Source organism: Siphateles boraxobius, unplaced genomic scaffold (genome assembly GCF_051911475.1).
Source record: "Siphateles boraxobius isolate OS27281-9 unplaced genomic scaffold, OSU_SipBor_1 25, whole genome shotgun sequence".
Taxonomy (NCBI): Eukaryota; Metazoa; Chordata; class Actinopteri; order Cypriniformes; family Leuciscidae; genus Siphateles; species Siphateles boraxobius.
Window position 1 is genome coordinate 36,030,875 of NW_027508866.1, and position 144,179 is coordinate 36,175,053.

The window sequence follows — 144,179 nt, forward strand, 5'->3', positions numbered from 1 at the left end:
GTGACAGCAGCCTAATATTCCTTCTGCTGTCTGTGTTTTTAATGGTAATCAAACAACCAAAGACAAAGAAAAAATCACTCACTGTTCTTGGCTGAATAACTTTTGTAATTTAATAAGGATTCATTTGTTTCATGGCTGGTAAAAAAATATGCATGGCATTTGTGGCCACATTTTAGGCCCTATTTGCAGTGTTGCAATGTTGAGAAAACACTTCTTGAGTGACATGATTTCTGTAAATCCAGTGACCAAATACTGTGAATTTCTATTATTAATGAATCTTTATTATTTACAAACGAATTGCAAGCATCAAGCATCAAAAGTGAAAGCAGACTCATCAAAAATATAGCAGACTTTTGTAGAAGTTGCTCTGCAGTCATCATTTGCAAACATTCAAATGTTATCTGGCTAAAGATAGGCTGGTCGTAACCATGACGACCTTTGCTGCATCACTTATCACAAAGGAAATTGGTGGGAGAGAGCAGGTGCCCGAGCAACACATGCACCCTCTCGCTGAAGTCTTCTTAAAGCTCGCCATTAGCATGCAAGTAGTGGGAGTCTCAAGGAAAGCAGAAAAAGAGAAACCAGAGTATCATTGATGTCTGTAGCACAAACTCTGAGAATTATGCGCTAAAATAAGCAATAGCAATGGAGTGCAACAGTCGGGTTCCAGAAGTAAAATCTCCATCGGGAAAAATTATTTTTAGTTTTAGCTTATAAACCTTTAAAGACAGCCCTATTGTGAGCTACAAGGTTGTTAATCAACAGTTGTTGTTTCCTTTAAAGCCGTCAGCTCGCAATATTTCAACGTAGTTTTAAAATAATCATGTTTAACAGTGGGGATTTGTGGTGGGAAAGCTACATTACCCATGATGCTGTGCAGAACATTTCACCAATCAGAGTCAAGAAAGACTAGTGAATTTCACCAGAAGAGCTCTTTAGCCCCGCCCACTCCCATGAAGCACCGCTAATGATCTAATAAATTCCAGGGAACTACACTAACATTTTCCACTGGTGGCACTTGCGCTACTAACTTTTTCAGTTACTAGCGCAAAACATGATTTGGTCGCACAAATTATTTATATAGTAAGCCGCTCTGGATAATAATGACCAATAGTGAAACTGTATTGCATACAGATGTGCTTTTTATTTTACTCTCCATCTTTTAAAACACATGCCTTCTTGTTTTCTTTAAAAATGGTTGGGATAGATTTACTGCAATAGAAAATACAGTAGCCTACACAATAAAGTGCTAAATTAATTTCTTTTGGATTTCACCATGCTATGGTTGGCACAGATGGGCAGACTTCTGAACTCTTAAGGAAAAGTAAAATAAATATAATATGTCATTGTGAAGCTTCAATGATTCGTGTTTGAATTGTTTTGACGCAGTTACAAATTTGGACAGTCCTGCAATTGAAGGCCCACAGAATTTACAGTAGGGCTGCACGATATTGGTAAAAAAATGACATTGCGATATTTGATTTTTCTGCGATATATATTGCGATATAAAAACAATTTCACCAGATGACTTGAATAGCTCTACTTGGAAAGAATGAATCATTCTAGAATGACTCTTGAGTTCAGTGTTGGACAGATCAGTTGTTATTTTAACCATTCATTAAAGTGAATCGGTTCAAAGGAGTCAGTTCGCGAATCGGACGTGTCATTAACGGACCACGGCACACGTTGTGTGATTATCCAGGCAGTATAGGACATCGCACAAGATTTGTCTCAACACAGAAAACATTTCATCACCAGATAGATTTTTTGTTTTGTTTATTGAAAGAGTGGTTTATGCCATCTGAATGTGTGGAAAGCTTTTCAGAGAAGATGAGGCAACGTTATTTTAGCACAATTCACAACCAGTGGTAGTTCAGAAAAAAAAAAACTTCGGTCTTCCGACCTTTAACCATCGTGTATTCTCAAAGATATTCAGTCAACTCAATTCATTATTATGAGCGAGGGAGGGAGAGAGAGCGCGCGCGCGACTGGGGCTTTCACTCTCTCTGCTCGTTCTCTCAGTTAAACAAGCGCGAATCCGCGAAGCCAACTTGATGTGTTGAATGCTCAGAGCGCGTTATAAAACGTATTCTTAAAATACACATTTCTGTTTTAATAAATGCTCATAGTAAATCATAGCATATTGCCTAAAACATTAGGTAGGTACAAAAATAATCAAACGGTGATACATTTGCGACCCATTAAAAATTAGGGTCGCAATGGCATTTCAAAAGGTCGCATATGCGACCATTTTGGTCGCAGTGTAGTTCCCTGAATTCACTCTGTGTCCCAATTCGGATACTAGTATACATCCTAAATAGTATACAGTATGTGAGATTAATAAGTGTGTCCCAAAGCATAGTATGTTGAAAAGAGTATGCCAAAAGTCTCCAGATGGTCTACTATTTTCAGTTAATATTGCCCACAACCCATTGCGCTTTGGAGGAGGATTAGGTTCAGAACTACAAACACGAATAAAAAGTGTTTAAAAACTACAAACATGGCGGATGTGCAAGACCGATGGTTAAGTGAAGAGTTTTAGATAAAGAGGTTTGAGTGACTAATAATCAACATTTAACCTAATAAAAAAATGTATTTAATGTTATCGGTGTTATATTCCATCTGCAACAACAACGTGAACTTTTATAAAGATATGTTTGGTAATCTTTTAAAAGCATCCTTATGCAAACAAATGAGGAGAGTCTCCGCATGAAAGACCCACGAATGATCAACCTGCTACTACATTTCTTTACAAATTAAATGAAATAAAATGTGGAGGATTTTAAATTGGGTGCGAATTAGGGCGCATCTCCCCATACAGTCTCAAAATATGCATTTATGCATATTTTTTCAGTACACTTAAAATATAGTTTTTATATATGTAATCAATATTTTTAAATGAGTATATTTCTCGTTTGATTATGCTGTTCGCAATGCTTCATGGGATTGTAGTTCTTTCCCTCATTCAAGCCGTTAAGCACACAGTCTTGTACCTTTGTGTATTTGTCAATTTTTCTAAATACTTTTTTTGCTTGTAATGTTGTGATTCACCTTCAACGTAAACTTTAAAAAAAAAAATGTATCCCTATTGGAGAAATGAATGAAAACAATGCTTCCGCAACCAACGTCGCTGAAAAATTGGGCACTAATGCACTCTTTAGTCATGCTTGCTTTAGTGCACACTGCTAAATAAAACGTATCTTTAGCTGAATTCGTAGGGTTCCAGAGCCCTTTGGAGGATATGAAAGAATAACTAATCATAAGCGCGGGTGGGGGAGGCTCCTTTTATGGAAAATATAATGAATATGGTTATTCTGACAGCTTGTTCACACCCAGCCTCCCACAAACCTGGCAGATTCACACTCTCCACACCCTGTCACCCCCAGCTCCTGAACCAATCCACAGGTACAAGAGAAGCACCAGAGCCAGACAACACTCACCGTAGCCTGAACACCAGCGTTTCTTTAAACTATAGTGCGCTTTGAATAAGTAAACAGACAATAATGAAACACAGGTCGTCCCTGAGTATAGTGCAGCGTTACAGCTGAACTAATAATGCAAACGCCCTCTGACAGTGACTTACAGCTAAAGGGCGACGGAGCCTGCTTTCAATCAGGTCCTGTTCTAGTGCACTGCACACTAGAATCAGGCTAACAAATGCAATATAATACACTGCAGAGAGCTTTCAATGCTTGGTCATTCTACTTTTGTTCAAAAACAGGAACATATGCTTAACCGAACACACACAATGGATAAAATATCAGTAACAGTTATTTGTTTTGAATAGCATGACAAACTTTTTATTCAACAACATGAAGCATCACTAGAACTATTACTTACACTTTGAGTTAGTCATTTGAACAAAAGTCAAACTGTAAGAATAAAACATTGACACTTAAACCGATATGGAGAGTATGTACTATATATAGAAATTTTTCGGCTTTTAGTATGAATATTTTAGCCTTGTGTGCTCCAAAACAATTACAAAATTTGCATTTGTAAGATATAAGCATTCAACATTCAACTTACAGTCTCTCACTTCCACCAATATGGATCAATGATTTTGATGACATCACTCTGCACTTCAGCTTCTCATCAGATTTTCTGTCCAATCAATTGCTCTCTAGAATCTGAAGCTCCGCCCTTACATTATAAATAGAAAGGTGCGACTGAAATCGGTCACTCTTCACTCATTTACTATTTTCCACATGATGAATGGCATTGCACTAGTGAATTAGTGCATATAGGCGATAGGGAATGATTCAGACAGTGTAAATATGCTTTCCATTGGGGCGAATGAAGTCTGGTTTCACATTAGAGTCATGAGAACCACCACTGCTTCGGTTCAGAGACACGATCATATCAGCGAGTCGCCGCAGACCAGAAAACTAATCGGATCCATTTGAATGCTGGACATAATGCTGTAATTTAAAGCGATATGGAGGAGATCAGGAGTAGAAACGGTTAAATATTAGAAGGAAACTGCAGTTTTACTGAGCTGTGATATAAACGAAACGCTATAGCCTATTTTAAAAAACGGGGAGGGGCATCTTGATATGCCCCGCCCCTTCTTCTGTTTCAGTGGAAATGACATCAACACATTGAATAACGATGTGCGTTTCAAGGCACGTCAGTGGGACTTTAACAAAAACTACGCTAGGGGTGGGCAATATACCGTTAGACACGATTAAACGGTAGAAATGGTAGAGATTTTGGACTTCTGTCGCAGTTACGTTACACTCATGTGATGTTGCTGTGTGCAGTCAAGAAAGCTTATCGTTTGAATGCGTCTTTGCGAGTATCTTAGTAAACACAGTCATTTATGTCTTAAGTGAAGATAAACAGAAAACGCATGTGTATCAGTATATTGGATCCATGCATTCGGTCTGAAAGAGTCATCTGTGTCATTAAGTGTCATGTTAAAGGGTAACTAAACCCCTGGTCAGAGCCTGACTCCACCCACTGGCAATATTTGAAAAATGCTGGAAAAGTGGGCAGAGCCCAGCGGAGGGGAGGGGGCCGGCACCTGAGACGCATCTCTTTGTATGGAACCTGCCTACGTCACCAACAACCCCTTACGTCACGAACCACCCCAAACATCCAATAGGAAAATCCAACTGCAGTAGCCACCGTTCAACCTGAAGAGGGCAGCACTCAGACGTTTTTACACCATATTTTGTAGAATTAAAACACTTTATACACAAATGTCAAAAAAGTTACTCGAATCAATGAACAGTACTAATAAAGCCCCATTCTTACAGATCATTAACTAAAAAAAGTTGGTTTAGGGTTTAGTTACCCTTTAATCATGAAAAATCTCTCAATGCTCTTGACTGAATAATTTTTTTTCTCCCTTTGATAACAATAAATGTATATTTAATTTACATAGTGAAGATATGCAGTGTTTTATACATTTGCTTACTTTATGCAATTTATGTAGACTATTTTTTATTTCTAGTGCTTGAAGTCTTTCTGGTTGGTCTATTTCTTTGTGCTATTGCTTGTAGTTAGTTTCTTTGTTCTAATTTTATCACTGACTGTTTACATGTCTTCAATAGCCAAAGTTTTTTTTTATTTTTTTTTACGTTGTGGTATTTACGTAAATTTAAATTTTTGGATTCACTAGTATTTACGTTCATACTAGTGGACAATAAAACAGGATGGATGAAAATCACATAAACAAACCATATTTGGGGACAAAAATCACAGACATTTGACGGTGGCTCTTTTGACTCGGCAACCACCTAGCAATCATCCTGATTACACTAGCAACCACATGACAACACCCTAGCATGCTTTTTTAAGTGCATCATAGTCAAAGATTGCAGTCTTTACCATTTCTCTCCCAATTCAGGTCAATAATTTCACAGTTTCCAGCTTCTGAAATCAAGCGTAATGGTTCAGTATGTTCTGATATGATGCAATTAACGGAATTTGAGGTGTTTTTGCCAGATACAGGATTACTACAAATTGCATTGCCCTTGCTAATCAAATCAAACGGATATAGGCCACGTATGATGTTTGTCACACAATAATGTCACAGCAAAGCTCCAATTTTAATTAAAGCAACCCACACATATAGTCGGATAGTCCAGGCATTTCGAGGAATATTTGCCCCTCCTTTGTCCTTTTTTTTTCATCCTCAGTGCAGATTTGCATGAGCCGTTGCAGCGGGAGGCAACTCCCCCATCCTGCATTTACATACATAAATCTGTGGAGCACATTTGTCCATTATAGCTGAGTATCCTAAGAGCAGGGCCTCGGGGTCCGGCCGTCTAATAAGCCATGCGCTGTCAGAGCCATGGTGCATCATCATAAATTGTGCATGGAGGTTATGTTTTAAACATTGCACTGCTAGCATGCGCACACACCCAAATAAACAGCGACATACTCGCACAAAAATGCTGTATATACAGTATATGCACAGGTCTATAGGATCTTTTCTTGTCTGAGCGGGTAGTGTTGGTTTCACAGACGAAGAGGGTGTGATTCAGCCCATCTGGATCAAGCTGAGCTCGTGTAGGCGCACATATTGCCCAGTGGTTTGAGTCTTCATATGAGGGGGGATGTGAGAGCACATGTCTGTATGCATGTGTGCACACGTGTGCTAAAGCATGCCTGAATGCATTGTGCATTTGCCAGTGCACAATCTGTATGTGCAAATGCATGGCTGAAGAGGATTATTAAATTCAAGAGTTTCAAACAACACAATATGCTACCGACAGAAAATGAGAGCTGTGAAAAGGCTAATTCCCTCATTTTTCTTTGTCTGCATGGGCAAATGATTCGTTTGGTGTAATCCAGAATGAATCCCAGCTCCCAGGCAAGGATAGCAAAAGTTTTTGTTTTTTTTGCAGTATGCTGTATAGGGTATTTCTTGCAGAGCGTATAACGGGCGCTACTCTGCAAACGACATGTGTCCGATATAAATCCAATCAAATTGGTAGAAGCTTCCCAAAAAGTTATTTGAAATGCCCTCATCCTCAAAAAACATGAACAAAACGAACAAAATGTAGAAGAAATTTTAAATAAAATACGAGTTCACTTGAAACAAGGATAAATTATTGAACACGTGAATTATTACCCATCATTCTGAAGAGAGAATCGACCAATCAGGGAGTCGTTGATACCATGGAAATGGAATTAAAGTCTCTCTACTCTAAAACTACTATATTCAGATTTAATAATTTAAAGGGCAATGTAAAAATCCTATTGGGTTTTTGTTGAGGGATGTGTACTTCCTGGTTCGTGTCATCACTGCAGCTCTTCGATGACATCATTTGCAGAGCATCAAGGGAGGAGTAGTGTATTGGCGTAGAACTGATAAATATAGCAATGGAAAAAATGAATGGGGAAAATACTTTTCTAAAGTGGGCGTTAACCGTTCAGCTCTATAGAGTCCGGTAGAGCCTGTACTTTTTCAGCGGCGTTGTTTCCAGATGTATTATTTCCATTTATTTCTCCCATTTTATTTTATAATAAGTCTTCATTACCAAAATTAAGCAAACCAAACTTTGATTTGAAACCAAAAAAAAAAAAAAAAAAAAATGGAGAAAAATACAAAGGTACAAGACTGTGCTTAATGGCTTTAATGAGGGAAAGAACTACAATCCCATGAAGCATTGCGAACAGCATAACTGAATTCAAAAGCTATAGAGAAATATAAACCATATATTTTAAGTTTATTGCAAAATACGCATATATACAAATAGCTAAGTGTTTTGAGATCATATGGATTCATAAAAGTGGGCGGAGCTAGAGAGCTGTTTTGGTGGATTTTCCTTGTTTATACTCTCTGATTGGTGGACTTTTTTGCACAGCATCATGGGTAATGTAGTTTTTCACCACAAATTCCACAGTTAAACATGAAGATTTAAAAACTAGGTTCAAATAATTCGAGCTGACGGCTTCAACATAAGCAAATTCTATCAATTAACAACCTCGTAGCTCACAGGCTGTTTAAGTTATTGTTAAAAATCCAAAATAAACGTTTTTACTTCCGGTGCCTTGACGAATATCAGATACATATTCGGTCGGTTTAGGGTTTAGGAAGGTATGGAAGTTAATTACACCATATGAATATTATGCTGGTATCAGAAATCGTCAGAGCCCCGACTTTTGCGCCCTATTCCTCCTATTACTGTTTGTTCATTGCATTGGCGTTTCTCCGTCTCTCGCCAGTCCTTCCCCAACACCCCCAACGACACCCTCCCTCCCACCACTCCTTTCATGAGTGTAGCATTTAGTGATTAATGTGAGTTTTAATTGTCAAGCTCACTTTTATGCTCATTAAAGTGTATTATGCAGCAGTTAGGGTATTAAAGTTCAGTGAGAAATTTCATGCATACTAATCAGAATGCAAATGAGCCTGGCATAAAAGAATCCCTAGGTACTGGCAGAAGTGTCGTTAGTTATCTCTCGCCGAGGCAGTCTCCAGCAAAGGAAAGAAATGACTCGGGCTAAATAGATTTTTTTGGTCCATGTGGATGGAGCAGGCCATGTAAAAATCCAGCTTAAGAATGTAAAGGAGCATGATAAAAGAGCTATTCATTGGCGTGTAACAATTAGGACAATGGCACTAGATAGAAATAGCTTTCCGTACAGAAAGGGAAAAGGCCGAATGGAAAACGTACATTGCGTAATGCTGTTTGCTCTGGAATCTTGTGTAAAAAGACTAAATTATTGCTGCTTTTGTGAGCATGCATGCACAAAGGAAATATATTTTATAAATATTAACATATTTTAGATACTTATTTGATTACGTATTTGATTTGATTTTAAAAACAGCCAAAATATTAAACTTAAAGACATAGTTCACTTAAATTCTGTCATTATTTCATGTCAAAAGCAGAAAGTTGCTCTTCCATTGAAAGCGGATACTCTGTAAAGGGATGAAAAAGCATCTTTAAAGTAGTCCACGCATGATTGAAATATTTGTAGTGCAGGATTTACTTTGAAACAATTTTCAATCGGTTAATTGCAAGTAAATTTAACAAATAATTACAAAGAAAGGGCATCGAATTAAACGTGAAATTGTGGAGTACTGAGCCTGAAAACAACATCAAGACTTTTAAATCATAACAGGTCCCCTTTAAAAGCTGAATTATGTGCAGCTAAAGTTATTGCAAAAGCAAAGTTGAATGTAAAACATGGTCACGTGACTAAGAGTGTAGATGAATGCCCTCTCCTGCCCCCTCACAGTGGCTCACGCAGGGAGAAACGCTTCTGTCATTATATCTGCTCCATATTCCTGTCTGCAGGGCAAGATGGAACAATAATAAAGATATTCAAAATGAGGCCCATACATTTTCTCCCCAGCGTGGTGCGAGTGCAGAGATATGACAGCGCTGGTCCGATTGCTCGGCACCACGAGGGGTTACTGGATGCTAATGAGATTCACACAGGTATTTGGGAACAATGCAAAACGTTAGTGGCTACTCACAATTCTCAGAAGCTTCGGGTTGCGTTCTAATGCAGAAAATTAGCTTGTTTTTTCTTCCCCTTCTCTTGTTTGTGACCAACAGAATGAAGCCATACTTACATGCAGTATATACTTGACCTGCTTTAATCTATACTAGTGCTTCTCAACTAACTTGAGATGACAAAAAATTATTTGTATTAAATATTATTAAATAATTGAACTCTGATCTTATTGAAAAATGCTGAAAACAATACATAAATCAACTGAAATGTATTTCTTATATAATATTATAATGAAATAAAAATGATAAAATAATGGGGAAAAAAATGCCGTCTGTATCATTTCACTCCTAATTCAGGTCCATAATTTCAATAAAAATAAATTAAAACTAACTAAAACTTAAATAAAAATAAATTTAACCTAAATAGCTAAATAAATAAAACATAAAAATAAATTAAAAAAGCACATAAAGATATTACTAAAAATGAAACTAAAATATATAAATAAAAGCTAATTTAAAATATGAATAAATATAAAATAACACTGTTAGAACAGGTATATTTTTAAACTTTGTTTAATCATTGCAACATTAAATCAATATGACACTAAAATATTATATTATATTTAATATTACAATCATACATGGCCCTTGAAAACGTGTTGTGCCAGGTTTAATATCAGTGAGTCTTGTAACTAAACATGACACACCAAGTTTGAAAAAGAACAAAGTTATCATATGACTTAAGAAGAATCGATCACGCAAGTCATACGAACAATATATGGAAAAGAAAAACATAAACACTCACAAATATTCACAGAATCGCAGAAAAAGGTAAAGCACAGGTTTGGAAGGACACGAGGCTGAGAAGATAATGAACGAGTTAGTTACTTGAACTATTCTTTTAATCACTTGTACTTCTCTTTGGAATAAAGTGCCAAATGAATAAATGTTTTATTCCTGAAATAGTTACGCTTGCACATGTGACATTTCGCTTGCTGAAATTGAAACAAGAGCCGATGCCGTCGTAAATCCATCGACGCACTTTACAGGGAAACAAAAGTGTTAGAGTTTAATACCAGCAAAATAGTCTTGCTCTGGTGAATATATGTGTGTCTGTATAATTAAAAACATGGGAAAGATCAGAGAACAGGGGACTCGGGCCAGTCCAAATCCCCAGACTCTCTGTTTTGCCAGCTGTCATTTACATGATGCCAAAATGTTGTCAGATCAAACAGATTTGTTTTGGCCAAGCCAGTACGGATCCTTTGATCAATTATCCTAATTAGCAGCGCAGTTATCCAGGATACAACTCCATATGCATGAATAAAAGTTTGTCCTCTATGACAGAGCAACCTGAACTTTTCAAGAGTAAAGCAACAATGTTGACCAGCTTATTGATAGTTATTTTATACGGACAAACTCATTAGATTTGGTTACACTTTATTTTAAGGTGTCATTGCCACAGTGTAATTATATATCTGAGTAATATAAAGCAACTGCATATACTTACTATAGGGTTCAGGATTTGATTGAGGGTTAGCTGCATGTAATTATGCATAATTTACTGTTATTACTATGGTAAGTACATGTAACATACACCGTAAAAACTAATTAGTTCAGTTTACTTAATTAAATTGTGCAAACTCGTTGCCTTAATTTAAGTAAGTAAGCATAACTTAATTACATCAAGTTCTTCTTACTTAATCTATTTAAGTTTTGTCAACTTAATTCTATCTGTGATCTGAGGAAGTGCACTCCCAGAGTGCATTGCGGCATGAATAAATTAATTGCTTTGTTTTACCATTTTTGGCTTTATTTAACCATTAAAATTGTATTTGCTATCGTTATTGGGGTTATACTGACAAGAGACAGCAAATAAAATTGCAATGGTCTAATTAATTAAAGTAATTTAAATGAAACTTGTTACCATTGTTGTGGTTTGCATGCTGAATGTTGAAGTCTGTGTGTGACTCAAGCAAAATTGGCAAGATATTGTCTTATATTGAGCTATTAAGATATTGAGCTGGATCACTCCTCCATAGACTTCTTAAGGGATTGACACTTGTTCCCCGAAAAGTTATGAAAGACTTTGTTAAAATAGTCCAAGTGACTACAGTGGCTCAATCTTAAGTTTATGAAGCGACAAGAATACTTTTTGTGCGCAAAAAAAACCCAAAATAACGACTTTATTTCAACTATTCATTTCCTTCTCTTTGGGCCTCGAGTGAGTTCACTAGTGTAATAGCGCTTCTGTTGCTATACGTCACACACATCACACACATGACCAGCGTCGGCCAATAGTGAGCCTACGTGTGACGTAGCTCAACGCTATCATACTAAGTTAACTGACTCGAGGCCCACAGAGAAGGAAATGAATAGTTGAAATAAAGTCGTTATTTTTGTTTGTTTTTGCGCACAAAAAGTATTCTCGTCGCTTGATAAACTTAAGATTGAGCCACTGTACACTGTACTCTGTCACTTGGACTATTTTAACAATGTATTTAATAACTTTTCGGTGAACAAGTTTCAATCCCTTAGAAGCCTATGGAGGAGTGATCCAGCTCTCAGATTTAATCAAAAATATCTTAATTTGTGTTCCGAGATGAACGAAGGTCTCACGGGGTTGGAACGACATGAGGGTGAGTAAATACTGACAGAATTTACATTTTTGGGTGAACTATCCGTTTAAGGGATAAAATTATTGACTACAGGGGTACTTTAAGACATTTCTCCTTATATAAGACCTTTTTGACATAAAGGATTCTTTAAAATTAAGTCAAGAAACCTAGAGTTCTACATAGAACCTTTTTTTCTAAGAGAGTTTATTATGAATGATTTGAAGTGCATGTGATTTTTTGACATTATCATGTAAACAAACTTTTAATAGTTTAAAAAAACAGTGTACAGTGCAAATATAAACTAATTATATATAAAAAACAATTAAGTAAATGAAATAAAAAAGATAAGTGCTTCATTTTTAGAAGTATTAAACTGAACCACATGCTTTCATCAAAAAAACAATCTACTAAACGCTAGGGCACCCGTATGCTACGCTGCGTGTGTCCATTAAAAAAATCTGCAATGACAGATGAGGGAAGATCAAATTGTGCGGACGCTAATCTGAAATGCATTGCATTGATCGGCTGGAGATTACAACATCCCGCCAATGAGTTGCAATTAGTTACATCACATTTCTCAATCAATTAAACTTACCCTGAGGCCACACTTTTTAATATCACCGGTGAGACTTTTGCATGAAATTAAATTAGCGTTCTTTCTCGTTAGGTGGTAAGTTCTCCTTTTGTAGTTTTATCACAGACACCTGCTGTGGGCTTCAGATCTGTCACTTGATCAGATGCAGTACAAGGAAGCAACTAGAAAGAAAATGAAAAAGGCTTTACTCCACATGAGCAAGTTAATTTGAACGTGTGTTATTGTGCTACTGTAGCAAAGATAAGAGTTAAAAAAGGCCAAATATGAAAGACACGCATGATAACTCACAAAACCGACTCCTAACATGTGGCATAAAGTTTGCATGGATTTATCTTCAGAATGTGTGGAGGATAATTCTCTGAGCATATGTTTAATCCGTTTAAATTGGGAGCAAACCTTTTCCCTTTACACTGCACATTTAAGATGAATTGATCTTATTTATCTAGCTTTTTAGCTTTTAGCAAAGCTTCATAAAATATAAGATTTGAACAAGGGAAGAAATATTTATAAAAGAAATGATGAGCAAATACGCTATCAAGGCCGTTATATTTGGGAATGTAAAATCTATGAATGTCCAAAGTTTAGTAGTTAGCCCATATTACCTTTAGGTCAGCGGTTTTCAAACTAGTGTACAGATGTTTTGAGAGAAAGATTTTATTATTTAAGGGTTGAAATTAAACAAAATATGTTTTATATATATATATATATATATATATATATATATATATACTGGCATGGTCACCAGCTAGTCATCACCTCCTCACTACATTTCCCATCATCCTCCCTGGCCCTCACCTGCATGCACTTCCCAATCACAGAGATCGCTGTCACTTGTCTCCAATCTTCACTGATCATCATCCAGCACTATATAACTCTTCCCACTGCAGTTCACCATTGACTGGTCTCGTCGTTCCCTCCAAGAACCCTTACCTGACTCCTTACTCCACTCCTTACCCGACCGCTTACCCGACTCTTTACCCGACTCCTTACCCGACTCCTTACCCGACTCCTTACCCGGCTCTTTACCCGACTCTTTACCGACTCCTTACCCGACTCCTTACCCTACTCCTTACCCGACTCCTTACACGACTCCTTACCCGACTCCTTACCCGACTCTTTACCCGACTCCTTACCCGACTCCTTACCCGACTCCTTACCCGGCTCTTTACCCGACTCTTTACCGACTCCTTACCCGACTCTTTACCCGACTCCTTACCCGACTCCTTACCCGGCTCTTTACCCGACTCTTTACCGACTCCTTACCCGACTCTTTACCCTACTCCTTACCCGACTCCTTACACGACTCCTTACCCGACTCCTTACCCGACTCTTTACCCGACTCCTTACCCGACTCCTTACCCGACTCCTTACCCGGCTCTTTACCCGACTCTTTACCGACTCCTTACCCGACTCTTTACCCGACTCCTTACCCGACTCCTTACCCGACTCTTTACCCGACTCTTTACCCGACTCTTTACCCAACTCCTTACCCGACTCTTTACCCGACTCCTTACCCTACTCCTTACCCGACTCCTTACCCGACTCCTTACCCTACTCCTTACCCGACTCATTACCCGACTGCTTACCCGACTCTTTACCTGACTCATTAGCCGACTCCTTACCCGACTCTATACCCGACTCCTTACCCTACTCCGACTCCTTACCCGACTCTTTTCCCGACTCCTTACCTGACTCCTTACCCGACTCCTTACCCGACTACTTACCCGACTCTTTACCCGACTCTTTACCCGACTCTTTACCCGACTCCTTACCCGACTCTTTACCCGACTCCTTACCCTACTCCTTACCCGACTCCTTACCCGACTGCTTACCCGACTCTTTACCTGACTCATTAGCCGACTCCTTACCCGACTCCGACTCCTTACCCGACTCTTTACCCCACTCCTTACCCGACTCCGACTCCTTACCCGACTCTTTTCCCGACTCCTTACCTGACTCTTTACCCTACTCCTTACCCTACTCCTTACCCGACTCCTTACCCGACTGCTTACCCCACTCTTTACCTGACTCATTAGCCGACTCCTTACCCGACTCAATACCCGACTCCTTACCCGACTCCGACTCCTTACCCGACTCTTTACCCGACTCCTTACCCGACTCTTTTCCCGACTCCTTACCTGACTCTTTACCTGACTCCTTACCCGACTCCTTACCCGACTCTTTACCCAACTCCTTACCCCACTCCTTACACGACTCCTTACCTGACTTCGACTCCTTACCCCACTCCTTACACGACTCCTTACCTGACTTCGACTCCTTACCCGACTCTTTACCCGACTCCTTACCTGACTCCTTACCGGACTCTTAACCCGACTCCTTACCTAACTCCTTAGCCGATTCCTTACCGGACTCTTTACCCGACTCCTTACCCGACTCCTTACCTAACTCCTTACCCGACTCATTAACCCGACTCCTTACCCGACTCTTTACCCGACTCCTAACCTATCTACAGGAATGATTTGTCTTCAGTGTTCTGCTTCCTTCATCCGTCTTCAGTGTTCTGCCTCCATCTCCATTTCAGAACCTGCAACAGATAAGACCAGTATTCATCCAGATATCCATCCTGAACACTATATTTATCAGTTACTCTCCTGCATCCATCGTTACGATCATATACTTCTGCAAATTAACGTGTTGAGGTTACTTTACCTGCGGGAATCCTTCTGTTTCATGACACACAGTACCGGTCAAAGGTTTGGAAACATTAAGGTTTTGTTTAAATGTTTTTGAAAGAAGTCTCTTCTGCTCAGCAAGGCTGCATTTGATCAAAAATACAGTAAAAACTGTGAAACATTATTACAATTTAAAATAACTGTTTTCTGTGTATATATATAGTAAAGTGTAATTTATTCCTATGATCAAAGCATCATTACTCCAGTCTTCAGTGTCACATGATCCTTCAGAAATCATTCTAATATGATTATTAGATGCTCAAGAAACATTTCTGATTATTAATGTTGAAAACAGTTTTAGCTGCTTTATTATTAATAATAAATTTAATTTGGAAATTATAAGACACTGCCATTCAAAGTTTGGGGCAAGTAAGATGTAATAAAATAAATAAAAGAAAATAATTTTATTTAGTAAAGGCACATTAAATTGATAAAAAAAGACAGTAAATACATTTATGTAATTAATAAATATTACAAAGTTCGGTTACACTTTTGTACTTAGTATAGGGTAAGGCTAGGATTAGGATTTGGTTGAGGGTTAATTGCATGTAATTATGCATCATTTAATGTTATTACTTTGGTAATTACATGTAACATATGTAACAAGAACACTGTAAAATAAAGTGTTACCCAGAGTTCCATTTATAATAAATGCTGTTCTTTTGATCTTTCTATTCATCAAAGAATCCTGAAAAATGAGTTTTCACAAAAATACTAAGCAGCTAAAACTGTGCTAATGTTTTTTTAAACAATAATTAGAAATGTTTCTTGAGCATCAAATCATATTAGAATGATTTCTGAAGGATCATGTGACACTGAAGACTGGTTCAGCTTTGATCACAGGAATAAGTTACACTTTATATTCACATAGAAAACAGCTATTTTAAATTGTAATATTTCACAATATTATTTTTTTATTGTATTTTTAATTAAATAAATGCAGGCTTGGTGAGCAAAAGAGAGACTTTCAAAAACATTAAAAAACCTAATGTTCCCAAACTTTTGTCCGGTACAGTATATGAATATTGCTCTTTCTTTTGAATGTACGATATTTTTAAGTTATTTGTTAAAGAGTTTTTCTCACCAATATCAGGTGTCTTGCTCAGTAGTTGCACACATTTTGGAAACACAAAAAAAGATCTGTATACAGGAGGAAAATATATGTTTGTATAGTTTGTCACTTAGTGTGGGAGCCAGGCTCGAGACTCCACCCATCCCTTATCCTTATTTATTTATAATTTCCTATAATCCCGACGATTTCTCTACTTCCTTCATTAGTTTGTGGACAACGTTTTTTTCTTCATTCTTTTTTAATGCTCAATAACATAAAAACATTGTCAAGGAATTACATACAAATACATGTACATATGATAAAAAAACAAGGAAAGAAAAAACAATGATTATACAAAAACAATTAAAAAACAAAGGATAACATGACAAATAGATAAGACAAGAAGGCATATGATACACAACAATTGTATTGATACAATAAAATGCATTAATATACAAGGAAAGCTTTTAAGTAGCCTACATGTATTTTCTTTAAATATTTCTTTTACATCTTAGGGATTTTTTTATTATAACGAAGAGATTTAAGAAGTGAAATTAATTCAGTGTCAAAATAAGTATATTCCAACCTCTCTTGCCTCTTCCTGTTGTGAACTTATGACACTCATTATGACTCCAACAATAACTCCGCCCCCCATTCCTTTTTTAGCACGGCTGCAGACGCACAGGCCCCGCCCATTTCTTATTTAGTCTACACAAAGACCCCGAAGCCCCGCCCCTTTGACCAAATAAGTCCAGGCTGTCCTTACACGGCGAACAATCGATGCGCGTCGCAGCCTTTTCCTTTCCTTATCCCGTTTATATAGTACGGCGACTTCCGCCCTTGCCGTTAAAGCAGTGCGATCATGGCGGAGCGCGTTCAGCCCCCAGCTAAACGGCTCTGCTGCCGACCCGGGTATAGCACGACATGTAGACCGGGGCAGCGAGCCGGTGGAACCGTATGCGGAGGTTCGGGTTCTGGTCAAGGGGGATCTAGCAAAACCCAGAGCCCCGAATCGTTATTGGACATTGCAGCGCGGAAAGTAGCGGAAAAGTGGCCGTTCCAACGGGTGGAAGAGCGTTTCGAGCGCATCCCGGAGCCCGTACAGCGGCGGATCGTGTACTGGTCTTTCCCGAGGAGCGAACGGGAGATCTGCATGTATTCCTCGTTCAACACGGGCGGAGAGGAGAGCGCGTCCAGCGGGGAGAGCGTTGACGAGACGCGGTTACCTTTCCGACGCGGCATCGCATTGCTGGAGAGCGGCTGTGTGGACAACGTATTACAAGTCGGTGAGTGTGGATGTAAACCCCGCGGCTTGGAAAATATTTACGTTTATTTATATTCCAGTCACCATCAACACGGTCGAGAGAAAACGTTCGATTGTCGTTTAAAAGAGGAACACGAGTCGGAATGAAAGGGACTATTGAATTTGCATCGAACAAAGGGTGGACTACAACGGGTTTAAATCTCCCGACAGGGTGCCTGGATGACGTTTCGTTTCGAACTTATCGTTAAATTTTCGAACGTTCTAAATACAAAAGCGCTACAATGTATCCGCGCGAGATAAACAGCGCGGAAGTGGAGCTCGATGTCGCGCGATCCATTCAGCGTTTAAAACGCTTTGTTTTCGTTATTCTGTCGCATTTGTGTTGTGTGGTGTTGAACTTTAGTCGGTGTGTTTGCGTATTAATCGTGTATTTTCACGTATGGCGGCTGAAATGTCAAATCTTGCGAAGGTTGTCTGGTCTGTTTATTTTTCTGAAGTGAAAGCGTGTGGGGGGAGGTATTATTGGCGTAGTAAGTCTACTTCTGGATGTAGAGCTGTCATGTCAACTAAAAAGCAGTACTAGGCTATAAGCGAATATTTTTTTATTGCAAAGCCTCTGTTTTCGCAGCGAAACACTATTGGGTTTTTATTTAGTGGGTGCGCATATCAAATAGCCGTCAGGCATCCCTATTCAAATTGGCACTTTGTTCCCATTTTCATGTTTGCTTGTGTCTTTTCAGATTTCTGTCACCCTCCAAAAGGAAGGGAAACAAAAGAGGCTTTTTATTTTCTTTCACTGCTTGTTAAATGGAAAAGATTTGGGAAAGGGGTGGGAGGAATGGCGATTTAAAGACGCAGTGCCTCATTTTTTTTAAATGGCCCCTACGTTCCAGCTGACCCTTGTGACGTCAGCGTGAGTCTCGAAATTGTCAGAGTTGCTGCAAATGCGTTATTCAGCACTATATCTAATGATTCACCCGTTTTGTCGTATTGCAACTTTATCCAGCTTTGTTTTTAAAAGTCCCTGCAATTAGCCGTGGCTCTCCGCCCTTTGGAAACAATTCAAGATTTTAATCACATTAGTGCCTTTGCTTAATTTGAATTGTAATGTAATCAGCAAACATAATTTTCTGCATGACCATTCCCCCCTCCTCCACGTCCGTAGCCTCCTTGAGGAGAGGCGCCTCAGCTGGGCTTTATGCCCTCACCCTTCAGCCAAAATGGGTCTCTGCTCTCAGGAACGCACGCGCACACACGCATACACACAAGCCTGTGTGTCTTCCTGGCCTGGAGCCTCTTAAAAACGGACTGGCTGTCTCGGAAGATCAAGGGCTCTTGCCCTTTTTCCAACAGGCTACGTGGAGCTCTCTGCTTTTGATTCAGAGAGAAGCGCTTTTTCCCTTTGTGTGCGCCTCATTCCGAGCTCCAGCGATGGGAAATGACAAGCCTGTGCGTACAGGGAGGGTTTCTTGGCTGATTGCATCCCAGTATGGAATGCTCTGCAAAAATAAAGCCAAGCAGCGATAAATAAAAGATGCAATCTTGCGACGCAGGCAGAGCCAGTGGTGGGGAATGGGGGGGGGGTTGTGCTTTCAGCAGACCCGGATTAGCCCCGATAGGTAGAGCTCACCGTGACGAATGAGCCGAGACCGAATTCAGGACAGGAATTTGTTTTGCTTTCTATCATATGTAGGGGGAGGGGATGCAATAAAGCAATAATTCTTATAAATATGGCCATGTTACCCTATACTTGCATACCTCATCTTTTTTGTGCATGTAGGGAATGTGCAGGATATTGCATGCAGCACTGATCTTGTGGGAGAAGTGTGTGTGTTTTCATCAACAATTGATGTAGGAGCACACTGCGGGATTATTGCACGCTTCCTGTAGCGTGCGCTCCTCCAAACGGATTGCTGTGGAAACCAGCATGGCATTATAGCTCTGGGAACAAGGGTTGCAGTTGCAAACGTCATATATTGATAAGCAGTGCTCATGCATCCCTTGCTGTGGCTTCTTGCATCCTCATATTGATCACACCGAGCCTGAAAGGTCACCAGGTTCAAGTTCAGCCCCCCTTCTTTCCAGCCGTGTGTTATGTTTCCATCTGTCACGACTTTATTAGGCTGCCGATCGGTTATTTAATGCTGATCCTATTAGGTGCCTTTTGGTTGCGATATGTTTGCCAATATGCTCAGCTGTCAAAGATCAATGGGAATTAACAGCAGATATGGTGGATCATGTGATGCATGTATAGTGCGTCGTTTGATGTGTAATAAAATAACAGAGGCGGCTGCAGTTGCTGTAATAACTTGACAGTTAAGAGACAGAGTGATGTCATTTTCCATTATTATAGTTTGAGTCAGGACGTTTTGCGGCTTGTTCTCGGAAATACTCAAGTATTTTGAAATTCTAGCATTGATGTTAATGGTAGAACCATATGCGAGTCCCTGAGGTGTATTGATCAGATAAAGAAGACGGTGTCATAGCGGCGTAATGATATAACGGGACAGAATAAACTGATTTGTTTATTGATCTCGCATCAGAGGAGACGCTGATTTCCATCAGCCTTATTAACCCAGAAAGTGTGTGTGTGTGTGTGTGTGTGTGTAAGAGAAAGAATAAAAAATGCACATGCTGTAATGTGTGTTCCAGCTCACTGAGCCAGTGGAAAGAAAAGCCTTATGCCTGCGTTAACATTTCTGTCATTCATACACAGAAGTGCAAAATTTAAGATGTACAACTTAAATCTTGCATGAGGCTGTTGGTTTTGTGGCCGTCAGAAATGCCATGTGGAAGAGAGCGTTACTGAGAGCGAGGCATCCGGGCGTTTCAGGCTGTAGTCTGGGAGATTTGTGGTCAGTGTGTCTTTGTTGTTGCTTTATGATGCTTCATAAGACTCATGACGTGTCTATAGTCGTGATGACACTTTTTCATCTTCCAGTCACACATTTGCGATGTTTTGGAGGAAGATACCAAGATTTTTCTCACTTTGTTCCTGAAATAAATGATTGAATGTCAAAATATGTAAATGAACTGGTGCGTAATGTAGTTAGCATACTATTCCTACAATATATAACACGTATGCATGTGTATGCATACACAATTTTTTTATATGCATAGAATACTCTACTGTATCCCACAATGCAATGTGGTTGACTTGATACATCACTGAACCCCATATTTTTTTTAATGAGACTTCCAAAAGTGAAGTCCTTTTTTATTTCAAGTTGGATTAAAAACGCAAACTTAGAGTTTATTTCTAAGATGCTTTGCACTACACATTTGAAAAGTGTGTGAAAAAAGTGTTTATTTTATTTTATAGAATGTATGCAGTATTTGATAATTAGCAAGCCCATATGATGTAAATAATTTCCCAGAAATTCTGCCTATTTTTTCATATGTAATGCAAGTTTTCTCTATAAACATTAGACAAGTTATTTTGGTAACACTTTACAGTAATGTTCATTAGTTGACATTGGTTAACTACCTTATTTAACATGAACTAAGAATGAACAATACTTCTACAGCATTTATTAATCGCAGTTAATATTAATTGCAAAATTTATTAATACATTATTAAAATCATAGTTTGTATTAGTTAACATTAGTTATTGCACTGTGAACTAAGACGAACAAACAAAGAACAGCTGTATTTCTATTAACTAACATTAACAAAGATTAATAAATACTGTAACAAATGTATTGATCATTGTTAGTTCATGTTAGTTAATACATTAATGAACCTTATTGTAAAGTGTTACCGTTATTTTATTTTAGTGAAGTTATTATTTTGCTTACACTTTACAATAAGCTTTCATTAATTACCTACATTATTCAACATGAGAATATTTCTACAGCATTTATTAGTGTTATATTCAACATTTACTAATACATTATTAAAATCATAGGTTGTATTTGTTAACATTAGTTAATGCACTGTGAACTAGCACCAACAAACAATGAACACCCGGGTTTTTTTTTTTTAACTACTAACGTTTATAAAGATCAAGTAATAAATGTTTTGTTCATGGTTTGTTCATGTTAACAAATGATGCCTTTTATTGTACAGTGTTACCATTATTTTTAATTTAGCATTAAATCAGTTGGTATGCACTGACTGGCATTAAACGCTCCGTTTCCCTGATCGGCTTTGAGAAGTCAGATTGACAGTAAGTCTACAGATTTGCACCATGTATTGAAAGTTAGCGCTCCACCCACAATGCTCTTTGATGTAGTTTGTGGTGGAGGGCGTAAGCTGTGCTCTTCTGCTGCAGGGTCTGTATCAATCGCTAGTGTGCTTCACACAACACACACTTCAGTTAAAAGGGTTGCTTAAGCAAGTCTACACGAGCTTGATCACTAGCATTAAAAGCCCAGAGATTCACTCTTGTGGAATTCGGTCCGTTCCAGAGATTTGGAGAGCTAAGTTGCGAAATATCACATCATAACGAACTGCGTTTTGACTTCATCGTGAAGTTTAGCCTGAATGTTACATTCCAAACCACTGCTGTGCCCCGAAGCTCTTCATTTCAGGAAAGGGAAGCTTAGCTAGTCATCCTAGTTTTGAACTGAAATGTTTACAGGTTGATGCTTTGTGTTCGGCAAAGCAAAGATGGAGGATTCTGATGTCGAACAAGCTTCTGTTCTATGCTCATCCGTTTCTTACGAGTTCAGAGGTTGGAATCGAAATGGTGTGATGATGAGCGTTTAAGTGATGTTGGTCAGAATAAAGACTTGCTGGGCATCGTCACATTTCTTTGTGAATGTATGAAGATGGGAAGCTTTTATAGTACAAAAAGATGCATTAGGGGTGTGTTTAATCGATGCCTTGTGTTTTACTCATGCTTCCACAGGGAATGATGGGATATATAGTTTTGCCATAAAACCCAGCTAAATTAGTGACGTAAATGGTGAAATTCACACATAATCATGACCAATATCGGCGAGCTTCCAATTTGATTTGTAGAATTTGTCATTATATATGCGTTTTATGAATTGGCAGTGGTTTATTTTATCTTCATGGCCCTCAAAATGCCCTAAAACTGCTAAAAGTTTAGTTTTATAAGGTGAGTTCAGAGTGTTAAATTGCACATAAACATTCTATTTTAATGCAATTAACTATTTTTATTATCAAAATTTCACGCATTCTGACTTGTTTACACTGTTAAAGAGTTGACCTTTTATAAATCTGATAAAATGAAAGAGTCTTCAGAGATATGAAGGATACAACACTACTCTATAGGTACTCAAGATTAACACGAGATTGGCAGAAACTGTGTGTGTTATGTACTCTGTAATATAAGTAGATTTAACTATTTGCTGAACATTTGTCATATTGCTTTTATCACCATTTTATAGAAGAAATGAACTACATGTAAGGATTTTACCCTACTAACAGGGGTTTGTGGCCGTGGTAAAATCACTGAAACTCGTGTCTCAAACATGAGATAAATGAAGTGCGTACAGTAAGCAGTCGGCAGTCATTTTCTGTAGCGTTTGACCTTTTTCTGGTGGATCGTAGTGTTTCTCGGTATGTGCGCACTTCAATCTGAGAGTCAAGTATCTGGAGAGGATCAAGGAGTTTGACTTCCTCTCGACAGGATCACGGAACAACGACAGACTGCCTTTACGTCATTATTGTTTCTCCCTGTGTTATTTTCAAGCCTAGAGTAAGACGGTTCCCAGTAGGCACTTGTGTATGCGTTTCAGACCGTGATTGACTGGAATGTGCTCCGCTTCCCAACATCTACATACTTGAGCAGCATCCAGTGCCCTGGACGGGTGGAGTTTGGTCACAAGGCCCTGAGCGCTCTCTAAATGAATAACACCACTATCTTGCATCACTATCGCAAATCGCCTAACAAGCTCCAAACAGAAGTTTTTGAAGTGGGATTGGGTAAAAAAAAAGATTTGCATTGCAACTTTTGTTTGCAAACCTTTTTCGCTCTGTTTCTATAATGGAGATGCATTGGCGTTCTCTGTCAAAGTGTCAAGTCTCCTTTATTTATATAGCGCTTTTTACAATACAGATTGTTTCAAAGCAGCTTAACAGGAAAATAATGCAACAGAGTTTGTTTCTAGAAGAAAATTGTGTCATAGTCCATCTTAAGTAAGTTTAGTGATGGTTCATTTTTGTTGTAGTTGCTAGTGTAGACTTGCATGCATCCTTACATTTGACATATGTTGACAACTGGCTATTGCTTTATATCCTTTGCATGCATAGGGCAAAGCCGTCGTCTTTGTTCTTCAGTTTAAGATCCATATGCGGCCCATCTGTGCATATGGTGTTGTCTGGAGCGAATACCTTTTGAATCTCTCTCTCCATTATTAGTGATCTTGGAGGTTATAGTGCGTTCTGGCTTGTGCAGCACCAAAGCCCTCGTCTGTGAACATCATGAAGCTATAGGTCTTTATATAGCTGTGATTTTTATTTTTATTTTTTGGATTGTGTTCAGAAGAGCACAGTCTGAATGAAGACACCTCGCCCTCATTCGCTGTCCCTCCATCATTGTTTCCCTTTATTGTCTGAATCAATACGTTCAGATGAAGATAATGGGTGAAACTATGCTTTTTGTGTATTGAAAGAAGGTGTTGATGTGTTTTTCAGTGCATTCATTGGGTGTTTATCAGCATTAAATTGAAATGCAAATGGTATTCAATGTTGTTGTTACAGAATCAATTTTTACTCTGGTGGTTGTGATTGTCGAGTTAGTATCGAGCTGAATTAGAGAGTTCAAGCACACGAACGTAAGGCCTGGGTCAGTGATTTCAAAAGGTTATTCTTTAGTTTTCTTTGAGATAGGGGTTGCATGACTACTGAGTTACTTATCAAAAAAAATACTTGAAGTACTTCTGGTTTGTTACCATTTAAAAAAAGACATATAGTTTGTGTAAACAAGTGTTTATTTACTGACAGCCCAATGTTTACAACAGTTACGTCATATTAAAATAACTTGTTTCATTCTGTATTTGACATTGACGTGCATCCACTTATTTTTAATAAGTACTTTGCGACCGCTAAAAAAGTATGTTCTATATAGTATGGATGTAATCTGGATGTTGTGTTGTCATTTCACATTTTGTTTGCCATTCACAAATGCTGCTCTCCTGTGGCCTCATGGGATAGTATGTAAATAGTTTGCATTATGCAATGGTAAACATTTCAGATATTTTATGCTGCAGTCACATGACATCACATTGTGTGTCTCCTCTTTTAAAATATTATTCAGAATTTTACATTTACAAATGCCTTTTTGCAGACAAATTAATTGTTTATTAATAAAATAAATGATTGATTAAACTGTGACTGCTTTCAGTTCATTCGTCAATTGAAAAATGGAAGGCCAAGTCGAGAGCATTGCATTGTGGGATATAGTGCCCTGTGTTGTGTGCTCTGCATGCTGTTTATTATGCCAAAAATAGTAGTATGCTATCCGAGTATGCAAGCCATGCACAGTATACACTGCAGGTCAAAAGGTCGAATAATTCGACTTTTTAAATGTTTTAAAATCACTTATGCTCAGTTTTTGATGCTTAATATTTTTGTGGAAACATGATCATTTATAAATGTCTTTACTGTAACTTTTGATCAATTTGATGCATGCTTGATGAATAAAAGTATTAATTTATTTTCTGTCTTTTAAAAAAATCTTTTGAATGGTAGTGTCACGGTTTACACAAATATTAAGCACGGAAAAAACAGTTTTCAACATTGATGATAATCATACATGTTTCTTGAGCAGCAAATCATCATATTAGAAATATTTCTAAAGGATCATGTGACACTGAAGACTGGAGTAATGATGCTGAAAGTTCAGCTTTGATCACAGGAATAAATTACATTTGACAATATATTCAAAATTCAAAAATGTTATCAAATAAATGCAGCCTTGCTGAGCATATTATTCTAATTATCATGGTAGTGTACATGGTATATAGCGCAGAAGTAGGTATAGTAGCATGCTATTCTGAACACCGCACACTTCCCCTTTAAGAGATTTTCTGTACTAACCTTCAACTTGCACTTGGGCAAGGAGCATGGGAAGTCTAAATATTATTAGCTCATTCTCTGGTTTGTTTCACAGGGAGGCGTTTGATGGAGGAGTGAGCGTCTTTAATTGCTTTTAGGGCCGCAGCTGTGTGGTTTTTTTTGTTAGTTAATATTTAGGTAATCTCTGGACTCCAGACCTGCGGGAGAGTTTTCCAGCTCCTCTTCATCCATCTTGCGCTGATCTGTATTCCTCCAGCACCATTAACCTTCACCGAGGGTGAGGAAGAGGGGGGCGAGGAGTTGAGTTTGTGGGGGCAGGGATACCGAGGACTCTCTGCTCTGTTTGTTTTCCATTACACGGCTTTACGCCCACTTCGTTCTCCTGGCCTGCGTTTGAGGACATCAGGGCTCACCGCAGGTCCATACGGCACCAGGCCCGATAAAAAGGCTCCGTATTCCCACGCTCACGGCGTTGGACCCGAATACAGGGAATTACCTCAAAAGCCAGATTGCCTGTCCTGTCCCTAATCCAGGCTACAGCGAGACCCTGGCAGCGAGTCTGGGTTTTTAAGGATACCCCGAAGCGCGCTGACGCACAAACCGGGCGAGTCTCGCAGGGAGACCGGCCTTAAATGTAACGCAACCATATGTTGATGGACGGCGAGTGGGTTATCTGTCCCGAACCCTCGGTGCACCGCGAGTCCCTCGTTTCGAAGACCCAATCGGTCTTCATTATCTAGGCCGCAGCTGAGACCTGGAAACAGCGTGGTGATGAATGAGACGTTTAAGCTCACATTAATAGCTAACTATTGCTCATAAGGAGCTTTAGATTGGCGCTCGCTGCTTGATTGGTGCGCCGCTCTCCGCTAATGTCTTTGTGTGTCTTTGAAGAGGCTCGGTGAAAGCGCTTCAAGTACTTTGGTATGCTAAAGCAACCATTTTTACTTTTTTAGGTTCTCAATGGCTGTTTGGAGGCCTCTGTGTAAAGTGCAGCATGGCTTTGACATGTAAAGTCCATCGAGGGACACAAAAACATTGCATATATAGACCCTAAAACTGCTGTGGCCTTTCATGTAATCAATATTTCACCACAAAAATGTTTTGTCATCATTTACTCATCCTCAAGCTCCAATCATGACAAAAAAAGCACCATTAAAGTAGTTCATAAGACACATGCACATATACTATCTTTCAAAGGATTCCTCCCAGTTTACCATGTCATTTTGTGCAGATGTAATTTTTTTTTTTTTTGTAAAGATGTAATATTACGCTTATGTCCTGTTTATATTAACTGATTTAATCGCATATATATTGGATTCATTTGGGGGAGTTAATTAACCCGTTAGTAAAGTGCTTCAGGTTACCGGGTCAGTCCTCATTATTGACTATGATTGCATTATTTAAAAAACTAGAACTACTCTTTTAGTTTTCTTCCTCCAAAAACATTTTTCTGTTATTTTGTTCCCGTCTGTTTTCGTCAACAGAAGGATTTTTGCACAGGAAAAACTGGACTACTGTTATTTAGAGCTGCATGATTAATCGTTAAAAGATCGCAATTTCGATTCAAAAACCCCCGCAATATCATTCCTAAATGACAATGATTCGCTTGTCTATTATTCTTTGACAAGTATGATCACTGTGAACATTAAGATCTGCGTTTTGATCCAGAGAGAGCCGTTATCATGTATAGGTATGAAACCGCTTCACAAACTGTCTTTTTAACCACACGTTATCATTTTTTCTGTGACGAATATTCCAATTATCATTGAAGAACTGTATAAAAGTTTATAGTCTACGGTAAAGATCAAATGGAGCAAATCCCCTTTTGAAGGTAAACTGACCCTTTAAATGAGGATTATGTAAATTACCTCGTTGCACCAGTAGGTGGAGACAAGTGACTGTTAAAAAATGTTTGTCATTGAATCAATCAAGAGATTCATTCAAAAACTGAATCATTTAGTAATGAAACAAGTGAAGTATTTTTGAGTGATTCATTGAATCATTTATCCAATTTAAAAAAAAAAAAATTCAGATTAATTAAACATTTATAAAATGGACTGCTGGAATTAATATTTTGCCAGAACCTCTAGTAAATGACATGTTTAGTTGTCTATTCAGAATTGCATGTGAATCATGATCTCTATTTAAATCACACAAAAAAATAGTGATTCTCAATTTATTTAATAATAACAGCTCTATTATTATTGTACTTTTAAGGTGCTTTTTTGTCCTTTTTTAGGAGTTTGACTACTTTTATACTATTGTTGAATGGAAAAAAAGCTACAGTGACCTTCAGCTTAAGCTCTCCTTTAGTGTTTCATAATGGAAAGAAATGAACACAGGTTTTGAGGGCGAGTAAATAATCGCATGCTTTCGATTTTTGTCTGAATGCTCCCTTTAAAGAGGCCTGCTGCGAGTGTGTCGAGGAGGAGCTCGATGCGGTACGTTTGATGATGACGAGGGGCTGTTATTTCCCTTTTCTCTTGTTTTTCTTCTCTTTGTCTAAGCGTGGTTAACCTGACCACGGAGCAGAGCTAGCAGCTGTGCTCCTGACGATCAGTTTCAAAAGCAAACCCGGGTCACCACTTATCCACCATTTCCTGCTGCAGCTCCCCCTTCTGGGACCCATGTGCTGGATAGACTTACACACACACACACACACACACACACACACACACACACACACACACACACACACACACACACACACACCTCCTCCTTCCGCCTGCTCGCCGGCTTTAATGAGCTATGAAGAACAGGACGCTGAGAGTTTAACCTTCCCAGGGCCGGTCCCGTTCAAACGCCCCGGCTTTAGGTAAACAAAACAAAAGCAGGCTCCTTCAGGGGCCGCACATGCTCACACAGGCCCCGTGTGAATCGTGTTGTTGATCCAACGCCTCGCCCATCATGGTCTCACCCTTCAGCCGCCCCGGCGAGAATTGAGTGCCAGTGGGTACAAGAACCAGAAGATCCTGAAGTCAAACAGGTTGAAGGCGATCATGAAGCGTAAGTCTGGTGACGCTCCACACGAGGTTTGCTCTTTGTTTGGAAGTGTCTGTTGGGAGTCATTGAACGTGAATCACTTTCTTAATGCATGTTTATAGTTTTGTGAATGACACATCAGATATTCACCAATGTAATCATTAATCGAACTGTGCTTTTCAGTGTTTATCTATCTTTAAAGCTACAATATGTAATTTTTTTCGCCGCTAGGAGTCGCTAACCTCTTACAATAACAAAGGCGTAGGTTGATGACGCGGAATCGTCATGCTGATGGATCTAATAATGTTTATGGATAAGTGAATACATTGATGTTTTTAACATGACTGTGATATGAAGCAGGGCGTGATTGCTAATGAGAGACAGATATCAGTGCCACACGCGAGTCCCGCGGATATAAAGGAATGAGGACATTTCATTCTACCGAACTAACGTACCCGCAAGTGCTGAATCAATACTCACACAGGTCAGTTTATTAGACGAGTGAGGAAACGCAGCGCTGTTGCACTTGGTCTACACTATTAAACTAAACTGCATTTGAGTGTGTTGAAAGTTTCAATGTTATTCTGTGTTAGTTTGTTTGTATGAGACATAATCAACATTAGAATGACATACTGATCATATTCATCGATTAGTTTTATGTACACCTGTCTAATAAAGTAACTCTGTCGAGTCGAAGTTAGTCGCAGACGCTAGCTCTCGGCATCTCAAATATCGCCACGCTGATATTGATCCTCGTTTCATTTCTCCTTTTGTCCCAAAGTCCGCTTGCCATGGTCCATAATGTTTGAACTAAACAACAACAGCGAGAGCGTGCCACTAGACAGGCGACAAGTGAACATGGACGAGCCATTATTTAAAATCGGAGTTTCTTTAAAAATCTTTAGAACTTTTGGGATATTGTAAGGTAAGTACACAACTGCAGGAAACACAACTGCAAGTGATTTTTGGATATTTTATTACAAAAATCTTACAAATTGTAGCTTTAACGGAATAGTTCACTTTAAAACGACAATTCTGCCATAATTTACTCACCCTAAAGTTGTTTAAAACTGGAATGAGTTTCTGTGTTCTGCTGAACACAAAAGAAGGTATTTTAAAGAATCTGAGTAACCAGACAGTTCCAGTACCCCATTGACTTACATAGTATTTTCTTTTCTACTATATAAGTCAAGGGGGTCATCAACTGTTTGGTTAGCGACATTCTTCAAAATATATTCTTTTGTGTTCAGCAGAAGAAAGAAATTCATACAGGTTTGAAACAACTTGAGGGTGAGTAAATGATGACAGCATTTTCGTTTTTAGGTGAACTATTCCTTTAAGCCTGACGTGATGATGAAGATGATTCTCTACAGCAGAAGGTGCTGTTTTATTGTTTTCGTGTGTGTGTGTGGTGGCATGTTTTCCCATCAAGTTTTGAAATGAGGCTGCCAGACGAGGGAAATGGAAATGCTGCGGCACTGCGGAGGCTCGATTTGCTTTCCGAGCCAGAGTATGCAAACTATTGACAGGCCTTTATCATTTTTATTTAGTGGAGCGCGGGAGGCAGGAGTGTGTCAATTCACTGGCAGAGCCTAAAACCGATCGAGATTTATGGGTGCGTAAGCAAGACGAATGGATGGGCCTGACTTCCTCCAGAATATGCCATAAATGACATATTTAGCACTGTGAGAATTGGGCTTCGTCCATTAATTCAGGCACGGATATTGACAATGCCGTGAACACAGGTGGAAAGAGGCTAGTTGTGAACTGTAATAATGATTGTAATTCCATCCGCAAGCCGTGCGAAAAGGCATAACGCTACAAAACGGAATTGGATTCAGAAATGGGGTGCGGCATGATGATAAATCATCCGTGTTAAACCAAAAGGGTTAGCAGTCTGTAAATTACACCCGGAGAAAAAGAAAACAAAGGGTTGGGAGCATTTGGAAATGCATTTATTTTTGACGTCAGTTCACCAGTTTGAAATCTGACTTACTCCTACATGTTGAAATTGTGCAAAATTGCTTGTAAAAGACACGGTGATCCTTTGTTTAGTTTGCAGCCTCTTGCCTAACCAGAACGATTAGTCTTTGTGTTTGGGATGAAAGGTAAAGCCATCGGCACATTAAGTTGACGTTAAGTGAATGAGTTGTTCGAGTCGCAACGTAAGATAAGCGAATAAGTCATTCTTTGTGTTTGACTCACTTACAAGCCCGCTTTTGTGCCTCATAAGAGTTCATAGCACCCCCATAAAAGCAGCCAGTGAGTCAGTAACTGTTCAAACGTGGTTTGGAGTGGCTCATATCCTCTAAACGAGTTTTTCTGGATAAGGGATCATTTAACACCAGGCCAGAGGTCTTTAAGAACTCCCCAGTAAGCATTTTTTCTCAGAAACACAAGTAATATGTTTACCGTTTAGGAAAATCGGTCTGCGGTCGTGCGACAGGCGGCCACACTGGCATGGCAGACTTTTGCAGTAAGTCTGCTGTAACTTTGACACTCTTTTAAAAAGTTCTTGAGCACAGCTGTGCCGAACCTGATTGTCCACACACACACACACACACTTGGCTGCCAGCAGGCGTGGGTGGCATTTGCATTACTAAGGTTTTGGCATGTTTGTCTCTTGACAAGGTTAAAGTTTTAAATGGGGATTGTCACATTGCTCTGCATCTGTGCAGAAGAAAGAGCAGAAACACTCAAGCACACATAATTAATCTTGGAGATTTTTTGCATCTAAAGCATTGGGTCCCTGTTTTTATTTAATTTTATGCTGCATTCACGTCATGCCTTGTTGTGATGTTAAAAGAACACACTATTTTCCCCCATATTCTCCATTGTTGCGGCTCCTCTCTTCCCAGTCTGTCAGTAACGCTCTGTTTACTTTCTGTCTCTATGAAGCCCCTCTTACTGAAAATCACACTGTTCTCTGATTGGTCGGCTGAAGCAGTGTGTTGTGATTGGCCAAGCGCTTAGATGTAAAGAATAGTTTTGTGTCTTTTAGTCAATGTCTGTTAGCTTTGTGACTAATCTATATGCTTGTGGACTCCTAAATAACATTTTAAAATGTCTACTATAACAGTTTTGGTCTTTGTTTCAGGAGATCTTGGACACATTTTTGTCCAATCTAGAATGAAAACGTTGGTATACACTGCAAAAAATATGACAACTTATTGAGTTGTTTAAACTATAATCCAAAAGTCCTTAAAACAAGATGCATTTAATTGAAGCAACACTGCATAAAATATAAGACTTGTTTTCAGATACGGTCTCTTTAATATTAGTGTGTTTTGGGATATTTTGAATGTCTTAATATCTTATGCAGTGTTGCTTTAAATTTGTCGTGTTTTAAGTTTTTTTTGTGGATGTTTTTAATGTCTTAATATTTTATGCAATGTTGCTTTTCAGTTTTAGTTTCAAAGATTTTTTGATAAGTTAGCTCGGAAACAAGACAAATACAGACATTGTTTTGCAGTTTAGCAAATCATGAATGATTTGTGATGTAAACTAACCAGCGATGAGCCATTCGATTATGCAGTTTCCTGTTTCAGTAGGAAATACATTAACACACGGAAGATTAAGAGATTTGTGTGGTCTTTATTGTGTTCTCTTGTTAAATATTTAATAGCAAAGTGCACTAGGTAAAGGTACGTTCACATTAGCGATATTTCAGTGACCATTTGTGAGCAAAAAAAGGTCCATTGCCAATAGTGTAGCAATGCACCATTCACACATGTCACTTTCAAACTAAGCAGCTGTCTGTTGTCCAAGTTAGAAATTTGCGTGACCAACTTCAACATGAGCGAAATCTGCATGGGAAACTTTTCCTCTCACGCGAAACACCCAGTTGCACTGATTCCTATTTAACTGACTGTATTTCACAAAATTACGTTGAACAATGGTAAATATTGACTGCACTTTAACACTGGCTATGACAACAGGGCTTCTCAGAGTTGCGGCCATATTTATTGATTATAATTTTGTTGAATAGTGAGGTTTTTTTTTTTTTACCAGTCTAAGGCCTTGTCCACACTCATAAGTTTTTGTTTGAAAGCGCTTCTTTTTCTCTCTGTTTTGGCCTTCCGTCCACACTGAGACCACATTGAAAACACTCTCCAAAGTGGATAAATTTTAAAACACTGTTTTTGTGTTGTAGTGTGGACTGTGAAAACGGAGGTATTTAAAAATTATGTAAGTTTAGTCAGGAATCATGTGATGCATATTGAACCCATATATATTCATGTTTTTACCGGTATTGTGCCTGTTTTGTGGGATTAACTTTCACATTGTTGCTGAAATCTGTTAGGCTACTTCACACATTCTTCATATCACAGTCCTGCAAAGATGACGGAAAATTTACTCGTATTTGCTGTCCTGCAGAAATATATGAGAGCAGTTTTAGACCAAACATATAATGGTCAGGGAGAGCGACCTGGAACGCATCAGTGAATGCTGAGATATTTTGCTAAATAAAATTATCCTGCCAGAAGAATAGCACGATAACTTTATTATTTATTTTTCTGTCTGTATCTGTCTGAGGGTTTATTCATGCGCAGTAAAGGGGAATTTTGCGTTTTCAGTTGTTTCAGTGTGGATGAGAAACTTTTGGAAAACGCTAGTGTGGACGGTTTAGATGCAGCCTAAAACATTGGTGTGAATTGCACATTTATGTGCACACTGTTCCCATTGAAATGCATTTGTCTTCAGTACCGAATAGGTGTAATGACGGTTACCAGTCAGAATGTGAGCGGGCCATGGGCCGAACCCTGAGGGATCTCGCCAGGCTTCATCTGTCTCAATAATGGATCTGTTTGTGTTGTGCTCTGAATGACACATCGAACCCAATCGGCACTAAAACACAGTTTCTTCTAATGCACCTCGGTATTTATCTGCAGATCACCAATACTGATACGGTCTGGGCGCAGCACGTCTTTGTTTGCCAACGATTTCTGAAGCATCCTTCTGGGAAGTGGCCACATGTGCCTCCAGCACTGAACACACACTGGGAATTAGGTCTGACACGCACATTGCTGGTTGGCTAGCTCTCGCTCGCTCTCTCTCTCTCTCTCTCTCTCTCTCTCTCTCTCGCTCGCTCCGGAGGAGGAGATGTGGAAGGGGGCGGAGCTTGGCAGCAGAATTCCTCCTTTGTGCTGCAGTTGTAGGCTTGGCTTTGTCTTGAATTTCATGTCGGTTGACGTCTCAGACCGAGGACGTGTGCTCGTTAGCTTTAAAAAAAAAAGAGCTAAAATGAGCAGCTCCGGAGCCTGGCAGCCCTCGCCGTGCCACAATACCCATCTCCAGTGGGCACAATGAGGGCTTGGCGTGACAGTCTGTCTCCATGCCACTCTACCCAATGGCTCCAGCTGCACGTTGGTCCCATTCCCGCTATGCGAGAGGGCTTTTCCAGATGGAATGAGTCCACTTTCCCCTCAGACAGGAATGCACAATCTCCCCCACTCGAGCCAGGATCCAAGCTCAGGGTTTGGCCATTAACCTCTACAAATAAATGACAACTGGCTCTTTTTGATCAGCCCAAGTGGGAGCATATGTGGCAAACCGCTCCTTTGTTTTGTCCGTGAGCCGATGTGGCATGTGGTGCCGATTGAAGCTCTTTTTCTACTGTAATAACTCTTTCCAGTCAGTGTGTTGGTCTTTGAAAGAGAAGTTTCTGTCATCAGGAAGTGCAGCTGGAGGCCTTTGCTTTAGTGCTAAACGGCCTGTTGGATATGAGTCTTGACCGGCAAGGTGACGGACTCTTATTCATGCGTATTTATGCACCTGTTGGGTTTAAGAGGTCAAGGGTTGTTCTACTCTGTTCCTGCCCAGCCTCTGAACAGCTAGTGTTCACTTGTGCAGGTGGACTCTCAACTATCAAATGTTATGGACAGTTGACTTGACAGTGACAGATAGTTGACAGGTTTTACACCCAAATGCACATTACTAACTTGAATTTGCATGCCTACTCTCGAGCTGGATAGCATTGGATAGCGTTTTGTGAGTTCCACTGTATTTCAGTGGTGTGTGTCTGTGTGTGTGTGTACACAAGCTGATAATTCATACAGTTTTTTTGAAAATGTAAAAATGCAGAAAGTTATGTGTGATGGATAGGTTTAGGGGTCGGGTTAGTGTGTGTGTGTGTGTGTGTGTGATGGGTATGTTTAGTGAAAGGAGACAGAGGTAATGGTTTTTATACTATCCAAACTGTATTATACTTTTATTCTGTGGAGAGTCAACACAAAGATGGCAAACCAGACGTGTGTGTGTTTAAAGTCCCTTTGAAGCGAGTCAGTTCACTTGGTTGCCATCTTGGGCAGCTCACATTTTGTTAATAATAATAAAAATGTAAGTCATTGCTCCAACTTTCTTCAATTGGTGTGGCTACAAAAACACATTGGCTGATTTGGCTCAAACTATTTAAAAAAATGTTGTTTAAAATAGAATTGACAACTGTATAAAATAATGTCTAAATGTATGTGTCCATGTTGATCGATGTAATATTGATTTTAAACAACTCTATTCCACACAGGGTTATGTAGACACAACAGTAAACACAAGCTCTTTCCAGCTAATATCAACATCAGTCAGTGTTTGCATTACATTTTTTTTATTTCTATTACCCGATCTGTTTCAGTTCACGGTTTCTGTTCTTTATTGTTCTTGCAGACGAAAAATGTTACATTGTATAGCATTTTCAGAATTGTCAGTGCATCCCTAAAGATTGTTACAATAACATTTTTAAATGATCAATAAAAGTATTTTTTTCTTTTTTTGCATCTATATGACATCTTCGTTGGCCTACGTTTGGAAATAGCTATTTTTATGTCAAGTAAAAATGTTGTTTACATATTGATCTTTGTGATTTCTCATTCATTTTTCTACAAGGGGTTATTTCATTGTTATTGTATTTGATTATTTATTCATCTTTTTTAATTTAACTTTTTTTTACTTTTATTTTTTGTAGGCTCACACACTCAATTCAGATCGTTATTTCACTAGTAGAGGGTCCCAGACCTGAAATGGGAGTGTCCAATAATGAAGACCTCTAAAACTGGTGTAGTTTAGGGCCTCCAGAATCCAGATTGGGAAATGCTACATTAGATGATTTCAAGAGGAAGGTTAACTCCTGTCATGACCTTTTCCTGTTGTAATCCGAGATTTTGGTAATGTTTCACTTCCTTTATCATCCCACGCATGCAAGGTTCACGTGAGGCAGGCTGATGAATATGCATGAGATCTTTGAGTTGCATGAGTGGAGAGCGATCTTCTCCTCTGATCTGTGATCCTTTTGACATTTACCTTCAAAAGAATAATTTCCAGAAATATTTCTCTCTCCTAGCTGCTCACTCATACTCGTGCTCAATTTCATTGATTAATGCGTTGTGGTTTTGTTAATGCATCCGTCTCTAAAAGATGCCTGAAATCCAAGAATATATGAGTACACCAATCCTAAGGTATAATCTAATGTTACCCCAACCCTGCAAACTAGGGGTGTAACAATATATCGTGTCACATTATATCGCAATACAAAAATGCGGATAGTGACAATATGTATTAATGCGGATAGTACACCCAAAATAAAAATACTGTGTGAGGAAAAGAAAATCACGTTTCCAGAGTTTTAGTGTCAGTACTACATTAAACTACTATATATAAAGTTGAATATAATGCAATGAGGGAATATTTGTGGCTCCTGATAATGGCAAATGTCTGATGTTACCTGTAATCCAGTGGCCTACATTATTTTAACTATATCTAGTCAGTGACTGAATTATTTTAGATGAATATTCTTGCACTCTGTTTTCACCTTCAGAATCATGAATATTGTTATTCTGGTGTCTTTGGGTTTCCAGCACCAAGTCCAAGACTATTAATTTACACACACAATGTAATATCCAATTTAGCATTTTAATCAACAGTAAAAAAAATTGTTAACCATTTATCATATGTCTTGGAGTATCGCAATAATATGGTATCGTGAGTTCAGTATTGCATCGTGACTATCGTTGCACCTCTACTGTAAACATGTTGAGAACTAGCAGTGATGTTTGGTTGGCCTCGGGTGAGATGAAGCTTCTGAAATGATAAATGACGGATGAGGTGAAGCTAGTGTCCGACTCTTCTCTTGTGTTCTGGAGCTCTTGGTTGTTTCCCGTACAGCTGGCTCTGAGAACAGCTGACTAAACCCGAGCACAGGAGGATTGTGGGAAGCCGTGGCCCGTCCGCAGGGGGAATGAGAGGCTCATCTTGGCCGAAGTCTTGAAGGAACAGCTGGAAGCAAACGGTGTTCACACGCGTTCAGAGCCGATGGTCTTCATAAGAGCTCAGGAGCGTCTAAAAGATCTCTGTGCTCTGTGAAGGGATGTTAACGGTCTTTTCTTCACTTATTTTTAGACTTTTTTTATTTTATGTATGTATGTGTATAACATGCATGTATAACCAGACATACATACACTGTAGTCAACATTTGAAGTGGATCAAAAAACTTCATCATAGTTGTCCTGACAAGAACGGGTATTGTTCAAAATTCATGTATAACTTTGGTGAAAGGTTTTGGTCCACTTCAAATGTTGACTACTATATATAGCCTACATAATGAATAAATATAAATATATACACACACATATATACATATATATGTGTGTGTGAATATATTTATTTTAATGTCTCTTTACTTTAAAAAATAAATACAATTAAAATGTGTGTATATGTACACACTATGGGTCTCATTCATGAAACATTCGTAAATATACGAGTAAATATATGAGAGTGATTTGCGCGTAAAGAGACCTTCCCGAAAACTCTTCTCCTGATTCACAAATACTTCGTAAACGTCAGATGTGATCGTGAAATGTGTGTGTGTGTTAATGAATTCCAATCAGTCGTAAATGGGATGCGCGTGCACGTTCATTCTCAATTACCATAAAAATCGCCCATTAAATACGACTGACAACTATACACAGGTGTATCATATTATGACATGAATGCGAATGAATAAGAAAAAATTCTCAGATGCAGAAATTGAAGTTTTATTATCAGAAGTTCATTCAAAACGCCACATTTTATTTTCAAGCATACATAGTGGCGTATCGGGTCCTAAAAAAAGTAAGCTTGGCAGCATATTACAGATGCAGTCAATGGAGTTTCATCTGTTAATCAAACATTCCCAGAAGTGAGAAGAAAATGGTTCGACATTAAGCTTGAGAGCAAAAAACGAATTAGTTCACTTCGGAAAAATCGTATTAAAACTGGAGAAGGACCACCATCGCAGATCATATTACTGGCTCTCATAATAAGAAAACCCGTATGTAATTACTATATATAATATTTTTTCAAAATGCTGTGTAAATATGTACCCGATTAAGGTGAATTAAAATGCAGCCTTATTAATGAGCAAAACGTTCGGGTGTTAAGCGCACTATTTACACGTGGCTGGAGCAGGTGTAGATTTCTTGTGTACAAACTAACATTTGGAAAATATGATACATTTTAATGAATCCGTAAATTTACGCCAGAACCACTTTACACACGATTTACACAAAAATTCGTTCTGCTTGCGTTTCATGAATGAGACCGTATGTGTGTATATATACACACAAACATTTATATCAAAATGTATATACGTGTGTGTGTATCTGTGTATATTTATTTCATTATTATTTTAGTGACTCAACTTTAAAAATAAATAAAATTAAAATGCATTTAACCTTTATTATTTTATGTATGCATGTACATACACTTACTACAGTTATTTAAAAAAATTGTACGCATTTATTTTAGTTTTTCTATTTCATTTTTGTTTATCGCATTTTTTCCATGAATTATTTAAATGCATTCTTAATGTAATTTATTTAACTTAATTGTATAGTATGCATTCTCAACAATACCTTTTTTGTTCTGGATATCAGTTATCACATTAAATGTCTAATAATCATATCATTTGTATATTGCTTCAGGGTTGTGGGTATAATGTCACTATTTCCACCGATTCTTGAGCTTGTGGTAGATGCATTATCAACAAAAAAAAAAAATTTCTTCCCCATTTAGGACTTTTTTACTTTAAGATGGATTTGTTTAGAGTGGACTCGAGGTCAGGATGATGATGGAGATCCTGGAGGGTACGGTGGGCGTCAGCTTCACCAAAGCCCCAAGATGTGTCTCAGAGAGCCTCACGGAAAATAAAAAAATCCGGCTCTGTTAAATATGTTTTCATTTTAAGTAGCAGACAGACACTGGGGCTTTGGTTTATAGTGGAACAAAGCTGAAAGCCATATGCGTGAGCCTGATCAATGGCGCTCGCTGCACGTCGATGTGGCTTTATAGCCGGTGCCTATATTTAATTACCCATCCACCCCCACCTGATCACTACCACTTGTCTGTCGCTTGTGTTCGTTTGTCTAAAACGCCCCGATGCCGTTGCGACAGTAAAGTCTGGGTGGCAAAATAAGCTGTTCCGCGGATCAGTGCTCGTATTAATTTGTGTACTTGCGTGCGAAATGCAACCAGACGTATTTGGGTTACCGAGTGTAGTGCTCTTGAGAGAACCGTGTGCTTTAAAGCCTGTTGGAGGTTTGCTTTCATATTCAATGAAATGGCTGTAATGCATTTCTGTCCTCCCCCATCCCTCTCTCTCTCTCTCTCTCGCCGGCCGGCCGACCTTCGCTCTATTATACTCTCTCTCTTTCTCTCTGTCTATCTCTCTGCTTTTCAGTTGTCTCTCTTCTTCTCCGCTGATCCACAAACTCAAGCACTACTTGTCAAGTCCCTCTCCAAGCTTGTGTCCTTGAGAATCAAACGAAGAGGAAAAAAGCCTTTTGAATTTCAGCTGAGTGTCCGTTTCTCCCGGCTCTTTGGAGGCTTTGTCCCGCTTCCCGGTGAGAACTTGGAGCTGTTTGTTGACATGCCTGTGTGTGTGTGTGTGTGCGTGTTTAACTGTAAGATGACCAGTGGTAGCGCTGATAAAGCCTGTGTTTCGTCAGCACCGGTGATACCGTGGCTCTGGCGGCCCTGTTCTCCTGATAACTGAATATAACTCGGCTTTTCCCGGCTCTCCTCCCCCTTTCCAATCAGGCTGGAAGGAGATTCAGGCTCTCCGAGGAACAGTTTTAGCCCTGTTTCCTCCCTTATCACCAAGAAAGAGTCTAAATATGAGCATGTCAGGAAAATAAGCCTGACCCCGCATGATCAACAGCAGTCCTTCTCAACTCATGTTTACAGACAGCAGGGGAAAAATATTAAATACAAATAAAACACAATAAGTTGTACATAGTGGAGTATTTATGTATTTATTTAAATTATATTAAATGTTATCATAATTATAAATACATTGAATATTTATTTATATTATTTATTTTATTCATTAAATATATTATATATTATTTATTATTAATTATTTAAAATATATTAAATATACAAATGTTTTGTTAATTATTAAATATATTATCATAATTATTAATATAAAATATTTATATTTTATTAAATATATTATATATTATGTTTATTTATATTAATAGTTAGAATAATCTTTGTAAAATATCAAATGTATTCATATTTATTTTGACTTGTTGTAAAATATATTAATTATACTATTGTTTTGTTAATAATTTATTAAAAATATTATCATAATTATTATATCAAATATATATAATATATATATATATATATATATATATATATAATTTTATTAAATGTATTGTATATTAAATGTTTAATGATTCATTTTTAAATAGATCTTTCTAACCATTAATATCAAATGTTTATTTGTTTATTTATTTTAAAATTTATATTCATTTTGAATATAATTTTATTTATGTTTATGTATTTTTTGTGAATGCCCATTTCCTCTGTTTTAACATTGAAATATTCTTTGCCATCATCTGACATCAAAGTTAGTCTTTAATAACACTGATTTAATAAGGCTGTAGTTTTCAGTAAATCAATTTTTCATACATTAAAATGTACATAATATAGCATTATAATTGATGCCTAAATTCCCTTTTTGTTTGTAGTGTTCATTTACTCTTAGTTAGTTACTTTCATTTTTTTCTTTTTTTTGTGTGTGAATTATTGGCATTTAGTCAGTTTTCCTGTTCACTAGCATGATCCAGTCACTGAGTCGCCACTCAATGTCCATATAAAAAGCAAAACATCTTGTAGGTTACAGTAAGAGTCTGGATCTTCTGAGCTTTAACCCCGTTTGCGCCATTTCTTAATTGAGAAAACAGAGCAAATGCGTGTCTCTGCGGAGGAGGACGGGACGCTTCGTGACTCCATTGTGGCGGGACTCTCCTCTCTGTGCAGGAATTCTGGGAGTTAAAGGTGAGGGAACTGAAAAGGCTGACTGCGCTGTGTGTGTGTGTTTGGATTGCGCCTGATCTGTGTGTCAAAGCGCCAGGGCTGTGAACTGGCCAGCTGTCCTCTCTGATGAATGCACGCTGCTTTTACTGCTTTTAGCTGTTGCTGTTGGAAATGCGCAGGACAAAGGGGAATTTTCATAGAGGCTAAAACCAATATCTGACCTGGCATTCACTCTCAGACAGAACGCTTTCAATGTGCAACTAATTAGTGGAACTTTGTTTTGAGAGCCTGTTTTTTAGCTTTGGGGGTGTTTAGGATGAGCAGTGTGAAAGTTTCAGGTCAGGAAAATGGTTCATCAGTGTTCAAAAGAAACTGGACGTTTACATTTCCAGAGGAAAATGTGCATGCCGATGTAAAACTCACAGCCAGAGTGTCAGGAGGGTGCGGGTGCTTGCCAGGGCATTGCTATGCGGTTGCTAGGGTGCTGTGGATGGTTACTAGGTGATTGTTTCTCACCCAAGTCTTTGTGATGTTCGAGTCTCTCCGCCAGTGCAAGTCTGCAATTTTATCCTTTAATAGTTTTATCTATTTATTTATTTTTGCCATTTTATCTTTTAAAGTTTTTTTGTGTTCTTTTTGCAGTTTTATCATAATGCTTTTTGATTTATTTAATTTTCTTTTTTATAGTTTTTTTATTTTTATTTTTTTACTATTTTATAAAAAAATCTTATTTGATTTAATCTTTTATTTAAAAACAAAAATTATTCAATTTAATTTCACACCAGGTAAAAAAAAATAGATGAGTAATCGCCCAACTCTTCTCAACAAGCTGCATGATTTGACATGTCGTTTGTTATGTCAATTATGTCCATAATTCAAACCATGCAGAGCGAGCTACGCAGAAAAGTTGACTACCTTAAGTATGAGCAATAGTAATCACGATACTTGCCTTAGAGAAAACCACTAATAACTTGCTGCCATCCATTTTGCTCATGAAAGCCAGCAGTGTGTCAACCACAGATCTATTATTCAGAGAACTAAGTGCATGAACTTTCCCTCCTATTAGGCCTATGTGTTGGTTTCACTAAAGCGGAGAATAAAGCAAAAAACAGTCAGATTTCAGTTTTAAAATGAAATTCTCTCTTTGGTTCTGAGTGGTTGCGTTCAGTCATGTTACTTGATTTCCAGTAATAAAAATGTCCGGCAGCAGTTACAGTTTCGGTAAGAACCTCGTCTTGGTTATGAATGTTTTGGTGATTTGTAATGAGTCATCCGAAGTTGGCACGTTTGAACGTCACATTTGTGGTCCGCAGCGTGCTTGTTGAATCAAGCCCTGACTTTACAACCAGGAATGGAGATGATGTCAGCAGATTCTTCTGGTTTTTGATGAGACTGAAGAATCTTTCATTTCTGGTGTCGTGTATCTAGGCTTGTCAATAGTTCAGTCACGGCTAGTTGTTAGTCAGTAATGCTGTGCAGCTGGTCGAGATGCATTAGCAGCAAGCCGGCTTTTATCCGTCAACTTAAGCACGAACGTAGTAGTTCCACAAATTTCTATATGAATAATCTGTCAGCTTTGTTTTGCACTCAAACTGCAACCTTATTATTGTACGTTGACCTCACTTTCTCCACCCTGTCTCTCCACCCAGGTTGCAGTTGGTAAGTTGCAGTGAGCGTGGTAATCCTCATTCAGATCGCTCGCTCATCCTGTCAACTCAAGCTTAAAGAGTGCGTCCTCTTCTGTGGGTCTTCTGAGGCAGAAAGCCAAAAACAGTAATTCCCATGGCCATTGCTTTTATTTTAAAGCTAATGTTTGAAGAGGAGCCCACCAGTTTCCTCAAATGAGTCTTGGCAGTGCCATGATGATGGTCACGATTATACTCAAAATGTCACGGGCCGCCCTCAGAGATGAGTTCTGAGCACTTCTGATCAGTTTGTTGCCAGTAAAGGCCTCGGCTTCAAGGGGAATCGAAGAACAAACTGGTGAGATATATAATTTAGGAAAAAATCAGGCCAAAATGAAGTTTGTTTGGAGTTTTATCACAAGTTTGAGCCATGTTTTTTTATTTAAACGTGAAGACCCAACTTAATGCATGTTTTGTATGATTCCCATGTCTGTCAAACATATTTTATTGGATTGTCCTGGACATAATGCTCTTTTATGAAGTTACTTCACTTAAGGACATATTTAATAAGATTATGCCTGAAATGGTTTTGGATTTTTTTCTTTATCATATGTTAATTTAAAGAACCTTGTATAATATGACTTGCTGTTTTTGTGTTTGTTTTTATTGTATTTAAATGATATTTGTATTTTTGTAATTGAATTTTTGCCTTGAAAATAGCTTTGAATTCTGACATGGCATTAAATAAAAGAATCTGAATCTGTTTGGAGTTTCAGGAATTCTAAAACCGCTTTCGAACATTCCGTAAATGCCTTCGAACTGCCATTGGTCCGTGGCGATTATGTAATGCGTAATGAAGCTCCACCTTCTTTAATCGTTTCACAGCCCTATTTTACTCCTCTACCACAATCGTGATTAATCACATCTAAAATAAAAGTTTGTGTTTACATAATGTTTGTGTACTGTGTATAATTATTTTGTATACAGTATTTAAATACACACACCACATGCATGTATATATTTAAGAATAATTTGTTATACGTGTGTGTGTGTGTATATATATATATATATATATATATATATATATATATATATATATATATATATAATATAAATAAAATTGTACACATATATTATGTAAACGAACTTTTATTTTGGATGTGATGAATCACGATTAATCATTTCACATGAGAGTGAGAATAAAAGGAGATTGAGAGTAAAAACATCAACACACAGCAAATGAGCCCCGCCTCCACTCACTCACTCACTCAGAGATCCACTCGTTGACGATCACACGTTGATCTGATTGGTTACAAGGTCGTTTGTGACGTCAGAAACACCAGCGATTTCAAAGCGTGTTTTTGAGACTGTCTTTGGTTCACTGCAGTTTTAAGGAGGAAATACTCAGCAATGCTGTCGACTTGTGAATTTGCACATTAAAAATACCACATAGAAATATTAAAAACTTGATTTTCACCACAGGGGGACTTTAACGCCTCAGATTCGAGCTGGCGAACTTCTGCCTGAGGTGCGTCACACCCATCCACCCTCATCTTGATAAGTGTCTCGAGGCTCCGTCGAGCAGTTAGCGGTGGGTTTCAATTGACCTAGTTTGGGGGAAATCCTCATTGACCTAATTTGTGGATGGCTTGCTTGCATGTATCCCAGTTCCTCCCCCAATTACCATCACATGGTCGTCTATTTCTCATTGTTGTCGTCTGCTCGGAGGTCTTCTGGGTTTTGGGCTGGTGGTTTCTTTTGTGCTTTCTGAGTGCGGTTAAAGGGCTGTGGAAGCTTATTGTTGTCGAAGCTTTAGTTTGAAGAGCCCCTCACTCTTCTTGACAATTACGTACCGAACCAAACCCCGCCCTATCCTCGATTCGACCCCTCCAGGGGCGAGCTGGTGTGTCTAAAGGAGAGATTGGGTTCTCTATTGTAAACAGGGCTTACAGCTACCTTACACTGCACACCTAACCCCGTGCATTCTCTCTCACACACACACACACACACACACACACACACACACACACACACACACACACACACACACACACACACACACACACACACACACAATGCAGGGCTGAGAGGGAGGTCTTGTAGGAGGGGTGGGATGCTGGTGAATGAGGTGGGGAATGCTATTGTCTCCTGGGCCTGCAGTTAAAGACGGGTTTGGTCACAGCAAGTTGAGCTCGACCCCCTCCAGACAGTCATGTCAACCGTCTCTCGAGTGTGTCGGCCACCGCTGATCTGAACTGGGGGGAAAGTTCTCACAGTGCTTTGGCTCTTTTACAGCTTCCTCTCATGGGCGGTTTTGGCTCGGTGAAGTGGTGCTGCCATTTTGTTTTCTGGAGCCATTGAAAGATGGAGCCACTTCAACAACAGCCAAATAAACATTGCCAAAAATCGCTGGGTCTTTCAGCTGCCAATAGTGGTGATATCTGAACAAGACTCGAAATGTTTTAGGGCTGTGAAACGATTAATCGTGATTAATCGCATTCAAAATCAAAGTTTGTTTACATAATATATGTGTGTGTATTGTGTATAATTATTTTGTATATATAATACACATGCATGTATATATTTAATTATTTAATAAAAATGTGTTATATATATATATATATATATATATATATATATATTATTTAAATTATATATATATACATGCAAATATTTCTTAAAGGGTCACTCCACCCATTTCAACATTAATCTTTATTGAAAGTGGGTTATATATGTAGTCGAAATGTAAAAGAAATTTTGAATTTGGTGCCCTCTTGACCGAGAAAAGACAGAAAATAACTTTGGGGCGCATTTGTATGTAAGACAACAACTCCCACAATGCAGCTCCGCAAGCCACTCCCACTAATCCAGAACAGCGCAAACATCAGAGAAATCACTCTTCCGTCTACAAGAAGGCTAGCTGCCAAATGAGTTTGAAATTCATTTCACAAAAAATGTCTAGTTAGTTGGCTGTGGCGAGCAGGACGAGGGCGAGGGACGTGAGAGGACGACGCGAGTGATAATGAATGACACCTGTGCAGCGGTCTCATATCTCTCACGGAGGAGCGGAAGCACAAAAGGAACAGGCCTGATTTTATGTTTTGTTTCTGTTGTGTGTGGCCAGCTGGCTTATACTTTTGTTTTGTATTTGTTTATTTTACTATTAAAACGTTAAAATGTTCGCCGGTTCCAGCCTCCTTCTTCCCACAACAACGAACCCCGTTACATTGGCAAACTCATTAGTGAATTACTCGTTTGTATTTCTTTCTATATGGTGAATTATTGCATGATACCTGGATGTTCAGTCAGGCGAAACTAGGATGGTTCACATCACAACACAAACGTCCGTGTGGTCGTCTGATTCAGAGATTTCGTCCAGGAGAAATTGCGATCGTTGAAATTCTCTGCAGCAGACGGACTCTATCTGTGTCCGTAGCGCACAGCGAGAGCACACGCACCAGCAGCCCGCCTCAGCTCGACCCAGTCCGGGCTCCTCGTCCGCGACAGGCAGCCGCCTCCTGATCCTCCATCAGCCTCAGCTGCTCTTCACTATATTGCGGCTCATAAAGATAGCCACGAACAGCGGATTCGAGCAGCAGAATTTCAAAATCCTCTATTCCATATCATGTTTAGTTTCTTCCGTCATTGTCGTAACTTCCTATATCCACAGCGCTTGTTAGCTTAGCTTATAAACAAGATGGCTGATATTGCTTTCAGTATCTGCACGTGAAGTCCCACCCACTGATCTGTGATAGCTCTGTTAGCGCATTAGGCACAACCCCCTATGGGCGGGTTTGAAAGGGTGGGAATTTGTGCTTGTAGTCTATACAGAAATCCCCCCTTTTTACACTTCCTCCTACAATGACGTCAAATGACGATTTTTGCGTCATTGTAGGAGGAAGTGAAAAAGGTAAATAGTAGATTTCTCTCGTCTCAGGGGAAAATGAAAGAATGTTGCACGACCATTCAATAGTATGACTGGTTGTCTAACAATGGACCTCTTAATGCAAATGGGTGGAGTGACCCTTTAAGTATCTGCGTACTGTGTATAATTTGTATACATACATGCATGTATATATTAAAGAATTTATAAATGATATAGACATATATACATGTAAATATTTCTTAAATGTATACATGCATGTGTGTGTATTTAAATGTACAAAATAAGGTAACACTTTATTTTATGCATAATTACATGGCAAATAACCCTAAACCTATAGTAATTACATGCTGTAAATTATGATCATTACTCAGTACTTAAATCTATAATTACACTGTAACAATGACACCTTAAAATAGTGTAACCCAAAATAATTATACACAGTACACACATATATTATGTAAACACAAACTTTTATTTTGGATGAATCGTTTCATGGCTCTAAAATGTTTATCAATTTAAATCTCAAATAATCTGATATATATATTAGTCTAGTATGCTAGTTTAGAGTGGCAGATCTAATACTCACTACATGTATGTTTTCCAGCAGCATCTCGGATTGAAGGACAAACACACACACACTCTTATAACCCGTCCACGTTCAGGGACACAAGGCTGCCAGGTGTAATTTGCAGGCAAGGGGACCTTCCTCTTCAGGGGTGACATTTAAATCTTATTTGTGCGCGATGCAGTGAAGTTTCACCTTTTCAAACATGCTATTTGCTCTCCTTTTTTTTTCTTCTGTCTCTCCCCCGGGACTGGAGGATATTATAGACTCGGGTGGCTGACAGTGTATCGACGCACCAATGAAATAAACATTTATGAGACGGCTGAATTGAAATTCTTGCTTGTGCACAATGGGAACTAGATTAGACTGAGGTCTGTCTGCATTAGCGCTCGAGTTTCCCATCTCTGAAGTGTCTTGTCCGCTCACATTTCTGTCGGGTGTCAGCGTGAGCTCTAAGGTAGAGGCGCTGGATTTGTGTCAAACGCCATTACTTGACGAGTTCACTGTCGCAGAATATTTTCATATCTGAAATGGCGTGGCAGTCGACGTCAGGCAAGAACTCGGTGTTTCCAAGAGACATGGGTTCTTGAATTCTGGGAAGGTTTTGCATTTGCCTGCTGATATTTTTGGCGTAGCGGGCGTCACAAGTTCATTTGAACCCTCCACACAAAATGGTGACCAGGATGCAAAGAGTTAAAGGTTGGCGGCTGTGGCTATTATGCAAGCTGTTAAGCGAAAAGGAAGTGCATTACAAAATGCTGAGCTCAGAGGTCTGGCGCGCGGCCAAGCCTTCGCTTTTTTTCTTTGCCACAGCTGAGGGCTTTCTAAGCTTCCCACCAGTGGGTTTGTCTACTGTTTAGGAATTCTCTCTCTCTCTCTCTCTCTCTCTCTCTGTCTCTCTCTGTCTCGCTCTCTCTCTCTCTCGCTCTCTCTCTGTCTCTCTCTGTCTCGCTCTCTCTCGCTCTCTCTCGTTCTCGTTCTCTCGCTCTCGTTCTCGTTCTCCCTCTCTCGTGTGTGTGTAGCGTGACGTCAGCAGGAGTCGAGCAGTTCAGCTCAGGGCCAGGCACGGTTCGGGGTTGGGCCACACAGGGGAGTGTCTGTGGCACGTTTGTGTGTGTGGGTTTACTTGGCTGTACTTTCAGGATGAGTTTATCCCCAGAAGTTAGATCAGTTTTTGAGCACATCTTCTGTTTCATTTTCCATGACCTGTTTGCAGTTTTATTTAGTTTTCATAAAAACAAAGACTACAAAGTTAACATGCAGTGACTACATTTCTATTCTGACAATTGAATAATAATATTTTTCTCAATCCCAGTGATTTTGAAATGTTATAAATAGTGTATACCAATACTTCTCAAAGTCCGGATCCGGACCCGGAGGGAATTCAATCCGGACCCGCCTCCATTTCGTATTTCAAGAGCACTAATTGTGTGTAAGGGATTAAAAGTGTGGATTTCCTACTTTGATAAACGCATGTTCAAATCATTTGTTTATTTTTTGAGATGGTCCGAAATTAAAACGAAGGCGAGATATTTAAAGTTTTCCTCCGTGATTTAGTTGCCATGTACTTTTGACGTAATCGGGCAAAACGTGACACTTCGCCGCAGTCAGCGTTTGAACGGGTGTGGAGGATGTCATTGTCCAGGAAAAGAAAAGTTGATGAAGAAAACAGTTTTTCAAAGATGATTGGACAGAGAGGTATGTGTTCACAGATATCCCAAGTCTCCCGGAAGTCCCAGGAGTCTCCCGCATAGTGATAGCGGCTCCGTGATGCCCGCAAATTAGTTCAAATCTCCCGCAATGTAGAGACCGTGTAAAAACCGTGTAGCGCGCGCACGGCAGAGGGGGAGAGAGCGACCTTACGCGTGTATGCACAAATGTGCGTGCGTGCCTCATGAAGCGCATGTAAGCCGCCGAACAATCCCCCCTTCCCCATAGTTTCGGACCTTTGACATTGATGAAAATTCTGATTCGGACCTTTGAATATAGACTTTGAGAACCCTTGGTGTATACATTTTGTACAATTTATATAATAATAAAAGTTTGGGCTTGGCTGTACATCAAAAGTCTAAGGTTTAGATGGCCAAGTAAATGTGTGTAATTTATTTTAGTTTTTATGTATTTTAAATAGTTTATTTTTATTTATTTTTTTACACACACACACACACACACACACACTCACACACACACACACACACACACACACACACACACACACACACACACACATATATATATATATATATATTTTTTTTTTAAATTATTATTAATTTACTTTTTTTAGAATTTATTAAAATTGTTGTTATTTTATTTATTTTGATATATGCTCCTATAATAATTTTAATAATCAATTATTGCGAATGAGATGCCAGCGTGTGGATGTTTGGTGCGGATGTATGACTCCACCGGCAGTGGAGTAGGAGCAGCTCTCTGACTGAGAGGTTACAGATGACTGTGTGTGTGTGTGTGTGTGTGATTGTGTGTGTGTAAGACAGCACATCCCCTGTTCCGTTGTATCAGCTGACTCTCGAGCACAACAGGGGCGTGGTTTGTCTGTGCAAGTGGGAGGGGCTTACAGGCTCCACCCACTGGCCTCTCACATCCACTGCATGTTTTTCAACCCCTCTCTTCGTCGGGCCTCTGTTGCGTGTCTCCTTTCCTCTTGTGCGCATTATAAGTCAGGTTTTCCAGTCAGTTAGTCTGGGTGTAAATTCCAGGCATACTAACCGAGCAGGCGTCTCTAAGGGGAAGTGAAAAGCTTGCTGAAGTGTGCACATCTTTGCTGCTGTTTTCCACTAATAACCACTTGTTTCTTGAAGCCTAAAATTAGTTCTGAAACTAGTAAACTTAAGACTTTAATTTGTAGTTATATCCTATCATTATAGCCCTGTAGAGCACACTTTAACACACGATAGTCCTTGTATGGTTTTATATAAACCTGCTAACAAAGCTTTTGACGCCATGTTTTACAAAACAGATAATTCTGCCTCTAAATATCTGATTGACTATATTTAATTTTTTAATTTTTAAAGCAATAAGCCACAAAAAGTTGTGCATATTATTTCGGTAACACTTTACAGTAAGGTTTATTAGTTAACATTAGTTAATGTATTAACTAACATGAATGTTCAATGAGTAATACATTTGTTACTGTATTAGTTAATCTTTGTTAATGTTATTTAATAAAAATGCAGTTGTTCATTGTTTGTTCATGTTAGTTCACAGTGCAATAACTGTTAACAAATACAATCTTTTATTTCAATAATGTATTAGTAAATGTTGAAATTAACTAAGATTAATAAATGCTGTAAAAGTATTGTTCATTCTTAGTTCATGTTAACTAAGGTAGTTAACTAATAATGAACCTTATTGTAAAGTATTACCGTTATTTTTATTGTTATTTTGCACAGCTTTTTTAAATGACTACTAGATATTTGGCGTTGTATTTCATGAGTTTAGCATAAAAAACAGCATTGAATGTGTTGCACGAAAAGCTCTCCTGAAGCACATGGTGTTCCCAGCCTCATGCACATCTAGCTACCTCTGATTTTATGTGGCGAAGGGGAGTAAACGTGGCTTCGTCCTATTTTTAAATGCCATTTCACCCTGATGGGCAGGGAGGGGTCCACAGCGGCTCCTGGGATGAGGAGAGGCGGATGGTCGTGGCCTGGCACAATCCAGCAGTGATATAACTCATTACCCAGCAGGCCTCGACCACGTCAAACCTCGCGCCCGTTGGTTTAGACGGCCACATTTCCACCCTGTTTATTCCTAGAAAGTTTCTGCAAGTCTGCCTTTACCAAAACTTTACCAAGTGGATTTTTAGGCAACCTAGACAAACATGGAGTCTGTAGGCTAAATGAAAATTAAAATTGCATCATGCATGATTCATAAATAAGATGAGCCCAGAATGCATTGCAACAAACTGGCCAATGATGAAATGTCAATTTGTATATTTTTTTTGTTCTGTACTGAAAAGTAACAGAATAATTATAAATGGTTTTATCTTATAAAACTGCATTATTTCTAGGGATGCACAGATCGCCGATACCGATAATTCCTTATATTTGAAAGCCGATAACCGATATATTGGCCGATAAATCTAAATCCAAATTTTTATATACGTGTCTGGATACAAAAACGAAAGTCTCATGTCCCAATCGCACAATTATGATGTTCTCATTATAATGTTATGTAGCCGATATGACAGACTTGCGCTGCACATGTTGCACTGAACTGTATTTTCCATTTTTGAAGTGATCCCAATCATATTTCAAGCAATTCAAAACCATCATGTTGAACAGTGCACATCTGAAGTGTCTCAGCTGAAGGAAATAATACATTATTTATCGGCTTTAATATATCGGGCCGATAACGATAACATTAAAAATGAACATATATCGGCCGATACCGATATAGTGGCTGATATATCGTGCATCCCTAATTATTTCTGGTGTCACTCACTTATTTAGCTGCTCAACCGGCTGAAAAGTGGCTAAAACTTCACATCTGGGAGACCAGCAAGCATTGGTAGATTCTGCTGCAAAGTAGACCAGTAGGTTCACTATGTATTGGAGCATGTCTTATCTCAAACTACCACTCTTTTTCTTTAAGTGGCTGATGGCTAACGCTAATGGTTAGCATGGTTATACTCGAGTAGTAGTTTTCCACTTCCCTGGCAGGACTGAATGTCAGCGCTGTTGTTCCCCGCAGTGATGAATTGGACCAGCACTCATGATAAAGCCCAGGAACGTTATATTTAGGAGCTTTTACCTCCAGTGTTCAGGCTCAAACTTTAGCTTTGCTTATCTTGTTTTCTCCCTGCCTGCTTTACTGAGATTCTTTACCACAGGTTGATTTAGCCTGTTTTTGCTTTTAGTTGTCATCTTTTCCTTGCTTAAGTCACCATTATCTTTATAGCGCTTTGTATAATACAGATTGTTTCAAAGCAGCTTTACAATGATAAACATAAAAATAATGATTCAAAGATGCAAACAGAGTTCAATTCTGCTGTAAATCAGCTCTAAAAGACAATAATAAACAGTCATAATTCAGCTGAAATCAGTTCCGTTTACAATAACTGTGTGAAGTTATCAAACGAATAAGATAGATTAAATCTATAAAGCCGCTCTGGAGACAAGTGATGTCATTCAGTTCTCATCCAATAGTGTCAGTGCATTCCAGTCAGTGATATTGATGAGTATTTAGTGGTGAGGGAAGGTTAATAGTTTGAATGGACAGTGAAATGCCACGCATATGTTTGTTGAGCTGCTCATGCAGGGGTTTTCTGAAGTTTGAGTGAGGCTGATGTTGTGCTGCAAAGTGTGGATATTTGAACAGCTTCAGCGCTCTGCATGTAGTCCGATCCTGAGCGCCAGGGAATCCGTCCCATTCCCTTGCGGTGTGTCTCCAAGAACCTGGTTTTCCGTGTCATCCTGTAACATGAATCAAGGCCCGAGTGTGTCCCACCCACAGTGAGGAGGCCTAGGAAACAGGTGTACGTCTGTATTTTCTTTTCCATTTTGCGTATCTGTGTGTGTAGGAGGGGTTTGGCGGGCAGTTCCTGGAGTTACACCCTCCTCCTCTCTGGTGTGTTTTGAGAAAATGATCCGCTGAGCAAACAGAGTGGTGTAAGAGAGCCGGTTGGTTGACGGCACGGTAAAGGCTGATTGTTGTGAAAACACCACTGGGCTGCAGCTGTGCTTTTCCAGGCCTCAGGAGCCGCGAGGAGAAGACCAGTGGCACGCTGTTTACTGACGGGACCACACACACACCCAGACTTACACACTCCTACCTATCAGGGGCTGTATTCACAAAGAGTATTATCTTACCACTAGGAGAGTTCCTATAGCTTGAAACCTATTCACAAAATAAAAGTTTTACTAAGGAACTCCTATATAATAGCTTGTTGCTGTGGATGAGGTCTCTTTTTGACTGCGCTCTGTACACACAGTGGTTGGTAGAGATTAGAGAAGCGTAGCAGACACAGCTGGAAGGATAAATAAATGTGTGTGTGTGTAATATATATACACATATATATATATATATATATATATATATATATATATATATATATATATATATATATATATATATATAGGAGGAGTTTGTCAGGCAGTACCTGGGGCTACACCCTCCTCCTCTCTCGTGTGTTTTGAGAAAGTGATATATATGTGTGTATATATACTACAATAGGCTTTCATGCTTGAATGTTCAAAAACACATTTTCCCATATTCTCCATTGTTGCGGCTCCTCTCTTCCCAGTCTGTCAGTAACGCTCTGTTTAGTTCCTGTCTCTATGAAGCCCCTGAAAAGCACACTGCGCTCTGATTGGTCGGCTGGATCAGTGTGTTGTGATTGGTCGAGTGCTTCGAGTGTGTTTGGGAAATGTCCCGACCCTTCCCATAACCGGCTGTTTCAACACACTACTAACTAACTCAACCAGGCCCCGCCCCTTTATTCTGCGTATGAATTATTTAAATCAGGAATATTGTGACGTGTTCATTCCCGGAAGAAACTCAAGACTACAATGGAGGCGTTTCAGGGAGTTCAGAAACACTGACTCTGATATAGAGAAGAACCTCGTAACTTTGCAGAGCTTTTTCATCCTCAAATAGCAACATTACACACTAAAGAAAGATGAACATGAACAAAAGCATAATAGGACCTCTTTAATGTTTTATTAGATTCCATTTAAAACTTGAATATGTTAGATGCTTTTTGTTCTTTTTGCATCTATTTGTGGTTACTACAATGTGCTTCAATCCACATGAAGAAAATACATACTTTTGTGACGTCAATAACAATCTAGCATGTTTATTCAAACTAACTCACCTCTGAGGACATTATATTGAATTCACCGGGAATTTCCAAACTCAATTACACAAGTATTTGGCTATGAAATTGAATTTGCTGAAGTATTTATTAATATATTGTACAGAACACATATTTAGCTGTGAATGTACATGGAGTTTTATATAAGGCTGCGATTATATTCATTAATGTTTTCCAAAGGTCTCATGAGATCAATTATTTAATTTGTAAGCAGGGAAGCAGCTCCTCCTTGACCCCGCTCAAGGTTTCCAGCTCCTCTCTTTCGGTTTGGGATTGCGACGACTATATTTGGCTGCTGTTATTTGACATCTAATTTTTTTTTCTTGAAGTGGTGAGCGCTGAGGGGACGTGGTAGTAATCGCTCCATCGACTGTTTTAGCAGACGTTAACTGCTGCGTTAGAAATGCTTTTGATCCGCTTCCTTGTGTTTGGGTGGTCTGTAGAAGAAAACAAACTGGTTTGTGTAGAAATGGAGCAAGGGTTTCAGTATGGTTAACTTGGTTTCTGGGACAACGTCGTAGTGTTGGGCTCGGGCTAAAATTGGCTACTTTCGAGACACACTGGCCTCTTTGGGAACTCTCGGGTGACCCGCCTTAAGGGCGCGGAGGGGTTGAAATGTCAGCGTTTAATAACTTGCACATGAGAAATGCACGTTTTCTTAGTATGCTGGGTTAATGAAAAACAGCACAGACATTTTTCTCTTCCCTTTCTAGTCTTAAAGGGGACCTATATGCCTTTTTTCAAAGTCTTGATGTTGTTTTTAGGCTCTACTAGAACAGGTTTTCCTGCTTGAATGTTGATTATTTTTCCAATATTCTCCATTGTTGCGGCTCCTCTCTTCCCAGTCTGTCAGTAACGCTCTGTTTACTTCCTGTCTCTATGAAGCCCCTCCTTCTGAAAAGCACACTGTGCTCTGATTGGTCGGCTGGATCAGTGTGTTGTGATTGGTCGAGCGCTTCGAGTGTGTTTGGGAAATGTCCCGCCCCTTACCATAACCACCAGTTTAACACATTACTAACTAACTCAAACAGGCCCCGCCCCTTTATTCTGCGTATGAATTATTTAAATGAGGAATATTGTGATCAGGGCTTCACATTAACACCCGCCAGCTGAGGTGTGTAACGCAATCACTCCTACTAGCCACTTTGGCAGGTGAATTTTATATATAAAATATACATTTATCAATTGTAGTCTTTTAAAAGGGCATCTGAAATAATAAACTAAGTGCAATGTCAAAAATATAAATTGTTCGATACACTGAAATCTCTGAAACTCTTCCAATACTCATTTTCACACACGATACCAGCTCTCATCTCTCCAACAGCAAGTTACACACAAACCCGCCTCTCCTCACTCACTTGTTTCTTTTGCCCCGGATGAATATCGTTGGTCTTACAGGACTTACATTTTTTATGTATTGAGCATAATTTTACTTATTCCCACAGATGTTGTCCTCACATTTAAATTGCGGCACATAAACCCTCCTCTCAGTGCTAATTTGAGTTTTTTCCACTCATACGAAATGCTGGTCTTGGCGAGTATTCATGTAAACCACAGTCAGTTTTGTTTTAAGTGAACGTAAACAGTTGAGGAAGAAAACATGTGTATCAGTATATTGGATCCGAGCATCAGGTCTTGAAGTGACAGTAGCCTAATATTCCTGCTGTCAAATTATGAGATGACATTAAAAATATCTTTTTGGGCAGTTCTTCCCATAGACCGTAAAAGAAATGGACACAGCGACCCCATTGATTTCGACGGAGAAGACTGAAGCCTGATTATTGCACTTCCTGCCTGATGGCTGAGCGACTGCGCAGGCTCAAACTGAGCGTGACGACAGTCTGACAGTTGTAAATCTTCTAGTAGCTGTGGCAAGACAAATCTGAATCACCTAATTCCTCAAAAACGTTGTTGAAATATTTTGTCCTGTTGCTTTTATGGACTCTCCATCTATGGGCTTCTCCCTTGACTTCATGCCTCTATGTCGCTACGATTGCCTCATAGACCGTATAAGATTTCCTGCGAGCTTCTCCTCCTGTCTATACGGTAATTTTTCAAAAATTCGACTGTAGCAATGTTCAGGGAAGAAGGAGACGGGAACTGGCGAACAATCAAACATACTTTATTTAAAATAAAAAAATAAAACCAAAATACCGCCAGCAGCCCCTCGCGGACGACTGCTGGCTACCGAAAATAAACAACTGCCAGCAGCCCCTCGCGGACGACTGCTGGCTAAAATAAAACACAAATACAAAAACCAAAACACAACGTAAAACCAGGCCTGTTCCTCTCTCGATCATCAACGTTGTCGCTCCTCCTTTATTCTTCCGCTCCTCCGTGAGAGATGCGAGACCGGTGTGCTTCACAGGTGTTGTTCATTAGCAATCGCACCACCGGCCTCGCGCCGTTCTCTCACGTCCCTCTGCCGTCCTGTTCGCCACAGCGACACAGAGTCACGTGGTTATGACGCAATCATTAGCCTATTTTTTACAAAAACGGCTTCTACGGGGCCATGGCGTAAGATACAAAGTAATGGAGCCTTTTATACATTGTCGTGTTTCTTTAGAAATAAATAATGGGAAAATTAAGTCTTTGGACGCCTCAGATGTAAAGTGATTCGCTGTCAAAGTGACGCCAAAATGAATGGGAGTCAATGGAATGCTAACAGCAGGTGAAGTTCTGCTACAATGGCGGCTCCCGCGAGGCTTCAGTTTCCGACTGATGGATTACCCCCTTGGTTCTTCCACATAGTATCGGTCAAAATTGTGGCCTGTGAAAATGCTGAGTGGCTAGTTTGGAAAACCATTAGCCACAGTGGCTGGTAAGCCAAAAAAGTTAATGTCAAGCCCTGATCGTGACGTGTTCATTCCCATAAGATAACTCAAGACTACAATGGAGATGTTTCAGGGAGTTCAGAAACACTGACACTGATATAGAAGAACTTGGAGCTTTTTCATGCTCAAACAGCAACATTACACACAGAAGAAAGATGTAAAAAAGCATAATATAGGACCCATTAAAAAATGGTTTAACATCTTTAACCCTCATGTTTTTCATGTCACATAATTGGTTCATGTTGACATAATTTGGCTAGTTTTTACCAAGTAACCGATGAATTTGTGCCAAAATACTTTGTTTCTAGGGCGTCAACAACAAAATAGGAAGCTTTTTTACATTAATTTAATTTTTTAATCTATGCACATGTTTTCCAATCATGCTGGTTCGAGGGAAAAGCGCAACCATTTTTTCCTGTTTTTTCTAGTCTTTAAAAAAATGGTTTGACGCTATAAAGTTTTTCCTTGTTATGACCGTGGCTCCTCCTAACCAGGTGGCGTCTCACTGTTCATCTGACTGCAGGCAGTGGGCTGAAAACACATCACACTCGCTTCCTTCTTGCCAGGGTGGCGGGAATAAGATGATGGCCTGATACTGGCCTACAAAGGTAAACACCAAAAACATGGTTCGCATCATTAAACACCGTGTGTTTCGAATGGCTGCCATCTTCCCAAAGCAAACATTCCCTGGCTCCGATGTCTTCCAGCATAATGGAAACCACTTGTTTGTTTGCACGAGCAAAGTTGAGCAATGCATTGTGGGTATCCCTGTGAGAACAAGACAAAACATAGGCCTTTCCGTCTGTATCTTATTGCTGTTTTAGATATGCACTGTTGTTTACGCAGGTAAGCTCGTTCGTTCTCCTTGTTTAGTAGCTGTACTGCATTTCACTGCCTTGTTGGATGTGTAGGTCAGCGCTAATTGGACATTTCGAGACGGAAATACTTGAAAAGGTCGTTCTCAGGGTGGAAAGGTTAGATGCACGTCTGTTTGAAGGCCGGCATGGGACGTAGCACTCCGGCGTTTGACTTGAGACGATTCACGGAGGAAATTTGCCAAGCACTCAGACTTGTCGATCTCTGGAAGCACGGGTCTGTCTGCACACATTTCTGCTGTGCTTCTCATGGGCGGAAAAAAGCCCCGGCCGCCATTCTTCTTCATTTACTTTGTCAGGGTGTGTGAGAGTGACTAGCCTCGCCGCCGGCCAGAGAACGAGGAGTTATCAATCTCCTCAACTCTGTAGCGTCATATCCAGCGCTCGTCTGATAGCAGTGTGTTTTGTTCTGAACGTCACCTGGTGTGTTGTTGTCTATTAATATGAAAAGTCATAGTCATGTCATAAGTTTGGAATGACATGAGGGTGAATACATGACAATTTTACTTTTTTGGGTGTATTATCCCTTGAACTCTACACAATTGTATGGTTAGATCAGGAAATGCTACATGCAGCTGTCCTCCAGATGAGAACCGCTACTCTAGATCAAAGTCTCAAGGCAATTCATGATAAATGACTTTACGATTGGCTCTTTTATTCTGAAGGCGGGGCTTATTCCGTCATATAGAGGTTATGCATTGTAAAACAAATGATTATCAGTTTAAACTAAAGGTTGGACAAAGATCCAGTGATCATGTATATTGATTGACATGAAGCAGGAATCATGTTTCCTGACATTAATATGAGCCTGATTTAAACGCCGGGGAAATACATAATGCAAATTTTCCTGTGAACGCTTTATATAAATACAATATAGGACTAAATCCATGTGTGATCACTTATATCAATGTTATATATAATATCATCGTATCGTCCAGCCTTAAAAATTTAGTTTTTTGTCAGTATTTATTTAAAATCATCCAATTATGCAGAATATACAATGGTAAATATTTAATTGAGTTGTAAATGCAATATATAACAATACAATATATAGGGTATGATTTTACCCCAAAATCAGAATATTGACCAAAAAAAAATGAAAACTGTAAATCCAGCTTTCTCTGCCTGGATCCAGTTGTTTCTGTGAATCGCAGCGATTCTCTGTTCTGTATCTTTCGGCAGTCTGTAAAAGTTTTAGATGCGTTTTAGATGCGTTTCGTGTGTTTGTGTGTGTGTATATGTGTGTGTGTTTGATTAAAACCATCCCTAATCTAAATCATGACCTTAGCAGCGGTAAAACTAAGTAGTAACTCCTCTTGTAGTAGCATCGTGTTTCTAGCATATTGTAATTTGCCTTCGTCCCAAGCTGCGTATTCGCTATATATTGTCCAGCTGTGCCAGTGTGAAGTGTGTGAACTCCTTGGGGTTTTACCTAAGTGCTTTAATAAAACTGACCACAGAGAAAATGTCTTAATTAAAGTCATGCTAATTGTCTTGTTGCCCCAGCTTTTCCATTAGCTGTGCTTTAAACATGATCTGTGCGGGCAGTAAATCCCCCTGCCGGTCCAGCGCCGGCATCCCTCACAGATCTATCAGCTTATAAAACTGATATATACGGCACGAGGAATAATTATTTGTCATAAAAACACTATAAATGTCACTGTAGCATGTGCGAGGTAAACTGAAGCCGCTTTCATGGCATCTTCAGGTTTTGTGGCTCATGTGTAGAGTATTTATGATACAAAATGGCTTCACTTAAATACCTGAAATTTTGTGTGTTGTGATATACTGTATTCTATCTAAAACCATTATATATATATATATATCCATGTTTTCAGCAACAACACTTACATAAGACGCAGTTTTATCCTCTGTTTGCACGGGTCATGTGCAGGTTTGTGTGGAAACAGAAGATGTGGCGAACACTCGTTTAAACGGGTAATTAAGTCTGATCCGAAGTAAACACTTGATGTGTCGTGTGTCTAGACTACTTTTCTTTTTTTTAATACATTTTTCACTGTTGTATTGATATCGTTTTAGCATACAAAATGACGAAGACTAACAATCAGCTTTTACAACAGTAAGTAAAATAAAATATTTTTAAAGAAAAAAATGTATATAAATGATAAAAACACTTTACAATAAGGTTCATTGCTTAACATTATTTAACTATATATATATATATATATATTAGCCCATGTATATAATATATGTGTATATATATATACACGTGTGTGTGTGTGTATATATATATATATAATATGTGTATATATATACACAGTCTGTTTGTGGGCGAGACTCATGAAAGATGTACAGGTCATATTTCATCCTAAAATCAAAAGAATATCATAGAGAAATTATAATTTTCACAAAGACCAAAACCTGTGTCTAGCAATATCTCTCTATTCACTCGCTCTGTCTATCTATTGCTCCATCCATCCATCTATCGCTCTATTGTTCGATCTTTTTTGCATAAAGAAAAAGATGTGAAGTATAATGTTTGTTTAATTGTTTTTGATTTATTAATCTTAATGTTGAGTAAGTCATGTGACCCAGACTGGTGTTGTTCGTGCTCTAGATTCATTTGGGTCGTGATGAATTGCAGAATCTCTCCTGTGTTTCTTTATATTGCCTTCCAAATCTGCGTTTACTTTCATTATTACCTTCCCCCTCCTCGGGGAGCGTTTTAGAGAAAAATAATTTTGATTATGAAGCTCGCTGCTGAGCTCGTCGTCTGAGAGTTGGTGTGTGTGTGTGTGTGTGTGTGTGTGATTGAACACAACACTGTAAGTGGCCACCTGGAGACCGCCTGGATAATTAGTTGATTTGCGGCGTGATATGCGAAACATCACTTCTTTTGTTGAAATAGAAAATGAATAAAAGCGCTGTTTCCTGAGATGGATGGTGGTTTGCGTTGAGGAATCCCCCTAAACAAGTCTAGACGTCTCTTTTTCTTTATTCTTCTTCATTCTTCATGCATTTACAGTTATATTGTTATATAAACCTGTTGGGTTGAAATTCCAACTGTCATGCATGTCAAGATTTTTGTATCGATATATTTCTTTTGCAGAATCTGTAGTACTTGTATATATTTTGAAGCATATTTGTCTCAAATATTTTTTTCTGTATCTGTTATTCACTCAGTGTAACTGACCAGTTTTAATCATTTTTATGGTAACACTTTACAATTAGTTAAACATGAACTAACAATGATCAATACATTTGTTACATTTTATTAATTTGTGTTAATGTTAGTTAATAAAAATACAGCTGTTCGTTGTTTGTTCATGTTAGTTCACAGTGCATTAATGTTAACTAATACAACCTTTGATTTAAATAACGTATTAGTAAATGTTGAAAATAATAAAGATTAATAAATGCTGTAGAATTATTATTCATTCATAGTTCATATTAACTAAGGAAGTTAAACGATGTCAACCTTACTGTAAAGCGTTTTTATTATAATTTATATACATATTTTTTATTATTTAAAAATATATTTATTTAGATTTTTGCTTACTGTTGTAATAGCTGATTGTTTGTCTTCGTCATTTTGTATGTTAAAACGATATCAATACAACAGTAATAAATTTATAAAAAGAAAAAGAAAAGTAGTCTAGACGCACGCCAAGTGTTTACTTCGGATCGGACTGTCTTAAACACACTGTTGAGTGTTAGCGACGCGTTTAAACGAGTATTCGCCACATCTTCTGTTTCCACACAAACCTGCACATGACCCGTGCAAACAGAGGATAAAACTGCGTCTTATGTAAGTGTTGTTGCTGAAAACATGGAATAAAACAGTTCCTCTGCGCTGTTAAAGGTTTTTTGTGCTCTTGAACACTGGTTAGAAATCGCTCCTGGCATCTTCTCTCTCCACATCCTACAAGCTAACGCTTTTCTCAAGTGATCGAATATATTTAGCGTTGTGGAAGAGGCGTATAGCTGGACACTGCTGGGTCAGCACATTGAGAAAGGAAGTGAAACTTGAACATTCATCCTTTCTCTCTTGTAGCAATAGTGGGCCGGTCCCACACTAACTGGAGATGTGCTATTACACTGAGAGAATAAGTTTGAGTTTTTACGCTTTATACAACAGGCACAGGCACCATTAAATAGTGTATAGCTATAATGTATTGTTTTCTTGCAGGTTAGTGGTTTCTACATGTGTTTGTGTGCTAGTTATGGTGCTAGAAGTCAATACCAACTGACACCACAAATTATTTTTAAATGTACATATTATTTATATTAAATATATTTAATTTTAAATGTATAATTTTATTTATATTAATTGTAATAATTACAAACAGTAGGACAATTAGTAGTAGTATCCTTTTATTCATCCATACAAAAAAAAAAATACAATAATACAAATACAAATACACAAAGTTACAAATGACTCGGTTTTAAAAGACACTTATAGCAGTGTTCCCAAAACTGAGACGTGCAGCGTGTGGCACTGTACCTAACATTCACCAGCACCACAACAACTTGATTTACAGAATCATTCAATCGACAAATGAACCTGAACATCGCTTTTCGCAGGACAGACTGCAGTGTGTCCACTCTGGTGCTCACAAACAACTCACTCGCACAAGTTGATCTGGGCTTTTTTAGTAACATCCTCAGAGCGTCATTGAATGCTACTTGCAATTTCTGAAGACTAGCTTTTTTATAGTTCGTGCACAGATGTGCAGTGTACAAAGGCGAACAGTATGCTTTAAATAGGGTCAACTTGACTCCAGCGGTGCAGCAACCAAATTTGCGTACCAGAACATTTGCCCGTACATACAGCATACGGCACTGACGATTAATGTCATTGTCATCTGTAAGCTGATCTGTAATCAGATGACCAAGATATTTCACTTTACTGCAGATATTAAGAACATTACCTGCGAGCCTAAAAACAGGACAAGTTAAATGTCTGTCTTCTGCGGTTCTGAAGATCATGATAACACTTTTGGAGTCATTGTACTTTACATCATGTTCTTCCCCAAATGCAGAACATATACTAAGAAGATGCTGCAGTCCAGCTGAGCTCGGGCTAAAAATCACACAATCATCCGCATACATAAGATGGTTCATCACTGTACTACCGACCATACAGCCAGTTTTACCTCGGTTTAATTTATATGATAAATCATCATGTAAAAATGTAATAAAATGGGGGATAAGATGCACCCTTGTCTTACTTCATTACTGATATGAAAGGGAGCCGACATACAGCTGTCCCATACCAATATCATAGGATTCTGACAATGTATTTAGGGACTCCTGCTGCATCCAATTTTTTAAATAATGAAAAGTTATTTTTAATATCTTTCATTTATTTAGTTTTTTTTTTAATTTAACTTTGTTGTTTTTTTCCCAATGATTTTGAGTTTTTTTTATACACTTGAAACCCTCATTATTCATATATTTCATTAATTTATTTTTAATTGGTTAATTTTGTTTTGATTTTGAGTTTTTTTTATAGAGGCACAGACACCATTGAATATCAGTTTATAATTTGTGTGTGTGTGTGTGTGTGTGTGTGTGTGTGTGTGTGTGTGTGTGTGTGTGTGTGTGTGTGTGTGTGTGTGTGTGTGTGTGTGTGTGTGTGTGTGTGTGTGTGTGTGTGTGTGTGTGTGTGTGTGTGTGTGTGTGTTAGGCAGTAAGGATATACTAGGATTGTCATAACACAAGTGACACCACAAAGTATTATTAAATATATTTTAAATGTTTATAATTTTGTTTATATTAATTTCTAGTTTTGTAATAATTACAAGCAGTAGGACAAATGAAAACAGTTATTTTTAATATATTTACTCTAGTTTTTGTTTTTATTAGATTCTTTTAATAGATTTCTTTAATTCATTTTTATTTATGTAGTTTTTCTTATTTTATTGATTTTGAGGTTTTTTATAATACACAAAAATACAAGCAGTTGGACAAATGAAAACCGTTATTTATTCATATATTTAATGAATTAATTTTTATTTAGTTCATTGTTTTATTTTATCTTTATAATACACAAAAATACAAGCAGCTGGACAAATGAAACCATAGAACAAAGACACAGATGAAGTGCTTTAAGTGCTTAAAATTGGAAACGGCCCAAACAGGAAGTGAAGTCTGCCATAGACGGATCATGAACTCTCTGGGCGTTGGGCGGCTGGGAATAATACGCACTCATTAATATCTGCTTTACTACCTAGTTAATGTACGATTCTCCGCCTTTTCAGGATTGGCAGCAAGTGTGCTTAAAATAATATTCAAATGAGCATCTGCATTACTCAGTCCTACCTTTGTAGACACACACACACACACACACACACACACACACACACACACACACACACACACACACACACACACACACACACACACACACACACACACACGTTCTCCAACAGTAGACTGAGACTTCCTCATCCTCTCTCTCCTTCTTTACACTGTCCCTGTATCACTTTTCAGGATTTCATTGTACTTTTACATACTTTTAATGCGAGTCCTTTGGTTTTGCTTAGCTTTTTTGTTGTTTTTTTTATATTAATGTATTTTTATTTATATATTTTATTTTATGTTTATATATATATATATATATATATATATATATATATTTATATATATATATATATATATATATATATATATTTATTTATTTATTATTTAATATATAAATATAATTATATAATCTATTTTAAAGAATATAAAAATTATATTTTTAATATATATATATATAAATATAAATTATACATATAATTTTTGATATTCTTTATTATATTTAATATTTTTATTTTATTCACTAGAGGAAAACTGATCAGTTTGAAAAAAATAAAGCCTAATCATTAGCATACAGACAGAAAACATTGTAAGTTTGTCGTATTTCTGATCATCTTCTAAAGAGAAAATGGTGCGGTCAGTTGAAACTAACACATCACACACAATCAGAGCAAACTGAACATCTGTACCAAGTTTGATGGATGCATTAACACTCAATCCAACATAAATGAACCCTTTCCTTCTGTGTTTCTCAGGTTTCCATCTCAGCGGCACCGTCACAGAACCGGCCACGTCGTCCGAACCCGAGATGGTGTGTAGCGTAGCCATTAGCTTCGACCGCTGCAAGATCACCTCTGTGACGTGTGGATGCGGGAACAAGGACATCTTCTACTGCGCACACGTGGTGGCGCTCTCCCTGTACCGTGTACGGAGGCCCGAGCAGGTCAAACTTCACCTGCCCATCTCAGAGACACTCTTCCAGATGAACAGGGACCAGTTGCAGAAGTTTGTGCAGTATCTCATCACCGTCCACCACACTGAGGTTCTGCCCACGGCACAGAAACTGGCCGACGAGATCCTCTCGCAGAACTCGGAGATCAATCAAGTCCACGGTGAGATCCGGTTCAAGAGCGCTACGCTTCACAATCCTACGATGATCACGATCACAACTAGGCTACACAACGGCTTTAATAGTTTCTAAATAAGCATACGTGCATTAGCTATAAGTGAACACACCCATGCTAAAGTTGACTAAAAAGAGGAATCTCTAGATATGGTGAAGGGAATGTGATGATGTGGGATATTTTAATTACAAAGGCCAAGGGAACTTTATCAGGATGCATATTATCCTGGATCCATGAAATAACTGGCCTTTAAAAATAAAAATCAGCCTGACTCTATGGGAATTTAACATAGGGGTGTCCTGGCGTACGCAACCTGTATTTTAAGGATGAACATTTATTTATTTACGATACATTATTCATTCACAAAGAAAATTGGTGTCCTTAAAGGTTGGATTTTTCCTCTTTTTTTTTAAATTAAGGCATTAAGATCAATTTCCAAAGGATGATTTTATTTATTCCTCTTTTTAGTCAACTTTAGCATGGGTGTGTTCACTTGTGCTAGGCACTTGTATACAGTCAAACCAAAAATTATTCAGACACCAGATATTTGGCAATTCTGGAATGGATGCATTTGATTTCCTCATGCGTCAGTTACATATCTAGCCAAATAATTCGTTTATGAAGCATGCATTTAACAATTTGCTCAAGAATTGCACATGGTATAGACAAGAGTTGTCAAAACCCTGGTCCTCCAGGACTGCATTCCTGCAGAGTTTAGCTACAACCTTCTCCAATACACCTGATTACAAGTTCCTATATCCTAAAGACCTTCATTTGCTGGTTTAGCTGTTTAACTAGTATGGTAGCTAAACCCAGGAGCGGGATCCTCCAAAAGTTGATAGTCCAATAAGCGTAAAAATGCATTGAATTAAATAGTCAAACCAAAAATTATTCGGACACCAGATATCATTTTTTTTTTTTAAATTTACTAGTGTGTGCAGGACACTATAGTTCATTTATGTAAGTGAGGATAGCAAAATAAAGTAAACTCTATGAATCATTTTTGGGTATAATATGTCACAGAGGACTACCAGTAAAATTTATAAGCTTTTAGGACCAAAAATTATTGGGACACTTTGAGCTGATCATGTTTTGCTGAAGTGTTTTTTCTGTAATTGCTAATGCACCTTTTTACACCACAGACTGAACAACATGAAGCATTGCTTGGTAACTGGTTGAGCTAAACTGGTATTATCTAATTGTGTAGTTAAATTTAACAGCTGACAGATATTCAACATAATTCATGTGTGAGAGTCTAACAGAAGGACGGACAAAACCAGTGAAATATCAACTTGATTTAAAGGATTAGTTCACCTCAAAATGAAAATTGCCATCCAAGATATCCATGTCTTTCTTTCCTCAGTGGAAGAGAAAATACGTTTTTTGAGGAAAACATTTCTAGATTTTTCTTCGAATAATAAACTTCAATGGCAACCAACGTTTTGAAGTCCAAATCAATGCAGTTTCAAAGATCTTTGAAGTGCTTCAGCGGGCTGTGCACGATCAGCTGAGGAGGAGGGGCTTATCTCGCGAAACGATAGGTCATTTTCAAAAAATAAATATATATATATCGTGCATTAAATGCACAGCTATCCGTGGATTATCCCTAATACCATGGTAATTTGCCAGCATTGACAACTTTAAGCTGTTATTGATGTTTGCAACGCAATATTTGACTGGAAGGGTAAAACGGGCGGTTCTTTTCGTCAGTTGCGTCTCGTTGAGAAATATAATGTAGCGATTCAGCGGAAATGGAGTTTAATTTATTAGGGCATTCCTCAAGTGGAATGGATTTGACTGCCAGCGCTCTGAAAAGCGAACAGACATACACTGAATTAGAGACGGTAAAAGTGAGTGGGTCCAATATCATTGGTCTTAAAAAGTGGGTGGGTCTTGTCCCACACATATTCAATGGTTCCGACGCCCATGAATATATATATATATATATATATATATATATATATACTTTTTAACCACAATTGTTCGGATTGAGCTGATCTGCAACGCGCCGGGAACAACGTCATCACGTTGAAAGGTCACGCTCGATATGGAAGTACCGCCCCACTGTTTACAAAGCGACCAATACAATTTGAATCCTCCTTTAGTTGGGCGGTACTTCCACCGGCGACATCGAGCATGACCTTTCAACGTGATGACGTAGTTCCCGGCGCGTTGCAGATCAGCTCAATCCGAACAACTGTAGTTAAAAAGGTTTTGATTTTTTGTTTAGTTTTTTTGAAAATGACTAAGGAGGTGAACTAATCCTTTAACTCTTGAGTTCTTGTCATATTTTACTACCATTTTCTAAACTATAGCAAATAACCTGATAATGGGAGAAATGTTGAGGGTGTCTGAATACATTTTTGTTTGACTGTATTACAAATGAAAAAATAAACAATGAAAACATCAAATATATGATTTTATGGTAACACTTAAAGGGGCACCCATTAGCATTAAGCTTTATATCGTTAGAAAACAACAAACAAGTCATATTTTTGAATGGTCGTGGTCATGATTCGCTCATTTTCCCCTGAGACAGGAGAAATAAGGATTTTAATGTTGCACTTCCTGCTTATAATGATATATAAATCGTCATTTTTGTCATTCTAAGCAGGAAGTCCCATATCTTTTTTTTTTTAAATTTTATTATTTTTTATTATTGCATTTCTAAGAACATACAAAATCAATGCCATGGGGTAAATACGATTGAGAGTAGCCTACAATCACAGGTTATAAAGTCAGGAGAATATCATGCAAATGACTCAGTGAGATAGTTTTAGGAAGTCCCATATCTTTGTAGAGGGGTTGAAACTACAAACACTCATTCCTCATTTTCCCAATTCCCAGGAAGGGGGCTCCCACTCACACTGAGTGGGACTTCACCTTCTGAAACTAAAACAATATCTTCCATCTTGTTTGGAAGTTAAAACCTGGCTCTACAGCGATTGTTAGCTAAAGTTACAACAATGGCGGAAGGTACTCAATATGATATGGAAGAGGATTTCGAAAGTCTGATGCTCGAATCAGATGTTCGTGGCCAGGGGCGGAGTGGCAACCGGGAGAGTCTGGACTTTTCCCGGTGGGCAGGTAGTGTTTCGGTTTTTTTCGGTCTGATAATAGTTATACATTGCAAGTTCTTAACAACACCATCCGCTGCCCGCTTGTCAAAAGGTACAGCCTCTCTGCTCAATCCGTAAATAATTGCATCGATCCGCGGAAGTTCGTCTGGTTTTTCCCAGGCTAGAGAGTCTCCTCAACGGCGATAGAGTGAAGCGTGCGTCCGTCCTAGTGAAGACTGCGCGTGCCACAGAGAACACTGTATCCATGACACTGATGGCAGCGGGCACGAGCGCTCAGCTTGAGTTCAAAAACAACACATTTTAGCCTTTTTACAGTCTATGATTTTAGCGCTAGATCTCTTATTTAATAGCGAACTAAATGGATGCTCTACTAGTTAACTGGAGATGTTTTATTTATTTCAATTAGGTACATCCGTATAAGGCTTCATTAGTTAACATGAACTAACTATGAACAATACTTTGACAGCATTTATTCATCTTTGTTAATTTCAGCATTTACTAATACATTATTAAAATCAAAGGTTGTATTAGTTAATATTAGTTAATGCACTGTGAACTAACATGAACAATGAACAGCTGTTTTATCAATTAACATGAACAAAATTTAATAAATGCTGTAACGTATTGATTGTTAGCTCATGTTAGATAATTCATTAACTAGCGTTAACAAATGAATCCTTATTGTAAAGTGTTACATATTATATATTTATATTTGTCACTGTAGTTAATATGCTGTTTTGTCTTTTTCATTTCTTTGTTTTTTTTTGTTGAGTTTAGAATAGATTTTCTGTTATGTTCAATTTTTTTTAAAACATTTTGATTAAAAAAAAGTTTTTATTTTTATTTTTTACATTTACTTTTTTTTATTTACTTTTTTTCTTTAAATTTTTCTTTTCTTTATTTAATTTAAATATTTTGTTTTATTTAAGAAGAAAACTGGTCGGGTTAAAAAAAATAAAGCCTAATTATTTAAAATGCAGAGTTTCGTGGGAGGGGCTTTATTCTGTATTTGTAGCATATTTTTATTCCTACAGGCTTTTTATTTATTTATTAATTTAAATTTTGCATCTTCTGTCTGATTCCTAGAATTAAAAGAGCTTTCTTTGCTGCTGTACCTTTAAGATTTCTGTATGTTCCTGACATTTGATTAGCCATTTTACCTTGTTACATAGGATGCCTGTAAATATAGTCGGTAATATGTTAATTAGCTCACAATAGTGGCATCACAGCCATGAAGATATCGTCTTTAAGATGTTTTTGCATCTTGATTTCAATAGATTCTCTAGACTGAGGAGGGAGTTTGTTAATGAACGTAGTAAATCAGACTTTTTTTGTGGGAGAATGGCAAACAAAAAATCCTATTTTTCATAATAGGACCTGTATAAAACTTATACAGCTGATTTTTGTAAAGTGCATGCACATTTCCATTAGCATTAGCACTGTTTCTGATCTATGCGTCGGCCTGGAGCTGTCGGTCCCAGAGCCTGATGACATCAATCTAAAGGGAAAGAAAGACTCTTATAGTCTCTTATCGTTTTGGCATTAGGCACAATGGTCATATTATATTTCACTTTTGTCGGGAAGGGAAAATCTAAAGCGGATGTGCCAATTATAGGGGGAAAAAACGTCAGCGAACCGCACATTGCAGAACGGGGGGAAAAGGAAGTGCTTTCATCAGTGTGAGGTCACGGCTGGAATGCAGGAAGTTGGTTTGATGTGGCGTCTAATAAATCTTTACTATGGACCCTCAGCATTGTCGACTTCAGCCGTTGTTTGGGGTTTGGGGGTTTTCTTTCCCTGCATGTGTGCGATCGCATTAAAGGCGACCTGTTATGCTTTTGGGAAACGCGATCCCTGTTTAGTTCCTGTCTCTATGAAGCCCCTCCTTCTGAAAAGCAGACTGTGCTCTGATTGGTCAGCTGGATCAGTGTGTTGTGATTGGTCGAGAGCTTCGAGTGTGTTTGGGAAATGTCCCGCCCCTTCCCATAACCACCAGTTTAACACACTACTAACTAACTCAACCAGGCCCCGCCCCTTAATTCTGCGTATTAATTATTATAATGAGTAATATTGTGACGTGTTCGTTCCCGGAAGAAACTCAAGACTACAATGGAGGCGTTTCAGGAGTTCAGAAACGTTTTAATGTTCAAACAGCAAGATGATCATGGAAAAAAGAATAAGAATAATCGGACCCCTTAAAGGCTGTATTAATTGCGTTAGTTGTGTTAAAGTTTTTGGGCTGATAGATTCTCTGGCTTTGATTTTTCATTCAAATTTGATGGGGTTTTAGTAATTTTGATCATCAGTTTTAATTGAAAGCATCACTTGCTTATAATAATCAGATTTAATAATCAGATCACTGATTGCTTGTTTGTGTATTTGTGTCTCAGGGGCCCCGGACCCCACAGCAGGGGCCAGCGTGGACGACGAGAACTGCTGGCATTTGGACGAGGAACAGGTCCAGGAGCAGGTCAAACTCTTCCTCTCCCAGGGTGGATACCACGGCTCGGGAAAACAGCTCAATCTCCTGTTTTCAAAGGTGGGGTGAAGCTCAACTTAAACATGAGGACTTGCTTTTGATCATCTTCCCTTTTCCACAACACTGCATTAGCATTTTAAGTGATAAACTAAATGTAATGCTGAAAGTTTCCGCCTGCTAGGATAAACCTACCCAGTACACTTGAAGAAAAAGCAATGCATTCTGTCCGGTTGAGCCCTTACATCAAGCATGATGCAAAATATTGTTCTATTTGCAAGCAAAATACTGTAAAAAGCTACAAAATCACTGCAATTAGAATAATAAATCTTGTTTTATGCGTATGATGAGTGGAATTTTGTACCAATGAGATTTCACTTTGGGTGGAGCTACACTTCCTTTTTTTTAAAGTCTGGGGTCAGTTTAAAAAAAATCTTTTATGCAGCAAAGATGCATTAAAATAATGAAAAGTTGCATTTATAAGGTTTAATTTTTTTTAAAATAAATGCTGTTCTTTTGAACTTTCTATTCATCAAATTTGTCAGTTTCCTCAAATATGAAGCAGCTTGACTGTTTTCAAGACTGATAATAATCATTAATGTTTCTTGATCATCAAATCATCATATTATACTGATTTCTGAAGGATCATGTGACACTGAAGACTGGAGTAATGATGCTGAAAATTCAGCTTTGATCACAGGAATAAATTTCACTTTACTATATATTCACATAGAAAACAGCTGTTTTACATTTTAATAATATTTTACTGTTTTTACTGTATTTTTGATCAAATAAATGCAGTTTTGGTGAGCAGAAGAGACTGATTACAAGCATCACAGTTTGTGGCTGTTTAGAACAAAAACAGATTAACAGTGAAATTGCAGAATGTCTGGTTTGGATGCAATGTCAGGTTTAGCACTTTCCTCATAATGGTGCATGTGTTTAAATCTTCCGTGTGCGTTTGCACGTGTGCTTCAGGTACGGGAGATGCTGAAGATGCGGGACTCGAACGGCGCTCGCATGCTAACGCTGATCACAGAGCAGTTCATGGCCGACCCGCGGCTGGCTCTGTGGCGGCAGCAGGGAACCACCATGACGGACAAATACCGGCAGCTGTGGGACGAGTTAGGTGAGAAAACACCGTCTTTTGCTCTTTCTTCCATACAGACAGTATTTAAAGTGCAGTATCATTAAAGTCCCCCTGTGGTGAAAATCAAGCTTTTAATGTTGTTTATATGTCTATATGGAGATTTTAATATGCTTTAAGACAAACCATGTGTAAATTCATAAGTCGACAGCATTGCTGAGTATTTTCTCCTTAAAACTGCAGTGAACCAAAGACAGTCTCAAAAACACGCTTTGAAATCGCTGGTGTTTCTGACGTCACAAACTACCTTGTAACCAATCAGATCAACGCGAGTGGATCTCTGAGCTGAGTGAGTGAGTGGAGGCGGGGCTCATTTGCATAATCATAGAACCGCGTATACTAAATGAGGCAAGGTGTCGAGTTACATTCAAGATATTTTAAGGCTTGAAGAAATTGTTTTACAAGGAAAAAACTTTTAAATATGTAATTTTGGTGATCAAAGATGAGTTTTAAGGGATAAAAGGATTGACTACGAGGGGACTTTAAGTCTTGATGTTGTTTTGGGCTCTACTAGAACAGGTTTTCCTGCTTGAATGTTGATTATTTTCCTCATATTCTCCATTGTTGCGGCTCCTCTCTTCCCAGTCTGTCAGTAACGCTCTGTTTACTTCCTGTCTCTATGAAGCCCCTCCTTCTGAAAAGCACACTGCGCTCTGATTGGTCGGCTGGATCAGTGTGTTGTGATTGGTCGATTGCTTTGAGGGTGTTTGGGAAATGTCCCGCCCCTTACCATAACCACCAGTTTAACACACTACTAACTAACTCAACCAGGCCCCGCCCCTTTATTCTGCGTATGAATTATTTAAATGAGGAATATTGTGACGTGTTCGTTCCCAGAAGAAACTCAAGGCTACAATGGAGGCGTTTCAGTAGTTCAGAAACACTGACACTGATATAGAGAAGAACTTTGTAACTTTGCAGAGCTTTTTCATGTTCAAACAGCAACATTACACACTAAAGAAAGATGAAGATGGACAAAAGCAGAATAGGACTCCTTTAAGACTAGAATGCATGTCGGTCTGTGTCTGTCGGTTGTTGTTTCTCTGTCAGGCGTGTTTTTAGAGTCGATCTTCTCTGCACTCAGCGTCTGTGCGGATCTCTGTTTAAAATCCACCTGCGTCTCTTAGGACGGCAATTTAGAGGAGACTGCAGATGCCAGATTGCATATTCGTAGCTTTTGCTCTTGATCAATATTGCATATTCTTTTCCCACTTAAAACCCTCTCGGGTGTTCCCGTCTAAAATATACTGTGGTAAGCACACAAGCAGACCCGAGCACTAGAAACCGTCTGCGCACTTTAGCCCGTTTCCGAAGTGCTGCGTCTATTGCTTCAATTACTGTAACTGGATCAAAACGCACAGAGCCAACAACAAATGTTGTTTTACTGCCATTCAATCCACCTAGCGTATTATATACAAGGAATATATCATGCTTTTTCCGCCTTTCCATCTCAATTTCCTGCTATCAGCACTATTGGAATGAAAGTGGTGAAAATTGGAAGGACGTGTAATCATTTTAATTGTGACTGGCTCTCCACAGCGTGCTAGCCTGCCAATTCTCAAATCCTGTGATGTTTCATCAATTTTGCCTTGGCACTGGGCGGATGTGGGCACAATTGCTGGCGTTCAGGTCCCCGGGTGCCGAGCTCAGAAGCAGAGCGGGAGATAAACACTAGACCGATGCAAATCTGACGCTGCGTTCAAACCATTCCATTTGATGACGACTTGTGCAAGTACGCTAGTCGAGCTTGATCTTATGCGATGAAATGTGGCCAAACACAATTCGTAATGTGGCACAAATGCTTTTTTCCCAGTATTATTGTAAACTACTACTACTACATCTACTGTTAAATATGGAAGCTTGTTACCACCTCAGAATATATATTTTTTAAAGATAATTGCGACTTTATTTCTCAGAATTGAGTGTTATAAAATCAGATTTGTGATATAAAGTCACAATTGCGACTTATTTTCACAATTCTGACTTTATAACACGCAATTGCGACTTTATATCATAATTCTGACTTTATAACTTGCAATTGCGACTTTATATCACAATTCTGTCTTTATAACACGCAATTGCGACTTTATATCACAATTCTGTCTTTATAAAGTCAATTGCGACTATTTCACAATTCTGACTTTATAACTCGCAATTGCGACTTTATATCACGCAGTTCTGAGATAAAAAGTCAGAATTTCGAGATAAAAAATCTTTTATTTTTTATTCTGTGGCGGAAACGAGCCTTTTAAGAACTTTTTTCTTTAAAGAAATAAATACTTTTATTCATCAAGGACACATTAAAATTGACAATAAATTGATCAAAAGTGACAGTAAAGACATTTATAATGTTACTAAAGATTCTATTTCAAATAAATGCAGCTCTTTTGAACTATCTTTTATCAAACGATCCTGGAAAATAAAGTGTATCAGTTTCCACAAACATATGAACTGTTTTCAACATTGATAATAATCATAAATGTTTCTTGAGCATCAAATCATCATATTATAGTGATTTCTGAAGGATCATGTGACACTGAAGACTGGAGTAATGATGCTGAAAATTCAGCTTTGATCACAGGAATAAATTACACTTTACTATATATTCACATAGAAAACATCTATTTTACATTCTAATAATATTTCACTGTATTTTTGATGCAGCCTCATGTGCTTTCATATCTCTATGCGTTCAGGCAAAGAACAGTTTGAAAGCTTTAAGAGCTGGAGTTTTCAAGGGCTGATGCTTTTGTTTCCGAGCTGACGGTGCGACTACAAGGAATTTGCGGGGTTGAAGAAGATTAGCGGGCGTTTGTGCGCTGTGAGGCCTTCTGTGCCACATTTCTGTGATGGAGGATGAGGAGAGGCTGCAGGAAGGGGAGAGAGGCCCTTTGTGTCACAAAAGGGAAGTTGGCTGTTTAACGAGTGGCCCCTGGAAAGGGCCTCACAACCAACTCGAGTCCTACACACTTGAAATGTTGCGTCCGACTGAATTAGGGAAATGCAGTTTGCAATATGTATTGTGTATCCCAGATTATTCTGGTCTGGTTTGGTTTACTGATTAATTTGGCTAAGAACAGCTCACTTAGACAGGATGAGAGACTCGGACTGATATGTGAAATAAAGCAAGCACTGGACCTTCACTTTATGTAATATTTAGGAGAAATTTGAAAACGGTGATACCCCAAGAATAGATGGGAAGCAAACAGTTACATTAAATAAAACTCATTTTATTAATAATAATATTATTTAATAGTAGTATTTAAATAAAATTGTATTGTAATATAATTTATTAGTGGTGCTTGCCAAAGGCAAGGTATCACTATTGTTCTTCTCCATACTTATTATTCTTCTACTTCTTATTATTATTCTGGACAAAGTTTGGCGCGTAACTCCTCCTGCACCGTTTGTCACAGACCCCTGAGAGAGGCGTCAAATCATGCACCCCATTGAGGAGAGGTGTGCTATGACTTTTATAAGCGATCGGGGGTACGATGTTCGCCCCAGGGGCGAAAAACAGCCCAAAAAACCGCATAGACTTAACATTGTGAAAAACATTGACGAGTCAGAGCTCAGATTTCGCAGAAACGTGTTATTTGCCACATTTGAAGAGGCTGGCAGGCTTTGTAAGAACATCCATCACAATGGGGTAAAAGTTGCACCCCTGGGGGGCAGGAGCTGCCCACAGTTGCCCCATTGACTTACTATGGTGTAGGACGGCCCATGAAACACACGTGCTTTTCCTACTATGGTAAATTGCATAGGGATATTGTATTGAACATAGCTCTGGATCACAGTGTACTAGAGACAAGGGGGCGGGCTTATTTTACTCAGACGACCAATCAGTCTCTCTTGATCATTGTGAAGCTATCAAGGCACGCCCTAGCAACCATTTAGAGCACCTTAGCAACAAGTTCCATAGACTTCCATTGAAAGAGATCAAAATGGATATCTCCGGATAGAAGTGTCATAGAAACAAAAGGGTGGTCTCGTTTGACTCGTTTGACTCTGGGCAGCAAACAGCCAATCATGAACCACCTCAACACTTCCTAGCCCCTCCGTAGCAACCATTGTCAAGCACCTTAGCAACTAAAACCTATAGAGGGATATCTTCCATTCCGAATGTCACAGAGGCATGGGAGTTGGTTTATATCATTCACACTAACAATCAGCCTTTTCAGTTTCATGACTGGCAGCTGTCAAGCCACTCCCTAGCAACCAAACAGAGCACCCTAGCAACCATTTTGCAAGACCTATATGTCTGTATCAGAACATCATATAGAGATGGGGTTAACACAAGTTTGACTCTGGGCAGCAAACAGCCAATCATGAATCATGTCAACACTTCCTAGCCCCTCCCTAGCAACCATTGTTGAGTACCTTAGCAACCAAAATCCTTGAAGGGATATCTTCCATTCTAAATGTCACAGAGGCATGGGAGTTGGTTTATATCATTCATACTGACAAGCAGCCTTTGGACTTTCATGACTGGCAGCTGCCAACCCACTCCCTAGCAACCAAACAGAGTACTCTAGCAACCATTTTGCAAGACCTATATCTCTGCATCAGAACATCGTATAGAGATGGGGGTTGTCTCTTTTGAATCATGCTAGCAAACAGAACTTCCAACATGCTACACATGCTAGCTGTGAATAACTACATGCTAATGGCGAGTAGGTAAGTGCTAAATCATGCCAAGAAAATGCAAAGAACTCCAATAGTAACCATCTGTGACAACTACCAACCACCTAGTGACACCATAGCAACCACCCAGAATACCCTAGCAACTACCTAGCAACAACCAGAATACCCTAGCAACCACCTAGCAACAACATAGCAACCACCCAGAACACCCAAGCAACCGCCTAGCAACCACCCAGAATACCCTAGCAACCGCTTAGCAACACCATAGCAACCACTCAAAACACCCTAGCAACCGCCTAGCAACCACCCAAAACACCCTAGCAACCACCCAAAATACCCTAGCAACCACATAGCAACCACCACTTCACATTTTCTTCTGGAAATGTACATTCTAGTAATTATTATTCTCCTGCAAAAAAATTTGCACCCATATAAAAACATATATTATATTATAATGTGCTTAACATAAGTTTTTTTATATAATATATATGTGTAGCTATATATATATATATGTGTGGGTATATATTATATTAAATTATATTAAAGTTTGAAGCTTGTGATTTTTGTTGGTCATCATGAAATCAAAATTGACAATTGAACATTGCAGTTTTTATTATAAATGATTTATTAGTGCAAATTATCATTTTAAATTCATGTTACTCATAATCATGAATCAGAATAACTTCCTCCTGGAGCATCTTGTCTCTGATGATGTGGGCGGGGCAACCTGTCACTCACATGAGATCAGCCAATAGCAAACTACAACCATCCAATCAATTCCCCACAGACACCATCAAGCCCCGGCCACATTTTGTTCCTTTTTGAGAAGCGTTTCACTCGCATACACGTCACAATAGAGAAGAAACGACTAGCACAGCTTCCATTTGAAGCCGACTTTAACCCAGAGTGATTAAAAAGAGGAGGAGAACGAGATCTCTCTCTCTCTGTCTCTCTCTCTCTCTCTCTCTCTCTCTCTCTCTCTCTCTCTCTCTCTCTCTCTCTCTCTCCCTCTCTCTCTCTCTCTCTGATGAATCATTACGCCTGTCAGGTCCTCTAAGCCCTGGCGTAATTGGAGAGGCCTACGTTATGAAGGCTCCCCCTCCTCTTCCTCCCTGACAGGCGCGATAATGCGAAGACCATTTCATTAAATCCCGGACACTTAATCTGACACCGGCGGTCAGGTAGTCTGAGGATGAGGAGCTGCCAGCGAGTCTGAGGAAGATTACAGCACAGATTTATACGCTCGTTCCTCTCAGCATCCTTCACTCGGTCTCTTCCTTCATCCGTCTTTCGCTGCGAGCCGGTCGCTTTTGTTGAGGAACAAAGGCTCGCTTGCATCAGGCAGAACTCCGATCGCTTTTATTCATTGTTTTAGCACTTATGTTTGGTGGCGCTAGTGGCAGTCGCCCTGCTTGCCCTCGGCCCCTTAGAAAACCACATACAGCTTGAGCGTTCACTGTGTACGCACTCAATACAGTCATTCACTCACGGATCAGACTTCAGTGTGTGTGTGTGTGTGTGTGTGTATGAAACCAGTAAGGACAACGAATTTGACGTCTTGTGATACTAAGCGTTATAGAAGAGTGCAGACGTTAATGAACCAAGTGCCATCAATTCATGAAATATGAATTTCTGTAATACTTGATTTCTAACCCTACTTCTCTCAAAGTGGCATTAAATTCTCTAATATAACATCATATAACAAGAAATATCAAAGTATTATATTATATTATATTGACTAATGATAATAATAAATCATCAAATTACAATACAAAATAGGTGCAAAGGTTTTTGCTGGAAGAATATATTAAACAAATTATATGTATTATACAAAATGTGTGTGTATAATGTGTGTGTGTGTGTGTATATATATATATATACATTTATGTATGTATATAATAAAAATTAATAATATAATAATAATAATAATGTGAATACTATTTCATATACTATATTATGTTAATGTTAATAATAAATTTGATAGTATAATATAATTTCTCCTGGTTAAATAAAGGTAAAAATAAAATATGGAAATAATAATAATTTTCATTATATATTATGCTTTATTATATTATTGTATTGTATTGTGTTGAATTTTATAATTTTAATGATTTGTTTTTATTATTGTAGTGCTGCTGCTGGCCTCTAAGAAAACCGACTTTGTTTCTGAAGTGTGTGTTTCTGTAGTGTGTGTTTCTGTAGTATGTGTTTCTGAAGTGTGTGTTTCTGTAGTGTGTGTTTCTGTAGTGTGTGTTTCTGTAGTGTGTGTTTCTGTAGTGTGTGTTTCTGTAGTGTGTGTTTCTGAGTGTGTGTGTTTCTGAGTGTGTGTGTTTCTGAGTGTGTGTGTTTCTGAGTGTGTGTGTTTCTGAGTGTGTGTGTTTCTGAGTGTGTGTGTTTCTGAATGTGTGTGTTTCTGTAGTGTGTGTTTCTGAATGTGTGTGTTTCTGTAGTGTGTGTTTCTGAATGTGTGTGTGTTTCTGAATGTGTGTGTTTCTGAATGTGTGTGTTTCTGAATGTGTGTGTTTCTGAATGTGTGTGTTTCTGAATGTGTGTGTTTCTGAATGTGTGTGTTTTTGAATGTGTGTGTTACTGAATGTGTGTGTTTCTGAGAGAGAGGAATCATGGGATGCTCTGGGCTCGAGACAGGCGCTGACAGTGAGGATGAGATTGGGAGTGAAAGCTCAAATTATGCCCGTGAAAGACCCGGTCAGAGCGAGGGGAGGGACTCCGTCAGTCAGTGTGTGTGTGTGTGCGCGCGCATGACCGTCAGTGTGTTTGCATGTGTGGAAGAATTTATTCGGCTAAGGTCAATATTGTTTTAATTAATCTGGGCACAGGGGCCTGTGTGCTGAAAGCGACTCCTCTTCATCTAGGTTACGTGTGACGGAGGAGGCTGGAAATTAGGCCACGACTCCTCTCAGCTGACAGAATTACACTGGCGAGCACTAATCCTTCACATTGTCCAAACACAAAGCCGTATAGCCAGCAAGTTTAAGACAATGGTGGGCTAAATAGCCAGCGGCGTCTTTATTAGCATGTAGCGTCGTAATGAATTACAGCTGCCGTAACCGTTTCAGTTTGCGGTTTATGAGCAATAATTGTCAGACGATGTGAAGATTGGTTTACGCTGGAGTTCTGCTTTGGTTTAGCCATAACATCCACTTTGAAGTGTTTTTATTGTGTCTTATTTGCAGTCTTGTTTTGTCTGTATTTACTGACTTGTTTGTCACAGATTTGTTTGCTCCCTTCTAGGGATGATGACCGTTTTTGACTAATTTTCGTTTCCATTTAATGGTTCTGGTTGGTTTGTGTGTGTCATGGAAGCAAAGATCCCTTCACTGGGAGTGATTGAGATCATCTAAGAGTGTTCACTAACTAGTTATCAAATTATCATATTATCAGCAACTGAAAAGTGGGTGAATCAGTTTTGGTATGGATTCTTGTAAATAACCCCAAGATAGCCTAAAAAAGCACCTTTTTTAACATAAACACATTAATAAATATTGTTGTAGTAGTATTTATTACAATGGAACTCTGGATGTGTATTGTTAACTCGACTCGTGAGTCATTTAAACGAACCGATTCATAAGATTCATTCGCTCATGAATCAGAATATATGAGTTGTTTGTTTGTTGTTTGTTAGTTGTTGGGTGAAACCAGCGAAGGCATTGAAATTGACGTCTTATTTTACTTCGCATTTTATCGCTCAGCAGAAGAATGCTGATGTTCAAGAACGTCATGAATTCATAAAAATATGGTTTACGTAATAGGCCTACTTAATTGATTTTATAATCCTAGTTCTATCATAGAGACATTAAAGTCTCTATAATATGTTTTTCAGAAGAAAAAAAAAAATATATATATATATATATATATTTTTTTATGCATTTTTTCTGAAAAACATTATATTATAGAGAGTATTTGTATGTATGTGTATATATATATATATATATATATATATACATATACATATACATACACATACATACATATACTTGTGCATCATTATATTATATTATATATATATTATATTAAAACTTGTGCATCCGTATATTATATTGTATCATATTATATAAAAATTTGTTTATAGTTTTCCAGCACAGAAACTTCCACGTTACATTACATTGTTTCCCAGCAAACAAAAACCTTTGCACTCTCATTCCTGTAATGCTTGATTTCTAAACCTACTCCTGTCTCTTAAAGTCTCTGAGATCCGCATGTTTTGGGGTGCATATTTCCACGTCTGTTGTCCTTCATGCCCAAACAAAGAGCCGAGACTCCGTCCCATCCCCCACGAGCTTCCCCTGTTCTTCCAGATTTCCTCACATCTCTCTCTCTCTCTCTCTCCTCCTTTGTCTGCCCCTCTTTTCTCTCGCTGCTATCTAATTCCTCTCCTGCCATCATACATTTGTCTCTCCCGCTCCCTTCATTTCTCTCCCCATCTCGTTGTTTTCTCCTCCGCCCCTCCTCCATCCCTCGCTCTCTCTCTCGTCCGCTCAGCTGGGTCTAGCAGGTATTCTCAGTGTGTCATTGTGAAGCACTCTGGGAGTGATTAAACCATCATACACAATCCGTATGGCGTGGCGCTCGCGTCAGGCTCCATACATCACTGCCTAATGCAGCCAATGGGATGAATTAGAGGAGAAATGAACCTCACGGGTTTCGGCTGCTCCGGCTGAAGTTCTGGAGCTTTTCCCGGTGAGGGACGTATGCGTATCGATCCGGCCTTTATGCTCAACAACTTTGGCGTGAAAGTGGCCTGTATTTCTAGATGGATGTCATCTTACTTAATTTTATTTTTTTTTAAATCAGGATTTGTGAGCATTTGGTTTATTTATAGAGTGGAAACTTCATTGGCTGCCGTAATTTTTGCTACCGATCAACCGATATATCAGCCAGACAGATTAATCTGCAGATTTATGAGATCACTGCAAATAAAAGAAGTGTTTTTTTCTCTCTCTCTTTTTATGTCAGTACAAATAGTTGCTGCCATTTGAACTGATATTGTGCTATTGAAGACTGATTTTTGCTTATATTTTTCTGAGATTGGGCATTAATACTGCCAGTTTACCCAATTGCAATTATTTGCCAGACGATGGATGGATGGATAGATATGAATGGATAGATTTAGATGGATAGAGATAGATACATATATGGATGGATGGAGGAATGGAAGGAGAGATGGACATATAGATGGATGTACATATAGATAGATGGACATATAGATGGATGTACATATAGATAGATGGACATATAGATGGATGTACATATAGATAGATGGACATATAGATGGATGTACATATAGATAGATGGACATATAGATGGATGTACATATAGATAGATGGACATATAGATGGATGGACATATAGATGGATGGACATATAGATGGATGGACATATAGATGGATGGACATATAGATGGATGGACATATAGATGGATGTACATATAGATGGATGGACATATAGATGGATGGACATATAGATGGATGGACATATAGATGGATGGACATATAGATGGATGGACATATAGATGGATGGACATATAGATGGATGGACATATAGATGGATGGACATATAGATGGATGGACATATAAATAGATGGACATCTAGATGGATGGATATATAGATGGATAAAAATGGATAGATATATGGATAGATATAGATACAGAAATGGATGGAGGGATGGATGTATATAGATGGTTGGATAGAGATTGATGGAGGGATAGAGATTGACCGAGAGAGAGAGAGAGGGATGGATGATGGATGGCTAGATGGACCGATATAGATACAGATATAGAGATGAATGGATAGATGGATAGATATAAATACAGATATGGATGGATGGATGGATGGATGGATGGATGGATGGTTGGAGAGAGAGGGATAGATGTATAGATAGATGGATGCATAGATAAGATAGATAAGATAGATAGATAGATAGATGGATAGATGGATGGATGGATGGATAGAGCAAATGTAGGAAGTTTCATCACAGCTCTACTTCTCAATTGTAAAACAAAATCAAAAATCTGATTCATATCTGGTTATTCATCCAATCAAAAGAATTGCATTCGGTTCCTTGTCAACTTCATTAGGCATGAGCAAAAATATATGATGCTAATTCTGAGAAATTGCTGTCTCAGGATTACCTTATTACCATCAAATTCAAAGTAGAAGCAGAACAGACGTGATTGGACGAGCTCCTCTTAAGGGTACAGTACACTCGTTTGTCTGTGTTAAACGTGACTGCGTTCATTCGAGCGGTCAGCTGACCCATTTATCTGTTCGTCTGTCAGACTTTATGAAGTTAATGAAGCCTAGATCGGATTTCTCTATCCATATTTCTCTATTGGTCTTTGTGTTGGGTTGGGAATCGAAAATCAAATACTTGAGGTCAGGAATCGGATACTTGTTATAAAATTAATTTCGATTCCTTTGTGAGTATTTCAATGTGACTGCGCACACATCCAAAGCACGCTCACAGAAAAAGTGACTTTAAACCGTGTGATCGCGAGACGACTCGAGCGCTGTTTTCTGTGCTGCGCACGCACGTGTAACTATATTGGGCAACTCTTAAAGTGACAGCAACTGCCGTGTCTATAATAACAGTAATAAAACAACAAAAAAACAGAGAAAGTTCACTCATTCTTGACTGAATAACTTTTGTAACTATATTTGTAATCTATATTTTATTTATAAAATACAATGTTATTTTACATTTGATTACAGTTTCTGTACCTTAATACCTGAAAATATTCAAACACTGTTTATTTCAATCGTATCATTGTTCAGTTGCATCAATTTGTTGCGATTGCTAATTTTTTATATGTTCTTTTTTAATTACTGAGTATTAACTTGTCTTTTAATAATGCTCTACATTTATATTAGTTAGTCTAGTTGTTTTTCTATGGTATTTTTAAACCACAGGCAAAGTGTCCTTTAGCCTGTTGATTTTTGTTCATGATATTCAGCTACAATAAAAAAAGTTGCAATAAGACTAAATTTGAATGATATCTAAGTTGTTTTTTTCCTAATTGGAATCAAAATGAGGAATCGTTAAGGATCGGAACTGTCAAGTCACCTTCATTTATATAGCGCTTTTAACAATATAGATTGTTTCAAAGCAGCTTTACAGTGATAATAGGGAATTAAAGTAACAGAGATTGTTTTGGCTTTACAGCAGCTCTAGAATAAAGTTATTATCCAGCTAAAGTTAGTTTTGATTGATTCACTTTTGTTGCAAAGATCATTAGTTATTAACTTAGGGGCCACTAACACGACACCGTTCTAACAGAAAACCCTTAACACGCTCCGGCCCGCTCATCCGCACAACAACAGTGTTTAGTGCTCGAGAACGCAAACCTTGAAATGGGGTCCAAGGTGCAAGAATCAAAATAGAAAAAAGAATCGTGAAAATTCAAACGATACCCAACCCAATATCTTTGTGTGTTTCCCAGGTGCCTTGTGGATGTGTATCGTGCTGAACCCCCACTGTAAGCTGGAGCAAAAGGCCGCTTGGCTTCGGCAGCTCAAGAAGTGGAACAGTGTGGACGTGTGTCCCTTGGAGGACGGTAACCACGGCAACGAGCTGCCCAATTTAACCAATGCCTTGCCTCAGGGTGCTCACGGCAACCAAGGTAAGCGTGTGTGTGTGTGTCATGATGATGGTGGGTGTTTTAATCAACCGTGCCTCCGTGTGCCCCTTTTATTAGGCTTTGTGTGACTAATGGAATGCCCCTAATAACAGCGGTTCACTACTTCCTCCCTGGCTTTTGTCCTTGCTTTGCTAATCATAACTCTGGGCAAAAGCGAGGGGTTGGGCCGTGGGGGGAAAATAGCTCTATTGAAACTTTTCGATTAGTCAGGTCTTTTATACCGAGGCGACAACGTCTGCGGAGACTTTATGATGTGTTTTGTTATAAATATTCATGCTCCAGACAGGTAATTGCTGAGAAATGACTTCCCCTTTCCGAAGGTATTTTGGGTATGAATGGGCTGTAGACTAGTCGGATAAATGTCTAGATTTAATTAGAGATTTTGCACTAAGGTGCGGCAATATATTAAATATTTATGATATAGTTTATAAGTTTTGTTGACAGTAAAAAAATGAATGCTTTATTTGCTGCTTAAGTGTTCTTTTTTTTGTAGAAGAAATGTAAATATTCAGCAAAAACACATTAAATTGATATAAATTGGACATTCAAGACATTTATAATGTTACAAAAGGTTCTATTTCTAATTAATTCTGTTAATTGAACTTCTTTCTATTCATCAAAGAATCCTGGAAAAAATTATTTAATTTCTGTTACAAATATTCAAATGATCACAGAAGAACTGGGATAAAAGTTTACAGTTTTGATATAAACACTGATGTCTATGGTAGTGGTTAAAATAGAGTAAATCACCTTTTGAAAGTAACTTGGCGCTTCAGATAATGATTGTATCAATTACATCGTTACACCAGTAGGTGGCGACAAGTGAATCATTCATTCAAGAGATTTGTTCAAAAATGCTGATTCATCCAGTAATGAAACGAGTTAAGTATTTATGAGTGAGTCATTGAATCATTCACTCAACCCGTTTTCAATATATATGTATTTTTTTATAATTTAAATTAAAAATAGACTGCAGCAATTAACATTTTCTTGTTCATTAACATGTTTTGTTTAGATACATTTTGGGAGAATCTTCCTAAAATCTAAATTTTTCAAGATTCGTGCAGCTCTAATTGATAATAAGAAATGTTAATTGAGCAGCTAATTTCACAAATTACTATATTTAGGATCAAATAAATGCAGCCTTGGTCTGCAGAACAGACTTCTTTTAAAAACATTCAAAAATCGAATTCACTGATTCATTGGTGTTATCACTCAAAAATATTAAGTCCCTGCGTGGAATTTCACTTGTTTAGTTTCTGCATATATTAGGGGTGTAACGATACCCTCATGTCACGATTTGATATCACGATACTCAACTCACGATATGATATTATTTCGATACTCCAAGACATATCATAAAAGCTTAACAAAAAATAAACCGTTGACAAATTTAGTATTACATTGTGGGTGTAAATGTATAGACTTTAAATAGATATATTTAAAATAATGTAGGCCACTTTTTACTGGTCAGACATTTGGCATTATCAGGACCCACAAATATTCCCCCATTGCATTATTATACATTATATTCAACATTATATATATATATATATATAACGGTTTAATGTAGTACTGACACTAAACCTTTGAGACATTTTATTTTGGGTGAACTATATACAAATGTATTGTCACTATCCACGATACATATTATTGCATTTTTGTATTGCGATATATTGTTACACCCCTAGTATATATGGAATACTGCCAAAAGGCTTGATATAATGATTAATATAGCTATATCAGCCGGCTGTACTATGTAAAGCCACCTTGCAGCAGTCATGCCAGTATCTGCACCACCCGGGAATGACAGTTCAGCTCGCTGCACTAATCTACGGACTTATTTCTGAAGGTTTTACTGTTTGGCCCTGACTGACAGGCCCCCGTGGGCCTCGCTCTCAGAGCTAGCATTGAGAATGACAGAGCAATTTCCTTTCTCTCTTCCCTGTCTCTCCTCCTCCTCTTCCTCAGATTTGGGCACCCGGCCCCACCGGACGGTTTTCACGCGAGCCATCGAGGCATGCGATCTCCACTGGCAAGACAGCCACTTACAGCACATTATCAACGACGACCTCTACACCAACTACTGCTACCATGACAACACTGAAAATTCGCTCTTTGACTCTCGCGGATGGCCCTTGTGGCACGGTGAGCGGAAAAAGACGTTTGCTTGACTCGCCTCTTTGTGTTGAGCAGTTCTATAGCATTAAGGAATAAAAGGAAAGCGAGTTTAAGAAAAAAAAGCAATGAATGGAGGCTTTATATGGAGCGAGAACGAGAGTTTCTAACTACAGTCAAACCAAAAATTATTCAGACACCAGATATAGTTTTTGATATTTTTTTACTAGTGTGTGCAGGACACTATAGTTCATTTATGTAAGTGAGGAGCGCAAAATAAAGTAAACTGTGACTTTATACCCCAAAATTCTTCATACATTGGACTAGCAGTAAAATTGATAAAAAATTAGGGATCAATTTGTCTGATTGTGTAGATAAACTAACAGCTGACAGATATTCAACATAATTCATCAGTGAGACAGTCTAACAGAAGGTACGGACAAAACCAGTGAAATATCAACTGATTTGATAACTTTTATTATCATTTTCTAAACTATAGCGAATAAACTGTGATAATGTGAGAAATGTTAAAGGTGTCTGAATAAATTGTGGTTTGACTGTAAATGAAAGGAATTTTTAGTTTCTGTCCCCGCTAGCCTTTTGCGTTGTTATGTTTCTCTATTGTGCTCGTCTGAGGTTTTTAAAGCATTTTTTTGTTTTTTTTAATGGCAGAACACGTCCCTACGGCCTGCGCCAGAGTAGATGCACTGAGATCTCACGGTTACCCACGGGAAGCACTGCGATTGGCCATCGCCATCGTCAACACCCTGCGCCGGCAGCAGCAGAAACAGCTGGAGATCTTCCGAAACCACAAGAAAGGTGAGTTCAAAACTGGGACTTTTGCTAAAAATGAACATTCGGTCGGGGAAAGCGTTTGATTATAAGTTGCAGCAGTGCATAATGCATCCTATCATGAACTTCCTTAGACTGGCGACATGGTTTTCCATGCATTTAATTTTACTGCTGTATGTGGGAAGAGACTAATTTTATAGAATGATACATGAGCTAACATGAACTTGCTAACATTCGACTACAGGAGAGAGACCATGTCGGAGTTCCTATTTGTAGTTGCTGTGTGGCATCACTGCTTATGGCACATGCTGTATAATGTTATATTTCATGATATATTATACCGTAACCAGGTGTGACAACGCCACAAAATGTTTCTATTCCTGCGAAGTCGTGGCTGGAACAACAATATACAGGTCCTTCTCAAAAAATTTGCATATTGTGCTAAAGTTCATTATTTTCCATAATGTAATGATAAAAATTAAACTTTCATATATTTTATATTCATTGCACACCAACTGAAATATTTCAGGTCTTTTATTGTTTTAATACTGATGATTTTGGCATACAGCTCATGAAAACCCAAAATTCCCATCTCAAAAAATTAGCATATCATGAAAAGGGTCTCTAAACGAGCTATTAACATAATCATCTGAATCAACTAATTAACTCTAAACACCTGCAAAACATTCCTGACGCTTTTAAAAACTCCCAGCCAGTTTCATTACTCAAAACCGCAATCATGGGTAAGACTGCCGACCTGACTGCTGTCCAGAAGGCCATCATTGACACCCTCAAGCAAGAGGGTAAGACACAGAAAGACATTTCTGAACAAATAGGCTGTTCCCAGAGTGCTGTATCAAGGCACCTCAGTGGGAAGTCTGTGGGAAGGAAAAAGTGTGGCAAAAAAACGCTGCACAACGAGAAGAGGTGACCGGACCCTGAGGAAGATTGTGGAGAAGGACCGATTCCAGACCTTGGGGGACCTGCGGAAGCAGTGGACTGAGTCTGGAGTAGAAACATCCAGAGCCACCGTGCACAGGCGTGTGCAGGAAATGGGCTACAGGTGCCGTATTCCCCAGGTCAAGCCACTTTTGAACCAGAAACAGCGGCAGAAGCGCCTGACCTGGGCTACAGAGAAGCAGCACTGGACTGTTGCTCAGTGGTCCAAAGTACTTTTTGCATGTCATTCGGAAATCAAGGTGCCAGAGTCTGGAGGAAGACTGGGGAGAAGAAAATGCCAAAATGCCTGAAGTCCAGTGTCAAGTACCCACAGTCAGTGATGGTCTGCGGTGCCATGTCAGCTGCTGGTGTTGGTCCACTGTGTTTTATCAAGGGCAGGGCCAATGCAGCTAGCTATCAGGAGATTTTGGAGCACTTCATGCTTCCATCTGCTGAAAAGCTTTATGGAGATTTCATTTTTCAGCACGACCTGGCACCTGCTCACAGTGCCAAAACCACTGGTAAATGGTTTACTGACCATGGTATTACTGTGCTCAATTGGCCTGCTAACTCTCCTGACCTGAACCCCATAGAGAATCTGTGGGATATTGTGAAGAGAAAGTTGATAGACACAAGACCCAACACTCTGGATGAGCTTAAGGCCGCTATCGAAGCATCCTGGGCCTCCATAACACCTCAGCAGTGCCACAGGCTGATTGCCTCCATGCCACGCCGCATTGAAGCAGTCATTTCTGCAAAAGGATTCCCAACCAAGTATTGAGTGCATAACTGAACATAATTGTTTGAAGGTTGACTTTTTTTGTATTAAAAACACTTCTTTTATTGGTCGGATGAAATATGCTAATATTTTGAGATGGGAATTTTGGGTTTTCATGAGCTGTATGCCAAAATCATCAGTTTTAAAACAATAAAAGACCTGAAATATTTCAGTTGTTGTGCAATGAATCTAAAATATATGTAAGTTTAATTTTTATCATTACATTATGGAAAACAATGAACTTTATCACAATATGCTAATTTTTTGAGAAGGACCTGTACAATCTCAGGTACTAATTATATGCTTTATTTAGTTTATTTAATGTGAGTTTGAATATCATTTTGCGACAACTTTATGGATAATAGATAATTCACCTCCGATTTTGAAAATTAAAGGAGACTAATTCAATGGCAAAAATTGTTTCAGTCAATCGGTATTTATTTTTAATGGTGTTAAAATGGTGTCATATTTGTGAATTTGATTATATATCCTTTTGGTTGCGAGTGCATTGTGCTTGCAGAGAGACTCCGCCCACACTCTCTTCTGATTGGCTGTGATTTTATATTCATTTGGTTGTGAGTCCATTGTGCTTGCAGAGAGACTCCGCCCACACTCTCTCCTGATTGGCTGTGATTTTAGATTGACTTTGTGTCATCTCGTAGTGACGTCTGGTGTGAACTAACAAATTGCTTGTCACTGGAATCTTATCGCATCACGTCCAGTTAGGACATGGTGTTAGCTGGTAAAACATTTTTTTTTTTTTTTGTCTTGACAGACCATCATTGCATTATCAGCAGTCGGTCATGTTGCAAGAAATCCCCTTTTTTTTGTCTTCCAGGCACTTTGATGCAAATCGCGTGCAGTTTTAATCTGGCATGTTCTCTCCATCATTTCCTGTCCTTTTTCTGTTATCTGTATCACTAACAGTGGCAAAAAGGCCAAAAATGGTAGCATTGTTACCCAATTATCTTTTCAGCAGCGTGTGCCTGTGCTCTGTGTCTCAGTATCTAATGGCCAGGTAACTGTTTCATGCACCACTGCACTTCACTAGAGCTGAATGTCCACTTGTGCCCAGCAGGGCTCAGGTCAATTGCATTTAAATGCAAATGACTACTTGTTGTGGTGAAAGTGCCCACGCATAATTCATATTATTCAAATGAGGCGGCTCTATGGCCCGGTCCTGGGCTTTATGTAAAACACTAGTGCAGTGATTTCCACAAGAGACGCATGTTTTAGGAAACCGCCTCACAAAGTCAGACTGCATGTGCGGGTTTGTCTCTTGGTAGGTGTGCTGTTTTTATCAATATATTACGTATTTGTATTAAATTAAATATAATTATATTTTCTCTCAATTCATCTTCCATTTTTGGATGAAAGTTCTTTGCAATGCATTCTGGGAGTTCACGTGATTCAAGAATCAACTGTTAGAATGAATAGAGTATGAGTCATTTTAATAACCACTAGGGGTGCAACAATACACAAAACTGACGGTTCGGTTTTCCCACGGTTTTGACGTCTCGGTTCGGTTTAGAAAGCTAAAAAAAATGGTTTAATGAAAAAATTGTTTCTTTGTCTTTAAATTCATTCAATTACAATTAAACGTTTTGCAAGGATTAAAAATCTGCTAATGCTGTAAACTATATAGGGAGCCGCACATTACTATAACATTAAAGGTTAACAACAGAGCCTAGACTTTTAGCCTAAATTCAGATGCTATTTATTTTTTAGATATAATAATCAACACCCAACACATTGTATGAAAACATGTAAACTGAACATAAGGCAGTTTTTGCATTAACTTTACTCTAATTTGTTATTGGAATATAATAATTTACACAGTTGCTGTTATTTTCATCAAAGATTTTTTTAAACGTACATTAAATAAGCAAGATATAATTAACAGGTTAAGTAAAATATAATATATAGGCTAATATAGTGCATTTGTTTAGTGCAAGAGTTCATTTCTCTAAGAACCAACAAGTTGTGGACACTGAATCACTTGCCTGCTGAGGTAAATATAATGCTAGTGACAAGCTATGCAGTTTTATTGACGTCTTTCCGCTGCCGAAACACTGATTGAGCGATTACACGAGTTATGATGCCTTTCAGTAAGTATACTGTATTTTTCAACATGCCTTCAGGTGTCCATTCATGTTTATTCTGTAACTGAGGAAGAGATTATCGCGTTTACTCGCGCTCCGCGCTGCCGCTTGAAATGAGGAGCTAGTACAGTGATCTGTCACGCCACATCAAAGAGCGCCAAAACGGCATTTATTGTTTGATTTTTGTGATCAAATAGTCCGAATTTGAAGATTACACCTTGCTTATTATCGAAAGTAACAAAACACGGAGCTTGCTATTTGGTGTTAGGCTACAAAACTGAATTCGTTGTGTACAGATTCCAGGTCCAATGAGCCGGGCTGGGCAGGGCCGGGGTAGCAGGGGCGTGTTCGGTACGCCATGAGAGTATCGCGATTCGAATCGTGGGTTCAGTATCGCGGTTCTTCGGTTCGAATATCGTTACACCCCTAATAACCACACAATACCCTAATAAGCACATAAAATAGTGCAATTGTGCATTTTTTCTATCAATGCATGACAGTACTGAAAAAAATGCTCCGCCATCTTGGTTATTTTGCAATAACAAGGTATGATATAAGATGTGAGTTTGTTTGTCTACCTTTGAAAAACAAACCCTTTTCTTTTTTTCTCCCTGTAGATTTGCTTCATAAAGGGGTGACGTCCATCACTAATCTAGAAGGATGGGTGGGACACCCTCTGGACCCCATCGGGACGCTCTTCAGCACGCTGATGGAAACAGGCCGCGGGGACGAAGACAGTCCGCAAGGAGGGTTTCTAGATTTCTCAGGTACTGTGACGCGAGATGCTGTAGCACATCACAATCTTTATGATTCATGTTATTTACAGTGTTTTTAGGAACTAGCTGAAACTGTCAAGTCCTATTAACACCCTGTTAAAGCGTCAGGCGCCTTAAACGTCCTCCGTAATTTATAATTAAAAATGTTAATGTAAACATTTATACAGCATGTGCCATGTGCTCCATGACTGTAAAATGTACATTAAGGAACAGTTTTTGCTTTGTTATTGACACAACATCCATTTGCAATGGGAGTTTTCCATACATGCGATCAACTGTCTCTCTAACTAACCTCACTTATGCTTCTACTTTAGACTCTGATTAAAAAGATATGGTATATATTAAGTGTAAAGGGTGAGTCTCTTTTATCTGAGCCTAAAAGTAAGAACTTTATTCTTCCCTGCTGCATTTTTAATACACTTTTAATTTTAATGTTTTCTGTTCCCATCTCTTATTCATGAGCTTTGATTGGAGAGGTGACTGTATCACAATCAGAGAACACGGTGCTGCAATTATACATTATTGTTGCCTTTGGGCTTATGCCCGTTCTGATTGGCATCAGAAAGCGTAGGTGCGATCGCCCGTCTCCAACTCAAGATGGGCACCAATGAGCCATTAGCCTAGTGTGCATGCAAACAAACAAACTCATACCTAATTAGGAGTCCTATGGTCCAAAAGAGATTTTGATGGGGATAGGATTTTGCATGGCACCGGATATGTGGACTGTGGATTTGTAGACTATGTATGAGCCGTAACTTGCCTGATGTATCTCTCCTAATTCTCCAGCTTCCCGTCTAGGGCTTCTTGCTAGTGAAGAGGCTGTTCAGTTAGTCCACGAGTAGACAAGGCTCCCCTTAAGCCAAAGCACTGGCTTTTATTTCTCTTTTTCTGTGGTTGTCTTTGAACTTTGAGTTTATTAGTGAAGGAGAAAGAAAGAGATTTGGTGGTGGGATTGCAGAATAAAAGAAGGTGTGAAGCCTCGAGCTTCCCTCTTTGCGCTCATTTTTGATTAGGACATTAAATCCTCCCGAAGCCATCTGCACAGGTCCAAAGAGGCATCATTAAAACATTATGATGCTTCTCATTATTAGCCCCAAATGAGTCACCATTGGTATTAATGTGTAACCAAGAACATGGAGCCCTGGATTCACTTTGCTGTTAAAATAATAACGGCATGAACCATCAGAAATCCAGTTTTTTTTAATGTGTTTTTTAACACATGGCCATTTTGCTGTGTCTTTCAAGGTTTTAAAGGAGGGGTTTGCTCAAAATTCCTTTTATGAAACTTGTTTTAATCTTAGCATATCTTTAGGCCTTCTTGCAAATTGCATCTTGTTATAGCCCTGTGTTTGCATAGTGGAATCTCAATTATAGAAACCTGAGGGAATGACTTGTTACGTCCAATTAAAAGCTTGGAATTGGTGCTGAGGGATCGATGACACCCAGCCAATCAGATAGGTAGATTTGGTCTTTAGGTTCAATTCCTCATTAGGGATGGGAATTTTTCAAAAATATTGCATTTGAATATTCGGGCTCATAAAAATCGATTGTTTAATTGACGTTTAACGAAAAAGACGTTATTTTTTACGTTTTTGTCACCATTTCAGAACAAGCTCACGATTAGGCAATATACACAACAAGCTTACAATATATGTTAAAGTTTTCTTTTAGTTGAAAACATTAAACAGTATGTGTAAACAAAAAATATAAAGATCAAAAGCATTTAAGCTCCAGCGCGAACAGAAAAAAACGTCTAATAAAGCAGACTGCGCAGTTATCGTACAGAGCGTACATATGCACTCGAGTCAGCATATGATTATCGTGTTTATATTGTTTCACGTTTATGTTGAGAAAAACAATAACATCCACATGCTTTGGGTGAGAAAACGCGCTGTGCTGACAGATGTTTCAGAGACACACAGGTAATTTGCGTTCTCTGTTTTTAAACTTGTCTCCCTCAGCAAAACTTGAAGGAAGTATATGTATCAAAATAATTTTGCATCTGCGCTTACCTGCAGTCGTGATGGACAGCTGTCTTTCCTCAGTCGACTTTTTGGATTTTATGTGATTTCTCATTGTGGTGAAGATTATAACTCGGATTCATTCATTAATTTGATCAAAAGTAATTCCATTTTGTAAGATCATTTAGTAAGATCATTTTTATAATTTTCCAGTAATTCCAAACTTCGCGAGGCAGACGAGAACATTTTGTGATCAAATACATCAACTTGTTAACACGCTCCACAGCGCCACCCAGTGCATTTAATTATAACTGTGAGTTAGTGCTTGGGATTTATCATAGATTCCCTGTATTTACAGCCAACAAAGCAATGTTGTAAAATTCGAATAGTATTTTATTTTCGAATAATAATAATAATAATAATTACAGATCGAATATTCGAAAATTTGAATATTCGTCCACACCCCATTCCTCACTGCCAATCAAAAGATGACGCATCAAATCCATTCCAGTCCATCAAAAGGATAGATTTGGTTTCCGACTCCTTAGCGCCGTATCGGTTCCTCACAGCCAATGAAAATACTGGATTTGGTGCTGAGGGATTAACCTATCAGCCAGTTAAAGGAACTGGTGAAAGTAACTCATAGCCAATCAACACTGGTTGAGGAGTCAATCCAGCATTTTAATTGGCTGAGGTCAAACCCTTGGCACTAAAATCAGCCTTTTGATTAGGGCCAATCCTCAGCACAAAATCCAGCCTTTTGGATTTGGTCCTTATGGATTGATCTCTTAATAAATTAGAAGACTGAATTTGGTGTGATTCAGTTCCTCACACCCATTTAAGACTGGATTTGGTGCAGAAAGATTGACTTCTCAGCAAATTATAAGGCTGGATTTGGTGCTATGGATAAGTTTCTCAAAGCCAGTTGAGAGACTGGTTGAGGCGTCAATCCTTAGCACCATATTCAGCTTTTTAATTGGCTGAGATGTTGATCCCTCCGCACTAAATACAGACTTTTGATTGGTTAAGGGGCCAATCCTCAGCTCAAAAAACAGCCTTTCCAATCGACTCCATTGCAGCCAATTAAAAAGCTGGATTTGGTGCGGAATTGGTTGGAAGGATTGCGAGGCTCAGAGCTGCACGTCGGAGTTGGCGACCACATAGATTGAGATCAGTGAAGAGTGAAGAGCAAGGGCTCAGCCTGTCTGTCTGTCTCTCTTTCTCTCCTAGTTTCTAAATACAGCCTGAGCCTCGTCATATCCAACAGCATTTCGCACCATCTCACAGATATGAATGGGATGCATGAACCATCCAATGCATTTACGAGTCCAGGGTACAGTGTATTACCTCAGTCACTCAGGAGCCTAATTGAGCATGCCTTGCCTTATGCCCTATCCGGCTAAGCTGCTTCATTAGACTAGGCAGAGTTCCTCTCTGGTGCCTCATTATACGGCAAGACCTGTCTAAGAACCAGTGCCTGGGAGGAAGGTCTCACTACAGTGGTTAACTGTGGAGGTGTCACCACCTCCCAGATTCTTACATGCTTTCTGTTTCTTGCCCTCTGCAGCCAGCACAATGAGCTCGAGCAAGCACAGCGAGCTGCACTTGTTTCCGTCCACGCGCCGATTCTTGGAGGAGGGTGAATCATACCTGGCCCTGGCGGTGGAAACGGCCCTGATGGGACTGGGTCAACAAAGAATCATGCCTGATGGACTATACGCCCAAGAGAAGGTGTGCCGCAACGAGGAGCACCTGATCGCCAAACTGCAGGAAGTGGACCTGGACGATACCCTGGTCAAGATCTTCCGCAAGCAAGCTGTCTTCCTATTAGAGGGTAAGTATTGGTGCTTTCGCAGATTTACGGTGCAACCGGAGGGAACGATGGCAATACTATTTGGTTTTTCATTAACTGAAGCTAAAAAATATCAATAGCCTGAGGAAGCAATTTGGATGTAGTTAACAATTCTGGAATGGATGCATTTGATTTCCTCATGCGTCAGTTACATATCTAGCCAAATAATTCGTTTATGAAGCATGCATTTAACAATTTGCTCAAGAATTGCACATGGTATAGACAAGAGTTGTCAAAATCCTGCTCCTTGAGGACTGCATTCCTGCAGAGTTTAGCTACAACCTTCTCCAATACACCTGATTACAATTTCCTAAATCCTAAAGACCTTCATTTGCTGGTTTAGTTTTTTAACAAGTATGGGAGCTAAACCCAGAAACAGGAACCTCCAAAAGTTGATAGTCAAATTGGCTTAAAAATATATTGAATTAAATATATACTAAACATACAGAAATCAGCATGATGCGAAGTGAACAGATCTAGGCATCAAAATATCATGGATATGTCCTCTGCAAAACTCACCAGTTGTTTCTAGGGCAATGCTAGGGTCTTCTGGATGGTTGCTTGTTAGTTGCACAGGTATTCTGTGGTTGCTTGGGCCTTGCTAGGTGGTCGCTTGCAACAACTAAGAATACCTTAGAAACAGACACTTTACCACCTACAACAGCTTAGCAATGCCCTAGAAACCATTCAGAAATTTAGAAAGTTGCTAACTTTTTCTGGGGCAAGAACCATTCTTGTTTCCTTCAGAAACCTAGTTGTTTTCCAAGTTGAACAAAGTTACAGACTGCATTTCCCTCAGAGCGGTGTTCAGTATGTGTAAAAGTGCTCAGTGGTGGACGAGGCTGTTTGTTTCACTCGCGGCTGGTGTTGGGAGTAATACGAAACGGTCTTCTGCCTCTGAACGCCACTGGGTTGTTTTGAAGAATGAAGAGAACTGATAAACTGGCCCCGCAGTGTGGATTCCTCCACCCAGCAAATGCCAAGAGCATGACGGGGGCACAATAAACAGGAAGGCATACATTCGATTGGCTACACGGTTTGGGGAGTTCTGGCCAAATATGAAAATCCAACAAAACAACAAGAGCGTTCTCACACTGAGAGACATCCAGAGCATGCCCCCCCTTCCAGCACACGCCGTAATAGAGTTAGCATGCTCAGCTGTTCTGTGTGTTTTTAGTTAGTAACTTTAGCGAGACGTGACTGCAGCTCTGTTCCAAGTCTAGTGAGCTGCCTTGCCGTCTATCGGCTATATAGATAGTTCAACTGAACAGTTCACTCATATTACTATGAATGGGAGAAAGTGCAACAAGCAATATGGTGGAATACGTCTGGCCTTTTAAATAAAAGAGCCACTCGGCCAATGGTAATGTCATAGCGTAACTGCAGCTAGAATCTCCCATAGGAAAAAGTCTATGTTCTGAGATGCGCTTGGGACTCCACATGCTCAATGGCTTTACCAACCTAAAATATGTTTTTTTTTTAATGCTATTTAAGCATAGTAAGCAGTTAAGCATCAGAATTTGGTGATAATCTGTCAAATATGTTTTAAATGTGAATTTGTTAAGCTATTGTTTTACATTTCAGTAGGGATGCACCATCTATCGGCCACCCTATCAGTATCGGCCGATATATGTTCATGTTTAATGTTATTGGTATCGGCCCAATCAGAAAATGTGGCTAATTATATATAAAAGCCGATAAATAATGGATTATTTCTTTCAGCTGAGACTCTTCAGATGCACACTGTTCACCATGATGGTTTTGAATTGCTTGAAATATGATTGGAATCACTTAAATACAGGAAAATACAGTGAAGGGCAGCACAAGTCTGTCATATCGGCTACATAAAATTGTGTGCTTGGGATATGGTGAGACTTTTGTAATCAGGCTCTCAAAAATAAAAATTTGGTTTTAGATGTATCGGCTAATATATCGGTTATCGGCTTTTAAATATGAAGAATTATCAGTTATCAATATCGGCCAAAAATGTTAATATCGATGCATCCCTAAATTTTGGTTTATATAGATAGGAGTCAGTCTTTCTCTTGCATCCGTTGAAAGACATTACCATGTTGCTAAGCTAACAACTTGATGCTCTAATAAGCATGAAAACAGTCAAAATAAATTTTACCCGATATTTTTGTGCTATTTTTTAAATATGTACTTAGTAATTAAATGTATAGCCATCTTAAATGTTTTTTTCTCAAAGCTTGTCACAAGGCATTCTGGGATTGCATTTTCTCTGCAGTATACTTGCAGTGCTGTTTATAATTTAGCCAAAATAAGAGATCTGGTAAGGCCAGCATAAACATGCACTGCAGAGAATCTCAGTATAAAAATGAATTCTTGATGGCTAATTAGTTGAGAGACGTAACGTAAATATACATAAGTATTTAATTTTACTAATATATATTATTTGACCAAATATTTGTGTGGGTTATGTATTTTTATGCTTGGCACCACGCTGGTCTCTCTTGCACTTCACATGGGTAGAGCTATTTGTGAGTCTCTGCTTATTTTAGACCATCACATATGAGGTTTTATTTTGGTTTGGTTAAGATGCTGCAGCACATGTGAATGTTTAGTTTGGTTATTTTGTCGGTTGTCTGTTTGTATGTCTAGTGCCGTGTGTATTTGTGAAGAGGCTTGTGGTCGCTGCGCTCTCAGTCACAAATAATCTAATGACAGGGAAAGCTAAGCGCTCACATATGGCTTTATATTGTAGGCAAGTGTGAAAAAAGGCCGTGCTCTTGAAAGTGGGCGTGTGGTTTTCATCTGGTTTGAGGATGAGGAGGGGGAGGGTCTGTAAAACGATCTGTAAGCAGATTACCCATGATGCAGCACAACACCACAAGCCCATCTCGGCCTGCTTTTTGTGCGTTTCGCCTGGAAATGGATAACGTTACTTGCAGCTTTCCAAAGAGGATGTTATCCGTGTGTGTTCTTGACCTACGACCAAACTATGATGTTAGAGATGGCGATATGCATGATTATATTTGAAGTGCTCTGCCACGGCACTTTGTGATTTTGATGTGTCATGCAGAAGGGTATCTTGGGTGTGTGTGTGTGAGATGAAACTGGAACCTCCTAAGGCGTTTCTTTCTCACACTCTTACGCCCAGTTTTTACCAACAAATCTGTGCATTTCTAACCACATCTAACAGCTTCTGCATGTGTTATATCTTCTGACATCGTACGACAGCTTTATTGAAGTCATCGATCGCACTTTCAAACTTGTGTTAACATTAGTGCTGAAAGAAATGTACAAAAAAACAACTTAATTATGATGTCATTTTAAACACATTTCACAAAAGTTTTACATCTAAAGATGTTGATTAGTATTTAATAATGAAAATCAATAACTGGTTAAACCAGATGCATAACACTTATTAAAAAGGATGAAATATTTTGTTTACTTGCATGTCATTTAATCATTTACCAACATCAGAGAACCGTGAAATGACAATGTGTTATTAAATTGACATTAACTTAACCCTTTAAAGCCATTTATTTATTTATTTTTTCTAATGGAACAGTTTATTGAAAATTTAGACAATCTTTTTGAGTATCAAATTTGATGCATCAGGCTTTTATGGCTCATATAGTATGATATAGTGTGAATAATTATGAAAAAAAACAGATCAGTTTTATTCAGAGACAAACTCAGCAAAAATATGCAATTTGCTGCAGATGCTGATATTTATATGGACAAAACGTGATGAAATTCTGATGCTTGTAATGTAAATCAATGAAAACTTTATAACAGTATAGCAGATACTTACATAAAATTGATATAAATATCAATAACTGCCAATATGTCTTAAGATGATATTTAAATGCTTTGTTTTATGATCAAAGCTCTGTAGTTTTAAAATATATAATGCAATGCAATACAATAATGATTGAGAAATGAACAAATAAACATTCCTCAACCTTCCTGATGATCATATTTGAGACTAGAGTATATATTAATATTTGAGAAGAAATATTACTAACAATATCAAAGTTATTCTTACATTTACCTGATAAAAAACAAGATTTTACAGCAAAAAGACACAAGCATAAGGGGACGATTTTAAACTTATACTAAAAGGTTTTTTACTTGTTGAAAATGTGTAAATTATCAATCAGACGACAGAAGTGCTGTATTAGATCGTGTGTGACATGTTTATCAGCAAAGTTTTGATCATGTTGATCATTTAAAAGCCTTAGAAATGTGTGCATCAACAATCATGGCTTTATAGGGTTAAAATCTCAGAGGGGCTTAAAAAAACGATTTAGGTCAAAGTGGTTCGGCTGACACAAAAGTTCAGGAATCCCTGATTTAAATGAGGATAAACGCAACTGTTCCTGGATGTTTTAGTGTGTCTCACGCAGTGTTTTCTCTTGCAGGTGGGCCCTACAGTGGTTTGGGAGAGCTCATCTATAGAGAGAGCGTTCCGATGCACACGTTTGCCAAGTATCTCTTCACATGCCTCCTACCTCACGATGCCGAACTGGCGTACAAAATTGCACTGAGAGCAATGCGGTGAGTTTCCACTGGCCACATGAAAACCATCACGTCCACCTACAGTAACACACACAACCATGACTGTGGCTCCGTTTCCTCTTCCGTCTCTTGTTTTTATTGCCTTCGCTCACCCAGAGAAGGCACAGTTACATCTCCACTGATTCTCGTGTGTGTGTGTGTGTGTCTGTGTGTGTGTGTGTGTGTGTGTATAGGGCGTGAGGTTATCTGGGGCACCGTTTAATCAAAAAGCGCCTTTTGCTTGGAAAACTGCTAAATAATTCATGCCCACTGAAAATGAGTTTTTGAAAAAGTGTGAATAATAAATATGTGTCGTTGAGTCTAATTTGGGCTGCAGAGGTAATGCAGAGTGCTGCTTTCACCACACACACACACACACACACACACACACACACACACACACACAAACACACACACACACTCGACCCGTGTGTTTATGGCCATTTGTGTATGCGTACAAAGTGTGAGTGTAACAGAGCGTGTGTGTCTGTGTGTGAGAGCGTGTGTGCATGAGAGAGAGAGAGAGAGAGTGTGTGTGCGCGTGAGAGAGAGCGTGGTAAAAGTGGCAAATTTTAGTCACATGACCTAAAAGATTTTTTGATTGATGCCTGCCATTTATGCATAATGTTTCTTAATGATTGATTTACACCGCAATTTTGTTTGTTGTGCTTGTGTTTCTTGAACAAGGCCCAATGTGCAACAACAAATCTTAAACTGTGTCCTAACCAGGTGTGATGTCATCATTTTTCTGTGCACACTGGATGCAAAAAAACATAATCAGAGCCGATCCGAACTGTTTGATGTTTAATATGCAGTGGAGTCATGAGATTTCACTGTGAACATCACAGTTCGCTTTGATCGTATGCTGTTTTATGGCTGGTTCTGGTCCAACAAGATTAACATCGACATCTTGTCACAGATTTCCTCTCATATGTTTTATTAATCTTCCTTTTTTGACCAACCTACACACACACACACACACACACACACACAAAAATCATGTCACCAAATCTGTCTGGTATTGTATTATATTTTGATTGGATTGCATTTACCGGGGGATTTTCAGCTCAGGATACACGTATAAAGTCAATGGTATCAAACAAAGATCCACCTAAATTTAGCCAGCGCAGGAGCTTCGGGCTCAGTATTGACTTTCTCTATAAAAAGACCATGCTCTCCGAATAACTGCTCTCCGTGGCATCGGCTCAGACGAGGCCTGGTCTCCTCATAATACAATTCCCCTTTGTTGATAACTCTGTAATTATCTCCATGCCAGGACATGACGCTTTGACATATTTGCGCTGCACGACAGGACGAATCTTGCTCTGACATGAAGATGTGTGATCAGATAGATGATTGGAAGTTGTGTATGACTGGAAAGTCATGCTAGATACAGAAAGTAGCCTTAAAGATGCCCAACATGCAACTAATGGGCAATTTACCAAGGTCATATTCGACATCTGTCATAATGAAGATGTCCATTTTGTAAGTGCACGGCAAAAATGTGCTCGTATGGAAGATCTCTGATGTTCATGTCATACCTAAAACAGGGTCAAATCCAGCTGGACGCTTCTTTTTGCCATATTGTAGTATTAATGGTGTGTGTGTGTCTTTGTAAAGGCCGCTGGCCGCCTCCAGGCTCATGTTATCTGGCTAAAACAAGACACACTATCCTTTCCCAGAGGAACTTCTGCTGTGGTTCTAGAGCTGCTGAAGCTAAATGATATTTAAAACATATTTACGTGCATAAATCACTTCCTGATTAGTTAATGACAACCAAAAGATTAGTAATAATCAAATATTAAACGTTTAGCTACTTACATTTTCCCATGCAGTCTTCAGACTTCATCTTTAACTGGAATCCGCAATCGTCTTTAGTGAACAATAAGCCCCGCCAACTTTGATTTTTGTTTCGGCAATCTCAATGATTTTGACATTTAACTTTTAAAGTCCCGCTGTTGTCAATACTTTTATCCCTTAAAACTCATCTTTGAGTTTCAAAATGACACATTTAAAAGTTTATTCCTTGAAAAACAATTCTTCATGCCTTAAAATATCTTGAACGAGATCCACTCGTTGACGATCACACGTTGATCTGATTGGTTACAAGGTAGTTTGTGACGTCAGAAATACCAGCGATTTCAAAGCGTGTTTTTGAGACTGTCTTTGGTTCACTGCAGTTTTAAGGAGAAAATACTCAGCAATGCTGTCGACTTATGAATTTACTTATTGTTTGTCTTAAAGAATATTAAAAAAACCCCGTAGACATATAAACAACATTAAAAGCTTGATTTTCACCACAGGGGGACTTTAAAACTTTTTGTCATCCTAACATCAAACAAAGCTGAGCATCAAGAATATCAAATATTAGGGGTGACGATTCATGCACATTAGTAATTTGAGCTGAAGCACTTGTTTTAGAGCTGGGCAACGATTAATCGCATCCAAAATAAAAGTTTGTTTACATAAAGTGTGTGTGCTGTGTATAAGTATTTTGTATATATATAAATACACACACATGTATGTATATATTTAAGAAATATTTGCATATATATATATATATATATATATATATGTATATATATATATACATTTATATTATATATAAATATTTTGTATATAAACAACACATTTTTCTTAAATATATAAATGCATGTGAGTGTATTTATATATACAAAATAATTATAGAGTACATACATGGATATTATTTAAGAAATATTAGCATTTATATGTATATATATTTATGCATAATTTATATTATATATAAATATAAATATTTTATACATAAATAACAAATTGTTCTAAAGTTTATACATGCATGTGTGTGTATTTATATGTACAAAATATTTATGCACAGCACACACGTTATGTAAACAGACTTTTATTTGGGATACGATTAATTTGCACTAATTTGTTTATATTATTGGAGATTTTGCTCTGACTGTTCTGCTGTTTCTGAAACTGACAATGTTTCTGTGTCTCTTTCGTTCGTAGGTTACCAGTGTTGGAATCCACGGCTCCTTCGGGCGACATGTCCCGGCCTCACCATATAGTATCAGTCGTCCCCAACCGTTACCCACGATGGTTCACCCTCAGCCACATCGAGTCCCAGCAGTGCGAGCTGGCCTCCACCATGCTGACCGCTGCCAAAGGTCAGAGAGTCTCCTTCACTCTCCATCACATCACTCTCCATCACTCCACTCTCCATCACTCCACTCTCCATCACATCACTCTCCATCACATCACTCTCCATCACTCCACTCTCCATCACTCCACTCTCCATCACTCCACTCTCCATCACTCCACTCTCCATCACATCACTCTCCATCACATCACTCTCCATCACTCCACTCTCCATCACTCCACTCTCCATCACTCCACTCTCCATCACATCACTCTCCATCACATCACTCTCCATCACATCCCTCTCCATCACTCCACTCTCCATCACATCACTCTCCATCACATCACTCTCCATCACTCCACTCTCCATCACACCCCTCTCCATCACATCCCTCTCCATCACTCCACTCTCCATTACATCACTCTCCATCACATCACTCTCCATCACATCACTCTCCATCACTCCACTCTCCATCACTCCACTCTCCATCACTCCACTCTCCATCACATCACTCTCCATCACATCACTCTCCATCACTCCACTCTCCATCACATCACTCTCCATCACTCCACTCTCCATCACTCCACTCTCCATCACTCCACTCTCCATCACATCACTCTCCATCACATCACTCTCCATCACTCCACTCTCCATCACATCACTCTCCATCACATCACTCTCCATCACATCACTCTCCATCACTCCACTCTCCATCACATCACTCTCCATCACATCACTCTCCATCACATCACTCTCCATCACATCACTCTCCATCACATCACTCTCCATCACTCCACTCTCCATCACATCACTCTCCATCACATCACTCTCCATCACATCACTCTCCATCACTCCACTCTCCATCACATCACTCTCAATCACTCCACTCTCAATCACATCACTCTCCATCACATCACTCTCCATCACTCCACTCTCCATCACATCACTCTCCATCACATCACTCTCCATCACATCACTCTCCATCACTCCACTCTCCATCACTCCACTCTCCATCACTCCACTCTCCATCACATCACTCTCAATCACTCCACTCTCCATCACTCCACTCTCCATCACTCCACTCTCCACACATAACTCTCCACACATCACTCTCCATCACATAACTCTCCACACATCACTCTCCATCACATCACTCTCCATCACATCACTCTCCATCACATCACTCTCCATCACATCACTCTCCATCACATCACTCTCCATCACATCACTCTCCATCACTCCACTCTCCATCACTCCACTCTCCATCACTCCACTCTCCATCACTCCACTCTCCATCACTCCACTCTCCATCACATCACTCTTCATCACATCACTCTCCATCACATCACTCTCCATCACTCCACTCTCCATCACTCCACTCTCCATCACATCACTCTCCATCACTCCACTCTCCATCACATCACTCTCCATCACATCACTCTCCATCACATCACTCTCCATCACTCCACTCTCCATCACTCCACTCTCCATCACTCCACTCTCCATCACATCACTCTCCATCACTCCACTCTCCATCACTCCACTCTCCATCACATCACTCTCCATCACATCACTCTCCATCACTCCACTCTCCATCACTCCACTCTCCATCACATCACTCTCCATCACTCCACTCTCCATCACATCACTCTCCATCACATCACTCTCCATCACATCACTCTCCATCACTGCACTCTCCATCACTGCACTCTCCATCACTGCACTCTCCATCACTGCACTCTCCATCACATCACTCTATATCACATCACTCTCCATCACTCCACTCTCCATCACTTCACTCTCCATCCATCACTCTCCATCCATCACTCTCCATCCATCACTCTCCATCCATCACATCACTCTCCATCACTCTCCATCCATCACATCACTCTCCATCCATCACATCACTCTCCATCCATCACATCTCTCATCATTATCCGTCACTCTCATCACTCTCCTTCACTCTCCATCACTCTCAATCAATCTAATCACTCTCCATCAATCCACTCTCCACTCTCCATTCCATCACTCTCCATCACTCCACTCTCCACTCTCCATCACATCACTCTCCATCAAATCACATCACTCTCCATCACTCTCATCACATCACTCTCCATCACTCTCCATCACTCTCCATCACTCTCCATCACTCTCATCACTCTCCATCTCATCACTCTCATCACTCTCCATCCCTCTCATCACTCTCCATCACTCTCATCAATCTCTATCACATCACTCTCCTCACTCTCCATCACTCTCCATCACATCACTCTCCATCACATCACTCTCCATCACTCTCCATCACATCACTCTCCATCACATCACTCTCCATCACATCACTCTCCATCACATCACTCTCCATCACATCACTCTCCATCTCATCACTCTCCATCTCATCACTCTCCATCACATCACTCTCCATCACATCACTCTCCATCATTCTCATCACTCTCATCACTCTCAATCACTCTCATCAATCTCCATCACTCTCCATCACATCACTCTCCATCACATCACTCTCCATCACTCTCATCACTCTCAATCACTCTCATCAATCTCCATCACTCTCCATCACATCACTCTCCATCACATCACTCTCCATCACATCACTCTCCATCACTCTCATCACTCTCATCAATCTCATCAATCTCCATCACATCACTCTCGATCACATCACTCTCCATCACTCTCCATCACATCACTCTCCATCACATCACTCTCCATCACTCTCATCACATCACTCTCCATCACTCTCCATCACTCTCCATCACTCTCATCACTCTCCATCTCATCACTCTCATCACTCTCCATCCCTCTCATCACTCTCCATCACTCTCATCAATCTCTATCACATCACTCTCCTCACTCTCCATCACTCTCCATCACATCACTCTCCATCACATCACTCTCCATCACTCTCCATCACATCACTCTCCATCACATCACTCTCCATCACATCACTCTCCATCACATCACTCTCCATCACATCACTCTCCATCTCATCACTCTCCATCTCATCACTCTCCATCACATCACTCTCCATCACATCACTCTCCATCATTCTCATCACTCTCATCACTCTCAATCACTCTCATCAATCTCCATCACTCTCCATCACATCACTCTCCATCACATCACTCTCCATCACTCTCATCACTCTCAATCACTCTCATCAATCTCCATCACTCTCCATCACATCACTCTCCATCACATCACTCTCCATCACATCACTCTCCATCACTCTCATCACTCTCATCAATCTCATCAATCTCCATCACATCACTCTTGATCACATCACTCTCCATCACTCTCCATCACATCACTCTCCATCACATCACTCTCCATCACATCACTCTCCATCACATCACTCTCCATCACATCACTCTCCATCACTCTCCATCACTCTCATCAATCTCCATCACATTACTCTCTAATCACTCTCCATCACATCACTCTCCATCACATCACTCTCCATCCCATCACATCACTCTCCATCACATCACATCACTCTCCATCACATCACATCACTCTCCATCACATCACTCTCCATCACATCACTCTCCATCACATCACTCTCCATCACATCACTCTCCATCACATCACTCTCATCACTCTCCATCACTCTCATCACTCTCCATCACTCTCATCAATCTCATCACTCTCCATCACATCACTCTCCATCACATCACTCTCCATCACATCACTCTCATCACTCTCCATCACTCTCATCACTCTCCATCACTCTCATCAATCTCATCAATCTCCATCACATCACTCTCCTCACTCTCCATCACATCACTCTCCATCACATCACTCTCCATCACATCACTCTCCATCACATCACTCTCCATCACATCACTCTCCATCTCATCACTCTCCATCACATCACTCTCCATCACATCACTCTCCATCACATCACTCTCCATCACATCACTCTCCATCACATCACTCTCCATCACATCACTCTCCATCACATCACTCTCCATCACTCTCATTAATCTCATCAATCTCCATCACTCTCCATCACATCACTCTCCATCACATCACTCCCCATCACATCACACCCCATCACATCACTCCCCATCACATCAATCTCCATCATTCTCATCACTCTCCATCACATCACTCTCCATCACATCACTCTCCATCATTCTCATCACTCTCCATCACATCATTCTCCATCATTCTCATCACATCACTCTCCATCACATCACTCTCCATCACTCTCATCACTCTCATCACTCTCCATCACTCTCATCAATCTCCATCACATTACTCTCCATCACTCTCCTCACTCTAATCACTCTCCATCATTCTCATCACTCTCCATCACATCATTCTCCATCATTCTCATCACATCACTCTCCATCACATCACTCCCCATCACATCACACCCCATCACATCACTCCCCATCACATCAATCTCCATCATTCTCATCACTCTCCATCACATCACTCTCCATCACATCACTCTCCATCATTCTCATCACTCTCCATCACATCATTCTCCATCATTCTCATCACATCACTCTCCATCACATCACTCTCCTTCACTCTCATCACTCTCATCACTCTCCATCACTCTCATCAATCTCCATCACATTACTCTCCATCACTCTCATCACTCTCCATCACTCTCATCACTCTCCTCACTCTAATCACTCTCCATCACATCACTCTCCATCACTCTCATCAATCTCCATCACATCACTCTCCATCACTCTCCATCATATCACTCTCCATCACTCTCCATCACTCTCAATCACATCACTCTCCATCACTCTCATCAATCTCAATCACATCACTCTCCTTACTCTCCATCACTGTCATCAATCTCAATCACATCACTCTCCTTACTCTCCACCACTCTCATCAATCTCAATCACATCACTCTCCTTACTCTCCATCACTGTCATCAATCTCAATCACATCACTCTCCTTACTCTCCATCACTCTCATCAATCTCCATCACATCACCCTCCTCACTCTCCATCACTCTCCATCACATCATTCTCCATCACATCACTCTCCATCACATTGCTCTCCTTCACTATCCATAACATCCCTCTCCATCACTCTCCATTACTCTCCATCACATCACTCTCCATCACATCACTCTCCATCACTCCACTTTCCATCACATCACTCTCCATCACATCACTCTCCATCACATCACTCTCCATCACATCACTCTCCATCACATCACTCTCCATCACATCACTCTCCATCACATCACTCTCCATCACATCACTCTCCATCACTCTCCATCACTCTCCATCACTCTCCATCACTCTCCATCACATCACTCCTCATCACATCACTCTCATCACTCTCCATCACATCACTCTCCATCACATCACTCTCCATCACATCACTCTCCTCACTCTCCATCACTCTCATTACTCTCCATCACATTACTCTCCATTACATCACTCTCCATTACTCTCATCACATCACTCTCCATTACTCTCATCACAAATCATTCTCAATCACATCACTCTCATCAAATCACTCTCCATCACTCTCCATCACATCGCTCTCCATCACTCTCCATCACATCACTCTCCATCGCTCTCCATCACATGATGGAGAGGCCTGTTACTCAGGCCTGTGAAGTGCGTTTCCGCTAGCAGACGACAAAACGAGTTCCAACCGTAAAATATCAAATCTGCTTTCGTCTCCTTGGTTTGGAGAAACAACAGGCTTGGAAAAGTTGCACACTATTTTTAAGATCTAAATGCAGCGCAGTGCAGAGAGGCTGAAATCAGAGGAGATCAGAAAACTGGGGATGAGTGGAAATCCTGTCTCTGAACGGAGCGTTTGAAGGGTTTCTCAGCGTCTCGCATCACGCCGGGCATCCGGCTCTAGGTGCTGACTCGCGGCTCATGCTGTGTGTGTGTGTGTGTGTGTGTGTGTGTGTGTGTGTGTGTGTGTGTGTGTGTGTGCAAGAGTTTGTGTGTGCACGCGTGCATGCATGTGCGTGTAAAGTACGCAGAGTGTGTTAAGTTATGCATAATCCGTGTACGTGACTGTGTCTACGTGTGTGTGTATTGTGAGTGTGTGTGTGAGCGTGCATGTCTGTGAGTGAGTGTGATTGTGTGTCTATGTGTGTAAGTGTGTGTGTGTGAGAGCATGTGTGTGTATGTGAGAGTGTATGTGTGTGAGAGACCGTGTGTGTTTGCTGTAGACAGTGTTTCTGAGCTCCTGATGTTTCTCCAAGGTCACTGGTGACTGTTTGCAGTGTTTACAGAAATGGCAGAATGGCCAGTCACGTCAAATTTCCATCACATATCCCATTAAATATTTATGAAATATTACACATTCTCTGTCCTCCCTTGTATTTTCACTAGGGATGGGCATGAGTACCTGAGGAGTCTGAATCGACAACAATCGATCAGGAATGCATTAATATTCATTTCATGAACTTAATATTAATAATTAAATGATTTTTATATTTACAGTAATGTTTAATCATGAATGCATTATTTAAATGCATCAAATTATGCATAATTATAAACTTGGTTAAGGTATTTGTATGCCAAAACATTTTTTATATGTATATATATATATATATATATGCAAAGTGGGAACCAACAAAAAATATTTATATCTGAATGTGTTCCTCATTATTTCTTTATGACAGTCTGGCCAAAAAATATGTTGCACAATTTGTCATGTTTCATTGCGTTATTATCACAAATCAAACCATCGTATCCAAGCACAACTATGCAATATGCTTACAAAATTTTTAACAAACTTTCAATCATTTTAAAATATAAAATACACTACATAAATTGCATACTTCCAGTTGTAATATATCATAGTTTTACTGACTTCTAAAATGCGTAACACATTGTTTGAGATGTTCATGTGTTGTTTTCCTGTGTTGTTTGCAGGTGACGCTCGAAGGTTAGAGACAGTATTAGAGTCCATACAGAAGAACATTCACTCCTCCTCTCATATCTTCAAACTGGCGCAGGATGCCTTTAAGATCGCGACGCTCATGGACAGTTTGCCGGACATCACTTTGCTAAAGGTCTCCCTGGAGCTGGGTCTTCAGGTATACACACTTCTCCATCAACACACACTTATAACTGTTTGTGGTCATTTCCTTACATGTTTTCTGTTTCTTTCCTGATGACTCTCAGGTAATGCGTATGACGCTTTCGACGCTGAACTGGCGGCGGCGAGAGATGGTACGATGGCTTGTCACATGTGCCACAGAAGTTGGTAAGTTTGAACTTTGTGTTACTAGATCTTGGTTAGCTAAAACAAAAGCAATTATCCAGTCAAGGCTGCACTTTACTGTGATTTTACCACGGTATGATAGCTAAACAGTAAAATAACCATAATACACAGCCATTTATTTCTTTTACAAAATTGCAATCTGATTAAAATTACTGTTTATCAAACTATTCACTTTATTAATAGGAAAGTAAAATAATTATTTTTGCACAACTGCTGCAAAAATCGGTTGTTTTTATAACAAAAAAGATTTTATTTTATATGTATATATATATGTATATATGTGTGTGTGTGTGTATATATATATGTGTGTGTGTGTATATATACAGTATATGTATATAATATAAAATCTTATTTTTGTATATAGTTTAACATGTATTTTATTATATATGATATTTGAATAATATTTTAACTGAACCCAATAAGAATATGTATTAAGGACATAAATAGGGACAGTTTTGCATTCTTTAATGACGTTGACTGACATTTGGTGTCTGCGCAGGGGTCTACGCACTGGACAGCATCATGCAGAGCTGGTTTACGCTCTTCACGCCCACCGAGGCCACGAGCATCGTAGCGACCACCGTCATGTCCAACAGCACCATCGTAAGGCTACATCTGGACTGTCATCAGCAGGAGAACCTAGCGAGCAGTGCGCGGACGCTAGCCCTGCAGTGCGCCATGAAGGACCCTCAGAACTGCGCGCTATCGGCGCTAACGCTCTGCGAGAAGGACCACATCGCCTTCGAGACGGCCTACCAGATCGTGTTGGACGCGGCCACTACGGGCATGAGCTACACGCAACTGTTCACCATTGCGCGCTACATGGAGCACCGTGGCTATCCGATGCGCGCGTATAAACTAGCCACACTAGCGATGGCCCACTTGAACTTGAGCTACAACCAGGACACGCATCCCGCTATTAACGACGTACTGTGGGCTTGTGCGCTTAGCCACTCGCTAGGCAAGAACGAGCTGGCCGCTATCATCCCCCTAGTGGTGAAAAGCGTGAAGTGCGCAACCGTGCTGTCGGACATTTTGCGGCGTTGCACGCTGACGACGCCCGGCATGGTGGCACTGCATAGCCGTAGGAACTCTGGGAAGTTGATGTCGTTGGATAAAGCCCCGCTAAGACAGCTCTTGGACGCCACGATCGGGGCGTACATAAACACGACGCACTCGCGGCTCACGCACATCAGCCCGCGGCACTACAGCGAGTTCATCGAGTTCCTCAGCAAAGCCAGAGAGACTTTCCTCATGGCGCACGACGGACACATCCAGTTCACACAGTTCATAGACAACCTGAAACAGATATACAAAGGCAAAAAGAAACTCATGATGCTCGTGCGAGAGCGGTTCGGCTAGCTTTCGCTTGCCTAGCGACGAGAAAAACATTACGAACCACACCGGTATTATGTGTATAGACTTGCGCAAAAAAAAGAAAACGGGAAAAAAAAGTGGAACGTTGTCATGTTGTTGGAAGTTTGTGTGTTTCCCCTTTTATTTGTGTGAAAGAGTATGTCACAAAGTTTGGGTTTACACTGAGTATATGTTGTCAAGTGGCGAAAGTCCACACAGCACTCCAGATCTCTCTGTTTAACATTCACAGCCTCAAAGTGAAGAAGAAAAATGGCTTTAAACCAAACAACACCTCCATCCTAAGTGACAAGTACCTCGTACGGCTTCAGCTTTACTCCTTCCTGAACCAGTCACACGTTACCAGTGTACTAAAGAAGTGTTAGAAACCAGAAAAACAAAAACACGTCTCCATTTTTTTTATTTTTTATTCCTTTTCAGTTCACAAGGCTAATTGCGTGGCTTTGCAGTGCTGTTTCGTCCAAAAGCATGTCTCTCTCTCACACACACACACACACACACACACGCTTCAACCCCATTGTGCTTGCGCTTGTGGAAACTTAGCGACTGTCGACATACATCTCAGGGATTCTCTTTGAAAAAAAGGAAAAAAAAGAAGAAAAAAATGGTCATGAAAGAATGAGAGCATTTTATTGTACTGTATATATGATAGTATATGTCTGAATATTGAAAAAATGTATACGTTAACTAATTTATAAAAAGAATATTCTATGTAATGCAAAATACTTGAAGCTGCAGTACCTTGGTCTGAAATAAAACATATCAGAGGGACTAAACGAAACGCGAGCCTCGGGCTGTGTTCGGAATGGAAAGCTAGCGCGCGCGCACTGCGCGGGAAACGGAAACGGTAGGCATTATTAGTCCACGAGGAACGTTTCTCCTGACGTTGCATGTTTAATTCAGTTCTTCTTTTTCACATTTACTCTGCATTGCACAGTATCATCCGTTGTGCCAGTGCGCTAGCGTGCCTTTCCGAACACGGCCGTGCTGTCGGGGCTTGAATCGGGCAGTGAACCTGTGTGTCGGGTCTCTTTGCTGATGCACGATTCACGATCTGGGTCGAGTTGGCATTGACCCGAGGGCACCGGTGGTTTGGACGGACACCCAGTGAACCAGAGCAGCAAGCCTTAGCATTAAGAATTGGGAATGCAAGAAACGCAGGCCCACGTGCCTCAAAAAACGCCTAGAAATGTAGATCCAACAGTATCGATGTTAACGCAAACATGCCGAGCGATTGGCCTGACGCTCTTGTTTCTTTCCACAATAATCGAGTCACGACGAAACTCCATTTTTATGCACAATAACATGTACTTGCCTATCTGCTGACATCTTAACTTTGTGCAAGACAGAAAGTTGCTGTGTAGGTCTGACTGTTCAAATGTTTTTTTTTTGTTTTTTTTTTGTTTGTTTTTTTACATTTTGTCGTTCCTATAGGATTCCTAAGCGAAACAAAAACAGCCTTCTTTCTTGCCTTGTCTTAACGCTTTAAAATAACCAAACTGGAGTTCTAACTACCAAACATGTTCGTTAAAAATGAAAGCCAACCAACTTTGGTTACAACTTTACTGTCTTTAATTTTAGCTGAATGGTTCTTATTCTGTGCTTTAAAAGCAGGTTTCCTATGTTTTTGGTGCAAAAACGTTGTCGAGTGTTCCCTTCCTTAGAGGTTTGTCTGTAGCTCTTTTTATTTTACTTTATTTTGTTCGTTTAGAAACAGAAATATCTTCTTTTTTTCCATTTTATTTATTATACAAGGTAAACGATTGTACTTCTTCACCCGTGTCAACATTCTCATGAAGTTGAATTTAAGATTTGATACACCGATATCAATTTATTTATGTAACTAAATCACTGTTTTATAAACTTGTTAATGATTCAACATTTTTGTTTTAATTAAAATTAGTTTTTTGAGAGGAAGCAAATCATTGAGTCGTTTATGTGCATGACACTCGTACATTTTACATCACTGATTTTCATCTGTTTGGTGGGGGGGGGGGGAAAGCTTGCAAGATGATGCACAAGTCTAGAGAAATGTATTATAATAAATTTAATATATTATCAATATCGAAAAAATGAAATGGACAAATCACAATAGAAACAAATATGGAGTAAAATGTACACAAATATGAATTGTATTTCAATCAATGGACAATACACAATATATAGAATTAAGTAAAATAGTATAATTGAAAATATAAATTATTCTATACCATCTTGCATAACCACCCCCCCCATGAAACTCATAATGCATTCTGGTATTGCCTTATGCATGAATAATATTTGCAATATGAGAAGGCAAAAATAATAGTGCTGACTGCATTTTTGAACATCCTTCACATTGGGAAACTTGTCTAATACTTGTCTAAGGGTGGCAGATCACTAGATTTGGAACAGATGATATAAGAAACTCACAGTTTTAAGGAAAGTCTTATATTTTATTCAGCTTTATTCAGCAAACCTTTCTGTGCTTATGAGTTAGATTTAACTTCAGTATTTACAGTTTGGTCGTTTCCAGATGCCAGTTCTACAAAGACTCGTCCCTCTTGTCTAAACTAAACAGGAAGTGGACGAACAGACTGCAGTGGAAGATTGTGACACTCGAGTTGCTCCTTCACACTTGGAGCGCAACGATAAGGTTGACCACTGTTACACAAGAACAGATCCTCTCACACTCGCCATTGCTCGAGTGGCGAACTTCCAGGGATTACCAGCCAAGAGCTTCAACCATTGAGATGTCAAGAACGGGGAGGGCTGAAGAATGACGTTAAATACTGCAGGAAGAAATCATTCTCACCCTGATAAGGTGAGCAGCTTAAGCCTGTGTACATTTTATTTGTCGTGTTTTGCTAAATTTACGATATGCAGAAAAAGACTAAATGCCCTGATCTGAAAGGTGTAGTTTTTGGCCTATAAACTCTCAGCATTAAGGTGAGGTCGCATTTACGGTTGTTCGGCAAATTTTTGCGGGCGAAATTCCTGTTTCTAGGAATCCATCGGGAATTTCGTGTGCGGGCGTAAGATTTCCCAATGCATATTTTGCAGGTTAATTTTGTCACATGAATTAGCCCATTTGACTAAGTCCTCATTTTATGATCATCTCATCAATAATTTATACTTTGTGCAATGGTATACAATTAATAAGTTATAAAAAAAAATCGAATGTTTAAGTTATCATGTGACACTTTTTTCAGTATAGACTAAAATAGTTCAAAATAGTCACAGCAGAGCCATTTCCTCTGCAATCAACAAAGTTTTGTTGTTGGATAATTTAAGGTTTTACACAAATCGGGTGAGTCAATGATTCAATGACTTATTCGTAAAGACTTGCAGAAGCCTTCGTAAATGCCCCGGGGCAGGTTGCATAAACCGCTGAGACTAGTCTTACAAGTTAGACACCAATTTTTTTTTCTTTAAGACTGTTCATAGCTTTTTTAAATCAGTTACATAAAAATGTAGATTAGCCTAATTTAATACCGAAAAGTAAAACAGACATCCCCAGACTAACTGCTAGTGGGTCACACTAGAACTTAAGACACTGTCTTAACATAATGGCTATGTTTATACAACCGGCCCCTGATCTTAAAGGTGCAATTTTTTTCTTGAATGATTCGGTTTTTTTAACAAATCGGGTGAGTCAATGATTCAATTCAATAACTTATAAAGACAGCTTCATTCACATTTTAATGAATGAATCAATCAATCAATCACTGATTCATTAACAGTGAATAGTTGCCACCTACTGGCAGTTTTATTTTCATAATGAACGTATACTTTACTGTCATATTTGTAAATTCAATATATACAATGTTTATTGAAAACACCACAGTTTATGCTTCATATCCACACAGTAGTATTATTTTAACATGAGGAAAGATTACTCTGCCCCTTTTAGCTGGTAAAGCAACAGAAGTGATAAAATAACTGAACAATTATGTTTTAAAATAATGCATAAGGATTCCTTTCTTCCTTTAGGCTGCAAAAAACAATAGGTTACTATCGTAACCCCGGTTCTCTGAAACATCGAGTGGAGAGATCCACCTATGGGAAGGGCATCCGTACCTGACCTCTGCAGAAGCATCCAATTGCACCAAGTCTGGCTAGACAGACAGAAGCGCGCAGCCAATGCCAGGTGAGGCCACACCCCCTCACCTAAGGGCATATAACATCTGGGCGCGCTGCTATTCCTCAGTAAGTATATTCGCTTCTCGTGCAGCAAGCGGGGCAAAGCTGGTGGATCTCTCCACTCGATGTTTCAGAGAACCGGGGTTACGATAGTAACCTATTGTTCTCTTTCATCATCTCGTGTTCGAGATCCACCTATGGGAGAGACATGGACAGCTCCCCGATTGCCCAATACACTCACAGTGAGGTTCTGAAAGCCAGAGAAAGACGGTCACCCCGGGGAGGCGGTGCCTGACACGTCCATTAATCATGAACCTGCAAAGGTGACGCCACACCGACTGCTGTGGACACGCAGGACATGAAGCATGCATGAGACACATACATGAAAGTACCCCCAACCCACCAAGGCACATAAACTAAACCCATAACGGGAAGTAAATGTTTGGTGGCAAGAATGAACATGACCAGCCGGGCCATTCACTCTTATTGGTTTCAACAGGGTACAGGGAAGAGCTAAGAAGACCCAACCCCTAAAACCGAATGTGCTACCGAGGTTCTGGTGACATCCAGCCGGTAGTAACGCACAAAGGTATGAGGAGAAGCCCAACTGGCAGCGGAGCAGATGTCCTGCAGTGACACTCCCCTAAACAAAGCCCAAGAGGCGGCTAAGCCCCTTGTGGAATGAGCTCTGATGCCCCTTGGGGGCTGCACTCCCTTTGCTTCATAAGCCATAGTTATAGCGCCCACAACCCAATGTGAGAGGCGTTGCTTCGATATGGGACTCCCTCTGTGCGGAGGGGCCCATGAAACAAAGAGCTGGTCGCTCTTCCGGAAAGCGCTGGTCCTGGTCATATAAGCCTGTAAAGCACGGACTGGACACAGAGCATTCAGCCTCTGATCCTCCAGAGAGGTAAAAGGTGGAGGGTGAAAAGCGGACAGCTCCAACACCTCCGAAGTGAACGCAGGGAAGCACTTCGGCATGAAGGCCGGGTTAGGCTTAAGGGAAACCTTATCTCCACTGAGGGAGAACTTAGTGCACGAGGGGTGAACCGAGAGTGCATGTAGCTCACTGACACGTTTGGCAGATGCCAAGGCCAAGAGCAAAGCTGTCTTGAAGGACAGCAGCTTAAGGGAAATACTCCCCAGGGGCTCAAAAGGATGTTGAGACAGTGCTTCCAGCACCATGGAGAGGTCCCATTCCGGAACAGTTCTCCTGATGACTGGCAACGAGCGGCGTGCACCCTTCATGAATCTGCGGATTAGAGGGTGCTGCCCGACAGTAGAGCCCTCAAAACCCACATGACAGGCTGAAATCGCAGCCAAATAGACCTTAATGGTGGAAAAAGACCTCCCTTTTTCCATGAGGTCCTGAAGGAAACACAAAATATCAGGAACTGAGCACTGATAAGATGTGAGACCGCGCCCATCGCACCACCCTTCGAACACGTGCCACTTACAGCCATATAAGGACCGTGTAGAGACGGCCCTGGCATTCTGAATAGTGGCGACCACACGCGGCGAAAGCCCAAGTGCGTTCAGGTTCGTCCTCTCACGGGCCAGGCCCAGAGAGCCACCCTGTCCGGGTGGGGGTGGTAAATCTCCCCGTTGGCTTGGGACAATAGATCCGTGCGAACGGGAAGGCGCCACGGCTCGGCGTATAACAGAGGAATTATCTCCGCCAGCCATGGTGCCTTGGGCCACCTGGGTGCTATCAGAATGAGAGACAGGCCCTGCTCTCTCACCCTGGCCAATGAGGGAATTATCAGGCACAGGGGAGGAAAAGCATACAGGAGCACTCTGGGCCATGGGTGGGCCAGTGCGTCTACCCCGAGGGGCGCGTCCATGTCCCTTAGAGAGAAGAACATAGGACAATGGTAGTTTTCGCGCGAGGCGAATAGATCTACGCTCGCCCGTCCGAATCTCATCCATAGCATTTCCACTATCTGAGGGTGAAGACGCCAATCTCCGTAGATTGGGTTTCCCCTTGATAGCAGATCCGCACCTCTGTTCAGAATGCCCGGAACGTGAGTTGCGCGTAACGACAGGAAAACCCGTCTGCTCCACACCAAAAGCTTGTAAGCTAGAGCGTGGAGTTTCGACGAGCGCATGCCGCCCTGACGGTTGATATAAGCCACAGCCGTGGTATTGTCGCACCGTACTAGAACGTGATGTCCCTGCAGGCGAGGCAGAAAATGATTCAGAGCTTTCCAAATGGTTAAAAGCTCTAAATAGTTTATGTGCGCTGAACGTAGTCTGTTTGGCCACAGACCGTTCACCGTTCTGCCCTCCTGGGTGGCACCCCAGCCTGTCAAGGACGCATCTGTCGTCACAACTTTCCGCATCGTAACCGCCCCCAGAGGGGTTCCCCGTGCGTAAAAGTTCTCGCTCTCCCAGTGGCGCAAGGTCGCCGAGCAGGCGCGTGTCACTGTTACCGAGCGGCAAAGGTCGCGAATCGGGCTGAAATGTAGTGACAAGACCCATTTCATGAACGCCCTCATCCTCAGAAGTCCCAATGGCACAACTTGGGTGGATGAAGCCATGAGACCCTGTAGCCTGAGACATGTGCGATATTGCACTTTCGCCCCTTCTCTGAACTGCGTCAGACAGTTCATCAGAGAGCGAACGCGCTCTTGAGAGAGGCGCGCTCGCATGGAGACCGAATTCAACTCCAAGCCCAAGAAAATGACATTCTGACTGGGCGTGAAATTGCTCTTGCTCACATTCACTTGAAACCCGAGCGATGTGATGTGCGCGAGCACACGGTCGGTGTCCTGCAACACCTTCTCCTTTGATTCGGCTATGATGAGCCAATCGTCTATATAAGTCAGGATTCTCAGACCTGATATTCTCAGAGGTGCTAAGCCCGCCTCCGCGCACAGACAGAAAGACCGGGGACTCAAACTGAGTCCAAACGGAAGAACTGTGAATTCGTAACATATGCCCTGGTAGGCGAAACGAAGAAACTTCCTGTGCGGAGGATAGATGCTTATGTGAAAGAAAGCATCTTTCAGATCGACTGATGTGAACCAGTCGTTCTGTTTTATGGCACGGGCGAGTGCGCCTTGTGTCAGCATTCTGAAATTGTATTTCCTCAAATGTTTGTTCAACACTCGAAGGTCCAAGATAGGGCGGAGAGAGCCGCCTTTTTTCGGGACCAGAAAATAACGGGAATAAAAACCCTGGTTCATCAGATTGGGAGGTACCACCTGAATCGCTCCCTTGTTTAAGAGAGATGAAATTTCCTCTTTCAGAATGTGAGAGGCGTTCTCTTCCGTGTGAGAAAAGAGAATGCCGTTGAAATGCGGGGGTTTTACTGCGAATTGCAATCTGTAACCCTGCATTACTGTACGCATCACCCACTCGGGAGCTGAAACGGTTCGCCAAGCCGCTTCGTGACTCGCGAGAGCTCCCGCTCGGGCCAGAGCGGAGCTGTGTGAGACCGACAGGTTTATTTGTGATGCAATGGCGCCATCTAGTGGGTACACTAGAGGCGACATGCAGGGGTTCGGAGGGATTTCCTCTCTCTGCAGTGAGATGAATTCTCTCTGCGGAGAGAGGTTTTCCCGCCGAAACGAATTCATTTGATTCGTATTTTTTTGTGTTTTGTGTGTTTTGTGTTGGGCAAACACTGGGGCCGAAGCCTTTATTGAGAGAGTGAGGGGAACAGAGTGTGGGCAGTGTGGTGTCACTGAGCTTAAACTTTCCCTTACAAAGGGCCCCCTGAACGTGGGGGGAAAACACACATCTCTCGAACACACGAGCTGGGCAGTCTCGTTTACACACGGAGAGCTGACCCATCCGCGGGACCCCCTGGGTTTTTTGGACGGGGGTCCTAGAAGAGGAGGGGAGTCCGAAGGGCTTGCGGCCCGTGAACATGGACTCGAAGCCCCCATCGGCTGAACATCAGGCAGGCCGCTTGCGTTTCGAGTCGGTGGGGTTGGAATTCGCAGGTCTCCCGGCCGCGGCCGCGGCGGGAGCGGGCTTACCCCAGTGCTTGTGTGTAGGTGCTGGGTTATGTTGCCGAGGGGGTGGTTTGTTGCGGGGCTTTTCTCTGCCCTGATGAAACTGTCGTCCCGTGGCCGGTGGGTTAGGCAAACGCACAGGGGGCGCCTGGCGTGGGACTGACTTCCTAGGAAGGCAAAGTTTGAAGGCCTCATCCTCCTTTTTCTTATCGTCACACCGTTGTTGCATCAGTGCGACGGCGGGGCCGAAGAGAGCCCGGCCGGGCTCCACCGGCGCGCCCGCGATGCGCCGTTTCTCACTGTCAGGGAGTCCCGACAGGTTCAGCCAGAGCGCGCGCTCTCCGACCACGGAAAGCGCCATGGAGCGCCCGCAAGCTTGGACGGCCTGCCGAGCGTTACGGAGGACGAGGTCGTTCACCGTTAGGATCTCCTTCCACAGGGTTTCAGAAGGATTTCCCTTTTCCAATTGTTGCCCTAACTCTTCAAGGATCTCCGCCTGGTAGGCGGAGAGGAGCGAAGAAACGTTAAGGGCCCTGACAGCCACGGCCGAGGACTTATAAGCTGCCTGGTGAACGGAGGCAGCAAAACGGTCCATCTTGTTGGGCAAGACCGGCTTGGGGGGAGCGAGCAGCCCGCCCTGAGCGGGGTTAAGGTGCCTGGCGATGGAAGGTTCGACGGTGGGAGGTTCGCCCATACCGTGCGCCGCCATGTCCTTAACCTCGAGTCCCGTGAGACCGTGTTTGAAGTCGAGCGGGTCGCTCCAATAATTTCTCATGTGCTTCGCGCACGCCGGGAGGATGGGGAAGAGTTGTTTCCTCGGGCCGGGAGGGGGTCCCAGCACTTTCCCATCATAAATATCCCTCTCCTGGTCGGTGGCGCTCTGCGGTGCCGGCCATTCGATGTTGAGACGAGCGGCCGCTCGCTCACACACTTCCAGGAGGATGGCTTGAGGCAGAACCGCGTGGGCCGTAGCCTGGGGAACACCAGAGGGCGGGATGGCCTCCTCGTCCTCTGAAACCCCAAGAATGGCCGCATCCTCCTCTTCGCCAGAACCGGGCAGGTCGTGGACGAGAGTGAGGTTGTCCCCGAAGATGTCCTCCTCGGGGAAGGCGGGATTGGGCTGGTCAGCCCAGACGAGAGACGTTGCGCCCCGGGAGGCCCCCGGTAGCGCGTCGTCATCACCGTGTCCCCCGTCCGAGTCAGAAGGGCTGAGCCCGGTGCACTGTGTCACTGCCACCTTAAGACGGCGTTTTAGCAGCTTCCTAGGCAGCAAGAGGCAGAAACTGCAATTCTCCGGGTTTTCAAGGGCTTCCCGAGCGTGCTTAAGACCCAAACAGACCACGCAAAGCTGATGAAGATCCTTAGCTGCGATGAGGGCACCACACGCGGCCGGGCAGGCCCGTGACATGCTATCCCCTGGAGAGGCTGCAGGCTTAGACAGTGACATACCAGCGAAGAAAACGGAGAAATCCGTGGCGGGCAGCCGTGAGGAGAAACGGTGAAAATAGCGAGAGCGTGGGCGGCTCCGAATGCAAAGCAGCAGTAGTTGAAAAATAAACAACTGTCACGTCCGGCGGAGGCTGATCTGGTCGATATGTCCTCCTGAAGACACGAGGTGAGCAGTGTAAAAATCCAACCGAGCTGTGAGATGCAGAGATCGCGAGAAGCGAATGTCAACTGAGGAATAGCAGCGCGCCCAGATGTTATATGCCCTTAGGTGAGGGGGTGTGGCCTCACCTGGCATTGGCTGCGCGCTTCTGTCTGTCTAGCCAGACTTGGTGCAATTGGATGCTTCTGCAGAGGTCAGGTACGGATGCCCTTCCCATAGGTGGATCTCGAACACGAGATGATGAAAGAGAACACAGAGTTTTGTAGTTTTTCCACTTCTCTTCATCAGCAGAACGGACAGATGGGATGAAGACCCGTGCTGACCAACGCTTTTCACTCTCATTTTGTTTCTGAGAGCACAGATGCAGTGTCACTCCAAGATGGAGCACTTTGCCCAGACCATCAGCCCCTCAGTACATTTGGAAGAACAAACTGTAATAGCCTCAGCTATAATTCCCATGAAGCATTTTCAGGCCTGTGAGGAGATCTGTTCCTGCCAAAGCGGTGTGGAACAGGAGGCCGGGGGTTCGGGGGGAGAAATCCAAGTGCTTGAGTGAAGACAGTGACAAATTCAAGCTTTTCTGTGACTTCAGGCCTGGAAGAACACACCATTGACCACAGGCACAGGACGAGGTTTTTAAAGAGGCCATATTATGCCCATTATCAAAGTCTTGTTGATGTTTTTTTGCTTGAATGTTGATTATTTTCCCATATTCTCCATTGTTGCGGCTCCTCTCTTCCCAGGCTGTCAGTAACGCTCTGTTTACTTCCTGTCTCTATGGAGCCCCTCCTTCTGAAAAGCACACTGTGCTCTGATTGGTCGGCTGGATCAGTGTGTTGTGATTGGTCGATTGCTTTGAGGGTGTTTGGGAAATGTCCCGCCCCTTACCATAACCACCAGTTTAACACACTACTAACTAACTCAACCAGGCCCCGCCCCTTTATTCTGCGTATGAATTATTATAATGAGGAATATTGTGGCGTGTTTGTTCCCGGAAGAAACTCAAGACTACAATGAAGACGTTTCAGGGAGTTCAGAAAACCCTGATGTTAATGTTTGCTTATGTATAGAATAGAATATTAGCTTGCTGCATATAGTATGTGAAACAGTAGTTGTGTCCCAAAAGACACACTATACACTTCACACTTATACTATGTTCTCAACCCTGTAATGTATGAATTCCATAATAATTATTATTTTGTCATTCAATATCAGTCTGATAGCCCCGCCCCCTCCAGTATGTAAGGAAAACTGCAAAATTTGAGTGCAAATTTGTGTTTTGAGCTTTGAGCATATCTGACCATTTATTAAAAATGCATACTGCTATAAAGAATTAGGTGGGTTTATTTTAAACCTTTTTATTGCTCATAAACCATTGATGAAATGTCCTTTTCTCCAACTCATTGAGCAGAGCTCTGAATGGCTGGATAAAGAGATACGGTATCTGTTGAGCGCTGTTCACTTCCTCCTCGGGAGGAAACGCTGGTTGTAAATGTCGTCTGTTGACATGTGTTGCTAACACTGTCGTTTAGTGCAGGGCAGTGGTCAACTTTGATCCTTTATCAGAAGACAACCAGACCCAAACACCCTACAATTACTGCAGAGCCAACCGGGCCGGACAGAACCTCTCCTAGCCTCAACAGGAAGAACAGTCGCTCAAACAATGACCGACTGCAGCCAGGAACACCACAACCTCCTGCTGCTCACACACACACACACACACACACACATACACTGAAAACTCTCTTATGTCCCCATCAAATAAGACTGGATGCAATATTAAACTTACTTTTTATCACATTAAACATGAGTGCATTATCAATCACTATATATACACACACACCTACACCCACACAGCACTTTAGAAATAAAGTTGACTTTTTGACTTGCCTTGTATGCATATTCTGTGTGTGTGTGTGTGTGTGTGTATACTGTTTATATATATATATATATATAGAATGTACATACAAGCTACAATATAGATCGTTTCACAGCAGATTCATAGTAACAAATTCAAAATGGCGTGAAAAGCAGCTGGCCAACAAGCCAAAAGTGTCAATATTCAGCTCAAGTCACTTCAGTGTAACATTTATCAATTGTGCAGACATACATGCATAAAGAGTGTATTTGTGCACATACATGTTCGTGTGACAAATTCCTGTACACTCCACTGAACACTGAACAAGCAAAAGCCACAGAGTAGTGTTTTAAATTTATCACATCCGTGTGTAGTTTGACGTGCATGTTGCTAATTTTATTTTTGTGTCTAGTTACTAAACAAAAACACAATTTTTGGAAGAGTTAAAATAGTTTTGAATGATGTTTGCTTTTGCAAGAGATGTCTGATGTTTTGCATGTTGTGTGCATGTTTTGTGTGTAGAGTTTCAAGAAATTGAGCCATAGTTTCAGAAATTGTAAGCAATTTGAAAAACTAAAACACAAAAGCCACTCCCTTAATGACATCATCATCCAGGAAGTGACATAATTTTGGAGGGAAAACAAGAGTACTAGTAAGTATAAGCAATTGATTTGACTATTTACTGTGATATTGTGTGGTGTTAGTTGGTTTGTGTTAGGGATGCACAATATATCAGCCATCATATATCTGCCGATATATGTTTATTTTTTAAGTTATCGTTATCGGCCCGGTAAGAAAATTTGTCCAATATATTAAAGCCGATAAATAATGTATTATTTCCTTCAGCTGAGACACTTCAGATGCACACTGTTCAACATGATGTTTTTGAATTGCTTGAAATATGATTGGAATCATTTCAACAAAGGAAAATACAGTTCCCTTTCGAACGGTCACTTCGCATTGCGTAGCTATACGCAGTGGGGGAAACTCCTTTTCCTCGATTTACTGAAGCCTATATGTAAAACGCATTTGAAGCTGCACAGCTAGCACATTGAGTGTCTGGCTGGCTCATAGGCTCCGCTGCGGCAACTGCACATCCAATGGCGCTGGCGCCTCTGACGTGCGACCAATGAGACAACTCTACATCATTACACGTCAGAGCCCGCCAAGGGGCCGTGGCCTCAGCCTATAATAGTCCCCGATTTCCCCATTATAGCAGATATTACTCCTTCAACGACAACTTCACGTCTCTGACCGTTTATTGAGCCTTCGCCGTCGAACAAGCCCTTCAGCCTGAGCGAGCTACAAGTTCAGCAGATTACGCCTTCTCAGCCATGTTTCTCCTGACGCCGTCTCTTCTGTGGCTATTTGGCGATATCCTTTTCAATATGTGTTTATTATGTGTTTATATCTGTACGAGCATTGTTCCATTGCCGCGTGTTAAGACCTGCGCCACGTGCGGATGCAAGCTGCACGAGGCCAACGGACACGCGAGCTGCATTTCATGTCTGGGACTCTTCCTCGCAGAGAATGCCCTCTCTGCCGGCGAATGTGCGGCCTGTGAGTGCATGCCTACCTCCGTGCTGAGAACATGGCTAGCTCTCTCTCGAGACGGCGACGCCGCATCACCCGCATTTCCTTCTCCAGCCCTACTTCAGCCGAGGAGGAAGAAGCGCCGCAGCCAACAGCATCCAGAGAGCATGGACGTTTGTGAATGCACGCCGGCCATGTCCTGAGCTCTCTAGCTCAGTCATCTCCGGTCCTGTTCGAGGGAGATCAGCGCCACGTGGCGGGCCTTGTCTCCTTCGGCGAAACCCGGCGAGCACGACGACAGCCTTTTTATCGCCGCATCTGAGGAAGAATGGCCGGGTTCTTTCGACCCCGTCATGGCTTCCCAGCCTGCGGCCAGCGCAGGACTAACTCCGACGCTGCAATGCTTCGGATCCTAACACAGGCCGTCGCGGAGCTCGAATGGAACTAACCGTGCTAGCTGGCGCCGACCAGCAAAGCCGGCAAAACAGGCCTCTCAACCCCGCCCTGGGCTGATGCCCAACGCCAGCCATGCGCTGCCCCGCCCAGGGCCCGAAACCCAGCGCCATGCTTGACACAGCACAGCCGAAGTCGTCCTAGCACGCAAAGGAAAGAGAGGGCGCGTGTCCCGCGCTTGCCGGACCAACCTCAAAGAAGCCAGCAAAACTTCCCACAGCCCCCTGTTCAGTTCAGGCTGCTGGAGATTTTATTATTGTAAACAGGCCCGGAGCAGTGAGCGCGTCTTTGCAAACAAACGTCGTTTTCACAGCGACCCAAATAAAGCACAAAAAGAGCATGTTTCACAAGCACAACACATGGGTTCATGGTCCCCCTTCACTAGGCGGCCCCTCCCCTGTTGTAAAACTGACTTCCCCACACCCAAATGCTTGTGCTGTCAGTCCAACACTCAATGTGTGCACAAATCACAATATAAGGGTATCAGGTCCCCCTGTGTTAGGTGGCCCGTCCCAATCAGTGTGTCAAGCCCTAGCCACACGGGTTATAGCCTGGCCAGCTATCCCCGATGTGTCGAGTTGGGTCATAAACACTATAAAGCGAGGCTACTCGCTCCAATTCGCTCGCAGACCCCCCAAAGTTTCAGGCGGTTCTCGAGACTTCGGTGAGAAGCAACGTGGGTCACGTGCTTCGCACCGAAGTACAGAATTTATTAGCAAAAGGGCGATAGAATTAGTCCCCCCTGCGCTAAAACATACAGGTTTTTACAGCCGCTATTTTCTAATTCCAAAAAATTACGGCGGCCTCAGACCCATTCTAGATTTGAGACATTTGAACAAAGCTCTCATGAGACGGCCGTTCAAAATGTTAACTATCAAACATATCCTCGCGCAAATTCGCCCGGGGGATTGGTTTGTCACAATGGATCTGAAAGATGGTTATTTGCACATTCAAATAAACCCTCATCACAGGCCATTCTTGAGATTCGCCTTCGAGGTTCAGGCTTATAGATACCGTTCTGCCGTTCGGTCTATCTTTGGCAGCTTGTACATTCACGAAGTGTGTGGATGCAGCGCTCTCTCCTCTGAGACATCAGGGAGTGCGAGTGTTAAATTATCTCGAGGACTGGCTGGTGCTGGCACAGTCGAGAGTCGAGCTACTAGCTCACAGGGATTTGATTCTCGGCCATCTAAAATGCCTGGGTTTCACAATCAATGTTTCAAAGAGCAAACTAACCCCCAGCCAGAGCGTGGTCTTTCTGGGCACAGTTTTAGACTCGATGACAATGACAGCGAGACTCACACCAGAGCGCGCGCTTCTCAGTGCGAGCGCTTGCAGGCTCGTTCAGAGCGCGCGACCGCACGCCGCTGAAGAAATTTCAGAAACTGCTTGTTCTAATGGCAGCAGCATCACCATTAATCCATATGGGATTACTGCACATGCGCCCGCTGCAGCACTGGACAACATGTCAGTAGTGGCCTACATAAATCGCCAGGGGGGCATTGGGTCAGGCAACCTGCATGCAAGGGCGAGAGACCTCCTCTTAGGCACAGACCAATCTGAGCTCTCTGAGAGCAGCGCATATCACGGGCGTCCAGAATTTGGGTGCGGATATGCTCTCACGGGGCAACACTCCCCTCGGCGAGTGGTCCCTGAACCCACAGACGGTCAGTTTGATATGGAAGGTGTTTGGCGAGGCCGAAATCGACCTTTTCGCCTTGAGAATCAACACCCACTGCAAATTGTTCTTCTCTAAGAACAGGGACGCGATGGCCCATGTCTGGCCCAACCGTCCCCTTTATGCCTTTCCCCCCGTCTCGATGTTTCCACAAGTCATCAAACGGGTCAGAGAGAGTGGGTGCCCAGTCCTTCCGGTGGCCCCTCTCTGGAAAACCAGGCCGTGGTTCCGGGAACTGGTTCAGTTATCGGACACAATCCCATGGCCTGTCCCGCTGAGGAAAGACCTCCTCACACAGGCGAACGGGACGTTGTGGCATCCGAGACCCGATCTATGGGCCCTCCATGTTTGGCCCTTCAACGGGTACCCAGGGACCTTCCTAAGAAGGTTTTAAGCACTATATCTGAAGCTAGGGCCCCGTCGACTCTGCGCATTTATGCTTCAAAATGATTGAGTTTTTCCAGCTGATGCTCGAAAAATCGTGGGACCTCTCCACGGTCCTAAGGGCTCTGAAAGGTTCGCCTTTTGAACCGCTCCAGTCGGTTGATCTTAGACCCCTCTCGCTGAAGACCGCTCTCCTGATGGCATTAGCATCTATCAAGCGAGTGGGAGATCTGCAGGCTCTCTCTGTGAGCCCTGCATCTTTGGAGTTTGGTCCAGATGACTCCAGAGTCATCCTCAAGCCCAGGCATGGTTACGTACCCAAAGTGCTCTCAACGTCGTTCAGACCACGGGTGATGACATTACTAGCCCTTCCCCCTTCTGCAGAGGATGGGGAGGTTAATCTTCTCTGCCCTGTCAGAGCGCTGAGAATCTATCTGGAGCGTTCTGCGTCTTTTAGACAATCAGAACAGCTTTTTGTTTGCTTTGGTGGTAGATCCAAGGGGGATCCAGTGACTAAGCAAAGACTGTCTAGATGGATAGTGGATGCTATTTCTATGGCTTATACCTCAGTGGGTCAAGTTGGCCCTATAGGTATCAAGGCCCATTTGACCAGAGGTATGGCCTCGTCATGGGCTTGGTCATTTGGCTTTCCCATTCGTGATATTTGTGATGCGGCCGGCTGGTCCTTGCCTTCCACATTTATGGAATTCTCTAATAGGGAAGTGCCTTCCCTACAGGCAAAAGTGCTTTCGGTATGATTAAGGCCCGACGGTGTCCGGTCTGGTCATATATGTCGCTGTGCACATTCACATATATATAAAACCCGCTTTTTGCCGGTTATATTCATATGTAAAACCCGCTTTTGCCGGTTATATTCACATACATATATAAAACCCGCTTTGGCCGGTTATAATTTCATATATAAACACGCTTGAACGGTTATATATTCATATACTAATAACCCCGACAGTGTCTGGGTTTATTGGTGTGATGTTGGTTAATTATTGACTATGTATTATTCTAGACCTGACGGTATCTGGTCTGTCATATACATAATTATGTGGTTTATGGCTTGTTCTGTATGCTCAGGGCTCAGGAGTCGGTTACTCACGTAACCTCAGTTCCCTGAGTTAGGGAACGACTCGAGTATTGCGTAGCCGGCCGCACTATAGTAACATCGCAAGTGGTCGCTTCAGTCGCGAATTCGGGGACTATTATAGGCTGAGGCCACGGCCCCTTGGCGGGCTCTGACAATGAAAAAAAAAGGCTCTCAAAAATTACATAAAAAGATGGATTTAGATTTATCGGCCAATATATCTGTTATCGGCTTCTAAATGTAAAGAATTATCGGTTATCGGTATCGGCCAAATATATATATTTTTCATATCTGTGCATCTCTAGTATGTGTCCATCCTTTTTTTTTTTTTTATCAAAGTTCACAACTCAGTTTGAAACTAACTTCATGATTACATTTAGCTCTTTATTTCCATATTTTTTTGTCATTTCTGTAAAGTGAACAATCAAGTTCTAATGAATAACCAGTGGCATGCACTTTAAACGCTGCCAAATGCTTTCATAAATTACACGCATATTTATATTCTAAAAGGCACAGAATTCTGTAAATTCTGAATTAAAGGAATGATGCTTGTTTACAAAAATTACACAAGAGAAAGATTGGGGGGGGGGGGGGGGGTGTTGTGATAAAGTTAGGAGTTGTTTATTTTCCAAAAATGAAAATTATTCAGTTTATTTATTTATATTCTTTCATTGTAAATTAGAAGCCTTGTCAATTGTGCTTTTTATCCATGTCTGTTAGCTTGAGATCATCTGCATGATACTGTATTCCTAAAAGTTGACGCCCACTTTTCACCATCCAATCAATTCCGGATGGAATAAATCAAGTAATATTTTCATCTAAATCCTGTTTTGTTAGGAAATATGTGTAATTATTGAAGTAAAATTAATTTGTAAAATGCCATTGAATTTTAAAAAACAAAAGCAACCCCCTCAATGACATCACCGTCCAGAAAGTGACATCATTTTGGAGGGAAAACAAGAGTACAAGCAATGGATTTGATTATTTACCGTGATATTTTGTGGTATTAAAATGGATTATAAATGGCATTTATTATTGAGAAAAGGAAAAATGGTCATAAGAGTAAACTATGACCCTTTTTAGGATGAAAACCTCAACTAATATTATAAGCACTCCTCGGGGAAAGAAAGTAAACCTACATTTTTAAAAAAAAAACGTGTATGATATAAGTGAGAGCTTCAAACTTTACTTTAACTGCAGAAATGAGCTGGTAAATGCCACTGGCCATAATGTGGGAGCAACAGAACGCACTGACCAATCAATAAGCTTCACATTTTACCCAGTCGCCACCATTTGCTCTTTTGGAAAAAAAAGTATTTCCATATGAGGGCTTTGAAGGCCACCTTTTGAACTTTCACATTCTCAAGATTTTCAGATCTCACTTTTCAATTATGCATGCTTTAACCTTTCATGCTCTCCTGTGCAAATCAGTGTCAGTTCTCTGTAATCTGTTTCTCACACAATCTGAGGGCTTTAAATCTATTCATTGCATTAAATAAAGCTTGAGTAGATAACGCAAACCCGACCACGTCTGGCCCCGGTTATCTATCCTGAGTGGGCCTACAGAACACAGAGCGTAATATGATCGACCCTCGTCCTCCCTGTCGGTGTTTGTGTGTAATCTATTGAAGAGGATAATGTGGTGTTTTACCACACCGTCGCAGTAAAAGCCTGTCGGTGCTCTGAGCATCACAGTCATGTGTAGAAATCCTGTTGGATGAACAACACACCAAGTGCGTCAGATGATTCGATCCGCTGCCTCGCATATGCACAAATACACAAAACATGAATTTATTGTGCTATTATGTGGTTGCTAGGGATAGGGCATTGCTTGGTGGTTTATATTGTGTTCTAGGTGGTTGCTAGGGTGTGAATTGTTTTGATTCTAATGCAATGTGGTTGCAAGGTTAAATAGGCCTTATTCAGACATGCAGCGCCATGACAGGTATAAAAGCAGGGTAGCTGTTTTCAATGTAAAAAGCTGCATAAAAAGCTTTTTTTGCTCATTAAGTTGGCTTGTGAAAGCCAACTTACTGAAATCCTATTTAAACTTATTATTATTCTTTTTCTTCTTCTTTTTCTTAACCAAAATTTTCTGACTGCTACTCCTCCTAGAGCTTTAACTCTACAAACTCCAAACTCGGGTCAGACCTTCAGACTGTTCTGACTTAGTGTGCTATATCTTTTCAGACTGATTTGACTTTCAGATTTCTTAAAAATTAATATTAAAAATCATAAAAATCCCATTGACTTTCATTGCAACAGTTCAAATTGAGCCAAGGCTACGGTGGCCCAGCAGTGTACAACACAAAAACTCAAATCTAAACTCCCTGAAGCCCAAGACTCAATTAAACTACCATTCTATATGTACTAATGAACTTATCTATCTATCTATCTATCTATCTATCTATCTATCTATCCATCTATCCATCTATCCATCTATCCATCTATCCATCTATCCATCTATCCATCTATCTATCTATCTATCTATCTATCTATCTATCTATCTATCTATCTATCTATCTATCTATCTATCTATCTATCTATCTATCTATCTATCTATCTATCTATCTATCTATCTTTCTTTCTTTCTTTCTTTCTTTCTTTCTTTCTTTCTTTCTTTCTTTCTTTCTTTCTTTCTTTCTTTCTTTCTTTCTTTCTTTCTTTCTTTCTTTCTTTCTTTCTTTCTTTCTTTCTTTCTTTCTTTCTTTCTTTCTTTCTTTCTTTCTTTCTTTCTTTCTTTCTTTCTTTCTTTCTTTCTTTCTTTCTTTCTTTCTTTCTTTCTTTCTTTCTTTCTTTCTTTCTAACTAATCTTTCTTCTTTCTTTCTTTCTTTCTAACTAATCTTTCTTCTTTCTTTCTTTCTTTCTAACTAATCTTTCTTCTTTCTTTCTTTCTTTCTAACTAATCTTTCTTCTTTCTTTCTAACTAATCTTTCTTCTTTCTTTCTTTCTTTCTTTCTTTCTTTCTTTCTTTCTTTCTAACTAATCTTTCTTTCTTTCTAACTAATCTTTCTTCTTTCTTTCTAACTAATCTTTCTTCTTTCTTTCTAACTAATCTTTCTTCTTTCTTTCTAACTAATCTTTCTTCTTTCTTTCTAACTAATCTTTCTTCTTTCTTTCTTTCTTTCTTTCTTTCTTTCTTTCTTTCTTTCTTTCTTTCTTTCTTTCTTTCTTTCTTTCTTTCTTACTAATCTTTCTTCTTTCTTTCTTTCTTTCTAACTAATCTTTCTTTTTTCTTTCTTTCTTTCTTTCTTTCTTTCTTTCTTTTCTTTCTTTCTTTCTAACTAATCTTTCTTCTTTCTTTCTTTCTTTCTTTCTAACTAATCTTTCTTTCTAACTAATTCTTTCTTTCTTTCTAACTAATCTTTCTTCTTTCTTCTTTCTTTCTTTCTTTCTTTCTTTCTAACTAATCTTTCTTTCTAACTAATTCTTTCTTTCTTTCTTTCTAACTAATCTTTCTTATTTCTTTCTTTCTTTCTAGCTAATCCCTCTTCTTTCTTTCTAACTAATCTTTCTTCTTTCTTTCTTCTTTCTTTCTTTCTAACTAATCTTTCTTTCTAACTAATTCTTTCTTTCTTTCTTTCTAACTAATCTTTCTTCTTTCTTTCTTTCTTTCTTTCTTTCGAACTAATCTTTCTTTCTTTCTTTCTTTCTAACTAATCTTTCTTCTTTCTTTCTTTCTAGCTAATCTTTCTTCTTTCTTTCTAACTAATCTTTCTTCTTTCTTTCTTTCTTTCTAACTAATCTTTCTTATTTCTTTCTTTCTTTCTTTCTTTCTAACTAATCTTTCTTCTTTCTTTCTTTCTTTCTTTCTTTCTAACTAATCTTTCTTCTTTCTTTCTTTCTTTCTTTCTTTCTAACTAATCTTTCTTCTTTCTTTCTTTCTAACTAATCTTTCTTCTTTCTTTCTTTCTTTCTAACTAATCTTTCTTCTTTCTTTCTTTCTAACTAATCTTTCTTCTTTCTTTCTAACTAATCTTTCTATCTCTCTTTCTTTCTTTCTCTCTTTCTTTCTAACTAATCTTTCTATCTATCTTTATTTCTTTCTAATCTTTCTTTCAATCTTTCTTTCTTTTTAGCAACCACCCAAAATACCTTAAAACACCCTAGCAACACCATAGCAACCACCCAAAATGCTCTAGAACACCCTAGCAACCACCCAGAACACCCTAGCAACCACCCAAAATACCTTAAATCACCCTAGCAACACCATAGCAACCACCCAAAATACCCTAGAACACCCTAGCAACACCCTAGCAACCACCAGAACACCCTAGCAACTGCCTAGCAACCACCCAGAACACCCTAGCAACCACCCAAAATACCTTAAATCACCCTAGCAACACCATAGCAACCACCCAAAATACCCTAGAACACCCTAGCAACACCCTAGCAACCACCAGAACACCCTAGCAACTGCATAGCAACCACCCAGAACACCCTAGCAACCACCCAAAATACCTTAAATCACCCTAGCAACACCATAGCAACCACCCAAAATACCCTAGAACACCCTAGCAACACCCTAGCAACCACCAGAACACCCTAGCAACTGCCTAGCAACCACCCAGAACACCCTAGCAACCACCCAAAATACCTTAAATCACCCTAGCAACACCATAGCAACCACCCAAAATACCCTAGAACACCCTAGCAACACCCTAGCAACCACCAGAACACCCTAGCAACTGCCTAGCAACCCCAGAACACCCTAGCAACTGCCTAGCAACCACCCAGAACACCATAGCAACCACCCAAAATACCTTACAACACCTTAGCAACACCATAGCAACCACCCAAAATACCGTAGAACACCCAAGCAGCACCATAGCAACCATCCAAAACACCCTAGCAACCACCTAAAATACCTTAGCAACCGCCAGGCAACCACCCAGAACACCTTAGCAACCCACTAGAAACACCCTAGCAACTTTAAATTACTTCAAACTATACTTCAAACTTTAAACTACTTTAAACTTTAAACCATTAAAACTTTAAACTTTAAACTTTAAACTACTTTAAACTTTAAACTAATTTCAACTTCAAACTACTTTAAATTTAAACTAATTTAAACTTTAAACTAATTTAAACTTCTTCAAACTTATTGGTCCAAACTTTCACAAGCCAACTTAAAGTTTGTCTCGACGAACTTTTTCTAGTTGATATTGAAATTTCCTGGAAAGATATTTTTGCAGGGTTTCGTCAGCAGAACAATTTAAAAACACATTAAACAGTACAACCCACTGAATAAGAGTTAATTCCCGTTAAAAAATAAAAATGGCGCTGTGAATAGCCTACAGATATTCGTTTTATATTCATTCGTTCACACTGCCTCTCTTGTCTCTTTAATAGTTAGCTTAATAGTTTTTCTAATATAAAACCCATTTTTATTACACTATATATCACATCCACCGTTTTTCACGTATGTCATTTGTCTGGCTTCAGTTCACAGTTATTTTAGCTGTATACAAAACAGCTTACTTCCAGAATCAGAATCGGAATTTGTTTTGGTGCTGAGGCTTCCAGTGGACATATAGAAATACAACAAGAAACATGAAACATAATACTACAAATTCTAAGAATAAAGAATAAAAATATAAATATATGAGAATGAAAGTATCACAGTTGGGTTTAGTCAGAATAGACATTTTCAGATTTACAGATTATGAACATATATTAGTGTTTTGAATATTCCGCGTTGAAAATAAGGTAGATAAACACCCAAAGCGTTTCATGTAAATCATATTAACACGCATATTAATAATCCCTTGAGTGTGTGTGTGTGTGTGTGTTGCAGCAGGATTTCGTGGGGTCTCGTCACAGCACACTAAACCCCGGGATTTTCGCAGGCCGCGGGAGGTGTGTGAGGGGTGTACGGGATTAAATTAGCCACACCGGGGTTTATGGAAACCGTAAAACAGAGCATGCAGGGATAGTATAACACACAGCTCACCTGAGCGAGTGTCCTTGAGAGATATAGGATTCTATAATCCCTGCGCCTCCCCCGGGAACGCCGGGAATGCGCCGTGAATTCATGCATCAAGCTTACAGTCCCACTCACTCACTCCAGTAATGCTATGGATTCGCTGTATGTGCACCTACTTGCACACATGGATGACTGACAGGTGAGTAAATACATAGTTGTAAGAAGGGGAGGCTAGTCTGCATGTTGGAGAAATTCTGTGGCTTTATGCAACTTCCAAGATACCCTTTTACCATGTCAGGAATATTTTCCAAAGTTTTCCATGTGGCTTCAGATCGTTGAAAGACACTCAAGTTTTGTGTGAGGCACAGGTTACCAAATTATTCAAATCTTGTAACATGTAGTTTTGGTTTAGTTTCATGATGTTTTAGTTTGGTTTTCCCTGTTCCTGTTTGACCTATAGTTCCCTAGTGTGTGCCAGTTTGTTCCCATTACTGATTAGTTTCACCTGTGTTTCATTTAGCTCCCTTTGTTTTGCTTGTGTATACATACATATAAGCCCTGAGTTATTCTAAGTTCCTTGTCCAGTATTGAATGTTATGCTAGTTGTTTTGATCTATGCTTGTGTTAAATGTATCTACTTATTCATTCCATGTCCTGTCTTCATTCCTCGGATAATACATAGCAGCAGTACGTAACAAGTTCACTATGGAAGCTTGTTTCCACCAGAGAAAAAATAAATAAAAGGTCCACTCTCTTTTTTTTTCTTCTTTTTTGGTATAAAATTTTCATTGTGGTATAAATTATACCGTATAATATATTTCACATTTACTCCGTCCAGTTTAACAAGTTTTTACCTGTTATTCTCCTCAAATCGGTGCTCATAATCTTAAAATGATTTAATGAATCATAAGTGGTTTATAAATGTAGTGCATAAAAAGCTAAATCTATATCTTGGAATCATTGATACATTTTCTTAAAATGTCTTAAAACCGAACAATAATTTCATGAAGTATAAGCATGGGTAGTTTATGATAAATGAGGGCTCATATCTGTAAAAAAAAAAAAAAAAAAAAAAGTGCCCTTTAAGTTCATTAACTTTACTATTGACCCTGCGATCTAAAAATGTCAGCCTCCTCAACCTCCCCATGAGGGGAATTTGTCTGTGGTTGGCAAATTTTACTCTTTTTTTTTTTTTCTTCTTTCTTTCGATACAGATCTAGCCTTCCCGTTCTCCCCTGGGCGTTGAGGAAACGTTCAGGCTGATTCGTCTGCTGGTGTTTGAAGCCATCGGGCCCTCGTTCCCATCGCCGGGCTTCAAAGACGATCTCGCCACAGATGCACCGTTAACCTGGAGATTTAAACAAGGTCTTTGCAAGTTCTTCTTATATCTAAAACATCTATCAGCATGTGATACATTGCACCAGGGTATTTGTGACCTTTTCTCTGGAGATGAAAGGCCCATCGCACGCTTTCATCTAAAGTAGCTGCGCTCTCCAGATTTGAAGCCACTGTCGCGTCGTATTTTTGAGTCCGGACAGGCGAGTGACGTCCTAACATCTCGACTTTAAAGGCAAATGAAAATGTCACTCATAGGAGCAATTGCTGTCTATAACGGTTTCATAAATGTCACTGCAGAGAAAGGGGGAAAATAATGGAGGATAATTAATGGACTTGGATTAATAATATCCTATCTGCATTTAATTCACTAGATTTACATGAGTGGCACTTTCCTGTGCAAAACCCGCTCACATGAAGTTTTTAAAATAAGTCTCTTCTGTTCACCAGGGCTACATTTATCTGATCAAAAATACAGTAAAAATAGTGAAATATGATTAGAATTTAAAACAGCTGTTTTCTATGTGAACATGTAGTAAAGTGTAATTTATTCCTGTGATCAAAGCTGAATTTTCAGCATCATTACTCCAGTCTTCAGTGTCACATGATCCTTCAGAAATCAGTGTAATATGATGATTTGATGATCAAGAAACATTTATGATTATTATCAATGTTGAAAACAGTTGAAAACCGTGATACTTTTTTCAGGATTCTATGATGGAATATAATAGAGAACTTATATAGAATTTAATTTTTAATGTAAAGTTCAAAAGAAAAGAAGTTATTTGAAATAGAAATCTTTTGTGATATTATAAATGTCTTTACTGTTACTTTTGATCAATTTAGTTTGTCCTTGCTAAATAAAGGTATTAATGCATTTAATAACAAATCTTACTGACCCCCAAACTTTTGTGTATTTTTAAGGGTCACATATTTGTTCAGGTGTCTAACTTTTTATTTATTTATTATAATAGATAGATCTTTATTGTTTATATATAGGTAGACTTTAAATAGTAAGCCAGAATTTTTTTTTCTTTTCTTTAACTACAAAATAAAGTAAATATTTTAAACTAATCCAAGCATTATCTGGAAAACTCATTAAAGAATTTCTAGAAATAATTATAAAGTGAATCCGAATTGCGTGTTCATTAGATGTAGAGAGCAGATGGTTGACATTCATTTGGACACTTTGTTTTGACATTGTAAGGAAAATGTGCAAGAATTTCCATAATGGTCACAAATGACTGTCTGTTTTCAAAGCTTGCACTCAAAAACGAACGTATTCGAGCTTGGAGATGTTTGTTTTATTTGTGATTATAACGCAATGAAACATGACAAATTGTGAAACATAATTTTTGGCCAGGCGGTCATACAAAGAAATAATGAACACATGCAAAAACCAAAGAAAGAAAGAACCAATAAAATATTAATAACTGATTATGTTGTAGTTAATGTGAGCTTTTTTTCTATTTTTGCATAGTAAAATAAAACCTGTAGCTGTAGTTTGCCTTTTTTGCCAAATCATTTTGTCAGATAAATACCTCACCCACATTTAAGGGTTTTGCTCTTCCTTCATACTCAAAATATTTAGGAAAATATTTTTTCCCCTCATAATCTGATGGTTCAATCAAACTTAGGGTCATTAAAAAGAAACATTAAATGATGCTAATACATCAACAGCTGATGAATGCATGCATATATACACGAATGAATTAGCTGATTTTTCCTTAGCTGGAATATTCACTATTAGGGGCTGATACACTATTTTTAGCCGTTCTTTTCATTATTAAATGAAATCAAGTATATTTACAATTCACCATCTTGGATCATTTGCTATATTGACTTTCCAAGAATCACATATGCAGTGCAGACGTGGAAGTCGGGCAAGACATCTTGAAACTAAAGGCAGCATTATTGGTGGCGTTTGCTATAAGAAGGTCCCTCGTGTAAAAACTCGTTCTGTAACTCCACAGAGACACTCTCTGATTTATATATCTCACAAAAATGCCCTTCCCTCGCATCCCAAGCGGATTTCTATAAATGCCTCATGAATACCACTTTTATTTTTATTTATGGGCCAGGGTTTTATAATTGAATAGTAATTAATACCGTCAGTCGCGAGCCCCGGCCCTGTTCTTTACATAGACGCTTTGAGGTGATGAATGGGTCCCATCTATTACACTGCCTAACAAGGGCCGCTTCCTCACGACGTTCCTGATTAAAGTATCGTGCTCATTTTCACACGAAAAAAGACCAGCTCTCAATTTAATTTAGAAATTGCCCCCGATAACGTCGGACCGTTCTCCGGCAACCTGACCACTCAGTAAAATAGATCTCTTGTAAGATTCATAATAGATGAAGAAGAATAGAGACCATTAATAAAACTGATAACTTCATTTAGGCATTGTGAATTCAGGAGCATTTTACCAGAGGGCCCCCATTACTTTTTATTGTATTTAAAGGAGATATAATTAATGTCCGTGATCAGTGAAATTCCGAAATACCTTGACAGAGCAGGTAATTATGCGTATGAGTGATCTTCTAATGTTCGCTTCTGCTCTGTTCTCTAATGTTTCCTTTTAATTGCATCTCGTATTGACATCACAGTAAATAATGTGAGGTTTAAACACTGATGTGTTCAACACGAAAACAAATAATGCATTAGGAGAGGACGCAGTTACAGTTCACTCCGCAAAGCAGAAGCACTGCCATTATCTTTCTACATTCATATATTCTGAATATACTTAAACTAGTGCTTTGATTCACAATATATATGGTGAGAACACACACACACACACACACATATTGTAAATACACCCTCAAACGCAGACCTACACACTCACTCTCTCTCACACACACACACACTTTTTGTACTTTTATGTACTTTTGTCATTTTATTAGTTTCTATTTAGTTTTAATTGATTTTTATTGAAGTTTTTAGCACTTACTTAATTTAATTTAAAAATATATATTTTTAAGTTTTACGGTTTTCATGTAATATTTACATTTTATATTATTTCAGCTTTATTTAAATTAACGAAACCTTTTTGTAGGGAACAGCACTGTTTAAAACCAATGACATTAGTTTTCTCTTCTTTTTTTCTTTTTTAAATTTTTACATGAATTTTGAAATTTATTATAACCTATTATGTATTATACACTATCCAAAATAAAGCAGATCTGGCTTGTTGAAAGTAGGCCCTGGGTAACACAAAAATACCCAAAATGTATAATAGAATTAGATTTTTTTTTACCATCTAAGTTTTTTTTACATAAATGTTTATCCCGACCTGCAGCATGATTTCTAATCCAGTGAGTCACATGTCTTGTACGGCTCAGGTGATTGGTTCAAAATGAAGCAAAGATGGCTGCATGCAGTTCAGCTGAGTGACTGCTTTGGTAACTGGACCCTCTCAGCCAATCAGAATCGTCCTATCACTCCAGAGAAGCACAAAAGCAGAAACACACACATTAACCTGACAGACAAGCACTTTCTATGACCACGAAGAGCTGAACGCACATCAAAACACTCTGTGTCTCATTGGCAAGGGGCCATTTTGCATATATTGTTCTCAACCTTCCTCCAAAACACACAGAATCCCACACACACACACACACACACTCACTGTGTAATGACAGCATTAGCGCAGGCAGCACGGGCGAACTAAAAGACACCACTTGTCTTTCCGTTTTCAGCTTGTCTCTGCTGATTATTTTGCAGTTTGTTTCCCTGCTTGAGCTTCTGAAGTGAGGTGTGAGCCACCGAGACAATGAACACCTTATGTTCCGCTCCACCTGTTCAATGACAGGCAGCTGAGTGTGTGTGTGTGTGTGTGTGTGTGTGTGTGTGTGTGTGTGTGTGTGTGTGTGTGTGTGTGTGTGTGTGTGTGTGTGTGTGTGTGTGTGTGTTGTAGTAAACATACGGAGCGGCTCCCAGGTGACAACACACTGTCACACATACACAAACACACACACTGGCACACTTTTAACATCTCAATTTAACCTCCTTTATGCACAAACTGGAGCATGTTGAAATGAGGGCCTATTCGGTCCGTTCTGTGGTTTAGATGTGACATTGGTGGAGTATATATACAGTACACTACTTCCGTTTGAATTTAACAAAAAAAAAAAAGAAATGTATCAAAAGTGACAGTAAAGACGTTTTTAATGTTACAAAAGATTCTATTTCAAATAAATGCTGTTCTTTTGAACTTTCTATTCATCAAAGAATCCTGAAAAATAAAGTATCATAGTTTTCACAAAAATATGAACTGTTTTCAACATTATAAATGTTTATTGAGCATCAAATGATCATATTAGAGTGATTTCTGAAGAATCATGTGACACTGAAGACTGGAGTAATGACAGAAATACAGAGGAAGAACATCATTTTTGCAGGGTTTAAACATGTTTAGTTCAATAAAAAGTATACTTCAAGTTCATACTTCAGTAAGGTTCAAGTATATTTTCAAGTAAACTTTATGTAATAATTATACTAATATATGTACTAGTACAGAACATATATGTGGCCTACTAGTAGTGTACTTGTAAGTGTACTATTTCAATACTACTTGGTACTATATTGGCCCACTTTTTAGTGTATAAAAGTATACTTTTAACTGTACACCTTGAGCACAAAACTAGTTTACAACTATGTTTTTTGTTTGTACTGCAACTACAAGTGAACTTACAGGTATACTGATAGTTTACTAATCAAATACTTGTAGCACATGTTTTTTTTTAGTTTATGAAAGGAAGCTACTCTACTACTACTAATAATCTACTAGTTAAGTATAGTTTTATACAAGTTTTCTTTATGTGAACATGACATCATACTTATTGTTTACTATTTATTAAAGTCCCCCAGTCAATAATTGTATCCCTTAAAACTCATATTTGATCACCAAAATGACATATTTGAAGAACATTTTTTCTTCATTACAATATCTTGAATGTAACTCGACACCCTCGCCTCATTTAGTATAAACGGTTCTATGAATATGCAAATGAGCCCCGCCTCCACTCACTCACTCACTCAGAGATCCACTCGTTGACGATCACACGTTGATCTGATTGGTTACAAGGTAGTTTGTGACGTCAGAAACACCAGCGATTTCAAAGCGTGTTTTTGAGACTGTCTTTGGTTCACTGCAGTTTTAAGGAGAAAATACTCAGCAATGCTGTCGACTTATGAATTTACACATGCTTTGTTTTAAAGCACATTAAAAACACCACATAGACAAATAAGCAACATTAAAAACTTGATTTTAATTATACTTTTAAATATATCTCGATTAAAAGATTGAGAACAAGTACAGATATAGGCCAAAGACTTTTCTGTCAGTACGAGTTAAGTAGGCTATATACTTCAGTGTAGTTTTTAAGAAGTGCATAAAAAGTAGACTGAAAGTATACTTTTGTTTTTCAATTTAAAAGAAGTTTACTAATAGCACACTTTTTGCACACTTTACTTTTTGCAAGGGCAACTTGAGTAGTTGGTTTAAAAGTGAAACTGACTGTAGAAGAAGACGGTTCCTGCTAAAACAAAGCATATACTTGCATTGCTTTATGAATTCTGATGCATGGAATTGAGTTCACGGCTGGGGTTCAAGCTAATTTTCTCCTGCTTTTGGAAGTATTACTGATTCTGTGGATTTTCATCTTTCAATTGTTCAATCTCCAACGCCGCAGGAAGAAAACCTTCCTGATTAAAATCGCAGTCAGTGTGTTGTTTGACGGCTTTTCACTGTAATTTTATGACGTGACCCCTCCTGCTAAGTGAGCTATTAGCGCCTAACTGTCCATTTAATACACATAACCAGCGCAGCAGAAAGCTTCATTAAGAAAGCATGTTTGAGCTAGCAAAAACACTACGCAGATATAAAGAGAGAAGTAATTACTGAAAATTAGCTGAACATCTGCTTGTGGTTTTGGGTTACCCTGAGATTAATTAAATGAAATATGGATATTTCTGGTGTGTGTTTTTCATCAGGCAGTGTGGCCACATTGAAATGCTGAGATCAAATTCAAAAAAGATTTTGAAGCTCTTGCTGTTTTGGCGAACCGTCTCACACCGATGAGCTGAAGTAAATCTCCACAGATTTAATAACCGCACTCAAGATTTTTGATGAAATTGGGGTTCATACGTCCAAAGGTATGCTGTAAATGGGGTTTAAATGAATCAGGAAACACAATATAAACAATAAGTACAGTAGTGGACAAAAACGATGTTGGTTTTTAATGACCCTACAACCATCAAAATATGAGGAAAATATTTCGTTTTTTAAATATTTTATATATGAGGAAAGAACAAAACACTAAACTTGATTAAGGTATTATGTGACAAAATTATTTTTTTAATTATTTGTCCCGAACAAGTGGACAAGCGTTAATGTCGAGCCCTGAATTAAAGGGATAGTTCACCCAAAAATGTAAATTCTGTCAGTATTTACTCTCCCTCATGTTGTTCAACCCCGTAAGACCTTCGTTCATCTTCGGAACACAAATTAAGATATTTGTGATTAAATCTGAGAGTTGGATCACTCCTCCATAGGCTTCTAAGGGATTGAAACTTGTTCCCCGAAAAGTTATTAAAGACATCGTTAAAATAGTCCAAGTGACTACAGTGGCTCAATCTTAAGTTTATCAAGCGACGAGAATACTTTTTGTGCGCAAAAGCAAACAAAAATAACGACTTTATTTCAACTATTCATTTCCTTCTCTGTGGGCCTCGAGTCAGTTAACTTAGTATGCTAGCGTAGAGCTACGTCACACGTAGGCTCACTATTGGCCGACGCTGGTCATGTGTGTGATGCTTGTGACGTACAACACAGAAGCGCTGCGCTGTTACACTAGTGAACTCACTCGAGGCCCACAGAGAAGGACATGAATAGTTGAAATAAAGTCGTTATTTTTGCTTTTTTTGCGCACAAAAAGTATTCTCGTCGCTTGATAAACTTAAGATTGAGGCACTGTAGTCACTTGGAATATTTTAACGATGTCTTCAATAACTTTTCGGGGAACAAGTTTCAATCCCTTAGAAGCCTATGGAGGAGTGATCCAGCTCTCAGATTTAATCAAAAATATCTTAATTTGTGTTCTGAAGATGAACGAAGGTCTTACGGGGTTGAAAAACATGAGGGAGAGTAAATACTGACAGAATTTTCATTTTTGGGTGAACTATCCCTTTAAGTTTATTTTTCTTGCATCGCCAAATATGTTTAATGATGACCCAAGTAAATGCATTTTGATTTAAGAATTTGTGGATATTTGTAATGCAAAATAAGAAGAATCATTAGCACACATGCATGTGTTTCCTGCACACCTTCTGCAATGATTCTCATTCAGCTCTTCATATCTCGTCAGTATGAACTTTTAGAAACCAGAGAGATCCGTTTGCTCTTTGGAAACAGAATTACCTCCCTCCACCCGTGTCAGTTGTCTCTTTTTCTTTGTGTCATCTGTGCAAAGTCTACCAGTTGTCATGGCATTGTGTTTCAAGTGTCTATCATCCATTCCTCTGAGAGAGTGTGCAGCATTCCCGACAGTTCTGGCCGGAGAATACAGTTATAAACACTGTGACATTTCCATAATAATCTATACGGTAATGACTAAACTATAACAGGAGTTTGTGATGTCAGTAGGAAATGAGAGGCAAAGTGCACGCGTTCTGAAATAAAGGCATTCTGAGGCAGGGAGAGATGGAGGAGGTGGAGCTCTTTTCCACCAGCCATCATCCCAGATAATAAGCAGGGAGGTTGGCCCAGCGGTGGGGCTGTCACACACACACACACACACACACACAGGTCCCAGTGGCGCTGATGGAGCCATCAGCTGCTGGCGTGACAGGTGCCCCCTCGTCCCCGCGCAGAGGTGATCATTTTCTGCCTCTGCATAATGGACCATTGTTCCACACTACACCCCCCCCCCCTTCTGTTGTTTCGCTCACACACTCTCTTTGTCTCTTGCTGCCTTTAAGTCACGTCGGAATTATTGTATTTGCGAGCGCACATTAGCGCCACCAAAAAAACAGTCAAACTAAAAAGAAAAAAATCAGACACCAGATATTTCTTTTTTACTAGTGTGTGCAGGACACTCTAGGTCATCATATATGTAGGTGAAGTAAACTGACATTATACCTGGATTTATAAAAAATTGGGACCAAAAATGATTGGGACACTTTGAGCTGATCATGTTTTGCTGAAGTGTTTTTTCTTTAATTGCTAATGCACCTTTTTACACCACAGACTGAACAACATGAAGCATTGCTTGGTAATCGGTTGAGCTAAACTGGTATTATCTAATTGTGTAGTTAAATTTAACAGCTGACAGATATTCAACATAATTCATGTGTGAGAGTCTAACAGAAGGACGGACAAAACCAGTGAAATATCAACTGATTTGATAACTCTGAGTTCTTCTCATATTTCTCATTCATCTCAATGGCATTTGCTTGGCTGGCACACAATGTGTGCGTCTCAATCAGCTCCCGAGGTCGTGAGTAAGTACAGTAGTGGCCAAAAGTAATGTCTGGCTTATAGGAAAATTGACATCTTCATCCTTTATTCAAATATTATTAAAAACATGTCAAAGATTTTGTAAGCATATTGCGCAGTTGTGCTTGGAGTCGCTTTTTATTTGTGATGAAACAACAAATTGTGCGACATAATTTTTGGCCAGACTGTCATACAAAGAAATTATGAACACGTGTGTCAGG

General features: G+C 39.7%; 1 protein-coding gene across 2 annotated transcripts; it reads left to right on the forward strand.

Moving 5' to 3' along the window:
• Positions 1 to 9,241: 9,241 nt before the first annotated feature.
• LOC143750621 (zinc finger SWIM domain-containing protein 6) lies at positions 9,242 to 113,428 on the forward strand. Of its 2 annotated transcripts, none has more exons than XM_077243783.1 (14): positions 9,242 to 9,404; positions 64,546 to 64,902; positions 70,385 to 70,533; positions 71,449 to 71,599; positions 83,718 to 83,897; positions 85,887 to 86,063; positions 86,706 to 86,852; positions 91,262 to 91,411; positions 94,949 to 95,215; positions 99,625 to 99,760; positions 102,755 to 102,912; positions 109,781 to 109,944; positions 110,033 to 110,114; positions 110,632 to 113,428. In XM_077243783.1, the coding sequence occupies exons 1-14, from the start codon at positions 9,293 to 9,295 to the stop codon at positions 111,492 to 111,494; spliced, it is 3,093 nt and encodes a 1,030-aa protein (XP_077099898.1). In that variant the 5' UTR covers positions 9,242 to 9,292; the 3' UTR covers positions 111,495 to 113,428. The 2 variants fall into 2 exon arrangements, with proteins under 2 accessions (XP_077099898.1, XP_077099897.1); XM_077243782.1 differs by lacking the exon at positions 9,242 to 9,404 and adding an exon at positions 17,119 to 17,665.
• Positions 113,429 to 144,179: the final 30,751 nt, after the last annotated feature.

Bases quoted from the DNA above. Each gene is read 5' to 3' on its own strand.
- LOC143750621 (XM_077243782.1), top strand. From the start codon at position 17,242: ATGGCGGAGCGCGTTCAGCCCCCAGCTAAACGGCTCTGCTGCCGACCC. The intron at 86,853-91,261 runs GTGAGTTCAAAA...TTCTCCCTGTAG, and splicing joins CTTCCGAAACCACAAGAAAG to ATTTGCTTCATAAAGGGGTG. The intron at 109,945-110,032 runs GTATACACACTT...GATGACTCTCAG, and splicing joins CCCTGGAGCTGGGTCTTCAG to GTAATGCGTATGACGCTTTC.